Source organism: Sarcophilus harrisii, chromosome 3 (genome assembly GCF_902635505.1).
Source record: "Sarcophilus harrisii chromosome 3, mSarHar1.11, whole genome shotgun sequence".
Lineage (NCBI taxonomy): Eukaryota > Metazoa > Chordata > Mammalia > Dasyuromorphia > Dasyuridae > Sarcophilus > Sarcophilus harrisii.
The window spans coordinates 119,940,361-120,084,539 of NC_045428.1; the positions used below are offsets into that span (position 1 = coordinate 119,940,361).

At 34.2% G+C, this 144,179-nt stretch overlaps 1 protein-coding gene and 3 pseudogenes across 2 annotated transcripts; 3 read left to right on the top strand and 1 right to left on the bottom strand.

Annotated features, from left to right (window-relative positions):
• The first annotated feature begins 663 nt into the window (after positions 1-663).
• Positions 664-72,380, top strand: SLAIN1 (SLAIN motif family member 1). Of its 2 annotated transcripts, XM_031958532.1 has the most exons (8): positions 664-1,704; positions 16,010-16,146; positions 42,112-42,261; positions 43,495-43,644; positions 45,696-46,037; positions 57,615-57,770; positions 66,373-66,655; positions 71,224-72,380. In XM_031958532.1, exons 1-8 carry the CDS (start codon positions 944-946, stop codon positions 71,297-71,299), a joined length of 2,055 nt encoding a protein of 684 aa, XP_031814392.1. In that variant the 5' UTR covers positions 664-943; the 3' UTR covers positions 71,300-72,380. The 2 variants fall into 2 exon arrangements, with proteins under 2 accessions (XP_031814392.1, XP_031814393.1); XM_031958533.1 differs by lacking the exon at positions 42,112-42,261 and having other exon boundaries at positions 666-1,704.
• Positions 72,381-80,359: 7,979 nt separating this feature from the next.
• On the top strand, positions 80,360-95,425 carry LOC100932097 (annotated as a pseudogene).
• Positions 95,426-125,409: 29,984 nt separating this feature from the next.
• Positions 125,410-128,114, bottom strand: LOC111720029 (annotated as a pseudogene).
• A 1,624-nt stretch (positions 128,115-129,738) lies between these two features.
• LOC100932356 lies at positions 129,739-130,303 on the top strand (annotated as a pseudogene).
• Positions 130,304-144,179: the final 13,876 nt, after the last annotated feature.

Sequence of the window (144,179 nt, forward strand, 5' to 3'; positions counted from 1 at the left end):
TTCCAACAAGCAAATTCTAATTCTAAAAAAAAGCTTCTCAAAACGTTGTTGTTGATGATGCTTCCTTTTCTAAGAGGACTAATGACATCATGGGATGATGTCTTGCCTTGCGCCTGAATTGGATCTGTCCTCCCACACTTTGTGTGGCTGTGTGGCAAAGCCTGACTGCTTTTCCAATGAATATAGTGTGTACACCTTAAGGGCTATCAACTAACACTGGTATTCACAACTACAGATTTTTCTTAGCAGTGAATGGTGAATTAGCCATCGCCCACCTGGCACCTGGGTGCTTGGTCTCCTCATACACAAGCTTCATTAGCACTGATACTGTATGCCTTCTGAAGTACTTTCACATCTCCTCCCCTAGCACTTAGGAAACAATAAACGTCCACCAGTAAGGTTCCCTCTATGGTTAGGGATGAATAAGAGGAAGGAAAACTTTTCGGTCTGCAAAAAAACACTCCCTTAATTTGACACCTGGGCTCAGGTTCTCCAGTGGTTGTTTCCGTTTTAGCCATCAAGACTCCAAGCCCGGGATCCGGCACCGCCCTTTCACAGTTCACAGTTCCCTCTCATCAAAGCGCATCCCTCAACCGCTCCCACTCCACGCCACGCCCCCCACCCCCACCCGGCCCCCGCAAAAACCCGGAGCCGCGGAGCCCTGCTCTTGAAAGCCCTGTGGGACTGGAGGGGGCTCCAGTGAGCATGTGCAGAAGAACTTGGTGGCTGCTGGCCGCTCGCTCGCTGGCTCGCGCTCGCTCGGCCGGACGAGGCCGGGGCAGGTGGCTGATGCTCTCAGGGGGCTCACTCTTTGCACCCGCAGTGCTGGCCGCCGGGCTCGGGCAGGCGGGAGGAAGGGACCAGAGGGAGTGGCAGCGGCAGCGGCAGCCCCGGCTCTCGGTACTGTGGCCCCGGCCTCGTTTCTAGGGTCCGGGAGCCGAGGATGGAGGCAGCTCTGCTGAAGCCACCCGCGCCGCAGATGATGGCGGAGCAGGTGAAGTGCTCACCCGGCGGGGGCGGCCCCGGAGCCGGCTCTGGGAGCGTGGTGAACGCGGAACTGGAGGTGAAGAAGCTGCAGGAGCTGGTGCGCAAGCTGGAGAAGCAGAACGAGCAGCTGCGGAGCCGGGCGGCCAGCGCTGCCGCGGCCGCCGCCTCCTCCTCCTCCTCCTCCTCCTCCTCCTGCTCAGTGCCAGCCTCCTCTTTGACCTCCTCCACCCACCCCGCAGCGGCCACCGCCTCCCCGGGCTCGCACCTGCTGCTGCTCCCGCCGCCGCTGTCCCCGCCGGCCGTGGCTGTGACCGTGACCGTTCCGCCCGCAGCTGGAAGCCCCCTGAGCCCCCCGGCCGCAGGAGGCGCGGGGGGATTGGCATTGGCACTGAGCCCCGGGGGTAGCAGCAGCGGCAGTAGCGGCAGCAGCAGCCCCGCTTTCCCTGGGACCTACTGCCTACCCAGCCCGGCCCCGACCCTCCTGTGCAGCCTGACCCAGCCCGAACAGCCCTTCGTGTATTTCAAACCATCCCCGGCAGGCTTTCCCGGGCCGGGAGAAGGGGGAGGGGGAGGAGGTAGTGGGGGGCAGGAGCCTGGGGTCTCTTCTCCGTTGGGGACATCGGCCCCGGCCTCTCCTGCTCCGACCCTGCTGGATGAGGTGGAGCTGCTGGACCTGGAGAATGGATTTTGCAGCCAGCTAGAGGACGAGTATACATGGTATTGTTGAACATTTTCCAGTCTTTCACCCTCTTTTTTTTTTTTTTTTTTTTAATTATTCCAGTCCTAGTGCTCATCTCATAATCTTGATTCTTAAGCGTGTCCAGTTGCTTTGGCCTCGAGGGAAGGGGGTGTCCATGAGAATCCTGGTCCCTGGGGCCCCAAATATCCTGTGGAAAGGCTTGAAAAGTGCCCCCTCTGGGTTCTTAATGGCCTTGCTCTTCTTTCTCAGCTCCATCCTCCCTCCCTTCCTCTGAGACCCTGAAGGCAACTTTGTCGCCTCCTCCCCTCTGGTACAGGAAATGGTGGCTGTGACAGGTGCAAACAGCTTGTGTCACTCCAGGGCTCCTGGCTTTCCTAGGGTGGGGGTGATTTGCTTTCATTCCCTTGAGGGACCAAACTAGGCTCTTTTACTGAATCGCTGGAAACACCCTTCTGCATCCCCCTCCCCCTTCCCGTTTTGTTGCTATACCTCCTGCTGAAGAGTCTAAGCGATGAACTGGCTAGCTACACCCGCTTGCCTTTTAATCCTCCTTTTGATGCAATTGTTGGATCCCAGACTTCTTATTAGCATTAACTGGAAAATCCATATGATCTTGTTTTGTGGCTGCTTAAATCTGCTTTTCCATCACATTACCTTTCCCCATTAGGGAAACAGAATCATCCTATTATCTGGATTCCTTCCTGTCTTCTACTCTCTTGTACTACTATTTGCCTGCTAATTTTTTTTTTTTTTTTTTTTTTTTTTGCCCCTCTGAAGGGAACATTTTCCAATTTGAGGAGCAGTTTGTCTATTTTGCCCCAATCTGGGAGACTGGTGTTGGTGCAGTCATACATTTTCAATTGCTGCATTTCCATTGATATTTTATTCTTGCAGATCTCCTTTGAAATTCTGACTTGCCTTGCAAAATGTGTTGACTTCATTGGTTTTCTCCGCAGTTATGGATGTCAAAATGTGGACATAACTGTGAAGTCTTAAGCATGTATGTGCGAGGTGGATATTTGACCAGATTGCTGAGGACTTTTTTTTTTTTAAACTTTTAAATTCATTTGGAAACTGTATTTCTTTGCTTTGTCTATTTAGTATTGCTGAATCCTGGAAGAGTATCCATTACAGACAGCAGGGATAGCCTTTTTGCAAAAGGCTCTCAATTAAAGTTCTGGGAATTTCAGATTTGTAGATTCTCAACAGATGACCAAAGTCAGGCATGGCTTAAATAGGATCCTGGTTCTAGAGCTGAAAGGGATCTTGGAGTAAGTCTAGTTCAGTTCCTTCATTTTCCTCATCAATAAGATTTGATCCAGGGAGGTTGTGACATTCGAAAATGAACGTCAGTCTTATCTAGGTAATGGGGAATGAAAACTTATTTTGGTCACTGATTATACTTTTGAATTCTTTAACCGTGTTTTTTCAAAATAATCTTGATTCTCTCCCTATTTTCAAAGGTTTATTCTATGGATTGCATTTTTTAAATCCAGTGAAAGAGGAACTAAGATTTGTCTGCCCTAGGCAGGGTTTAAAATTGTAAAACCTGGTGTGTTAACTGTCCTCTAAAATATTTGCTTCTTTGAAACTCACAACTTGACTATGACAGGAAGCACTATACTCCCCTCACACACAAAATATACATTCTGAAGGGGACAGAATTTGTGGCAGTAAAGGGGTGAATTTTTAGAAAGGGACACTTAAATATTGTCTCTTTTATTGCACTTTAAGTAGCTACTTCTATTACCTACTCTTAAAAGATACTCAAATGCTACCCCTTTCTTTCTGTCCTTTTGTGTGATAGTTGCCAGATAACTTAAGAAGGATATATCATTTTGGTAATAAAATCTATGTGTATGAAAGGTTAAAATATTCACAAGTACCCATCAGAACTTCTGTATTTTGATTCCTGTGCAGGTGGTTCCATTCATAAAACACCAAGAGTTCTCTAAAAATTCTTGAAGTCTTTTCCCCCATAAAGATTAAAATGTTATCAATCTTCTAAGTTTAAATAAGTGATTTAACTATGATTTTAAAGGTCCTTAGCTAATTTTAATTTTACAGTAAATAAATAATCACACACCATATTATATGGGGTAACAAGGGTGAAAATATTTAGATAAGAGAAATTTTAAAAAATATATAAGATAATTAGCTGATTTAAAATGATTTTGATTTCTTAAAGCAATTACTAGGTACAGAACACTATGCTAGATGAAGTAATGGGATTAGAAAAAATAATCAGAGTAGAGACCCTGCAAACATGTAGCTTATAATAAAAGTATTATTACATATACACAAATAACTTTTCACAAGAAGAGAGTCTTTATGAAAGTTGAGTTCTTAACTTTTTCGGGGAAGGTAATGGAGCTTTTTGGCAATCTGGTAATTTATCTGAATTCTTTAAAAATGCATAAAATACTAGAGTTTACAAAAGAAACCACTTACATTGAAATACAGTTAACAAGTTTTTAAAAAGGACTTCTACAAATTCAGGGGACACCAGCTTAAACCTCTTTGCCAAGAGAAGCATAAAATGCTTTGTTGAAGAGGTGATATTTGAGTTGGGCTTTAAAGAATGGGTAGAAATTCAACAGCTGTAGGTGGAAAGGCCTGTTAAAGAAGGCATGCATAGTAAGCAAAGGAATGGAGACAGCAAAGCAGCAGGAGGTGTACAGGCGACTAGTCCAATTTGAAGCAGAGATTACATAGAGAGGAGTAGTGAGAAATAGTTTTGGAAGGATAACTCTGTGCCAGATTGTGGAGGGCTTTGATGACAGACTCTCAGACATTTTATTAGCATTAATTGGGAAATCCATTTGGCCTTGTTTTTGCTGCTGTTTAATTCTGATTTTTCTTTACTTATAATCTTTTCCGATTTTATTCTGATTATGAAATGGAACAATCTCAAGTCTCTCAACCCAAATACATTGCTTACCTGCTAATATTTCCATTATGCTCTTTGAAATTAGATTTTTCCTCTTTAAGGAAAAGTTAATCTACTCTGTCCTAATATGTAAGACCAAGAGTTGTGTAGTCAACCAAGAGTTGAACATTTTGAAGAGGACAATTTGACCCCAGGCGGGGAGTGTCAGTGTGCAACGAAGACTGTTTTGGAAGTGAAGGATATATGAAGAGGTGGCCAAATGAAGGTGGGAATATAATTTAGTAAGCTATTGTGTTTTTCCAGTAATTAGAGATAATAGGCTGTGTGAGGATGGGAATGGAGGGAGAGAATATGAGATGTTGCAAAGACAGAATGATACTGTTATCTGAAAGTTAACAGATGGAAGAGTTACAGATAGCATTGAATTTTTGATCATAGAAAACTTGAGTGAATGGGAGTGCCACTGCTAGAAATCGTAAAGTCATTAGGTTCATGCTTTTTGGGAAAAGACAACCTAGGCTTTTACCATGTTGAATTTAAGGTGTTGGCAGGATGTGGAGATGTTTTCCAAACATTTAGGGTTACAGTTCTGGAGTATGGGAAAGATAACAGGGATGCAGATAAAATTTGGAAGTAATCTTAGAGCTTTAAGAATGAATGAGATTGCCAAGAGGGAAAATGTAGAGAAGAAAATGAAATATTGGGAAAGAATTTTGTGGAATGTGTGTCTTAAAGAACTTAGAAGGAGGACAAATTGCCAATGCAGGAACAGGAAGGTAAAAAGAAATAACTTCAATAGACTTATCTCTCTCAAGCCAACAGAGAAAGAGTATCCAGAATTAGGTGAATTTAGATGAGGAAAAAATGAATTTTTATTTCATTATAAATGGTTTCCTTTGTGATTTTATATATACATATACTTTTTTTGGGATGTTCAGTCATTTCAATTGTTTTGTGTCCATTTTGGGGTTTTCTTGGCAAAGATACTGGAGTAGTTTGCCATTTCTTTCTCCAACTCATTTTACAGACAAGGAAACTGAAGCAAATGGATTAGTGACTTGTCTAGGTTCACACAGCTCTTAAGTATCTGAGTCTGGATCTGAAATCGGGGCTTTCATTTTCCCAGCACCTTGAAAAGTAATCCATAGACTCTAGTAGAACTGCTAACAGGATCCATTATACAAGGTTAAGAATCCTTTTAACCGATGGCCATATAATGTTATATAGAGATTAAACTCTCATGTCAATTGGAATTTCAATGGAGTAGTGGAGATTTGAATTGAAATTAGTGAAAAAAATCTAGGTATTGGGCATGAGTAACTTTTTGAAAAAGTTTGATTGTAAAGAAAGAAACAGGTAGGTACAAGAGTAAGAAAGGTCAAAAATGGATTGGGAAGGACTGCTAAGCATGTTGAAAGTCAGTTGGGAACAGAGGTTGGATAAAGCCTTTTGGAATAGCTTTCATATTACAATTCTAAGACCTGTTACATTGAAAACAAGAATAATTGTTACATATCTGAGATTTTTTTTTTTTTGTGGGAGGTCATAGGGGGCAGGCAGCCTGTTTGATGTTAACATACTACCAGAAAGAAAATTTCATTTTTCTTCCAGTGAAGGAGAAATGTTTCCCAAGCATTTTGAGATTGTTTCCTCTTTATCATTCTGACAGATACGGAAGAAAATGTTTCTAAAATTTTATATAATTCTTTGAAGAACTAACGTCTTCAAGATATTCTGTTTATCTTTCATCTTTTTATTTTAAAAAGAAATAGTATTAATATATATGCATAAAATATAAATATATATGTATATATATATATATATCCATCACAATTTTAGCTTAATGAATTTAATTATATTGCTTTTTGGTGTTTTAGGAAGTGTTGGAAACACTTCATAAGATGCTTTTTGTTATTTGAACCTAACATTTGAAAGCAATGTTTAGTACTTATTTTAGGAACATCTTGGCCACAAAAGACTAAAGAATGAACTCACCTTGAATAGCATTAAGTTTTGACTTTGGAATAATTATAGAGGGTAAGAAAAGAGCATGTCAGCATATATGTCAGCAAATCTAAAATGTAATATTTTGCTATTTACTAGTATCTTCTTCTTTTACTTATGAAATACCTCAAGGCAACAAAGGTGGAAATGATTGACAATCTATATTCTTTTATAGATTTTAATTCCAGAAAATTATGTATAGTCTTCTGATAGAATTTCACAGAGTGATGTAAAGTTTAAAATTGTGGTTCAATACAAATCAGTTATGCTTAGCTTAATACCTGTAGAGTAAAAAGGTATTTAGTATTTGTAATCCATTAGACTTTATGCTCCTCAAGTGTACCATTGAAATTTTGAATCTTCCTCTGTAGCTTTGCACAGTCACCCTTTGTATGGAATAGATACTCAGTAAATACTTCCTGTATTGGGTTACATCCAAGATCCCATCTGTGTGGGTACTTCTTCCCTTAGTGAAAGTTGTAACTCTTTAATACCTTCCTTTCCTGAGGAGTTTTCCTAGTGATTTAATTAGTAGGGGGTTGATCACAATCCAAAGGCACATTACTGCCTGTCTGGCTTTGTCTATTTGCTTGTCTTGTCTCTGCCAGGCCTGCCCCATCTCTCTTCGTATCAAGTTCAGGCTAGAAATGTTGAGGGGACTTACAGTCCAGGCTCACTTTATTTGGCATGGGAGCTTTGATCTGTTTCATTTTCTCATCTGAATTGGTTCACTCCTTCTTAAGCAACATGGTAGCTCTCTTTTTTTTCTTCAGGGATTTATTATATCAACACTGGACTAAAGGTTGATATCTTATTACCTTAGCTCACTGTGGCTCAGAACTTCTGAGCTCAAGAGATCCTTTCATTTCAATTACTCCAGTAGAAGGGATTATTGGTGTGTACCCTATGGTCAGTCAGCCAGTAAATATTAATTACTTGTCTACTATGTGCTAGACTAAGAGCTGAAGAGAAAAATATGAAATAAACAGTCTCTGCACTCAAGGAACTTAAAAATATAACAGGGGAGGATAGTACTCAAAAGGAATATTAAAGGAATGGTGGCAAGATGGAGAAGTTCCAAGAAGTACAAAAAGAGTTTAGCTGTGTGTAAATGAAGAGTTGGTAGTCCTGAGCCTTCTTATATTAAATGGATGTTTTGGAGCTCGTTCCTCTGCCCTTCAGTCAGAGGGATAAAAGGTACTGATAAAATATGGGTACAAAAGCTGATTTGATTCTTTAATATGAGGGGATTTCCTAATTATGGAATTATTAAGGGATGAGTCCAAAGAAGTCCAAAAGGAGTATAGCTAGGTTCTTTGAATATTTTGTGGTTGCCAATATTCAGACTGTTTTTCACTCTTATTACTTGTCTACTTCCTTTCCCAGTCATACATATCATTGATAATACAACTCGTATCAGGTTATCATTGGGAAGGTAATATTCCACTATCCTTTGGTGACTTGAAATTTTCATTCTTTTGAGAGCATATCATTCCATTACCATAGAAAAGACATGGGTATCTAAAAAAAAATCAAGACAAACATATTTTGTGTCATTGAGTTTCTTGGGATTACTAGAAAGCCGTGTATTGATAGTTTTCTTAAATACAATTCAGCCAATTCTAGTCATCTGTAGGTTTATCTTTAATCAGCTGAAGTACCTGTTCCTTCTTTTATGTATAGCTAAGTATATGGATTTATACCTCTTTTTCCAAAAAATACATTTTGGTATGTAGGTGTGTATATACCTATAAATATAGGTATATACACATACAGATGGAATAGCTAATTATCTATCTGTTCTCAATTGTATGTCTCAATTTGGAATAAATATGCACATTACAATTTATATTTTTTTTCATGACAAATAATTGGTCTGATCTTTTTGGCCATGGATTTCATTGACTATGACTTGTAGTGTTCTGGGGCTCACTATGGTGATGACAATGTCATTCATAAATAGGAATGTTTGAGAGAACCTTTCTGTCTTCACTGAATCTCTCTTTGATTTGCAATTTACTCAGGATTTCCTGTGTGTGTGTGTGCGCACACACACACACACACACTAATGCCTTAGTGAATTATGTCCTCTGTTTTATGGGACTTGATTTTTGATACTCATAAGATCATTGGAAAAAGGTATCTCTTGGTCATATTTTTCAAACACTCTTGTGTAATTTTAACTTGTGAAAGAGGATATAGCTTATTGGAAAGGAAACTTTCAGATGGCATTTTTTATACTGAGTAAAAGTAATTGTAAACATAATGTTTTATTAGAAATTTATGACTAAATATTAATACAAACAGCTTCACTATCCTAGTAATTTTATATTTTAGTTACTTAATTTATGAAGTATCAACACTATTTTAATCATATCCTCAAAGTCTTCCTTAACATTCTTTGCCCATTCATTCTTATTTGCTTTTCTTCATATGCTCCTGGTTAGAGGACTCTCTATTCTTCTAATTATCCCTTTTTAAAGACTTATTATTTCATAAATATCTTCCCAGATTTTCTTAGATAATTGTTTCCATTGCAAAATATATTCACTAAATTAGTATACCATACTTTAACACTTTTTATATTGTTTCAAAAAACTGAAGGTAATGTTTTGAAATCTTAGCAATAAGAATAATGGGTTTTATATTTTCTCTATTTTTTTCACTTTTTAAAAAAACTTTAAGATTTAGCTTGCCATGTGTTTACATTTATAGACTACTCATGAAAGTATTAGATATGTGAAAGACATGAGTAGATAGTTGCTAATTTTTTTTTTCATCTTAAAAATCAAAAGCAGGCTTATTTTTTCCATTCTTTTGAAATCTTCCCTACTTTTCTGTGTCTTGAAAAATTCATTTATAGATATTTAATATTATTTTGGTCACAGATCACAGATCTTCACTTTGTTTTGTTATAGGTCAAAGAGTTCTTCTCAATTTCTATCTTCTCAGATATCCTTCAATTTTCTAACATAGTTTTTAGCAAAAAAACTGATATTATTTGCTACAGTGAAGAGGAGTGCAATAGTGTGTAAATACTGAACTTGGAATCAGACTTGGTGTCAAATTCTGATTCTAATGTTTACTAAAATTCGCTTTCCTCCTTTGTGAAATTGGGATAACAACACATGTAGTTACTCATATTATAGGATTATTATGAGGCTTAAGTGAAATAATCAAACTATATAGTGTGAATTTGAAGCATTATATAAATGTCCACTATTTGAATGCCTGTTGTAGTTTTTAATCTTAAAATGCTGCTGCTGCTGACAGATCTTTTTTTAAAAAAAAGAAAGAATTGATTCAGAGCACATTAAAAACTTAGCACAGAGGTATATCAATAACCAGTAAATATTTATTAAACGCCTATGTGTCAAGCATTGTGCTATTAGCTGAGGATAGAGAAATGAAAAAAAGGACACTGCCTGTTCTCAAGGACCTTACAATCTAATGGACTGATACACAAAGGAAGGTAAAAGAGAGAAGGGATAGGTACTCAAGGTGAGGACATGGTAAAGTCAGAAAAATTCCAGAGTAGTATAGCTAGGTGAGAAATAAAATATCTGAATTGAACTCTCTCCTTTAATGGAAGTTTTAGAATTCATGACTCCATCCTCTAATTAATGGGGCCCAGGATAGTGATAAATGGAGTGTCCAGGCTAATAGGGTATTGCAGGATGATGAGATGTTCCCAGTAATGAGCTTCCTGGGGCATGGTGGAGAAGTCAGGGAAGTCCCAGAGTAGTATAGTCATGTGAGAAATATTGTACTATTATAATAATAAAAAAGGAGATTTCAATTATCCAGACATGTGGTTGCATTCATTTAACCATTGATAATTCATTATTTATTATGGTTCCCTTTCCACATTCTTTTCAACATTTATAATTTTAATCTTTATATGTCACCCTAGCCTATCTAATGATATGATAAAACATCATAATTGCTTAATTAATTGATTTTTTGATAGCTTGCATTTCTTCTTTTGAAAGTTTAGAGCTCACAGTCTTTATCCCATCCATTAGGAGTTTGTTCTTATATATTTGTATTAGTTCCCCTATATTTCTTTGATATTAGGTCTCAAGTAGAAATATTTAATGCATAAGTTAGTTCTAGTTGCATTGACTTTGTTCAAAAGCTTTTCAATTATGTGTAGTGAAAAATGTCTTTTATCTTATAGGATTATTTCTATTCCAGGCTAAGAATTCTCCTTGCCACAAACATCTTTTCATCTTTTTTATGATATGATCATTTATATTTATTATATTTAGGTCATGTGTCCATTTTTACTTTTTTGTGGTATGTGGGGTAAAGTGTTGATCTAAATCTAATTTCTGCCAGAATTTTTTTCCTACTTATCCCTGCAGGTTTTGGAGAACTTAGTCCAATAACCTGGTGTTTGATTATTTATGGATTTTGCTTTTTAGTCTAGCCTAATGATAGTGATAATAATAATAATAGTAAACTTTTCTCTTTGTTTCTTTTAATCAATAATCAGATAGGTTTGATTATTACTAGTAGTTTAATCTAAGGTCTGGTAATCAGAGATTGGTTCATTCTTCATTTTTTTTCAAGATTCTTGAACTATTTTTTTCTTCCACTTGAATGTTGTTTTTTTCTAGTTCTACCAAGTAACACTAGAATTTGATGTGACTCTAAATTTATTAGATTCATATATCTATTTCCTATTTCTCCAACTTGTCTACTTTTATTTCTACAATGACCATTTTGTAGTTTTGTTGATGTAAATTCTGATTGTTTCATGATAAGTTGCTTTTGAAAGGACATTTGATAAATTTGAGAGAAAGGAGCTGGATCATGATGGTCTTTGAATATATCTTGGATGAAGATCAGTTGAAGGAACTAGATTTGGGTAGCTTGAAGAAGAAAAGGCTCAGGGGCAATAAGATATCTATGTTTAAGTATTTGAAAGCCTGTCATGTGAAAGGGATAAGATTTGGTTAGAAGTTGGAACAATGGCTAGAAATTGTAAAGAGGCAGACTTAAATTCAATCTCTGGAAAATTTTCCCTAAATAATTAGAGCTACACATTATTGAATGAGGCTCTATAAAGAGTCTGTGGGGTCTTCCCCCATTGGATATCCTCAATTGGAAACTGGATGCTTACTTGTGGGGTATATAGTAACAGGAATTTTTTTTTTTTTTTTTTTTTAGTGAATTAGGTGGCTGCTGAGGTGCTATCCAACTCCTAAAATTTGTGTTTTGTCAGTGTCCTGTAAAGATTGCTTTGGAAACACTGGCAGATGTGTTCTGTTTCAAGTCTATTAGTTATTCTCCTTTCTGTTTCATCTACAGCTGTCCAAGGAGGATCTGGCTTAGATGAGTCAAATGCCAGCCTTTCTGCAATTGATTTCTCTCCTCACTTGTCTTGTGAGGTGATAGTGCTCATCTTCCATCAAGTTTTGCCAGTGAGTTTGTATTCTAAACTGGTATTACATTTGGCTGCCATGTCTCCTGGATTGGCAAGGAGGTTTGGTTTGCTAGCTTAGTTGATTTCTAGATTCTTTCAATCTTTCTTTTTCTTTTTTTTTTTTTTTTTTTGCATAAAACTTTAAGATATGGGATGATAATTTTTTTTTTTGCACCCAATAGCTTTGACTTTAAATAGATCTGGTTGGAGCTATTTGTAGGTGGTGTCTTTTCATCTTATCCACTCTTTTAATTTCAATCAATAAACTTAATAAATTAAGTGCATGCTATATGTTATGCATTGTGCTAGTCACTAGGGATATAAAAAGAGGCAAAAAAGCATTCTCTATCTTCAAGGAATTTACAGTCTGATGGGATTGCAATGCAACTTTTTTTTAAATTTTTTTACTTAAATCAATCTTTGATCTGACTATATAGGAAGATAGCTGATTCTTAAGTGACTTTCATATTAGTGTCATTATTTCTTGCTTTGTGTGATGTAATCAGATTCTCTTTTTGTTATTGTTTCTCTTTATCACACCATACCACACTACATTCTGACCCTGTTCTTGAAAAAAAAAATATTTATGATATATAACTGTGGTTTTTGAGTAGACTACAAACTCTCTTTTTGAGCTAGTGCTGTATTTTTCAAATATTGTTTTCTCTATTCTCCACTCCACCTTTGCATTGCAGATACAGAGTATTGAGGTACATATAATTCAATTTGGGGGTTTGTGCCAATTTCTTCCTATAATTTCTCAATCTGGTAGTTTGTAAGAGTTGTTGGCCTATCAGTTATGAGAGGGAAAAAGTACTTTAGTCAGAGGACATTGGTTCAAATTCTGCCTCTCATTTTTACTGCCTGTATAAACATTGGAAGGGAGAGAGGAAATAAACATTTTTAAATTGCATCCTATTTCCCAGGCACAGATATGGCAAGTTGCTTAATCTCCATAGGCTTCCTTTTTTCTCTTATAAATGAGGGAGTTGCTGTAGATGGTTTTTGAGATCCCTTCCTATTCTAGCTGTATGATACTGTTTTCATAGTGTTCTGTTTCCTTGCTTTCCTTGGGGTATCAAAGTGCTACACTGCCAACTTTTTATTTACCTTTCTTAGGAGTATTTGAAAGCTTTTAGTTAGCCATTTAATTGCAACTTCTTAAAATATTCTTTGCTTTCACTTATTGTGAGACAGTTCTTCCTAAAGGCTTTGAGAATTTGTACCATTCTTCATCAATGGTACAAATAGTTAAATAGATACTTGTGGCAGGTCTTGAGAATTGTTACTCTAATCATCTTCTTCCTTCTTATTTGCCACTCTGGAAGGAGAGAGAAAGTTGCAACTGGATTGAAAGCAATTGACATTATTTCTTTTATGGCCTTCACCAGCAATTTCATGAATAAGCTTCCAATTTGTAAGCCTCTCCCATAATTCCACCATATACCTTCTTTATTCCTACTCACCTATTTGTGGAAAAGATCTGGACAATGTTACTTTCTTACTTAGGAAGATCCTGTAGTTTTTCGTTGCCTCTAGAATAAGTTATAGACTCCTTTGTTTGGTATTTAAAATCCTTTACAGTCTGTCTCTATATCTTTCAAAAATGATTTTACATTATTCTATCTACTCTTTCTTGAACTTTACATTCCAGCTAGATTGACCCAACAACTGCTCCCCATGTATGACATTTAGCTATCCTGCCTTTGTACAAGTTGCCCCCAGTGTTTAGAGTGAGATTTCTCCTCACCTCCACCTTTTAGAATATTAAATTTCCTTTAGAACTTGGTGCCTCCTCCACCAGGCCTCTCCTTACTTTCAGATTTACTTTTTGATTTTTGTGTTTACTTTCTTCATATTTTGTATTGATTTATCTGTAAACACTGTACACAGTGTAGTTCCAGAGAAAGATCACTGACTTGAGCCAGAGGAACTGAGATTCAGTCAGTCATTTAGTTGGCCAACTGGCCTTTATTCCTGTCCAGCTTCTTGTTTACTATTTTATTATGACCTTGGACAAGTCACGTTAATGCACACTGGCCTTGGTTTCCTCATATTTAAAATGAGAAAGTGGGACCAGATAGCCTTTTGAGATCCCTTTCTCTTTTATGTCTAAAATACTTTGTTTTTTCTTGTAAAGTTTCTAAATCTGCTAAGGGGAGTGTTTCCCTGTTTCAAGTACCTAGGACACAGGGGAAGGAAGCTAAACAAATAGTTGCTGAATAAACAGATATATCTCTAACCTTAGTGTCAGAGAGGTAAAAGAACCAGGGGAAAACTCTTATCATGGAAGTTATGGGAGATGTTTAACTATCAAGAAATTGTCAACAGGATCAATTGCTGCAAAAATGTCTAAGAGGGCTACCCCTTTATAGCCATTTGTATACTTTTCTTTTCTCCTTCACTAGACTGAGCTCTCTGAAAGCAGCCTGATAAGCCTGTCTTATTCATCTCTGTAGCTCAGCCTCTCCTTCACATCCTGTCAGGCAGCTTAGTGCAACTGAAATGGAAGAGTGGTTTTAAGTTGACAAGGAAGTATGGTTTTGTTAGTGATGCATAAATAAAATAGATGTCTTGATAACTTTTGACAGGTCACAAGACATTGGTAACAGCAATCAGTAAAATGATTACTTTCTGAAGAATAAGGAAAAATGCAGGAAAAGGCTGTTTTGGTCATGTACTTGTTCATTTATTTTGAAAAATTATATTTATAATATAGCTTCATAAACCTTAGAGTGATATATATATATATATATATATATATATATATATATATCCCTTACTTATCCTTCATATTATAGTGACAAACAAGACAAAAAATAACCTGGCAGACCTTTTCAGAAAGAAAATTCAACATAAAGCAATATCCTTTTAGCCCTTTACCTCAAGCCTTCTGTTTCTGTAACTACATTGCATAGTATGAGAAAAATGATTTCTTGGGTTCTCAAGAAAGTGTTAATCATGTTACACATGTTTTATATGCTGTTTACTAAGATGGTATATGTAATCATTGCCTAGGGGTTCTGGTGGAGCATTGTGATGTGACAGATTTTCATGAATTTTAGCATTAGAGTTTTTATTGATTCTTAATAAATATTAATACTCAAACAAAATGGTTAAAATATGAAAAAAATTTTGACTTTCATTTATCTCAAATTCAAGATCATTGTATTCACAAGTTATTTTAGAAAACTAGTGCTAGTATATTTAAATGGAAAAACAATCTGGATTGCTGGAGACTATTAATTGTAGAGGATTTTTTTTTCTTTTTTAAAGTAATATTATTTTGAGAACATACGGTAACTGAAAGTAAGAGATCCTTAGGGGAAATAATTTCAGTGGTTATGATTTGTAATTAGGATAAAAATGGCTATTTTAAGCAAAACCACAATTAACCTGATTTCATTTACCTGAAATTAGGGAATGGTATGGTTTGATTAATTGAATTTGAGTAATCCTCTAAGGAAAACTCATTTGTTGAATATTTTTTTGTTGACAGCCTTTCTAAAATACATAGGGTTAGCATTATAAGCTTCATTAATTGCTATTGTGGGTATTAAGGAAGCAATGTTAAGGACATATAGGAGACTTGATTGGATATAATGGGGATCTTACACTGATAGGTACTTTCCCTTCGAGTTGTTTATTTGACTAACATAAGAGAAATAAATGATAAATAGAATGTAGAATCAAGGTTTGGATTCTAGAGTGAAAGAATAATAAGAATGGGAATGGAATTATCCCACTGTGGCCTAAAGTACCTACTCCACACAGAGCTGCAGAGGTCAATAAGTTAGAAGGTTTATTTCTCCTTGAGAATATTTATCTGGTTTGGGGGAGTATTCTATTTATAGAACAGTTGGAAAAATATTTCTAGCTAATTGGAAGTGAAAATTAAGCCTTTTTAAAAATTTCTATAGACATTGTTCTTTGCATGCTGTTATTTGGAGAAAAGACAATATAAACATATTAAATACTGAATTTTTTTCATTTTAAGGTTGTACACATCTTCTAAAGCATGCAATTTGCCAGAAAATTCAATGAGCCCTCTTCAGTGGTGTCGACGGGTCCTGGATAATCCAACACCTGAGATGGAAGCTGCAAAACGTTCACTTTGCTTCAGATTAGAGCAAGGTAAGTCTGGACCTATTTGTTCATATTTTTAGTAACTATAATTGTTGCCTTGTTTGATTTAAAATTTGTACTTTTATTATTATAATAGACACATGTAATTCTTGATTTACATTTACCATTTGTATATTTGTACAATAAGGATTTTTCAATATGATTTTGTGACTCTTTACAGTTGTTTGTCAAGAATTGCTTTTTGTGGGGCAGCTTGGTGGCATGGTGGTTAGAGCACCAGCCTTGAAGTCAGGAGGACCTGCGTTCAAATCTGACCTCAGACACTTAACCCCTCCTAGCTGTGGGACTCTGGGCAAGTCCCTTGACCCCAATTGCCTCTTGGGGGAAAAAAATAATTTCTTTTTGTTACTCTTAATGATAGTGACAAATAATAAATTCTTGTAATAATTTTCTGTACCTCTTTTTTTACTCTGGTATTATAAAAATTTTAGTAAATAAATGTTTTTTCAGTTGAGGTTTGATAAACCTTTTTAGAAAGAAAATTCCAACATAGCTATTGAAAGCAATACTCCTTCAGCCCTTTGCCTCATGCCTTCTGTTTCTCTAACTGTATTACCTAATATGAGAAAGTTGGTTTCTTGAGTTTTCAAGTAAAGGTTAATCATATTATTCATGTGGTTAAGTTCTAAGGTACCAATCATGATACTCATTTGTTATACATCTTTCGTTGTACCTAGAAGACTAGTTCTGATCTTCAATTTTTGATGAGTTTCTGAAGCATTATTTGGTGCATTCCTTCAAAAATGCTAAGGGATCTTTTCTATTCTCATATGTCCAGAAAATCCTTGGGTTTCATTCTTAAATTCTTCCAATTGGTAATCATAATATCCCCTTCTTTTACTTATGTTCTTTTCTTTCTTTGGTTTTACTTGAAAGGTTTTACTAATGATTTTTTTTTTTCATTTGGATTTACCTAGTGTTTTCATCATAGGAGAAAAATGAGCCTTAAATAAAAGGAAAAGGAGGCCAGAGATTTAAAATCTTCTTTGTAAATACGTTCTTCTGTGTAAATATGTTCTTATGTAAATAGGAACCAGGTATTAATCTTCTTTAATGTCTCCCTTCCCCCTTTCCCTGTTCATGATCTTTCTTAGAAGGAGTCACTTAAAGCTTTTCTGAATCAGTTGTGAGTTTGATCTCTCTCTTTCTTCTATCTCCTGGAGATAGGTTTATTTTAGCAAGGGTAAGGCTGTTCAGCTTCTTTTAGAATTTGTTTTATTCTGCACCCTAGGTATGTAAGGATTTGGGGAAGGCAGTTCTTTATCTCATCCCCAGGTTCCTCCCCTGGACTAAGGCCATGTTGACTTTGCAATTCCTTTCTTCAGCCTTTTGGCAATTTTGATGAGTGATTCTGGAAACATTAATTTACCCTTTATCTATTTTTTGTTTCTTTTTGAAAGCAAATATTAATAGACATTTTTTCTTTCTTACATTTTATTATTTCCCAATGACTTGATACAACTTGAAAAATCACTAGCATTCATTTTCAAATTGTTTCTGGAACCAATCATCTCTTTAAGTTCATACTGCCTATAAGCCACTTTAAAATACTTTCCTTCAATTAAATTATGCAGTATCATCATCTTAGAAACAAGTTTCATGTCCCTGCCATCACCCTTTCCTCCCAGCCCAAACTTTATTCCAAGCTCTTAATCACTATTCAGATCAGATCAAGTCTCCCAAAGACCACGTTAACACATTTGGTCCTTCTCTTGGTCCATTTTACTGTGTCCTTTGGAATCCCCTCTCTATTATCAGCTTTTTATTTTCAAAATATATATATGGATAATTTTCAACATTCACCTCTATAAAACTCTGTGTTCTAATTTTTCCCCTCCTTTCCCTCCACCCCCTGTCCCAGGCAGCAAATGATTCAGTATATGTTAAATATGTGCAATTTCTCTATACATTTTTACACAAATATCATACTGCACAACAAAGATCAGATCAAAAAGGAAAAAAATGAGTAAGAAAAAAAAATGCAAGCAAACACAACAAAAAGGGTGAAAATACTATATTGTGGTACACATTCTGTTCTCTCTCTGGGTGCAGATGGCTCTCCTCATCACAGGACTATTGGAACTGATCTAAATCATCTCATTGTTGATGAGAGCCATGTGGGAGTACTTCACTTCTTATAGGTCTTGAGTTTGAAAGCCATGGCTTTTGTCACTCCTTATAAATTCATAAGATCAGAGAGAAAGTTTGACATGCTCCTGATTTTTCTACTGCTGCTTCTAGAGCATTTCTCTACTATCCATCCTTAATAATCTTCCTTCCAAAATCTATACAATTCATTTTTACCACTTATCATGATATAGCGGAAAGATGAGTGAATTGGGATTAGAGGACATGGGTTCACTTTTTATGCTACTTATTATAAACATTATCATGATAAATTATTTCTTCTCCCTGAACTTTAGTATTCTCATCTGTGAAATGAGGGGAATTGGGCTGAATTGTCTGTGGTCCTTATTTTCAGGTCTATTTTATATTCTTTCATTTAGACACTCAGTAGCCAAATTCAATGACCAATTAAACTCTCTTCAGATTTCTGTTTTCAGTACCACTGTTTTTTTTTTTTTTTTTTGTTTTGTTTGTTTGCTTTTTGCTCTCCTATGTCAAAAACTTCTGTATCTTTATTATCACTGGTTTGGACTATTGTCCAAATAGAAATAGGTTTTAGAAATAGGTTCCTTGAAGTCTTCTTCGTCCTTTCTCTTGCTTTTCTTTCTTTTCTTTATGCATGGATCTAGCTATGTCACTTTTTACTGGGAACTCTACTTTGGCCCTCTTCCCTAAAACTTCTTTGCCAGATTTAAGACCCTCCAGAACTTGAAAACTCTGTCTTTCTAGTCATATTTCATATTGATCCCTTTCATATATTCTTGGTTGCAACTAAACAGAATTGTTCCCAATGCTTTTTTATTCCCTATTTTGTCCTTCTTATACTTTTGTTAACAACATTTCTTATGACTAGAATCAATTCTTTCTCCTTCCTTGAGCCTGCTTTTTGTTGAATTTCTGAAATTTGTGAAAGCCCAACTCAAATATCATCTCTTCTGTTAAGGTTTCCCAATTTCCTTTAATCATTAATGAATGCCTTTATCACTGTTAGACTGCACAGTACTTTTTTTTCTCCTCTTATGTACACATCATGCTTCATGTTGGTGTGTATGCCACATCCTCCTATTATATTGTAAATTACATGAATATAATGGTTTAAAGACCCTTCACATATTGTTAATATAATTTTGTGACATTATTTGTTTCAAAATAAGACCTTACATAAAACAGCTATTCAAAAATTAAATCCTACAACATATCTATCTTTAGGATAAGATAAAAATATATTGCATTTTCAAAACTTTAAAAAGTTAAATGTAAATCATTTAGTATAAACTTGTGTTTGGTATTATAGATGGGTATGTATTATTACCAGATATTTATTTCATTAGCAAAAGGCAAAAAAGTTAATATTGTAAACAGAATAAATAGCATAAAAGTCATGTGATGTTTGAAAAGGGATTATTTTTAATAGTTTACACTTTAAACATTTTCATGTGAATCTATTTCCTTAAAAATGGTTTTGTTACAAGAATCACTTTTTTTTTTGAAAGTAAGATAAATGCTGAAGTTCATGCTTCTAAACTTTAATTTAACTCCCATTATAACTTTTGTTCAGGGGAAATAAATATTTCTTGCTTCAATGTTCTATTAGGGAGCAATAATACCAGAACAGAACTCAGTTGTTTGACTGCAAGTAACTGGTCAATACAGGCTACTCTTTGGATAGGAAGGCTTAAAGCAGGTGTGTTTGTAAGCAGAAGTCAATAAATCTCAGGTGTTCCTTGTGTTACGTTTACAATAGTATAGAAAATTGAGTCGGGGTAGGAGATAGAGGAAAGGACTACTTGTACTAAACAAGGAAAACATTAAGAGTGTTGTGTTAAAAAACAACAACAACAACAACAACAACAAAAAACAAGAAAGTTCATCGCTTTCTCCGTATTGAAAACAAGGAACATATTAGGGCGTATTCAGGGATATTCGTGTGTGAGTGGAGGTGTTTTGGGAGTGTGTATGTGTTCTTGTGTTCTCTTCTAAGAGTCTTATTTCTTTTTTTTTTTTTTTTTAATTTAATAGCCTTTTATTTACAGGATATATACATGGGTAACTTTACAGCATTAACAATTGCCAAACCTCTTGTTCCAATTTTTCACCTCTTACCCCCCCCCCCCCCTCCCCTAGATGGCAGGATGACCAGTAGATGTTAAATATATTAAAATATAAATTAGATACACAATAAGTATACCTGACCAAAACGTTATTTTGCTGTAGAAAAAGAATCAGACTAAGAGTCTTATTTCTAATTGAATTAAAGATTAGGGACTTTCCAAATTGAGAGGGAGAGAGTGAACATGTGCAATAGCCTGAAAACAGAAAAAGAGAAGTTCCATTTTCCCCCATGCTTCTGTGGACAATCAAAGGAACATGTAAACAATACCTGAGTGATCACCGTAGAGGCTACTTTACAGATGAGAGATATGGGGTTGCCTAAGATTTAAAATTATGAGAACTCCTTGCATCAATCTTTGGATCTGACTGGATTTCTGGTCACCACTTGGTTAAGAGTCCCTAAGCAGAAGGTAGGGATAATCCAGCTTCCTAGCCATGCAAGATTAGAGTCAAACTGCAATAAGGCTTCCTCTCAGTTCCCACAAATGAAGCATTTTCTCACAAGATAGAAGCTTCACTAGACCCATAATTGAAAAGAAGAGAACTATGGTAGCTCCAGAATTGAGTCCACAAACTGGACCTAGTATAGTTCATTCAGTTCCTGCAATTAACCACTTGCTATCCTAATCCCCTTAATTACCTCATGCTTTTTATTATCCCAATTTTTAGGAAGAGGAAACTAAGGCTGAGATGTGTTAAGTGGCTTTTCTGGGGTCACATGGTTAGAAAAAGTAGTTGAGGGAAGATTTGTACTTGGGTCTTCATGATTTCAAGTTCATTGGTTTATATACTATACCACTTGGTCTTTTCCATATGACCTAATGATGTCATTTCTTGGCTCCTAGGTCATGGTTGTTACTGTAACATGCTTTTTCTTTGTCAAACATTTGTATAAGAGAAGTTACATATTATATTTATAACTATAAGACATGTAAGTAGATATGTTATATGTTGTAATATATTTTATGTGTATGAAGTTGACAGTTATTATAAATTTATAATAATGCAACCCATTGTTTAACAATAAACAACAAATTCAGACTGCCTTCCTGAACTTTTCTTTTCTTGCTCTTTCTCACGGTGTCTATTTAATAGTCATTCAATTTCTAAAAATCTGCCTTTGATTTTGGTCATCTTTCTCTACACTTAGTAACTGAAGTCTCAGATTTTATTATGGTGGAGACCATACTATAATTCTAAAATTTTCCATAGCAAAATGGGAAATCTTTATAAAGTAAATTCATAAAAACTTTTGTGTCTTCAGTCCTAAATATCCAACAAGTATCCAGCAAGGTCAGTTTATATCACTGATGTGCAATTAAGAAATTTAAGTACTTAGACATTACTTGGATAGCTGACCATTACAAGCATCCTGTGTATGGTTCAATTAATTATAAGTTATTTAGTATAGTGGTATAGCTTATTACAGCTGAGTGTTCTTACTAGATGAATCAAAACAGGTCATATTTTAATGTGCTGTGTAGTAGATTTTTTTGACTGTGACAATGCACATTTAGGTCATCTTTCTCTAGTGATCATCTGTCCCTCCTGGGACTTTGTCCCAACTAAATGAGGACAACTTTCACCCTTTATTTTGAGGCTTTTCTGAAATCTTTATACATAATGCTGAGTTACTGTCTTGTCTAGTTTAATTTGACTGAAGTATTGCCCTTTAATCCTAACCAATGAAAGGAGGCAATTCATATCCACTCAGAATACTGAATGTATGGCCTTCAATAAGTTCTAAAGGTGGCTATTTAGTTTTAAAAAGCTACACCAATTTAGCCAAGAAGAAGTTAAGAAGCTTATCAAGCATCTGTCTCCTGGAGCACAGCCAGTCCCTCTCTTGCATAGCCTAAGATGCTGTCTCCTTCAGCTCAGATTTCTAGGCATTAGTTACTTTGCCATTTTCTAAATAGTTCATTTTAGGAACCTTTTATAAAAATTCTCTATCCTTTGAGAAGCACAACCCAGAGACTTATAGAAAGAGAAATCCCAAATATATTGCTAGTTGTTACTTTCTGGCATGCAATTTTAATTTTAGATTTAGGTTGGGGGTGGGGGGTGGGTGGAAGGCTGTGGGGCTCTGTGAATTATGTACTGTCCATTATATAAATTTATTAGCTTTAGAGATTAAAGTAACACTGGGTGAAATTGGCAAAAGGATTATGTTCTCAAGGGATTGGTTTAGGTTGGTTATCCCCAATGTCTGTATCTTTATCACTGAAGGCTTTTGTGAATATAACCATCCAGTCATACACCTACATCTATATATGTATACATACAGAAATATATACTCGCACACACACACATATACACATATTTCTTTATGTGTGTGTGTATATATACATATATCTAGTTCATGATCTTTTTCCTATTAGTATTTATTGTAGTCTTTATTCTAGTCCTCTATTTTGTTTTACTTCTTTTCTCAATTTGATTAGAGAGGTATTTCTTAAGAACACCTGAATTTACTTATATATTAGTTATTTTGAAATACTACTTGCTCAGATGCCTATGGAAATAATTTGTTGGGAACTGTCCCCAATTTTTTCTTCAATAAGAGATTTTTCTTAATTTGATTTAGAGTTTAGGCCTTTTTGGAAGGTGTGCTCTCGTTTGAAATATTGAGTTTGTATCTTTCAATCTTTTAATAACCTTCAATTCATTTTAACAAACAGTTTCCAAGTTTCTGTATGTAAAATAACATGGATACAACTATGGGAACAGAACAGTTTCTACCCTTATGAATACATAGTATATGTATACCACAAAGAAAATTGAAGAGAGAGAGAGAGATTAATGATTGCAGGAATGGGGAGGAAGGAACACTGGAGAATAATTCAGTAGAGAGATAATATTTGAGCTGAGTCTTGGAGGACAAAGATTCTGAGAATTTAACTTGAAAAGGGAGTACATTCCTTTTCAAGGCAGTGGAGGTGGGGGAGGGAAGCTTTATATAAAGGTGGGAGGCAAGTGATGGAGAATGTTGTTTAGTCTGGATTATTTAGAATATGGCTTATGAAACAATAATAGAAAAGTAGATGGGAGCTAGATTATGGAAGCCTTAAGTGCCAGATAAGGAACTTATCTTTTATCTTATAGGCAGTGAAAGCTACTGAATGTCCTGGTCAGATTTATTCTTTTTTTTTTTTTTTTTGGTCCCTTGCTGAGGCAATTGGGGTTAAGTGACTTGCCCAGGGTCACACAGCTAGGAAGTATTAAGTCCCTGAGATCAGATTTGAACTCAGGTCCTCTTGACTTTAGGGCTGGGCCACCTAGCTGCCCCCAGATTTATTCTTAAAGATTATTTTGGCAGTTATGTGGAAGGAATGGAATAGAAGGACTATGAGCATGGAGGCCAATTAGATTGTTATAGTTGTTCAGACAAAGAGATGATGCAGACTGAAATATGGTGATAACCATATGAATGAAAAGAAGCACAAAGATTTGAGAGAGTATGGAGGCAAGATTGTTTGAGGCATTACAATTGATATATAGTGGGAGAGGGAGACAGAAAACATCAAGAATTTTTAAGAGTTTTGGTTCTTGGCACCAGCAAGAAGGTGGCTTTTCTCCAGACTTCAGAAAAAAGGTAATTATATATTAGATGTCTTATATATTGGATATATTGCAAATATTATATATTTTAGAAAAAGAGTAATTATATATTGGATATAGAAAAATTACAGCTATATTCATGAGGTAAAGAAAGAGATGCTAATCAAGTTAGAATCCATATAAATTAATATCCAAGTCTGCTAATCCTTAGTGCTCACTTGGCATTCTTCCCTTACCTGCCTTCACAATCCCTGCATGAAAGAATACATGGATGCTATGAAACTGTGCTTTAGGTTCATATTGGGGTTTTCTCCTTGTTGTGAAAACTTTGTGTGTATAACTCATCATCTACTCACTACCTTGAGGCAACAAGGGGGTAGAAGCAGAGTTGGGGAAGGAAGCATGCTGAATCCTCCCTGGGGCTGTCTCTAGATTAGGGTTTCATAGAGATACCTGGAGAAACTCTGCCCAGAACATGCTCCTGATCTTCCTTCTAACCTGCAAGAAGTAGTAGTGAGCAATTTAGCTATAGCTATAAAAGGGAAGAAGGGATTCAAATGAATACTGGGGCAAGAAACTGAACTAATATATGTGACTATACTGGGCTTGAAGGAAAGAGGACTGAAACTCACTTGAATGAGGGGGAGTGTATATGAGGGGGAGTGTGTGTGTGTGTGTGTGTGTTTGTGTCTTCTCCCCCTGAGGCTACCAAGGGCAGAAATCTAACCCAGTGAACACTAAATCTGAGTCTACAAGGAGGTTTAGGAAACTTTATAGTCCAGGAGAGGAGTAAGAAAGCAACCGGAGAATGTAGGGGGGGGGGGTGGGAAATGGTGAAATAGAGATTTTTTTGTAGTAAGAGAAGTCAACAGAAACTCTGTGTATAAACAGATAAATCAAAAGGAGGATCCTAGAAAGTAGAAGGAAAGGTGAATACCAAGTCCTTATAGGAGGAAGGAAAATTAAATAAATTAAATAAGATAAATAAATTTTGATAAAATCTTGTGGGATTCCAAGAGAGCAGGGAAAATGCACAAGAAATTCTAGAATGGTTGAAAAGATAATACCTGTAGGGGAAAAAAAAAAAAGACTATCAGAATTTATAGCTCCCAGTATAAAAATGGGGCAACTGTGTAACTTGGTGAATAGTGTTACAATGTTCTTGTCCAGCAGTTACAGATAATGTGGGGAAGCAGTAACATATTGAAGGGCATGGAGATAGTGAATTATTGTAACATAATGACTGCTTCCTAGAGAAAGCATTTCTATAAGGGATAGTTATACTTTGGGGCGAGTTTAATAGCAAGGAAAATTTTACTGGATAACTTGGCCAATGTTTCATGTTCATCTTCAGTTGGATAAATTTGGAAACATTTTTTTACCCAATTCTTTCATATTTACTGTATGATTCTATGCATTACTTCCTTCTGTTAATATTTTTCAGATTCTGAAGACTGTCAAAGTGATGGTTGTTTAAAATATAACTGAACACATATCATTCATATTTTCAAAAGTGAAGAAGAATTTGATTTGTTCAGTCTCAAAATTATACATTTATAATAACTTGGTAACAGAACATTGAAGAATATAAAATAGTATTGAAAAGCCTTTCCTGAATACATTTGAAATTTTAAAACATGCAATTTAGGGGGTATAGACAATTTTGCTTTATGTTGAGTTTAATGGATTTTCTAAGCTATCAGTACATAATAGTTTCACTTTGGAGATAAGATGTAATCAGTGTTTTCATTACAAAATTTTCACCATGGGGTTCAGGGAGGATGGGTTGAGAAATGGAAGGGTACTAGTTTTTCTTTATAAATCACTTTCCCCTCCTTCCCCCATGAGAAAATATGGTAAAAGTTGTCCACTAAGGCACTTTTCTGTGAATTGTCTTCTCTGATTATTCATTCAATCCCTATGCTTTTCATACTGTCTTTTTTATCTTGTGGAAACATCTTTAGTTTTATTCCAGGATGTTTATCTTGGATTATGGATTAGTCATATCTAGCATCTCAGTTTACCTTGTGTACATCTCTATTTCTTTGAGAAGATATTGTGCGTAGGAGCACTAATTTTGGAGTTGGAAGGGACTATGAAGATCATTTAATTCAACTTCTTTTACTCTTACAGATAAAGAAATTAAGGTCAAGGATTTCTCTGAAAGACTTCACTAAAGTAGCACAGTAAATATTGGAGGTGGGATTTGGATTTAAATTCTCTGAGTATACAATAGTATGTATTTCCCAGTAGTGTACTACTTTTGGATTTCTTTGAAATTCTCCATCTTGCCTTTTTCCATCCTTAGGAAACTCATCTTTGGGGAAATATCATGGTCCGATATGATGGAATTTGCCTAGAACTCATATTTCATCAGTACCCTTTGCTGTTTTGATTGTATTATCTGATTGGAGGTATGGTAGTTGGCTCTAGGGCCTCTGTTTAAAGATGGGGCTCAGCACAGTTTTTCTTCTCCTTTTCCCTTCAGCTACATAATAATTTTGGAATTCTTTGGATTTCTTCATCATGCTCTTCCCGCCCCCCCCACCCCTTTTGGCTTTTTGGTGTGTGCTATCTTTCCCTATTAGATCCTAAGCTCTTTGAAGGCAGTGACTGCTTTTGTTTTTATATATTTTTGTATTCCCAGTACTAAACTAGTACCTGACAGTAGGTTTTTAATATTTATTGACTGACCCACTGACTGACTGTATTCACTACTTTTGCCTTTCTTGATTTAACAAGCTTCTGTCCGAATTCTTATCCTACTGAAAAATCTTTTGTTGTTGTAACTTTTAATAAACAAAAACCAATAGTTCTTTAATTCTAAATTCATATTCAACCTCACTTGCAAGATTTTCCCAGATCAGAAAATTTAAATTCATTCTCACTTATGTAGTTTGTATATTTTCTCATTATTTTCCAGATAGATCAGAAGGCCTGGTAAGTGGGGTGCATTTCATCATATAAATCTCAGTGCTTATCAATTGATGATAGTTCCCTTAATAACCTCCTCTATTAGGTCTGAGTTCTTTTTTCTATATTTTCTATCTTAATTCCCTCAAAAATGATCCCAATAACCCTTTTTTCTATCATTTCCCTTAATAGAAATTTTCTAGTTTGGTCAGATGAAGCCCTTTGTGCATATTCAGTCCCCTTTCCTTTCTTCATGTCTTTTTTCAGTTTCAATGCCTAAATCACACTCCAACTTTTTCAAATTGTTTACACCAACTCTGATTTCATTGATGTCAGGAATTCCAATCATGAAAAGACACTCTACTCATGCCGTATAGTTCATCAACTCTTCTTTAACTTATAGATTTAGTTGCCTGGGTTCATAAGAGGTTAGCATTTTCACTCTTTGTTACTGTTTGCTTGCATTTTGCTTCTCTTTTTTTTTTTTCTTGTGCAACATAATATGTATGTATAACACATATGTATTCATATATTGGATTTAACATATTTCTACCATGTTTAACATAATATTGGACTAATTGCATCTAGGAGAGGGAGTGGGTGAAAGGGGGGAAAATTGGAACACAGTGTTTTGCAAGGGCTAATGTTGAAGTGCACACACACACACACTATATATATATATATATTTTTTTTTTTTGGGGGGGGGAAGTGATATGCACAGTAGTTTGTGTTAGAGTATAGGAAGACTGGCCCTATAGGTATCATACTACCTCTCAATGAAATCTTATCTATTTCTCAATTCTTCATGTGAAGTCTACCCTTGCTGTGTTCCAGCCCCATTAATCTCCCCTTTTTCTGAAATGTTGTAATACTTCAGAGTATGAGAAATTTGATTGAAAATGTTTGTGGTGAATCAAGGGTTGGGATTTATGGTACAAGCATAGGACCATAGATTTAGAGTTGTGAGGGTCATTGGAACTATTTAGTTCAAGCACACATATAATTTGCAGTGCTAGAATTTCATCTCGGGTTTTCTGACTAAATTTTATTAAATAGCCCAGTAATCATGTCTAAGCATTATGATTTTTGCTAATAATTTAGCACTTGATTATATTCTATTTTGTTTTCTAATTGTTCTTGCCTTAGTATTTCATATGTTCTGTAACCCTGTGCTCAAAACTATATCAGACTGAATTTATTCTTAAAGGTCTTTATCAAAATTGATTCCAGATCTTACCTCAAGAATCAATTTTAATGTTGTATTGTCTATTCCTTTAGAAATCTCAATTTAAACCAATTACCATCTTGTCTGTCCTTAAATATCTGTTTGCCATTTAAACAACTTGGTTTGTCTGTGCATGTGTTTGTGTGAGTGTATTTTATCAGGTCTTTTTTTTTTATGATCTAAATAGCTGATTTTTACTTAGACCTTATTTTCTAAATTTCTAAATGCTTTCGCTCTTCTTGAAAACTAGCACTTTATGTCTAGGAATACATAAAATGTCTTCTTTGTTCAGTATGCTACTATTTGTTATTAAAAATCTTTGTTAAATGATCAAGCCTCTCTGCCTAGGTTACAAAATGAATTTATAACTTATTGTATTCTTCATAGGGAGACCTTTTCCTGTGCATGTTAATGGAACAAATGATTATGAACAGTTGTTATAATTATAGTTATTGTCAACATGAATCTACATACCCTCTACTAGTAAAACAAAATGACAAATTGCTGTGGAAATAGTTTCTTTCTCTGGTTTCCCAAATAAAAAGAGAACAGATGAAGAAGTGATAGGACATATGGTATTCCTGAGTAGGGGATCTTTATCATATTAGGGATGAGATGATACTGGTGATAAATAAGAGTGTGAATGATAGATGAGGAAGTTTACTAGGGATTATGTTCTAGAGAGTTTTGCCTTGGCAGGGAGAAGGACTACCTCTTCACATGAGACAGAGGTAAAGTGGTGGAAAGAATCCGAGTGATGTGAGATGAGGAGGAGGGGAGAAAAGGGTGCTCTTGATGAATGCTCTCATTTTCCCCCCCCAAGTAAAATATGAGGCAAAGTTCCCAGCTGAAAGAGTAGAGAAAAAAGAACACAGACAGTTTTGAGAAAGAATGAAAAGATTCTCTAGGTGCTTTTAGCTAATTCAAATGCATGTTGGATGTACAGATTGTTTTGATGGGGATCTCAGCCAGTGTCTCAAAGAAAAGGAAAGGGGAATAGTCTAAAGAGAACTATAGAGAAAAGAGGCTCCATTTAACCAAATGCTTTCCTTTGGCTTCAGAACCAACTTCTGGGGGAAAAAATTATTTCCCTTTCTAAATGATACAACCATTAGCCCCATGGCACAGTAGAAGAACTTTTGGGCTTGTTCAAGAAAAGCTCATTTACATTATTACTCTCTGTCATTCATTGTTAGTCATGGGGCTGTTACATCTTATCTTTCTGTGCCTTAGCTTCCTTATGTGTAAAAGATAGGAGGTTTGAGAGTCCTTCTATATCAAAAGCTTTAGTTCATATGAACAAAACTACAAAACACTTTCCACACAAAATCAGATCTAAGCAATTGGAAAAATATTAAGTGTTCTTGGATAGGCTGAGCGAATATAATAAAGATGACAATACTACCTAAACTAATTTATTTATTTAGTGCTATACCAATCAGACTCACAAAAAACTTTAATGACCTAGAAAAAAATGACAACACAATTCATGTGGAAGAACAAAAGGTCAAGACTTTCAAGGGAACTAATGAAAAAAAAATCAAGTGAAGGTGGCCTAGCTGTACCTGATCTAAAACTATATTATAAAGCAGCGATCACCAAAACCATTTGGTATTGGCCAAAAAATAGATTAGTTGATCAGTGGAATAGTTTAGGTTCACAGGACAAAATAGTCAATAACTATATTAATCTAGTGTTTGACAAACCCAAAGACCCCAACTTTTGGGATAATAATTCATTATTTGACAAAAACTGCTGGGAAAATTGGAAATTAGTATGGCAGAAACTAGGCATTGACCCACATTTAACACCGTACACCAAGTCATCTTGGTCAAAATGGGTTTATGATCTAGGCATAAAGAATGAGATTATAAATAAATTAGAAGAACATAGGATAGTTTACCTCTCAAACCTGTGGAAGAGGAAGAAATTTGTAACCAAAGAAGAACTAGAGATCATTATTGATCACAAAATAGAAATTTTTGATTATATCAAGTTAAAAAGTTTTTGTACAACCAAAACTAATGCGGACAAGATTAGAAGGGAAGCAATAAACTGGGAAAACATTTTTACAGTCAAAAGTTCTGAGAAAGACCTCATTCCAAAATATATAGAGAATTGACTCTAATTTTTAAGAAATCAAGCCATTCTCCAATTGATAAATGGTCAAAGGATATGAACAGACAATTTTCAGGTGAAGAAATTGAAAAACTATTTCTAGCCATATGAAAAGATGCTCCAAATCATTATTGATCAGAGAAATGCAAATTAAGACAACTCTTGAGATACCACTACACACTTGTCAGATTGGCTAGGATGACAGGAAAAGATAATGATGAATGTTGGCAGGGATGTGGGAAAACAGGGACACTAATACATTTTTGGTGGAATTGTGAATGTATCCAACCATTCTGGAGAGCAATTTGGAACTATGCTCAAAAAGTTATCAAACTATGCATACCCTTTGATCCAGCAGTGTTACTACTGGGCTTATATCCCAAAGAGATCATAAAAGAGGGAAAGGGACCCATATGTGCAAAAAATGTTTGTGGCAGCTCTTTTTGTAGTGGCTAGAAATTGAAATTGAATGGATGTCCATCAGTTAGAGAATGGCTGAATAAATTGTGGTATATGAATGTTATGTAATATTATTGTTCTATAAGAAATGACCAGCAAGATGATTTCAGAAAAACCTGGAGAGACTTACCTGAACTGATGCTAAGTGAAATGAGCAGCACTAGGAGATCATTATACACTTCAACAACAATATTACATGATGATCAATTCTGATGGTCATGGCTCTCTTCAAAAATGAGATGAACCAATTGAGTTCCAATTGTTCAGTAATGAAGAGAACCAGCTACACCCAGTGAAAGAACTGGGAAAAGAGTGTAGACCACAATATAGCATTTCCATGCCTTCCGTTATTTGTCCCTTTGCATTTTTGTTTTCCTCCTCAGGTTATTTTTACCTTATTTTTAAATCTGATTCTTTTCTATATATTGTATTTAATATATATTTTAACATAAAAAGCTATAGTTCTAGGACACTCTTATCTTTGGTTTGAAATAGGGAGATACTGTAGAATACCCATTTAACTGTGGAATAATTTAGTCAACTAATAAAGATGGATTTGTGGAATCACTGGTACAGTTTAGAAGACAAAAATAGACAATTGACTTTATTATATCTGCTTGTCAAAGCGTGTGTGTGTGTGTGTGTGTGTGTGTGTGTGTGTGTGTGATTATGATGATGACACATTTATATAGGTTTGCTCCGCTCTGATATCTAAGTTATCACTATAGGGAGCTCCCCATTAAGAATTTTCTTCTAGAAAGCAATAAACTGGGAGAAAATTCTTATATTCAAGGGCTCTGATAAAGGCCTCATTTTAAAAATATATAGAGAATTGACTCAAATTTATAAGAATTCAAGCTATTCTCCCATTGATACATAGTAAAAGGATATGAACAGACAATTTTCAAATGAAAAATTAAAACCATTTCTAGTCATATAAGGTACTCTAAATCACTATTTTTCAGAGAAATGCAAATTAAGACAACTCTGAGGTACTACTATACACTTCTCATATGACTAAGATGATAGGAAAAGATCATGATGAATGTTGGAGGGGGTGTGGGAAAACTGAGACACTAATATATTGTTAGTGAAGTTGTGAACTGATTCAACCATTCAGGAGAGCAGTTTGGAACTGTGCCCAAAAGGCTATTAAACCACACATACTGTTTGATTCAGCAGTGTCTCTACTGGGCTTGTATCCCAAAGAGATCATAAAAGAAGGAAAGGGCCCCATGGGTGCAAAAAATGTTTGTGGCAGCCCTTTTTGTAGTGGCTAGAAACTGGAAACTATTCTCCATCAGTTGGAGAATAACTGAATAAGTTATGATATATGAATGTTATGGGAATATTATTGTTCTATAAGAAATGATCAGCAGGATGATTTCAGAGAGGCCTGGAGAGACTTACATGAACTAATGCTAAGTAAAGGGAGCAGAACCAGTAGATCATTGTACAAGGCAACAGCAAGATTATATGATGATCAATTCTGATGGACGTGGTCTGTTGCAATGATCTTGTGATGAAGAGAGCCATTTGCACTTAGAGGATTGTGAGAAGTGAGTATGAATCACAACATAGTATTTTTCATTCTTTATTTGCATTTTGTTTTATCTCATTTTTTTCCTTTTTGATCAGATTTTTCTTGGGCATCATGATAATTGTGGAAATATGTATAGAAGAATTGCACATATTCAACATATATTTGATTACTTGCTGCCTAAGAAAGAGAGAGTAAAGGGGGGAAATTTGGAACACAAGGTTTTCCAAGGGTGAATGTTGAAAATTATCTATGCATATATTATCAAAATAAAAAATGATAATAAAAAGAGAGAATTGCTTTCTACCAATCAGCAATTTGGTTTAAATTACCAAATTAGGAGAAAAATAGTGAGAAATTAAGAGACTAGTCTAGGGTCACACCATCAGTAGGTTAGAGGTCAATTTTGAATGAAAGTTTTTCTATCTAATATTATTACATTATTATTAATATTGTGCCTTAATGTTTACAAAATGCTGTCTTCACAAAGCTTTACTTTAATAGTAATTCCTATATTGATTTAATGCATCAGAAGATCCTGGTTCATATTTTGACTCTGCCATTTACTGTGTGATTTAGAGTGAATAAGACAATTAACCTCTTCCTTATTTGTAAAATGGCTATGACAATAATACTTTTTTTAAATTCATATAGCAAGATTAGAGAATAAATGAGTTTCTGCATTAGAAAAATACTTTGTAACTGCATACTGCTATATCTCTATGAATTGTGTTGATTATAAAGACTACATTTGAAGAATTGACTGAAGAATTATAGGAAAACAACTCAACTTAGAATTTCAAAAATTTCTCATATCTTTTGCGGGAACTCAAGGAAAAATCAATACAGTCATTTTGGTTCTCAATCTAATAGAGATCTAATTCTAGCAAAACATTAAGAGAGGAAAGAAAAAGATGGAAAAAGTTACATGATAATTTTGTTATATATTTGAAAAGAATAGCAAGTTGTGTGTAGTAAAAACAAAAAAGAGAAAGGGAAGAAAAAACAACACAATAAGTTTGGTAGTAGCATGTATCACTTGGCTTTGTTTAGTTGTATGCCTTGCTTACTTTTGAGACCTTACCCTCTATTGACAATGTAAAGTAGTGAAGAAAACAAGCCAGTGCAGCTCTAAAAGTCCCTTCTTTTCATTTTTAAAGTTTGGTTTCATTTAATGTGTTCAATTTAGGGAATTTTACCACATCCTATAGATTTGATGGACAGTATTTGGGGAGGGACAATCTTAAACTGGAAAAAATTCCCCAGAGCACTCTGTATTTAGCCATAAGTGAGGGAGCATTATTAAAACCACCAAGAATTAGAAAGTGTTCTTTCTGCCCAGTCTCACATTTTGGACCATAGAGTTTATAGAAATAAGCCCTGAATGTAAATAATTTGTGAGCAAAGCCATATATTTGCCTTGAGAATCATGGAGTTTATATAAACTGGGAGGGCCATGCTTCTGCCTTGTTAACTAGCTTACTTCTAACTGGAATGTGCAGTGTTTTCCTAAAGCTCTTGTTATTAAGAAATTCCTAGCAACTCAACAATGGCTAGCCCTCTGTAAGGGTCAGCTCTTCTGTAATGTATGTTAACCCCAGCTATTGCTGCAAACAACATTATTAGAAACTGGAGTAGTGGTTGAGTTTAGTTGAGACAAGCACAATCTATGTATTAACATTCTGACAATTTTGTAATATTGGTTGTTGCAGGAATGTCCTGACTGAACTGCTCTTCCTTGATAGTTAATTGTGGTCCCCCCCCCCTTTTTTTTATTAAGCATTTTACCACCTGCCTGGAACTGTGCCAGTTTCAAGGAAGAAAAAGACAAAAGTGGTAACTCCCTGCCTTAAAGTAGCTTATATTGTAAATTATATTTCTAATTCTATAAAATTCAATTCCATAAATTATATTTAACACAAATATATATGTATTCCCTGGGTGTCTAAAATAAGTGCATCTTTAAATTTAAAATTGTAGCAAGACTTTACGCTGCAGTCACTTTGTGTGTGTGTGTGTGTGTGTGTGTGTGTGTATGTGTGTAGATGTAGATATGTGTACACTTACAAACACATGGTGACTCCAAAATCTTGGTGTATACATATACACATACATACATACATACATATACACACATACACATATACCTATGTATATACACATGCATGTGTGTATAATATAATCTACCCATATACATCTGTGCATTTTTATATTTTATATTTGGATATATTTATATACAAATAGACTATATGTGTGTGTATGTATATATGCATGTATGTATATATGTATGTATGTATACATGTATGTATGTATATATATGTATGTATGTATGTATTTATAATCTATGATATATAGTATAATAATATATAGCAACATAAGTGTATATGTTTCCATATATATTCAAATGAATATGAGGTAGTTTGGAGAAGGAGTGCTACAAACTGAGAATTAGTTATAAAATAATAGGTTTAGACTTGTATGAGACTTTAGAGGTCAGCTAATTAAATCTCCTGATTTTATAGATGAGGAAAATGTGGCCCAATAAAATGAAGAACTTTGCTTAAGGTCATATAGGTATAAAGAAAAACTTGTTTCAGTCCACAGCTTTGTGACGTTTTCTTTTGCCTTCCAAGGGCACTGTGATAAATTGTGTAGTTATAATTTAGTAAAGACATCTGGAAAGAAGACAGCAAACTGAGATGATGGGAAAAGGAAAAAAGGAGTAAAAGAATCACCTTAAATATGAAGATGGAAATATTTAAGTAATTTGCTATTATTGAAAAATTTAAATCCTAAAATATTTAGGATTTGCTTTTTCTGTAACAGGAGAGGTAGATGAGCCCACATCCTAAATTTTTTGTAACATTTTAATTTTGTTGCTTATTTTGAATACAATGCAGTAATGAAGTGAATATTTTGGGCATTGTGATATTATCAGAATGATACAATTTTTCCATTGTGAGACTTTTTTCAACGTATTTTTATTTATTGTATTAAAATTTCCTAATTACTTATAAATTTAAACAAAAACATTCATCTAAAAAATTTGAGTTCCAAATTTTCATTTCCCTCCTGCCATTTCCCCCCCCCCTTCTTGAGAAAGTAAACAATTTTGATATTTGTTACATACATACATACATACATGTGAAGTCATACAAAATGCATTTCCACATTATTCATGTTGCAAAATGCAAACAAAAAACAGACTAAAAAACAAAGAAAAATGAAGAAAGTTTAAAAATTAATATCCCTTAATCTGCACTCGGACTTGATTAGTTCTTGCTCTGGAGTTGAATAGCATTTTTCATCATGGATCCTTTGGAATTTTCTAGAATCATTGTCTTCATCAGAGGATTTAAGTCTTTCACAATTGATCATTGTTACATTTTTGCTATTATAATATTCTTTTGGTTCTGATCATTTAACTTTGAATACATTTCATATAAGTTTTCCCAGATTTTTCTGAAACCAGCTGACTCATTATTTCTTACAGCACAATTATACCATAACTTGCTTAGCCATTCCTCAGTTGATGGATATCTTCTTTTTTTTTTTTTTTTTCAAATTCTCTTTGGAATGTAGTAGTGGTGTTGCTAGATAAAAGAGCACACACAGTTTTATGGCCCTTTGTTTGTAGTTCCAAATTATTCTCCAGGATGGTTGGACTAATTCACTCAACCAATAGTATATTATCGTACCTATTTTCCCACCTTCCTTTAGCATTGGTCATTTTCCTTTTCTATCATGGTATCTGACAATCTGATAGGTTTAAAGTAGTACCTAAGTGTTGTTTTGATTTATATTTCCTCTAATCTGTAGTGATCTAGAACATTTTTTATATGACTATTGATTGATTGTTTCCTTTGAAAACTTCCTGTTTATATCCTTTGACTATTGATCAATTAGGGAATGGTTCTTTTTATAAATCTGGTTTAGTTCCATATATATCTATCTCTCTCTATATATGTATATATAATTTGAGAAATGAGACCTTTGTCAAAGAAACTTCTTTAAATTTTTTTCTAGTTTCTTCTTTTTTTCTTACTTCAACTGTCTTGGTTTTATTTGTGCAAAAGCTTTTGAATTCCATGTCATCAGCATATTCATTTTACTTTCTGTGATCCTCTTTCTACTTTTTGTTTGGTTATAAACTCTAGTCTTATCCAAAGATTGATGGTACATTTTTCTATGCATCCCTATTTTATTTATGATTCACTATGTCTAAATCTTTTATCCATTTTGAACTTATCTTTGTAAACAATGTTAAATGTTGGCCTTTGTCTAGTTTTTTCCCTAATTACTTTGACCATTTACTACTGTGTATTGTATACTGAAAACACTTAACCAGTATTAGATTATTTTGACGATTATTGCTTAGTAATACAGTTTTTAAAGTCTGGAACTGCTAGACCTTCACTTTTTAAAAACTGATTCCCTTGATATTCTTGATCTTTTCTTTCAGATGAATTTTGTTATTTTTTTCTATTTTCTATTTCACAAAATGATTCTTTGGTAGTGTTGCACTGAATAAGTAAAGTAATTTAGATTAAGTTGTCTTTTTTTTTTTTTTTTTTTTTAAATGTTGGCTCATCCTAGTCATGAATACTTAATATTATTCCTCTTGTTTAGATTTGTTTTTCTCTGTATGAAAAGTAATTGTCTTCATATAGTCCCTGGATTTATCCTGGTAAGTTGACACCTCCCTCCCTAAGTATTTTACAATGTCTACAGTTATCTTAATAGATGTTTTTTCTCTTAATCTCTTCTGACTAGGTTTTGTTGGTAATTTCTAGAAATGCAAATGGATTATGTGGATTTATTTTATATCGTATAACTTTGCTGAAATTTTTAATTGTTTCAACTAGTTTTTGTTGTTGTTCATTCTGTAGAGATGCATAAATATGCCCTCTTATCACCTGTAAAATGTGACAGTTTTATTTTCTTATTGCCTATACTAATTCCTTCAATTTTTTTCTTATCCTGTTGCTATAGCTACCATTTTTATGCAATAATAGTGGTGATAATCTATATTCTTGCTTCCCTTTTGGTCTTATTAGAAAGGTGTCAACTTCATTTCCATTATAAATAAAGCTTTGTTTTAGATATATACTGCCTAAAATATTTTTAAAAGACTCCATTGATGCTAATGGTTTCTAGTGTCTTTAATAGGAAAGGGTGTAGTATCTTGCCAAAATCTTTTTCTGCATATATTAATATGATCATATGATTTTTGTTATAGTTGTTGATAGGGTCAGTTATGCCTAGAGTTCTCCTAATCTTGAACCAGTCTTGTATTTCTGGTAAAAATCCAATCTTGTCATAGTGTATATGATCCCTGTGAAATATTGTTGAGTCTCTTTCCTCTTATTTGCTTTAAAGTTTTTATATCAATATTTGTTATACAAATTGGTATATAGCTTTCTTTCTCTGTTTTGACTCTCTCCTTGTTTAAAGCATATTTGTTCCCCTTGTTAAAAAGCATATTTATATTATAGACTTTGTTGGGACCCTGTTTTTAACCTATTTCCCTAACTGTTTATATAATACTGAAGCTTCCAATAAATGATTTTTGGGAAATCATTGAACTTCTTTCCCACAAAAATATAATTTTTGAACATCTTTTCTAGAAGAGAAATTAACATTTTGAATTTATAGAACAATAGATCTTTATTGATAGGAATGTTAGAGGCCATCAATCAGAATCAATCCCCTTATTAGATAGGGGAACTTGGCCTATGAATTTCAAAGGATGAGATAAAAACAGAATTTGTATTCTCACATTGCAGAACCATTATTCATTCTACTGTCCAGTATCTTTAAATCTAAACAAAAAATAACTATGCCCTTTGTCTTTTGGTGTTGTATAATCATTATCTCATCATCACTCTAAATCTCATTCACATAGACATGAGTAGTCTCTGACACACATTGACTATCTTGGCCTTGGGCAAGTCACTTGCTTACTGAGTGCTGTGTCAAATTCTCAAATTCAAACTTAAGCTCCACTAATCTGTGCATAAGGATCTTTGCAGTTACTTGTTTACTTATTTTTTTTTTAATGTAATGTTTTCTGGGCTTTATTATATGTTTATTTTGTTAAGAGTTTGACATCTCTGCTCTAGGACAACTGTCTAGGAATGTAAGTGGCAGAACAAATGCATATTTGCATTACTAGAGGTGCTTCATATAGATGAAAATCCAAGTCCCAATCCCTAAGGAAAAATTCTGCTTTGGAGCTGCCATACAGATATAGCTGTAGGACTTTACCTTTCAGGTTCTTCACTTTGAAGATTTAGGGCTCAAACAAAGAATAAAATATGAATCAGTGAATTAGTGACCTGAAAGATAATACTGCTGTTATGTAGAGAACAAGGGTAAATTCATTATTAGGATAAGCAATGATGGTTGAAACTGGATGCAATTTGAGATGATTTAGCTTTGGCTAATCCTCAAAATGTTCATAATGAATTCTGCTGACCTTGTAGTGCTAACACATTTGTTCTTTAAATCATGTATAGAACATAGCATACTTAAAAAAAGAAAAGAAAAAGAACAAAGCAGAGTGACATTAGGGTTTTCTGACTAGGTTACAGAGTGTGTTATATGTAACTCCAGGTTTTCCCAAGATACTTTTACAAGATACAGTTGCTCAGAAGAAAAACTTCTCAGGGTAGACTTAATGTCTGTTTTATTGCCTTGCTCTTCTTATATTTATAAATTTGAAGGCAAGAACACATGAGTTCTCTTCAAGCTCAGAAAATTTGAAAATCATTCTTCTAAAAGGTCAGTTTTGGTCTTCAGTGATGAAGACATGACATGAAATGTCAGATTTCAGAGGTGTACTATTTAGAATGCTTAAACTGAATCAGGAAGACCTAAATTGAAATCCAGTTTCAGACACTTACTAGCTGTGTGAGCCTGGGTAAGTCTATTTAATCTCTATATGCCTCAGTTATGTCATTTACAAAATAGGGTAAATGATAACACCTCCCTCCTAGGATTGTTAAGGAAAAAAATGAAATAATGTTCTTTAAAATGCTGTATAAATGCTAACTGTTACCAATAGCAAATCACTATTTCTGGGTCTAAGTTCTTCATCCTTAAAATGGAGGGGGTTAATCTATATTGTCTTCTGTGTCTAATCTCTTGACTTCTGTGTTCTTTAAAGTAGGGAAAAAATCCCAGATCAAAACATAGTTTTCCTAGATTAACACATCTTCCTTCCTGATTTAAAATAGTCATGTTTTATTTTTAGTAAAAATAATTCTATTTTAAAACAATATCACTATCTTTTAAGTGAAAAACAGCTAGGATATAATCACTTCCTTTTATTTTTTTAATCTTCTCTCCTTTGATTCAGACTTGGATACTAATATAACATTGCTACTTTGTCAACCTATTACAAGAATAAATTCCTCCTCTCTCTTTTTAAAAGTCTGTACTGAAAGAATAATGTAGCACATTCTTACTTGCTATAGATACTAATTGTATTTTCAGTTGGGATCTTGCTGTCATAGCCACAATAACCATAGCTTTGTGTTCAGTAGGCCTGTTGACAGTAGTTATTGTACAGTGTAAATGAATGCTGTTGACTAGTGATGCATCTGTGGCTGAGAACATGTAGTCAGTTTAATTTGCCTGGCAAGTGATCAAACCATTACCAAATCACATCTTGTGTTAAGAAAGGTTATAGTTATGAAGACCTATTAATAGGGCCTTTTTTCCTGGGGGGTGGGGGTGGAAATTGGGAGGATTTCTAGTAATAATAAAAATAATAATAAACTCAGACATTTAAGATATGTGGGTGACTCTTGATGTTTTCTATATTAAAACTTGTTTTTGTTGTCATTTTAGGACCACTAATGTATTTAGAAGTAAAGGATCTCGTATGTCATGTTAAGAGTTACTAGGTCTTTGTAGTAATCAGGTCAAGTTGTACAGTGGTGTCTTAGTTATAGTCGCTGGTTGTAATTGGGGAACTTTGCCAGTAGCACCAAATTATATGCTGGATCACTGAGGTGAACTAATGTCCTTTGAAGCTAGGCTTATCTTCAAATTCCTCTGTCTGTTAAAACATATAAGCTTTGAAAATGTGACCATAGCAAATATAATATTATAGTTAACTTAGTTTCCTCAGCTACATCAAACAAAACTATGTTTACATAATCCATGTAATTTGGTGGTACCTGGTGAGCAATAAACTCCTCCCAAAGCCTTTCTTTTATAAAGGGCTCAAAACTTTCCAGTTATTCTCAATTTTCCACTCAATATTCCAAAAAAATTTTTTTATTTAAAAAACAAACAAAAAGTCCTATTTTTTGATAGCCTATCTTCTCATCTATAACTCTGAGCTTTCTTATGTATATTATTTTCTCCCACTAGATTGTAAATTCCTTGTAGGGGCAACTGGATGAGGTCTGGAACTGTTTTTGTTTTGTTTTGTTTATTCACAGAGCTTAGTAACATGCAAACTTATGAATTTTAATTGTCTTAGCAAGAGTGAAAGGAAAGCTTTTTTCTTGGTATCCCACTTATAAGCCTTTGTTATATTTCCGTGCTCAGGAAAATTGTAGAATTTTAACAATTGAGGGAGGAGGGACTAGTTATTTGTTGGAAGGGTAGAAAATAATCTTGTGCAACTTGTGCACAGGAAAATCAGCTAATCTGATTGATTTTTTCTATTTAAAGCTAAAATACATATTTTACTTAATATTGATTCAGTATAGATAATTTAATTTTTGGAACCATCATAATGAACTGACAATATCCTTTGCAGTAAGCTTAATTGACATTTTTTTTCTGCTTTTGCTGTTTTTCTGTTTCTTATTGTCCTTTATACCTCCAGCATTCAGCAAAGTGCCTTGAAAACAGCAGGTGCTCCATAAATGCTTGCTAAATGAATTGAATAAAAATTATACTTTTTTATTATTCAGCTTAATTTTCTGTGCTAAATAACTGTTATTTTTATTGTAAAGAAATACAGAAATTCCAAATGGACTCGTGTGTTGTCTTTTTCCTTTAGGCTGATTAACTTTAAATAATTTTCTTGTCAATACTAACAACTGACATTTACTTACTGCTTTAGTGTTTTTAGTTCTGTATGTTAATTGACATATTTGAATTTCACAACAATTCTGTGTAGATATCAAATCCATTTTATAGGTAAAGAAACAAGCTCAGAGAGCAATGACTTTGCCCATGATCATATAACTTTTAAATGTTTCAGTTAGAATTTGAACTTAGTGTCTGCCACAGAGCAGGTGCTTTATAAATGCTTTATAGATTGGTTTGGTCTTCCTGACTCCCAGTAATTATGGAGTCAATAGTCCCTCCATTGTGCCATGCTGACTTTCAAGATAATCTGAGAATGAGCAGAAAATTAGTTTTTAGAAATCAAATAGCCATTAGCATTTAATACAAGGTTTATATATTTGAGTGCCTATTTTCAGTTATTCTTTGAAATGAATATTTTGTACAAACCATTGACAAATTGATGTACTCCTCTCATGTTTAAGGTCTTATGCTTTTATGCTTGTACATATTAACAGAACTTAGTTCAATTCTACATAATTGTTGAAAATGTGAAAATTCATATAGTTTGATTTGTTGAAGGACAGTCATATCTTGAATAACACAGAATAACATAATTTTCTTTTCTAAGAAATATGTAGATAGAATCCCAATTTATCAGTCAGGCAATTGTTGTTCTATTATAACATGTATATAAATATGATTTTCTTATTAAATGAAGTCAGTTCACATTCTAATTTGACTTTTAAAAAACTCATTCTCTTTCCTCCTTTGCTTCTAGTCAGACTGTCATCAGTCTGCACTTAATTTGTACACTAACATCATTTGTTTTTTTTTGTTTGTTTGTTTGTTTTTGCTTCCATGACAGCTCTCCGATGGCGCAGTCTCTTCACCCCACCCACCTCCTTGGCCTTTCCTTATAGCCCTGTTGCGAGACTCAGTCCATATAGCAATGGCTTTAATTCTCCCAGCTTCTCTAAAACCTCCAGTAAAGCAATACTAACACCTGAAAAAACAGGTAATATTTTAACTTTTTACCTACTAACATGCTTTAAAAAATCATACCGCTAAACTACTTGGATGAATCTCACCGAAAAATAGGGCTAAAGGATAATCCTATTACAATCGCAATATTACTTTCCATTTTATTTCAGGGTTCAAAATGAAAATCATTACTTTGGACCTAGGAATCATTACTCTATTGTCTGTTGTACAGATGAAGAAGTACTATGTATTTATTAGTGTTTTATGTATATAGTGAGAGGCAACTTGGTACAATGGATGGAATGAAGGACTCTGGAAAGAACCGGGATCAAATCTTTTGACAATTTATTAGCTCTGTGAGTGGGCAAGTCATTTAAACTAGGTGAACTTCAGGCAACTCTGTAAGACTTCTCTACCAAGTTATAGACGGATTGTATTGTTTGTAAGCTGAGCAACTTCTCCACATTGATTAAATCAAACTCTTTGATGTGTGTATGTGTGTACATAATAGTATGTTATTGAAGAGCATATGCCTTTTATCTCAAACATCAAAGCAAGATCTAATTAAAGGTATAATCTTTGATTATGTTAGTCTTTTTTTCCTCTCTCACCTATATTTATCAAACTAGGTATAAGAAAATCAGACAGCTTTCTTAAGTAGGACTGGGATGACTGACATCATCCAATCATTAATCTCAGTATTGCTATTATTATGATCATATCACTTTTCTATTTTCCTAGTCTAAGTTTCTTACTCCCTACTATCTCTTGGATACCCCCTCTCTTGTTTCACATTATTTTCTGGTACATTTTATTTAATTAAAACAGGGAAGTTTTAGAAATTAGTATGTCTGTGTGATCACTCATTATTTAAGAGACAGTATATTAACTGTTGTATATTTTAAAAGTGAGTCAAATGAAGTTTCCGCTTAATATCATGATATGAATTAAGACAGCCAGTTATCTATGGTCTTCACTGGAAAATGGGAACCACCTCAGAACCCAATATATTTTTATGCCAACCCTTTAGAGAGAGATAATTAGGTGCTGCTTAGCTAGAAGCCAAGTTTTGGCTTTATTTTTCAAGTGTTTAAGTTGGCTTGAAGAACCAGAAAAATAATGAATGGCTTTTTGTACATTTACTGAATTGCATGCTTTATGTATAAGAGTTGAATCCTGAAATGGTGATTATTCTCATTTTGGGGAGAGTGAAAAGTAAAATGAAGAGTTACTGATATTAAGTCTGAATAATGTTTACTTTTCTTAGGTTATACTTCCAGGGGCTCCCCCCTTAGTCCTCAGTCATCCATAGATAGTGAATTGAGTACATCAGAATTGGAGGATGACTCTATCTCCATGGGATATAAACTACAGGACCTCACTGATGTTCAGATCATGGCTCGCCTGCAAGAAGAAAGTATGCTTCTTCTTTTTTTTTTTTTTCATTCATGGGGCTATTTGGTTTGGCAAGCTTGAGTTAGAAATGTGAAGATTATGCCTATAATACCAAAAAAGTGAATGAGGTTCTTCGTTCTGAGTAATAGAGAGGGAACTTAAGCCAAACTCTTTGTCTCATTGTTTTAACTGAAGAAAAGTGGGGGAAAAAGTCATGTTTAAAGGTTTCTAGTTATCCAAGGTCACTCACTGTTTTAAATTATGGGCGTTTCCTCCATACAAACATGGTTAAGGAAATTGTCCATGGGTAACTATTGTATATATAAATATAGTTAGAGAAACTATATTTTAAAGTGTAATGATATAATATCCTGAAAGTATTTTGACTTATTTTTTTTCCTGAAAGTCTTTGGGCAAAAAGAAAGGAGTAGGATCATAGAAATTAGAGCCAGAGACAACCTATGACCACCTAGTTTAAGCCTCTTATTTCATAGATAAGCAAGCAAATGATGTGAAATCTTTATTTCAAAAGAAGGATGATATATGCAGTTTTCAAATACAAATTCTCAGGTAAGATAATCACAAGAAGATACCCTCTTTTTTTTCTCCTTAAAAGTTCTGTACGTACTTAGATTCTATGACTATAGCAAGTCAGTCATTAAGGATTTGATTTAGTACCTTCACTGTACCAGGTACTATGTGTCCGGCACTGGGGATACAAAGAAAGGCAAAAGACAATCTTGGACCTCAAGGAGCTCATGATCAAATTGGGAAGATAACAAGCAAACATATATACAAAGAAGTTCTATATAGAATAATTAACAGGTGTAAGGCACTAGAATTTAGAGGGATTGGAAATGGCTTTATGTAGAAGGTGGAATTGTTGCTGGAAAGAAAGTAAGGGAAGCCAAGAATCAGAGATGAGAAGGGAGATAATTACAGAGTTGGGGAACAGCCAGAAAAAATTCCTGGAGCTGAGAGATGGAATAGAATAGCAAAGAGGCTATTTAAAGAGCACATAGAAAGAGGTAGGGTGAAGAACACTAGAAAGGTATGTCGTAGCTTATGAAGGGCTTTGAACATCAAATAGATGATTTCATATTTGATGTTGGAGGTAATAAAGAGCCACTGGAGTTTGAATGTGGAAATGACATGGTTGCACTTAGATTAGGAAAAATTTCACCTTGCCAAATGAGTGGAGGATAGACTAGTTTGGAGAGAAACTTGTAGCAGGCCCTCAGGCTATTGTAATAATCCAGGCATGAGGTGATGAGACCTATATTAGGTTGGTGGCAATATCAGAGCAAAGAAGGGGGAATATTGGAGAGAGATTGCAGAGGTGAAATTGGCATGCTTTGGTAACAGGTTGGCTATAGGAAATGAGAAGTAATGAGGAGTTGGGAATGACATATATGTTAGAAATCTGGGAGACAAGGAAGATGGTGGTGCCCTTGAAGTTAATAGGGAAATTTAGAAGGAAGACTTATGTGGAAAAGTGAGTTCAATTTTGAACATGTTGAGTTTAAGATGTCTGCTATATATATATATATATATATATATGCATATATATAGTTTGAAATGTTTGAAAAGCATTGGGGATATGATATGGAAGGTCAACAGAGAAGTTTTAAGAATCATCAGTATAGAGGTGATAATTAAATCTCTGGAAGCTGATAAGATTGCCAAGTGAAGTAGTATAGAAGAAGAGCAAAGGACTGTGAAAGCTCCATGACCTATGGAGAAAAAAATGATCATTCGGCAAGAGGAGACTCAGGAGAGAGTAGTATCTTGAAAACTTGGAGAGAAGAGAATATCTAAAAAAAATAGTATTAAAAATTACAGTAAGTCAAGAAGAATGAGGATTGAGAAAAAAGGTTTTTGAATTCAGCAATATTTGAGAATTGCAGCCAACAAAGAGGTGATAGTTGAAACTAGTACCCTTTTAACTTGAAAAACCAAAAAGACCTTCAAATGACTTCATATTTATTCAGTATTTCTTAATTCAGATGTTCATTTAAAATTTGACTTAGCTGAAGACCTCAGTTGAAAGTATCCCTTTTTTCATTTTCATAGGTCTTCGACAAGATTATGCTTCTACTTCAGCATCAGTTTCAAGACATACTTCTGGCATATCATTGAGTTCAGGAAAAAAAGGGACATTCAGTGATCAAGAATATGATCGATACAGTTTGGAGGATGATGAAGAGTTTGATCATCTGCCACCTCCCCAGCCTCGTCTTCCTCGATGTTCACCTTTCCAAAGAGGAATTCCACACTCACAGACTTTCTCTAGCATTCGGGAATGTAGAAGGAGTACCAGCTCTCAGTATTTTCCTTCAAATAATTACCAGCAGCAACAGTATTATTCACCTCAAGCCCAAACTCCAGATCAGCAACCAAATAGGACAAGTGGAGGTAGGTCACTTTTGATTTTAGACTCTGAAAGTGTTAAGTTAAAAACACTTAGGAGGTCATCTAACTTAACCTTTTTTTTCTTTCTTTCTTTTTTTTTTTTGATAAGGAGGAAACTGAACTCTTAAGAGGGCTGATTGATTTCTGTTGCCCAAGTTGATAGCTAATTAGTTGTGTAGCTAGTAGATAACAGTAAACTGAAAGATTTGAATTCAAATATTAAGATAACTTAATAGATGTGTGATCTGAACAAGTCATTTAATTTTTGCGTGCCTTAATTTCCTTATATGTAAAATGGGGATGATATTAGAACCCACCTTAGTGTTATTCTAAAGATCAGATGAGATTATATTTGTAAAGCATTTTGCCAAGTACTACATAAATGCTAGTTGTAGAGATTATAATTACAAGGACTAAAGCTTGAATTCTAGGTATTCAACTGGTAGACTGCTGATTTAAAAAAAAAATATGAGTATCTTTTATGTGTCACGCATGGGGTTATTCTGTAAAACTTTAGGTTGTGGAGAATATGCTGTGCTAAATTGGAATAAGAAGTTTTCTCATTTGGGAATTCCCTTTATGAAACTACAGTTCTAGTACCTATTTTTAATGAATTCAAGTCGGTTGTTTAATAAACATCCAATTAAATATCCCAGGTTTGTGTTTTCAGGATGCTTTACAACATCCAGCAGTTGTTGAGCATTTCAGTAGTGGAATTAGCACAATAATAGATTGAGCTGTAAGATGTTGTAAGAACAATATCAATCTTTAACTAAGTCTTAGATTACTGTATGAGCTGTCTTAGACATCAAATTTTTTTTCCTTTTAAGAAAGTCACGTGGAATTTTTTACTATTTACCACTACTTTTGGTCAAAATAAGTTATTTATTCTAAACAAAGACCTGTTATATACAATTAAAATATTATTTTTTATTTTTTTATTATAATAACTTTTTATTGACAGAACCCATGCCAGGATAATTTTTTTTTACAACATTTTACCTTGCACTCACTTCTGTTCTGATTTTTCCCCTCTCTCTCTCCACTCCCTCCCCCAGATGGCAAGCAGTCCTATATATGTCAAATATGTCGCAGTATATCCTAGATACAATATATGTGTGCAGAACTAAACAGTTTTCTTGTTGCACAGGGAGAATTGGATTCAGAAGGTAAAAATAACCTGGGAAGAAAAACAAAAATGCAAACAGTTTACATTCATTTCCCAGTGTTCTTAATTAAAAATAATTAATGTAATGTAGTAAGGTTTCTTTATATGATTTTCTGTTTATTAAGAGAAGGACCAGAATCTAAAAATATCTCGAAGGACTAAGATGTGTTATTTGATGCAGGGCATTTTCCAACATTAGTTGGAAATATAAATTAAATATATATATTAAATTTCAAACTAAGTGATAATATTTGTTTATATTTAACTGTACTTAAAGCAAATTAGAGCAGGTAGAAAAATTAAAATGTAGTAAAACTAATTTTTAAAAAGCAATATTTGTATTGTTTAACATAATTAATGTGCCTAGTATTAGCATCACACTTATATTTACAAAAAAAAGGAGAGAAATTTTTGTTATTAAGATATTATTAAAGCACCCATATAAAGTAACTTTGTTGAGGAGAATGTAAAGACAGGATAATACAAAATAAAAATAAAGTTCAGGGAAGATTTGTTTAACTTTAGGTCATTAAATCATATTTGCTCATATTTTAAAAGATAAATTAACTTTTCAAAATAACATGGACAATATTATGAGAAGTTACATGAAATTATGTTGGAATTTGACTTTATAAGGAAAATGTATTCTAAACCTTTTCCTCTCATGTCATCAATTAAATCACGTCACTTCATGTAATAGCTGCTTTGCTAAGATGATTTAAAAACAACTCCCTTTATTTTTAGAAAAATTTAGGAACTTTGTAGGTCCTAGCAAATATGAAATATTTTAGATATTAACAAACAACTTGGCATATTTGTTGCTGTTGTTGTTCAATTAGTGTCCAGTGATCACCAGCTATATGTCCTAGAGTTACAGAAACTCAACTGTCTGTTACTTTAAACTCATGCTTTTCTTTTCCACAATTGGCCTTTGTGGTATCATCCTCTCCTTCCATCTGGAAAAGCATTCTTACCATAACTCCTCCCCCAAATCTGGTTACTGAAATCCTGTAATGCCCAACTCAAATGCTTCTTTAATGAAACATCCTACAATCCAATAACATTTCTTTCTTTTCTAAAAATCCTGTCCCTGAGCCCTTCAACCATCACATTATTCTTTAGATTATATGGCCTTCTCTTACAAAGGAAGAAATCATGTTCCATTTACCTCTATATTCATAGCATTACTGAATTTCAGTTTTATAAAAGATCTGAGTGGCTATCTAATTCTATGATTTAAAAAATAATTCCTCTAAAATACTGGGTCTTGGAGGCCTTTTTTTCTATCCTGGAATTTGTATTATTCTGATGGAATGTATAGGTCCCTTCTTAGAATTTTTGTTTAGTCATTTTCAGTTTTATCTGATTCTTCATGATCCCTTTTGGAATTTCCTCAGTAAAAATATTGGAGTGGGTCCTTCTTCAGCTCATTTTACAGATGAGGAAACTAAGGCAAGCAGGGTTAAGTGACTTGTCCAGAGTCACACAGCTGGTAAGTATCAGATGCTGTATTTGAACTCAGGAAGAGGAGCCTTCTTGACTTCAGGGCCTGGGCTCTGTCCATTGTACCATGCTGCTGCCCATTGTCAGAATAATTTTTTTTAAATGCATAAAATAAAATATTTCAAAGATGACCATTTAAATTGTAACCAAGTTATTAAATTTTTTTTTAAAAAGTTCATACTGGATATAATAGTCTCATACACTGCTATTCCTTTTACTGGGGAGGCTGAGGCTAATGGATTGTGTCAATCCAGGAGTTGTGAGCTGCATTAAGAAGTCAAGTGTTCACACTAACTTGTGGTACCATTATGGTGAGTCCTTGAATTGTGAGGTGGAACAACACGCTGCTTAATTAAAGGTAAACTGAAGCAGGTTAGAAACAGAGCAGGTGAAAGGTTGTGTGCTATAGAGTGGTGAGACACAGCCCATGATTGGCTGCCACACTTCCATCCTGGGCAAAATAGGGAGAATTCAATCTTAAAAACAAAACAAAACAAAACTATGTACCCCTACATTACAATTCTCTGCCCCAAACATAGTAAAATGAGTGGTCATTCTGCATTTGCTGAAATACCTCCCATGAGGGGATCAGAGCTCATTGCAGATAATTCTATTTCAGAGTTGTTCTGATTGTTAAGAAGTTCTTTGACAGACTTATATTTAGCATCTTTGCAGTTTCATCATTGCTCCTATTCTGCTTTCTGTGGCCAAGCATAAAAAGCAGTTAACACTTCCATATGATTGCCCTTCAAAAATACAGTAATCTTTCCCTCTTTTCTATAGACAAGACATTCTCTGCTTTGCTTAAATTGCCTTCTATCCCAAATATTAAATGAATAATCATTCTCATTTTCTTGTAGATACCCCTCTGTTTACTTTCTTCCTTTATTTCTTGATATGTATTCATGCTTTTTCACCAATTTAATCCCAACTAATTATTCTCAATAACTCCCTTTTCATCCACTAAATCTTTCCGTTATTTTTCTCTTATTCTAACTTTATTTTCAGAATCTTTCTATATCCCATTTTAAAAATTTTAAATAGCTTTTGATTTACAAGTTATATGCATAGATAATTTTACAGCATTGACAGTTGCCAAACCTTTTATTCCAATTTTCCCCCTCCTTCCCTCCATCCCCTCCCCTAGATGGCAGGATGACCAATACATGTTAAATATGTTAAAGTATAAATTAAATACAAAATAAGTATACATGTCCAAACCGTTATTTTGCTGTACAAAAAGAATTGGACTCTGAAATGTTGTATAATTAGCCTGTGAAGGAAATAAAAAATGCAGGTGAGCAAAAATATAGGGTATATCCCATTTTTTAAGGCTTGTATATATTGTACAACCTGCTTTGTATTCAATCAACTAAAATGAACTCTTCAAAAGGAAGAGAAAGCCGATTTCTTGGGCAATTTTCTTAGCCACTTGAATTCACTGAGATTCAGTTGGAGAAATAATAAACATCTTAGATAGTTATGGATGACTTATCTTGAATTTTTTTTTAATTCCTCTTGCTCTTCCTGCATCTCTAAGAACTATTCACTTTCCCTAGTTGGATTTTCATTCATGACTTGACTCTAGCTGTGAGTAATAACAAACTTCTCTCCTGCTCCCTCTGTTTTTTTCTCTATATACTCTCTCATATGATGACTTTGCTAACTTCCATAGGTTTCATTATTGATGATTCTCAGATATGAATATTGAACCCTAATTCCACCATCACCAATTCCTTATTAGACACTTGAAACCTCATCTCAAATGCATCTCAAATTTAAGATATCTATATCAGAACATGTTATCATTCTGACAATCCCCAATTCTTCCAAAATTCTATATTTATGTCAATGTCATGATCATTTCCACAAAAGAAGAATAAATATAAATCCTCCAGTCATTTAATCTTTACAGTTTACGCATTACACTTATATTTACATTTGCCATTTACATACTTCTTTTCATTTTGATCTTTACAACCAAGCCTCATCTACGTTTCCAGACTTACCACATCTTACTCTCCTCTTTGTACTGTCCAGTATGGCCAAACCAGTTTTATTGCTGTTTCTCACATATGAGAATCCATCACCTGATTTAGTGTCTTAGTACTGGTTTTCTCCTGCACCTTTAAAGGGACTTCCTCCTCTCTAGTACACCTTGGAATTCCTTGTTTCCTGCATGATTCAGTCTAAGTGCTGTCTTCTTCATGATTTCTTTTTTAAATTCTGTGACCCACCTTCTGCTTCTCCCAGTCTCCCCCAAGTCACATTGTCTTTGCTTTGCATGTGATTTGTGTGTGTCCATATATACAAACACATATAGATATATAGATATATACATATACAGAAATAGTTATATACACAATATGCAAACACACACATATATATGTATTCATACACACATATAAATAATAATACATAACAATAACAGTGATATATAACAATAACTATGTCTGTTCATCTCTCGCAACATTTACTAAGTTCTTACTATGTACCAGGCACTGCTAATCAATGTGTATACAAATGCATCCAGGTAACAAGTTCCTGATCTCAAGAAGTTTATATTCTAATGGGGGGAGAGCAGAAAGGTGCAGTGTTTATCCAATTTGAACGAAAAGGTTTCGTTTTTGACTTTGCACTTCGGGACATGGTACTCACAATCCCTGATACATAGTAGATGATTACCAAGTGCTTGTCTATTAATGGCACATAAAACGTTGCTATTGTTCATTGATCATTTATAACTGTTTTCAGTTTTGTGAAGGAGTGGGTATTTAGCAAACTTGACTCACTTAGGGTTGTGTTTTATAATTTTGGAGGTAAAAGATCTGTGGTTAATGTTGCTCTTGTGGTTATTTTTGATGATATTTAAAGTGGAAGCCTTAGGTAAATAGGAAAGTGGGAAAAAAATAGCCTATCAGACCTGGATGGTAGCCAAACTTTTTTCATTTCTTTTTTCTTTCTTTTTAAACATTTTGAGCCCCGACAGTCTTTTTTATTACACATCCATGCTACCAATGGGAGTTAATCAGTCAGATACTAATTTTCTTATCTGGAGTTTAGAAAGAATGCTGACAGGACACAATGAATGGATTTGTTTTATTTTTATCTTGCACCTATGTCAAGAATAGAAAGAAACATTTCTATAAATTGAAAGCCAGATGAAAATCAAAGCAATTTAATTCTATCTCTTTTGAGAGAAATGTTTAAAAGCTTAGCCTCAGTTTTTAAAATTATGTATTTTTGTGATAGTATATTATTCTTTGGTAGTGAGCAAATAAAGTGGGGCAGGGAATAAAGAATAAAAATACTGATACCTTATAATTGCCTTTCAAAATACTAATTAGCTGATTAGCCAACATTCCGAATACTTTGGTTATAGGGAATTTTTTTTTAAGATGGGGAGATTCAACTTCAAACTAGACAAGGGGTTTTCACAAGTTAGAACTTGTAGTGGAGGAAGGTCGGAGGGCAGAGGACTCAGAAAATATCTACTGGGCTTACGGTAATAGGAAATAGCCTAAGTAAAGTAGTCCTGGTAATAAGGGACTCTATGTAATTAAGGATCAGAATTTTAATACCAATCTGAAGTACATATTTTCATAAATGATGATTAGATTAATTTTGTTTTGGTTTTCCAATTTTGAAGTTTCAGAGAATTTACTTACCTTTTGCTGTTTCTATACTTTTTTTTTTTTTTTTTTACTATTATCAATACAATTTCTGTGTACAATCCTTAATCCAATTTTCAGAACTTATTACCAATACATACTCAAGGTCTGAGTTTTCATGATAGATAAATTTGGAAGTCAATCATATACATATGTGAAAAGCCCTTAGAGACAACAGTCTAATCCTGCTGTTTTCTCAAAACTTACTATTCCATTTAATTAAAAGGACTTTTATATAGCACCTTTGTCTTAATACTTTGTCCAATCATTTCCCTCTCAGGAGGATATCATTCGTGTATTATAGTTTGATCACAAATCCACGTAAAAATGTAAGATTTTCATACTTGTAACCTATTACAGTAACACAGAGATGCTCCAGTATTGATCTATTTTTAATAGATTTAGTATTATACTTAAAAACTTTTTTGATTATACAAATTTGCAATAAAAGGAAAAGGGGGGACATAGCTATAACAATGTTATTTGTTATAATAGGGGAGAAAATTCCCTTCATTCTCTTTGATTCCAAGCATGAGTCATATTGGACAGTCAATCATATAGTTCTGGTATTAAGTGCAAGGCTCAAGATTAATAAAGTGGGGAACTTTCCTTTTCAGAAAGTAAGTAGCACAATGGGGAAATAGGAGTATCCTACTTGGTCTGTGCCAAGGTCATCCTCAAAACTTTATTTCAAGCATAGACATATACCTTCAGCAGTTCCTGTAGACTGCAGCACATTTCATTTCCTTTGTGTTGGCTTTGACAATTCATTACCATTCAATCCTTGTAATCAAAATTCAAAACAATAAAAAATTATAGTCCCAAGAATTTTTATCTTAAATAGCAAAATCTCACTAATCACAACTTAGGGCTCAAGTATCTTCCTGTTGTTTCCCTAACAGTTAACATTTCATTCTATCCTTTATTTACAAATTAAAACTAACTGTATTCTGGGGCTCCAGACATATGACAAATACCTGATAGTTGACTTATCAATAATTTGTTGAAGCTACATCTTTAGACCACTATGTACAGTTTCATAATAGCTAAGACTTTTCAAATGAAAATTTACTATCTTAGTAAGCTTATTATTATTAGTTTTATAACAAAATATACTTCATTAAATATTTAATAGTTTTCAAATAGGTTTTTATTATCACATCCTTAAAAGCCCCATTCATATTATAACAGTATCCAGATTAAAAGGAAGATTTTGTCTTATTCATTTCTTTTACAACAGTCTCTCAATTTTCACAATAAGAGAAACTTAGAAATATAACAGAAACAATATCATGTATGAATTAAAAAAAAAAACTTCAGATGGCATCTATTTAGTAATTGCATTTCTACATTTTCCCATATAAAATCATTAATCTTATTTCTTTTGATATTTTTAAACTTATCTTAGATTTATGAAAATAATATTCAATTAAATACTAATTTATTAAGTGCTTAGGATGCATATATATGTATATATGTGTGTGTATGTATATAGATATATAGAGAGTCACTGTTTTAAGCACTTTACAATACTTATATCATTTTGATCCTTACAACAACTCCAGGAGGTAGGTACCATTTTTTTTTTCTTTCTATAAATCAGGAAACTGAGGTAAACAAAACAAGATGACTTGCTTGAGATGATACAGCTAATAAATTTCTGCAATTGGAACATAATTCAAGTTCCCCTACATTTTCTCAGAATTTTCTTTTCACACTGGTATTTGGGTATCTGAACTAAGAAGTGAGAGGGGTTAACAGGATAAGAGGTAGAAGGGTCTCTGAATTTAATGAAGGGAGGTTACAAGAAACCTTTGGCTTAAACAATTTTTTTCTTCTTTTCATGGTTAAAGAAGGCTTAAGAAGAGGTGGCTATAAAGTATGAACCTTATACCTATTTTTTTCCCTCATTCTGAGATTACTTTTATGCTTCACTGAGATTCGGCCTTCTTTCATTGCCCTAAAATAGTGAAATTATCAATCTTCAGGGGAAGTTCAAATTCTATTTAAACTTCTATAGGATTTTAATTCTTATTTTTCCTTAATCTAATTCTATAGAATGAGACCCTAAAACTTACTAAGATGTTTCAGAAGTAGTCAGTTTCTGGAATTACCTGAAATCCCAGGAGTTTTCCCTGCAATCTTAAACTTCAAACTCCTTAATGATTAATTTCCTTAACCTCCAAAATGTACCAAGATGTTTTAAGGATTCTACAACCATTGAGTATCTGACTTTACTTCTGTAATTCCAATGCTGCCAAAACTAAAATGAGAAAAATAAAGTGTTTCTTCTCTTTTCTTATGACTCAGTCTCCTGGGGAAAGCCTAAAGTGGAGTTAGTCTTGCTTACTGGGACAATTGTTTCAAAGATGAAAAAGTTCATTAATCTTTCCCAGAGTTTTAACTCTTTGACTATAACCCTTAGCAGTTTTTTTCTAACTGGCTGTATTTTAAATCTTTCAAAGTAACAGAATATAGAAACAACACAAACATGACACAGACATTTTACATTTTGCAAAGACCCAAAAACAGACAAAATGATAAGACAGGAACAGGAAAATTCTGTCTAAGCTTTTCGTAAAGACATCTAAGGTATAAAAGGCTTCTTGTTTGATGATGAGTAGCCATTGATTAAAAACATCCCATTCTTTGACTTAAATTTAGTTGATTATTAAATATTAAATTTAATATTTATTTAATTTTCTTTCCACCTTCATCAAAACATTTCTTGAGGTAATTTATTTTATCCCAATCAAAAGTACCTTAAGTTGGCCAATGGTGACAGGAATTGTCTTGGATCAATTTCTGCCAATTAATTACACACCTGTAAGTTTGTGGCCCTTTGATGTAAACTTTAGGCTGCAATTTTCTGAGATAGATCATCACCTATATATTATTTACAGGCTTGAGAGAAAGCAGTAGCCATTTCTAAAGAGCTTAAGAAATGCCATCTTAAGATGCATATTGAAAGGTAGTAAGGGACAGAAACCAAAAATCTCTGAAGGAATAAAACTTCTCCTAAAAAAGGGCCAATAAAACCTATCTTCAGTCATGGCAATCAAAATTTTATTTCTCCAAGGGAGCAGAGCTCAAAGACAAGATCTTGAGAATCAGGGAAGGAAAATCACCCTCTATCACTCTCCCAAGGCAAATTGAGTGGAGTTCTAAGGACTCCTGCAGGTACCATACTTTGGGTTTGCATTGGGGGCAATGGAGAAGATAATTATTCACTTTCTGATCCTATTAGTGCCATCAAACTATCAACTCTGGTAACAGATGACCAGAGTCACAAAAGTTTTATCAACACTAATAACTCCAAAAACACCAAAAAGCTTATTCAGATTAAAAGCAAAAAAGCTTTTTTTTTTCTATTGGAAGAGAGAAATTAGAAACATGTTGCAGCTTCTTCTTCTAGTAAAATTTATATATTTGTGGCTGGTAAAGAATCAAACCGTATTATAGAAACTGGTAAGTTAGTACAGCAGCAACAGTAAGGCAAGGTTGTCTAGTAACAAAGTTCATTCATAACAGGGTTTCGTGTCTGGGTTTCTTAGTGCTTATTCAAGCTCAAAGACTATCAGTTCTGCAATTTAGCCGCAGCAAAGTTTATCCAGAGCACAAAGGATTGTTGTAATGCCTATCTCTGGGCACAGCTTGCTTGCTGAGTTTTGGCTTGGGAAAACGTAGTGTCTAAAAAAGAGAGAGATGGTCTTGGATCCTGACAGAATAAAAAGATGGAAATTACCAAGCAAAATAAATGTTTGTTTTGGCTTCTGTTTTTTTTTTTTTTTTTGTGACTCTAATCACCTTTCCAACTTTCTCATATTACTCCCTTTCACATTTTCTGCATTCCAAACAAACTGGAGTATTCTCCAGTTGCCCATTCTTATTGTAACCTTTTCTAACTATGAGCCTTTGTTCAGATTTCTCATACTACAACTGGAATGGCCTGAAGTTTCCTGCTTCAAAGCTCAAATTAGTTGTTGCTTCTTCCGTGAAGTCTTCTCTGGGCTTTAATAGCTGAAATGATCTTTTCAAATTTCTCAAAAGCACTTTGGAGCTCATTTTTCTTTGTATTCTCTATATTAAAGCTTAGCAATTATTTATCTGACTCTCAATATAGAAATTAGGGGACCTCAAATGGGAAAAGAATTAAAAATTTATTTTCATTGCTCTTTGGTTTTCTTTGTAATCCTTTATATTTTATTTTACACATTACCAGACTGTCAAAAAGTGTCTATGATGTAATAAAAGTATAGAAGTTCTGGATGATTAGATAAGTAATAAAAAATATCATCAATGCAACAGAAAAAAAAACAAAGCTACTTTGTAATTTTGATAAAGAACAACCTACTTGTAAATAACCTATATTTCTGGCTTGTTTCATAAGTCAGACACATTTTGGGCTCTTAGTATATCTCTGCCACCATCTGGTGGTCAAAAGGATACATTACATGGAGAAATCAATGTGTTTTATCTGTTTTTCCAATCTCTAACAGTATTTTGTTTAGTGTTTGTGCTTATAACTATGACCATTTCAAAATGTATTCTATACGCACCATAATACTGGGAGATTTGATGAACCGATTTGTCATAGTATCAGAGTTGGAACTAGAAGGAACTTTAGATCATTTTAGATCATTTCTAGTACTATTCCCTTATTGTTACTGATCAGAAAACTGAGGCCCAATGAATTAAATTTGTCCATGGCTGCACAAATAGTAAATAAAAGAATTATTATTTGAATCCAGATCTATTGCTCACACATCCCCTTTTTTTCTAACCATGTTTATTTTGATCTCATTACTATATAATACATTACATATTTATTGACAGATTTGATCATACTCCAGTTATACTGGTCACAGTCATATCTTCTACTTAAAAACCTCATTTTGAGGTAGTTTCTAGTGAGTGCAGAGAAATTGCTTCTTTCCCTCATTCTCAGCTGCCTTAGCAAAGGCAGCCCACTCCATGTGGCTGCCCACCCCCATTCTTAAACAAAGTTCTTTAGAATTACTCTGTATATGTTCAGGTACGGTTGAATATGACTTTGTCTATTATGCTACATGACTCATAAATAAAATTCCAATTTTAAATTTATATGGAAGATAGTGTTTGTTTCCTTGCTTTTGAGAACTAATGTTTTGGAGTTTGGGGTTTTTAAGGTTGGGAGGGGGGCTTTTTTGACTTGAAAACTTGTTGCTTTTAACCTTCTAAAATGTTTTTGTCCTTCAGATAAACTCCGAAGAAGTATGCCCAACCTAGCACGGATGCCAAGTACAACAGCTGTCAGTAGCAATGTTAGTTCTCCAATCACTGTGAGAAACAGCCAGAGTTTTGACTCAAGCCTGCATGGTGCTGGTAATGGAATGTCAAGGATACAATCGTGTAGTAAGTAATGCTTCTTTGTCTTTTTCTTTTTAAATTATCATTGCACCACTACAAAGCAATAAGAGAAAGATTTTATTGCTGAATATGATTTTGTATTATAGAGGTACTGAAGTCCAGTCATCATCTGCTTTTTAGATTTTATTATATATTCTGCTTATAAAGTAGCTTTTATATTGTAATAGCTCATCATGCTTTATCTACTTTCTCACTAAAGATTTCACTATAAGCCAGATTTGATGTTTTCTTGGTGAGTGTAGCTAAAAAAGATCTATCCACCCCTTTGGTATACAGATTGATTGACTTGGATTCTGGGGTGTTGGACTCAACCCAAAGAAATTTGAGAACTGTAAGGGACCTTAGAAGTCATCTAATTCAATAACCTCATTTTACACATGGGAAATCCAAGACCAGAAGGGTTAGGGACTTGCCTAAAGTATGTCTGGCTGGACCAGAGCTCTGTGCACTACGGCTGTGGAGTGAGAAGGACCTGAATTCAACTCTAGCCTCAGACACTTACTAGCTATGTGATCCTGTGTGTATTTACCTGTCTCAATCCTTCAAATATAAAATGGGGGTTATGATAGAACCTGCCTTTTAGGGTAATTGTGAGGATGAAATTAAATATTTGTATTTATTCTAGTTTCTGGCATATGATGTGCACTATGCCTTTCCCTTTTCCATATGTCATTATTTTGTCTCAAACTCTTTCTACTCTACCATCCTCTACTCAGTTGTCAAAGTAATCTTTCTAAATTCCAGTAATTCCTTCACCTCCAAGATCAAATGTAAAATTCTCTGTTTGACATTTAAAAGCCTTTCATAACCTGTCTCTTCATCTTTCCCACCTTAGTCTTTTTATTTCTGACTTCTCATCTACTCTGGTATCCAATGACACTGGACTTCTTGCTTTTCCTCAAACAAATCTCTTCATCTCTAGATAGGACATTTTCACTGGCTGTTTCCCAAGAGTAGAATGATTTTCCTCCTTATCTCCTGGCATCTTTTTAGTCTCAACTAAAATCCCACCTTCTATAGGAAACCTTTTCCAATCCCCCTTAATGCAAGTACTTTCCTTGTATTGCTTATCTTCAATGTCTCCACATCATTGTTTCTGTATTGTCTCCACCATTAGACTGTCACAGCAGGAACAGCCTTTTGCTTATCTTTGTGAATATGTCCCTATTGGTTAACACAGTTTCTGGCATGTAGTGGGTTCTTAATAAATAATACTTGATCAACTGTGTGTGTGGAAGACATCAGTCAGCATGGTATATTAGAGTTGGAGTACCAGCATTGAAACCAGGGATTAATGTCCTACCTTGTTAATAAGTAACTGATGTGTAACCTGAAGTCAGAACTCCAGGTCCCTAAAAAAATTAAGAGTAGAACTTAAATATGAATTTGTAATATGTATTGCTGGAAGGAGTTTCCAAACTAAAAGTTCTTTGTTCTAAGGAAATCATTGATTTTCTTCTTCCATTCTTCTTCACTCCCCCAATGCATACATATGTTATTGTGCTGAATGCTCAGAATACAGAGTTTAAAAATTAAACAATTCCTAGAGAAGATTTTCAACTCACTTTTGTTGTTGTTTAGTTATTTTTCAATCATGTCTGACTCTCCATGACTCCATTTGTGATTATTTTGGCAAACAAATCTGACTGGTTAGTCATTTTCTTTTCCAGTTCATTTTCTAGATGAGGAAAATAAAGCAAATAAGATTAAATGACTTGTCCAGGATCACACAGCTATAAGTGTTGTAGGATAAATTTGAACTCGGGAAGAGGAATCTTCTTATTTTAGACCTGACACTCTTATCTACTGTGCCAGCTAGTTGTACCCTGGATTATGATGATAATGATGATCTCAGCCTCCCTCCTGTGTGATCTTCCTCCCATACCCCGTGTGTGTGTGTGTGTGTGTGTGTGTGTGTGTGTGTGTGTGTGTATCTGTATGAAAGGGGTTGTGTGATAGGGGAGTAGGAAAGGAAAGGACCCCAATATCCCTAAGAATATTTGAGAAAGGAAAGAACCTGAAGATCTTTCAGTTGTCCTATTTTCTATTTAGGAATTGAATGTATTAACTTTCCCTCTTTGCTTCATTTTCTGCTGTGTTGTGATTAAAAACAAAAAACAAAACTGTGCATGATTGTCATCAATGCAAAGTTGGAGGGAATTGTCTGATATAATATACTGTACATTTAAAATATTGTTTAAGACTGTGTACTGGAGTTTAAATAATCCTTGCTTTGGGGACATATGAATTATGATGACAGATATCAGAATGGAACAAGATGGTTAGGGGGGAAAAAAAAAACTAAGACAAGAAATGTAGCCATTCTTTCCTGGCTCAAGGTTAAATCTGTTATTTAGCATCTGCCAATCATCTGGGAGCTGACAAGTTCTGGAAACAGAATTTTGATGGAAAATTTATCAGGAGCTCTAAGTAATCCACTGAGAAGCAGTGGGAGATAGCTTAGATGTATGAGAATCACAGGAGAGGAGCCAGGTAGAGACTTAGTCATCTGGAACCAGCATCCTAATTCTTTGCTCTGAGTTAAGAATGTTTTTCTACACCTTAAATAAAGTTGCTTGTATTAAAAAAATGTAAAATTCATTCTTAGCTGGCTGGTTATATAGCTTACCAAACTTTGCTCTAGGCCATGAAGTTTTAAAAAAAAAAAAAAAAAAAAAAAAAAGGAAGCTGTCCAGTAAAGGATAGGATACTGTTGTACCCATCTAATGAATATGTTCCAGGCTCAATAATTAGTGACATAAAAAGTATTGCAAGGAGGAAGGGGATGGAATTGAATCGATTCCACAGATATTTGTTAAACACCTACTATATGATAGATGCTAAGGATTCAGCCATTAAATAAAACTTAGGCTCTTATCTCAGAGAGTTTTGCTTATTGGGAGGTTATGACATGTATATAAACCACTGTGTAAAAAATGTAAAAGGAAGGACTCAAAGTACCATAAGCAATTTTTGAGGCATTTTCATCCGCAGGGATCAGAGAAAGCTTTTTTTGGAGGAGGCAGACGCCAACTTGGGCCTTGAAGGAATTGAAAGATGCTAGCAGGTAGAAGTGAGAATAAGCTGTCCATTCTAAGTGAAGAGATTGGCATGAGTCAGAAAGGTATGGAGATGAAAGTGAAAATAACAGAGGGAATTATGATGATCATGATTTTTAAAGTTCCTTAAGTTTTGCAAAAGTACTTTATAATATCTTATTATTCTCACAGTAATCCTAAAAAGTGGGTGCTATTATTATTATTATTATTATTATTTTACAGATAAGGAAATTGAAAGGTTTGGTGAACTTGCCTAAGGTCATACATCTACTAAGTGTCTGAGGTCATTTCTGAACCCAGATTTTCCTTCCTGACTCTAGATCTAAGTTCTATCCACTATAACACCTAGCTGTCTGGAGTAGTTGGCAGTCAACAGTTATGGAAGATTTTTTTTTTTTCACTACAAGAGTGATGTAATCTTTTTGTTAAGAATGTTTTTCTACACCTTAAATCAAGTTTCTTGCATTAAAAAATGTAAAATTCATTCTTAGCTGGCAGACTATATAACTTACCTCTTATTGGGCAGCTGTGGAAAGAATAGATTGGAGTCAGGAAGACTGTAGAGGATACTCTTAAAATAGTCTGGGTTTTATGCAGTGAGCCTCAGAATTAAGGTGGTTGTATCAGGAAGAGAAACTCCAGCATTTTTTTGTGAAGTGGTGAGAAAAAGGGACCTAATGACCAGTTTCTTGTTGTTGAAGGGGGTAGAGTGGGGATGATGCTAAGTAGAGGGAGAGTAGATGGGACTTTTTCTCTAAAAAGCTAGAAGATATAAATGTGTCTTACTTTGGTTCATAGCCAGCAATTTTCCTTAAGTTCTTTGACATTTTAAAACTTAGGGAAAGACTCATGAGGGTCAGGGAGTGGGAGATTATCTACTGTAAGTTGGGGCTCTCATGCTAGAGTTGAGAAATGTATACTCGAAGAATATATTCAAAGAAGAGAGCAAAACTAGGAAAAATAGATAGAAACTATGGAGAAGCATAGTTTTCAGCTCTACCCTAAGGAGAAACTTTGAACAGTTATTTAGTGGTACTGCTTTGAAAAGGAATCATTTGACTATTTCTTAAGTATTTCCATGTCAGCCAATGTGCTAAGTACTGGAGATACAAAGACAGAAATGAAATAATTCCTGCCCTCAAGGAGCTTACATTCTAATGAGGGGAGATAAGTACATATATAAATATGTATATGTCATTTTTTAAAAAATGAATTTAAGGTTAAATCTGTTATTTAGCCTCTGCCAATCATCTGGGAGCTGACAAGTTCTGGAAACAGAATTTTGGGAGGGGGAGGACACTAGCACCAGAGAGGATCAGAAAAGGTTTCATGTAAAAAGTGGTCCTCCAGGCATCTTGAAGGAAACTAGAGATGAAGTGATTTGACCAAGATCACACAAGCAGTAATTAGTCGAGTTGGGATTAAAGGCCAGGTCTTCTGATAGCAAATTAAGAACTCTTCTTCTGCTATAACTTGAAGTTTTAGGACTACAAAACTTCCTCCTAGCCTAATAGAATGTAAGCTTCTTGAGGGCAAGGGTATTTTCTCTGTATCCCAACTCTTAGTACAATACCTTTCATATAGTAAGCTTTTTAATGCCTATTGGGTTGGATTGCCTTTGTTAATCTAATTCCATAGTCATCTAAAGACTAGAAAAAGGATCAGAGGGTTGTCAAGAGACCATAAAGGATCATTTGTGTCATTACTAATAAATTACTAATAAGTTTTGAAGACTAATTAGGAAGTGAAGGGAATTGATCATCTATGTAACTTTCATATCATATATAAAATTTTAGGATGCTCAAAAATTTAAGCTTTATCATCGAATGCGAGGTGAAAGGAAGTCAGAGGTTATTTAGCCCAACCCCCGGCTTAATGATACAATTCCCAGCAGCCTTTGTTACCTACCTTTTACTCGAAAACCTCTGCTAATGGAGAACTGTTCTATCTCAGGAAGCAGCTCTTTCCATCTTTTGACTGCTCTAAATGTGAGGAAGTTTTCTTCTTTTAAAGGAAGCTGTAGTATTGTTGAAAAACTACTTGTTTTTTGGTCAGACATTGATTTGATTCTTAGCACTGTACTCAGCTGTCCATTATCCATTGGAGGTCAGTTTTTTATTTGTAAAATATAAACAATATATTTATACACATATTTATATGTGTATAAATCTTTAAATATGGAAAATCTTTTAAAATATGTGATAAAATTTATAAAAATAGAGTGCTTCTGTTTCTTTTGTAGAGAGATGCAAGGGTACTGCTTCTAGTCCTTAGCTGTGATCTGAAAGCCTGACTTTCCTATTGACTGATCATCCCCACCCCACTGCTATGGTTTCCCTCCTGGGGAAAGCAAAAGAGACATTCAGGGCTCAATATGATCTATATAAGTCTTTTACACTCAAACAGAAACTTCTTGAATTAATTTCACAAAATAAATATTACAGGAAATTTGACTGGAAACTTTTTCTCGGATTGATAAAAATAATCATGGTTTCTAGTGGAAGATAAAGCTGCTTTTTATAGTACCATTTTAAGTATCCTTCCCCCACCCTTACTATCATGGTAGAAATTAAATAACTTAGCATCAAATAATCACTAATCATTTGATGTCACTTTAAAAGAAAATCTCTAGTGGAGTGCTTTGGGAATCTATGTTTGACCCCATGCTATTTACCCTTTGCATGATTGACTCAAATGAAGGCATTCATTTGATACAAAGCTAGGAATAATAGAGGTCACCTTTGCTGAGAGTCCAGATCTAGAAAGTGATCTATAGTCTAGAATGAGAGGCAACATAATGTAGCAGATAGACTACTTAACCTGGGAATCAGGAGATCTGGGTTTATACTACTTTAGACACTTAGTTGTGTGACTTAACTTTTAAACTTTCAATTGCCTCATCTTCCTGCTTTTTGATCTGAAGTCTAAAAGTGCATTTGCCTGCAGAATGATCCATTCAACCCTCCAAGAGCTTTTTAAATGAGATCCAGAAAACAACTAAACTACATTATGAAGGGCTTCAAGAAATTTTGCCTGAAATGGAAGGATTTTAAATATTCCAGTACTTTTATGAAATTACATTTAAATGTGATTCAGCTTTAACTATCTTTTGAATAGCTAAATGTAAATTGAGTAGTTATGGAAATGCTACCAAGGTTGGTCTTCTCAGTTTTCTTAAGTATGAAATGGTTTGATATTGTATTATTTACTTCACAAGATTATCAGAAAGACAAATCTTAAAGCACTATACAAATGAGTTAATAGATTCAGCATATAATAATAATGAGTTCATCATTAAGAAGACATTTTATAAATTATTATGGTATAATATTGTAAAGGAAAAAATTCTGTTTTTACGTCAAAAAATCAACTCTACAAGTACAAGACAGGAAAATTGTATTTGGATATAAGTTCACATGAAAAAGATTTAGGGAACTTATTAATGGTCTTATAAACTCCACATGAGACATTATGATAGGGCAACTTGAAAAGCTAATATATTAAAAAGTGATGTCCAACTGATATATTGCTATACTATATCCTCTTGGATATCGTATGTGGGTACCACATTTTAGGAAGGACATAGATTGGCTATATAATTCAAAATGGATATATGGCATAATATTAAAGATTGTCATAAAAAAGAAAAGCAGAAAATATACTTTTCAAAATTACAGGTAGAGATTTTCTTAACCAAGCAAGGCAGATACAAAAGATAAATAATTTTGATTATAAATTATTATACTGATTGACTATGTGATGGGCATTATTCTAAATTCTGGGAATATGAAGAAAGGTACTACTACTACTATTCCTACTTTTGAGATAATGAGAGAAAGGGCAACAAAAAGCAAACAACATTGTATGAAGTAATGTATGGGATAAATTAGAAATAGTCAAAAAAAGGAAACCCTCTAGAAAATAAGAGGATTTGCAAAGATTTCCTATAGAATTTAGGATTTTAGCTGGAACTTGAAAGAAGCCAAAGAAGCCATGAGTTGGAGATGGAGGTTTCTCTACATGGAAAACAACCAGAGAAAATGCTTAGAGGTGACATAAAGTATCTTGCATGAAATTGAAAAGCTCCTGCTCAAAAGTAATGCATCTAGCATAAGAAAAGAAGAGGTCAGAAGTAACCTCAAATTTATATTAGATTTATCTGATAGATAGATCTGATATCTGGGATATACAGACATTTGACAGAAATACATAAGATCAAAAGTGAGTTCCCCAAAGAAAAAATGTTAAAGACCATGAACAAACAATTCTCAAAAGAACCACAAACTTAACACCATCTAAAAGAATACTCCAGATCATTAATAAGAGATACACAGACTTAGCAAATATGAAAAGATGATCAAAGTAAATCATTGTTGAAGGGAGTAATAAAAAAATAGGCACACTAATATGTTGGTGTCCACTTTGAATTAGAGCCATTCTGTAAAATGATTTGGAATTATCAAAAAAAAAAAAAGTAGTTAATATATCTATAGTTTTTGATCCAGGGGTACCATTGCTAAGCATAAACTTCAAGGAAGTCACTGATTAAAAAAAAAAATCGCAAAGCACGCCAAAATTTTTACAGCAGCACTTTGTGGCAACAAAGCACTAGAAACAAAGTAAATACATAGTGATTGTGAAATAGCTTTTTTTTTTTTTTTTTAAAGTGATGTATCAGTGTAATGGAATATTAAGAGATGACAAATATAGAGAGGCAAGGAAAGACTTACAGGAACTGAATGCAAAGCAAAATAACCACAGCCAAGAAAATAATCAGCACAGTAATATAAATGAAAAGAGCAGCATCTATAAAACATTTAAAATGGCTATTTCAAAATTACAAAATCTTGGTCCCAAATAAGTTTTACTTTTGCAGATGTAGAGGTTTCATAGATTTGGAAGATTGCATGTATTTTCAATTTTGAAAAAAAAAAAAGATTTGTCTGGTTTTTTCCTACTTTTTTTTTTCCCTTAAAATGTTCTTTGTGGTGTATGTGATGGGAGGAGAGGGAAAGAGAGGGGGAGAGGAGGAAAGGAAGGGGGGAGAGGGAAAATATTTAGATGATATTAAAAAAGATATCAAAGATTTTTTTTTTTAAAAAAGGGTATCTAGAGGAAGGCAACCTCTTAAAGGATTGTGAAGAATCTCAAAGTCACGACATAGAAAGATAGAGATGTTTGCTGTGAGGAAGAAAAGACTTAGATGATAAATGTTTCAAGTATTTGAATAGATGACATGTAAAAGAAGGCTTAGAATTGTTTTACTTGACCCCAAAAAGTAGATCCAGAAGCAATTGTAGTAAGGTAGATTTAGATGAGATGTAAGGAGAAACTTCTTAAAAGTGAAATTTCTAACAGTTTAATGGGCTGCCATTTGTGGGTTTGTGGGTCATTTGCCATATGATGTGCTCACTTGGTTCAGATTTATTATTACTATTTGGGACTGATATGTAATATGATTTATAAGATTTCCTCATTTTGAGCCATCTTTAAAATTTCCTCTCATGAAGATTTTTGTTTTCTTCTAGTTCCATCACCAGGACAGCTTCAACATCGAGTTCACAGTGTGGGTCATTTTCCAGTATCCATAAGGCAACCTCTTAAAGCTACAGCCTATGTGAGTCCAACTGTTCAAGGCAGCAGCAATATTCCTTTATCCAACAGCTTACAGGCATATTCCAACACAGGAATTCCCGCGCCAAACAAAACAACTACTCCTGGGATGATAGGGAGAAGTGGGCTTCCAAGACCATCTTTGTCAATAAATGGGAGTAACTTGCCCCGGAGCAAAATTGCACAACCTGTGCGAAGGTGAGACTTTTAAAAAAATTTCTTCTTTAAAACTTATGTTATATTTTACTAGTTCTTGAACTTTACTGTTTGTTGCTTTTTATGTGTGTGTGAAATTAAGGTGAGATTATCAATCAACTTTGCATGAAATTTAATGTTTCATAAAGAACAAAGTCATTTGTTCATAAATTCAACAAATATTAATTTACCAGATACCTGCTACATACTAGACCAAGATGATAGTCTTTGATATACGAGGTAGCCCCTCTATTCAAGATCTTTAGGAACCTGGAAACAGAAATTGCTGAGGTTTAAAAGGTGGATTATTCATGTCCATAGGAGTTCAATCTCCACTGGAGAATAATAATAGATGTAGTATAGAAATGATTAAATACTATAAAGAAACTTACCATCTATTAAGGGAGAAAATATATTCACAAAAGTAATTGCATTATAATTCAATTCCACCTATATTGATTAAACACCTGTTATATGCTAAGGACTGAAGATACAAAGATAAAAATGAAAAACAGATCCTGAACTCAAGCAATTTACTTTCTGTTTGAAGGTATCAGCCAGCGTGCAATATCATAAGGTATATACTAAAAATTTGTTCAGAGTAAAAATGTAATTGGATATTATTTAGATATTTATCCTTTTTTATTCTCATTTTTATCATTAATTGTATATAATTAAATAAAAATATATTCTAGCAAATCAGATATATAATTACACATTAGATATAGCATATATTATGTAACCAGTCAAAGTGACCTGCTTTTTTGAGAGCTGATCTCTGAGACAGGAAAAAAGCATAAATTCAAGTGCCACCTCTGTTGCATGGGATGTATAACTTTGGGGCATTTCACCTCTTAGTGCCCTAGGCAATTCTCTGACTATAAATTCCAGTACAGTTGTTTATCTATACAGTAGAAGAAGTGTTTTATCAGGTATACTCATAGTTATAAACTCAAAACAAAGTTATAAGAGATAATAGTAGCTGAATTTTAAAAGAAAAAATTCCTTCTACTTCATAAGCTTTTGAAGTATGGGTGATACAAATATTATTATTATTATTATTATTATTATTATTATTTTTCATTAGGAAGAAAATGAAGCATAGACAAATTAAATGATATGTTTCAAGGTCTGCTATTAGAATATAACAGAACTGGTATTAGACTCTGTGGCTTTAGACTTCAAATCCAGTTCTCTGGGTATATAAAAATGTTTATATTTTATGGTAAACAATAAATAAATGTTATCAATTAATTTGCATTCCTCAGAGTTAGGAAGAATACTTGCAAAGTTACAACATTTTAAAGAAAACCATATTCTTTTACATGCAATAAGGAATATAGAACTAGAGACCAAAAATTATGGAAAACATTAGAGCATTTAATGATTTAGTTATCCATCTCACCCCCCTCCCCAGCTACACAGTCTTTGATTTAATGTTAAATTGAATTTCTTCAGAGTGCTAAAAATGTTTTGACATTTATTTCTGGCTAAAGGCAAGTTATAATGACTATTAATCTGAAGTTTTAGGTGCCAGGAGATCTGGTGTCAGAAGTGGGGTCTAACAGAACAATATCCTGAGAATTTGGGGAACTCAGGTTTCACATGTGACGATTTGAAAAGTATATGAGAAAAAAGTACAAAGACAATCTAATTTGAGAAATTTGAAGGGAAAACAGTGTTATTGGAGGCAATTGTCATTTGTTCTTTGTTCTCAAAGAGGATCATAACATCTCAGAAGTGATTTCATGACATGCAAGTGAGTTGGATTTAAGTGAGGGTGGACTGTATATAAAGTCACCAGCTTCACTTTTTTATCCACTTTCTTCTGGGTCCAGTGGCAAGGTACAGATCGGGATGACTGGAATTAGTGTTCATTAGCAGTGTAGCTCAATGGAAGAAGCATTGATTTAGAGTTAAAGCATATGAATTAAATCTTGGCTCAGCCATTACATTGTGTGGTCTTGAGCAAGATACTTAACTTTTGTGGCAGAAAAAGATAGCAGCAGACATACAATATCATTCTTCAGCTTAGTACATCTCTATATCAAATGTCATTCAACAAGCATTAAATGTTTACTATATATCAGGCATTCTGTTAAGTGCTGAGTATAAACAGAAAAGCCAAAACATGATCCTTGGTATCAAGAAAGTCACATTCTAATGGAGGAGACAACATATAGATAAGTATGTATATATGTTATATTCAATGGAAATGGAAGATTATCTCAGATGGAAAGCACTAGCTATGAATGGAATTGGGATCAGGGACTTAGGCTGGAAAATTCTCCTGCAGATGGTACAATTTAAACTGAGGCATGAAAGGAGCTAGGGAACCTAAGAATCCAAGGTGGGAAAGAAAGGGCCTTCCAACTACATGTATTGATGGCCAAGGAAAAGGCAAGGGAGTTAGAAATCTGAGTGTCTGGTTAAGGAACATGAGGTAGACCAGTGAAAAATTGGCATTTGTGTATATGTAAAGCGATAGAAGACTGAAAAAGTAAGAAGGGGTCCAGTTGTAAAGGATTTTAAATGTCAGATAGGATTTTCTGTTTGATTCTACAGTTTGAATGGAGAGGTAATGTGGACAGACCTATGCTTTAGGGAAATCACTTTGGCAGCTAAGTGGAGGAAGGATTGAAGCAGGGAGAAATTGAGGCAGAGAGATCAACCAATAAGAAGATTTACAGTAGTTCAGGTGTGCTGTATTATTAAAGAGAAGAAGACATACAGGAGATGGAGGAAATGAAGAAATAATAAGAGGACAGACAGCATAGTGGCTATGTGGGGTGAGTGGTGAGTAAGGAGTTAAGCATGACACTGAAGTTGGGAGAATGAGGATGGTGGTTCCTTTCAGCAATAGGAAAATTGGTAAGAGAGTGAACAGAGGAAAGATAATGAGTTCTTTTTTGGACACAGTGAATTCAAGATGCCTATGAAACATTCAGTTCAACATTCTAGAAAGGAAGTTGGCGATGTGCTGAAGCTTATGTCAAAGATTGGGGCTGGATATTTTGATTGTATTTGGGTGACTTCCATCAGAAACAAACATAGACCACATGTCCATATTTTTCAAATGGCAGTTCTTCTCCAGTTATTTTTGAGAGCAATGTGCTAGAAATTTTCAAAATATATGTCATTATGTAACCTTAAAATAAGCTCTGGCAGAAGCTCCTGGAAGGAAACCTATTATATTGTCTGTTCAAGTATTTGAGAATCTTAATATATAAGAAATGAATACTTATATTTCCTCTTTATAAAGTTAAGAATGGGCAAAACTAGACAGTTTATAGGTCAGTCTAATCTACTTTCATTTGTAATAGGCTTGACAACTTTTAAGTGGGGCAGTAAAAACCATAGCAGAAGCTGGCTGGGTCAAACTATGTATATTCCTAGACAAACACATTCCCTCCAAGTTCTTTGTGCCTTGACAGCATCACAAAATGATCTTATACTAAAATGTAGATTTTTTTAGGGGAACTCTGGTATCTTGGTAATGTGGGTGATGTAGATACAGATGATGGTAAGCACCAAAAATTGGGGTTTGTTCATATGAAGAATTAAGCTCTTCTCTTTAGCAAAAGGGAATAGGTTACAGAAAAATTGAAAAGATATAATAGATACCAGAAATAGTAAATATGAAATGGAGTTGGGAGAGCATATGAAGACAAGTTCCTTAGTAGAACTCACAATTACCCAATAGAAAGGTGTTGAGATTAAGAAGGGGGACCCTAAAAGTCCCAGACCAGAATTGCAAGGTGTCAAAAGAATTTGCAGGCTTGAACTCATCCCCTAGTCAAGGGCGAAATTTATTAAAAGCAATGTGACACTATTATTAGGGGACTGAATTGTAAGGGAATTCAGTAAGAGACTGAAGCAAAGAGATGCCCTTATACAGCTTTCAGTCATAGATATGTTAATTTTGTGACACTAGTGTAAGGTTAGGAAGTAATCTCCAGATGAATGGTGGTGGTTTTCATACTTTAAAACATATGCATGGATAATTTTTCAACACTGACCATTGCAAAAATTTCTGTTCCAACTTCTCCCCTCCTTCCCTCCACCCCCTCCCCTAGATGGCAGGTAGTCCCATATTAACATATCTATGACTGAAAGCTGTATAAGGGCATCTCTTTGCTTCACTCAATAATAGAAAAGAAAGAAAAAGAAAAAAATGCAACAGGGAGGTGAAAACCTTCAGGGTTTCTGGCCAGAAAGGAATCTGTTGGTATTTACACTTACTCTGAGCCATCAAAACCCAAAGAAAGGCCAAGTGAGACTACGGTGGGATTTCTTATTGTAAATTATAGTATTTTAATCAAGTTAATTAATTAATTAAAAATTTAAATTAAGAATTAAACTATAATTGGACACATTGTACCATTGATCTCAACATAGTGTCATTTTGGTCCTCTTCAGCAATGAAAGACAATCAACCAACCAAGGATTAAAACTTTGGTATAAAAGATGCAATGCAGTTGAACTTTTAAGATTAAAAGTAAAAAAAAAAAAAAATGATGATTCCTGTGTTACTTATTAGTCATGTGTCATCTTTTTCTTTTGTTTTCCAGTTTTCTTCAGCCCCCAAAGCCTCTGTCTTCACTTAGCACTCTGAGAGATGGAAATTGGAGAGATGGCTGCTATTGATGTGGCATTTTGTACTCTTAGAAGACTGGGGAAGAAGTGGAAAATGAGGGTTGTGTTGCCCAGCTGGCTGGGTGACAGTACAATGGGCGTTTGTGTCTTTCCCTCCTTACGTTTTAATGGATTCACCATGCTGTTTTTCAATGGACCTATTATCGGAGACTAAATTTTGCACTTAAATATTTGCCTGGGATACTGCAATGTTCTCAAACCCACAGTTGCAGTATTGTGACATTTAGAACTAGATTTTTTTTTTTTTTTTTATAGAACTGCTATGTACCTGAACTACTTTTTGAGAGAATTAAGATGTACCAATATTAAATACTGCTTTGCCATATCCTTTTTTTTTTTTAAGGTTACCTGTTCAATGTACTTACACATTCTAAATCCTTTTGTCCATTATATGTTCTGTATTTTAATACATTGCCTATGACTGGGTCTTATAACATACTTTGAACTTTAATTTTTATAGTTTACAGGAATCCTATCTTTTTTGCACTTGTTTCTTTTTATGCCTATTTGAACCACTAGGGAACAATTTACATTTTTGTGCCATAAAAAGTATTTTTGTGGTAAGGTACTATTTTTTTAGCTCTGGGGAGAGATCAACAAAAACACACCATATAGTTTGAGAGACCTATAATCTTGTTTTTGTTGTAGGATGAGCACAAAATTGAAGAGTTAAGGGGAGTTGGCTAAGACAGCAAGGGAATCCAGTGGTTTTTGCCTTGTTATTGTTTCCTTAAATGTTAATTTATTATCACATCCTGTTTGTTATTTGTGGATCACATCACAGAATCTCAGAGGCTGAAATGCACATTGCATTTACCACGTGCAATGGTCTCTACACTAACTGTGGGATTTCAATACTTTGCTACAAAGGATGAAACTGTAATGTTTTACTAACATTTGCTTCTGGAAAAAAAAAGAATGCATTTTAATGCAAATAAATCTTTTTGATAGACCTTTTACAGAATCCAATTGCACTAATGAATGCTTTCTTATGGCATATGACCTAATATTTGTTACTGTGTATACCGCTGTTTTGGAATGTTTCAGAAATAAAGAATCTATTTCAGCAATATCAAGTCACACATGACTGTGCAACATAATGTGAAGAGATGTTTTCCTATGAGCTTTATTATTATTTTAAAGACAATTGGATTGTTGCTGTTTTCTCAGACAGGGATTTACATAGCTTGAGCATCTTCATATTTACTGTAGAGTTCCTTGGGCTAAAATCTTTGTTCATTGGAGATATGAAAAATATTTTGCTTTAGAACATTACCAGGAAGTTATATTTAATTTTCACCATAAATTGTGTATATAAAGTATATTTATCCCAGTGGGGAACTTTGGGATTTCAATAAAATGGGTCAACATACTTAGGATAAAAATTCATCAAAGATGTTGGCACATCTTGCAAATAGAATTCAGTTAATTTCTGAGACATCAAAAAATATAAAAATAATCTTTTCTCCTCGTTTCAGAATTGACATGTAATGCCATGAAAAAATGAGGCAAGATAGAAATTAGAGAGTTTTTAATATTTTATTTGAAAGGGAGAGATTTACTGGCATCAAATGGATCCATGGTTTGGTCCCAGTGCTGAATGAGACTATCAAAGCTACCAGGGGATAGACCGAGGCAGGGGCAGAGTTGGAGCACTGAAAGTGGGAACAGACTATCAATCTGGTTCTGACAGAGTGGGAAGAGGCACCAGACATTCTGATAAGTAGGGAAAGTCTTTCTCCTTATCTGGATCATGATGATTAGGAAGGGGGATGTTGCAACCTGGCAGAACAATTCAGGAAAATTGAGGTAGAATAATTAGGGAAACTGAGGTAGAAGAATCAAAGGAAACTGGCACAACAGATAGTGTTCTGGAAGACTTTTCAGTACAAAATATGCTAATTTAGGAAGACATTTGTATTCAAGTTTAGATTTAAATACTTTGCTATAGTTAGGAAAAATCCAATTTCATTTTCTGTGTCTTCATTTAGGAATCAGTTGCTCACCTTAAAATATACTTAAATCATTAGAGATACAGCAGAAAGCACATTATATACCTATAAACAGATAAATTATCAGTTCAATTAGGAAAAGAGCAGAAAGGAGGAAAAGTTAATAAACACTTGATATACTACCATGCCAGGCACTGTATTAAGAGCTTTATAAATGTTTCATTTTATCATTAATCCTGCAAGACAAATTGAAACAGTTTTTTGACAGTTGAGGAAACTAAGGCAAATAGAGATTGTGATTTCTTTCCAGCATCACAGAGAATGTTTGAGATTAGATTTGACCTTATCTTCCATAAATGTTCTATATTGAATTGGCAGTAGAATATAAATTGTCATTTTATATCAGACTTTCATAGATCATTCTCTGCTAATGTTTATTTCATAAATGTTTAAGAATACTCATATAAAGTACACATCCAACAACAAAATATGCTAATATTTAGGAGATAGAATAGACTTGTTTAGCTTATAAATTTTTTACTCTTGAAAACAGTGGGCCAGGTTCATCTTTTATTAGCTGTCACTGAACATTTATTAAGTGTTTACTATGTGCTAATACACATTCACCCTGGGAATATAAGGAAAGATAAAAACAGCCTTTATCCTCAAGGAACTTGTATTCTTAATGGGGAAAATTACCTGTAAATAATTAGATACATACAAAATATATACATATAAATTAAATGAAATGTAGTCTCAGAAAGGAAAGCAATAGTAGCTGAGGGTAAGCGGGCGGGGTTGGAAAAGGTCTTCTGCAAAAAAAATGGTATTTGAGCAGAATCCAAGAAAGGGAGGGAATCTTAAGAGCTGGAAATGAGAGGGGAGAGAATATTATAGGCAATTTGGAATGCACAAGAATTGAAAATCCTGTGTGGCTGGTTTAAGTGAATCATAATTTGTAAATAAGAGCACAATGTAAATAGACTGCAAAGGTAAGAAGGGGCCAGGTTATATAAATTATTAACAACAAAGGACTTGATATTACTTGGAGGTGGTGGTAGGAACAAAGTGAATTTTAGAAAATCACTCATTGCTGAAATAAATAATATCCTTGAAGATTATAAGAATTTTTTTGACATGGTTAGTGAGGCCACATGTATAGCAAAAGTTTTCCACTTGAAATCGGGTAGCATGGAGGTGTCTGTGGTGGCTCAAAAGAAAGTAGTCTCTAGTCTCTTCTCCCTGAAACCTCTAAGGCATGCATTAATTCCTGCTAGAGAGGGAATCAGAAAGAGGCAGAAGGCCGCTCTGTTCCTATCAGAGGAAGGGTGTATTGACCAGAATTATATTTGCTCCCCTAAATACTGTTATCAACATGTCTGCCTTATAAACTGTGGGTTGCAACCCCATGAGGAGTTTTGTAACTGAATGTGGGAATCATGAAATTGTGATTTATTATCAGTGAATGTTTAATTTATATACCTATTTCTATATATATATATATATATATAGTATCACAAATTTTTCCAGCAAAAAGTGATTGAGTAGAAAAAATTTAAGAAGCTGTAGCCTATATGATGTGATTAGTTCAATCTAATTTCTGATTTTTATTATTCTTTGAGGGAAGGAAAAATCCAGCCCTTAGATTCAAAGCTTGACCCTCTTTCCACCAAATACTAGTTCCACAATAAACATACATAGAGAATAACAAAGAAACCTATTTTTCTAAATCATAACAAAACAGAAACCAAAAAAGGTATACATAAGAAAATATACATCAGGCAACACAATAAAAGGAACTCTTTCTTATAGAGAGTGAGATAAACAGCTTGACCAAGAGAGAATCCTAGATCCCACACTTGGAGAAGTTCTATGAAGTCTTTAGGCTAGTAAGCTGGGGATAGGGACATGATAGAGATTGTCAGTTATTTTATATCTTCCCAGAGTCCATCTGAAATGGAGTTGGTCTCTCCCGTCAGTCTCCTCCTCCTTCCCCCCCCCTCCCCCAAGCTTAAAGTCAGAGGAGCACAAAAGAACCTGAAGCTTGAAGTGAATTCAGAGATGACTTGAAAAAGACAGAAGAGCTCTCTTCTCTCTGGTTTTCTTTGTTTCAATTGCTACCTAGTCTTAATCACTGAATGGCTGCAGCCTCAATCAAACTGAGAGCTGTTGAAGACCTTAGCTTAAAAAGGCCAAGGTCTCCCATTCCATCCAGGGCCATTTCCAGTCATCTTGATCTAAATCTTGCCACTGGACCCAGAAAGCTCTGGAGAGGAAAGGGAGGCAGACACATCTTTCCCTTACTTCAATCTAATTCACTTGCATGTCATGGTATCATTCCCTGACATTATGGTCCTCTGATGCTCTTTGAAATCAAACGATATTCATTTCCATTAATGAGAAATGAGGCCCATATCAATGGAATTTTGGATTTGAGTTTAAATAGTTTTGATTAAAATATACACTTGATAATTTTGGGATTCATAGAGATGAGTGATAGATGAATTTTTTTCTTAAGATCTTAATATTTCTCTGGCTTAATTTGCTTTCCTTTGATGCCCTACTCAATCCTGCTTTCTATATACCTCATTCCACTTATTTGCCTTTTGTTATAATTCTTTTGCATATTGAACAATTAATTCATTATTTGCTATTTTTATATTGACTTTCATCACCTCCTATATGAACAATCCTCATAAAACTCAGCACCATGTTTTGTTTGAGGAAAATATTGTTAGAAATCCATCCTGCCACAGAGGAGAAAAGCTACTTGAATTTTTTTTAATCACCAGTGTATTTATGAACTGTATATCATAATCCATTTTATCAACTGCCTTGCCGACCAGAAATTAAGCTCTTAGATAACAGCTATCTATTACCCCAAACTCCCATCCTTAGGCATGATTGCTAACTTGTTAGTTGTCTCAATTATCTATTACAGATAAGCCCTAGCCATGCTTGATTTCATTCCCCTACAGACTCATAAGTTGACATCTATCTGTTCCCTCTATGTTCCATTTTCCCCGACCCTTTTGTTCCTAGAATCATAATCAAATCAATTCTTTTATCAGTGTCAGGAAAAGACATGTTAATCTCCCCCCTCTTTAACTCTATTCACTGTAATTATAACTTTTCACACAATATCTTCCATGGGACACTACCCTACTTCATATATATTGTATTGCCTTCCCCCATTAGAATGTTAGTTCCTTGAGGGTATGACCCGTCTTTTTTGTATTTCAGTTTTGTATTTCTGTCTCCAGCAGTTAGCAAGCACAATGCTTGTCAATTTGATCTATAGTTTATTCCCAAAGTCCATTGGTATGGTCTCTCTCCTTATTGGTGAAAATTAATATCCTGCCAGTCTAAGGGTGGGGAGAAGTTGGAGAAAGCCAGAGAGAGGAGAGCTTTCATCTTTTTCAAGTCAACTTTGGGTTCTCTTCAAGCTTGAAGTCACTGTAGGCACTTCTGATGTTTAGCTTTAAGGAAGAAGATGGAAAAGGGCAACTCTGCTTCATGTTGCTGAAGGAAGACTGCAAAGACACAAAAGAAAGTGGCAGTCTCCATCATGTCCCTAAAAACATTTATAAATGCCTTTGTTCCTTCCTTCCTTCATTGATTAGTGTGTTCACAGGGAAGACAATCCTATAAGCAGGACATAAATAGGAAAATAAATTTGTGAAAACATCATGGTAATATATTGTGACAATTTATAACCTGAATTTAAATAAACTATAGGTCAAATCAGGTTCTTAAAACAATACTATTTAAAAAAAAAAACCAGCAACATATGATATATTTTTTTCTTCCTTCATGAAAATCCTATTCTGATTCACATCATGGTGTGGCTTTAACCCTGAACGTGCAAAGCTGTTACAGACTTGGTTAGATCTTGAAGTGGAAATGTTTTGTGTCTGGTTCTGGAGATCGATTATGTCTTTCCAAGAACCAGCCTATATATGGAGCCATAAGAAAACTGGTGACTAGTTTAGGTAATAAATTATTGGCCATGATGACTCATGATACTTCGAAAACTTGATGTAGTCATAATCTCATTGATATGAATGCTCCCTTCAGTGATATAGATCACAACTATTCTTTGTCTTTTCCCCCCATCAATCAATGTTAAGAACCTATTATGTGCTAGGGACTGTATTAATCATTGACTGACACTTGTCCAAGACCTCCTAGAAATTCATTCAACATATTATGGAAATTCTAGATTCCTGGCTATTGTATTGGTGCTCAGATAGTGCCTGGATTGTCCTTTGGTTATACTTCCTTCACTGACCCAGGTCTTTTGGTCATTTATGTTTGATGATATCCTTTATACCATCTCTTCTTCAGAACAACTTCTCACTGGCAATGTGAGACAACCTATTAATACCATGCCTTTTCATCGCCTTTGGATAAATCCAACTTTAATTCTTTAGAGTTTATGATATTCCATGACTCTCAGAAATGGCCTGAAGTCAAGATCTGAGTTCATATCTTAGTACTTATGTTTTTTCTTTGTTGACTTATAGTATTTTTTTTTTCTTTTGACCTGGATGCTATGGATTTTGGTTATGATGTTCCTGAGAAATTTTGTTTTGGATTTTCTTTCAGGAAGTGACTGACAGATTGACAAAGTCTTCCTACTTTTACTTTGGTTCTAAGATATCCGGGCAGATTTCTTGAAATGTGATGTCTAGGTTCTTTTTTTTTTTTTTTTTGGTCATGACTTTCAGTTATCCAATGATTTATAAATTATCTTCCTTGATCTGTCTTCTTGTTTTTTTTTTTCCCAAAATAGAAAACATCTTGCATTTTCTTTTAATTTTTTTGAACTTTTTACTTTTTAATATTTCTTATTAGTTATTCACTTTTATTTGGACCATTTTAATTTTTAAGGAGTGTGTTTCTTAAAGTTTTGTGCCAAGTTGTTAATTTTTTCCCCCAACTCTTTCTTCCATACCTGTCATTTTCCCCAATTTTTCTCCCAACGCTGTTTTTTTTTAGTTGTTTCCTTTTGCACTCACTTCATTTATAAAATAAATTTAGCTTATGAAAAAATTATGAGTCTTAAAAAAATAAAAAAAAGCTTTTGCTCCCTATCTCAGAAACATTCAGTTCAATTTGTTGCCTGACCTGTGACCAAGCTTAGCACACTTCTATGCATATCATATTGGTTTAGGATCTCAGGGAAATCAGTCTTCTCAAAGTAGTCAGATTTGGGTGAGTCTGACCCATAACACAAAATCTGAAGTTAGAAAGAAGGGTTAAGATAAAAAAATTGGAAAATAAATAAGAACTATTTATAATATAAATAAGAGCAGTTAGCTGGCACAATGTATAGAGCAATGGATTTGGAATCAGGAAGGCTCATACTCATGAATTCAAATTCAGCCTCAGCACCTTTACCAGTTGTGTGACTCAGGGTCATTTAACCCTATTTGCCTCAGTTTGTCATCTGTAAAATGTTGGAGAAGGAATTGGCAAATCATTCTAGTATTTTTGCTAAGAAAACTCTAAATGGGGTCACAAACAATTGGACATGAATAAAATGACTCAACAACAAATAAAAGAAAGAATTGGAAAGAGAATTAACATTTTTGCACAAAACTATACCTAAGGAACAGAATCCTTGACATTGAGAATTCACCAAATAGAAGTTGTTAGGTCTATAAGATAACAAAAAATAATAAAGCAAAGTAAAAAGTCAAATTGTTTCTTTTTGTACTTTAATTTCATTTATAAAATCAATTTGACTTTTTAAAAAAACCTCTTGGTTTATTTCTTACAGAGATTCCACTTGAATTTTTGCTTAACTTTTTTTTTATTTTAAGCTTTGCTCATGGATGTTTTGGAGTCATAATCTTCTTCCTTGTGTCTTAAGTGTCAGTATCACTATAATAGCTCTTTAAGGTGAGATCCTACCATCTATAAAATTAAATATGAAACCTACTGGTATTTAAAGCCCTTTATAATCTGGGACATTTTTGTCCCAGTCTTCTTACACTTCTACATACTTTATAATTTTTGTTGCTCACTTCCAATTCTTGGATTCCTTGGTTTCCTTCAAGAGTCACTTTCAATTGCAAGTTATCTCCCACTATAGTTCCTTCAGATCTTTCCTCCGAGATTGCCTTCCATTTACATTTTATTTATTTTATAGGTACATATTTATTTGCATGTTTTCTTCTCCATTAGAATATGAGTTCCTCAAGGGTAGGGCCTATATATATTTTTTTTTCCTTTTGTATATCCAGGATTTAGTAACAGCCTAGTAAGTGTTTAATAAACGCTTGTTAATTAATTGTTATAAATATTTTGGCCTTTCTTCTTGACATTAATATTGTCATCCTTGGGATATATATATGTACCTAACTATAGAAACTAATACTAATGAAATATTAAAATAATTTCCTAGGATGAGAAGGCAGGGAAGAGCTGCAATGTGCAAGGATATATAATTGTTGCCCTTCATTCTTGAAGACCAAAATGACATAATTATGTTGAGGTCAAGGTACAATGTGTCCAACTGTGTCAGACCAACATGAATTTGGAAGGCTCTACCACAAATCAGGCATAAATAGTACACATGAACATATGGAGTGGAGCTTGTCTCTAAATTTGTGTATTTTATGTATCTGGATAGCATGCCTAATAAGAGTCTATCATAGATCCATTGAAGTATTCAAAACAAATTATTTTCTTTACAACATCATCTTTTATAAAAGAGTTACACTATACTATTTTTTCAAAAGCAAAAAAATCCAAATGTTTGCTTTGTTTAGCTTTTTTCTCTTTTCTCATGAACAGCTGAGAGCATTTATAAAAAGCTTTTCTTTCTTTTGACAAGATATAGCCACAAGGATTTTTCATACTGAGTGAAGATAATGTGGGACTCAGGACTGTTTATTTTAAAAGAATTCTGTAAAATCACCACCAGAAAGTGTTTTCCACCTCAGGCATGCTTCCAGCATGCGTAAATCAGTCTTGACCCAAGATTATAAACTTCACTCTTTGTTTGGATGGCATGTTGCCTTGGTGATGCAGGGCACTCTTTTACCCACTTACTTGATAAATGAGCAGAGATGATCATTGTTTGCCTACAATGACGAAGGAACACAATAACCAGAGAACTCTGTCTTGCTGCTGCTGGGCATCTCAAATTGTTTCTTCATCAGCTTTAGTGAAAGATCTGCACTGTTCCCTAAGGGCAAAAGCAAGTATATTTTTACAGAGAAACACAATGTTTTATGTAAGAAAGTACATTCCATTTGTCAGTGTTCACATTTTTATTCTACCTTATTCAAACCCCAGTTTTAGGAATTTACAACATTCATCACTTTATTATTGAACCTAGAAGAGGTGAGATTATCCAGATAATTAGAAACTGAGTTAGAAAATCCTTTCAGCAGGTTTCTAACCTCTCTTTAAAATGTTGACATGAAAAGGACATATAGTAAAATGCAAATATGTCTCTATATCTCAATTTTAGAGACCTTCAAATAATGACAAATTGATATAGTATATTAAGGTTTACAAAGCACTTTCCTCATACTAACTCTGTGAGGTAAGTAGCATAAGTATTATCATAAAACATTAAAGGATACAAAGAAATTCAAAAGGAGACAGGAATATTTTGTTACTATTTTTTAAATTTTAATATACATTTTAAAATAAACTATATGGTTGGGCATACAATCATCTTTTATGTTCTATTTATGTTTGAATATTTGATTTGATGGCTCTTAATAAAATATTTATATTTTAAAAAGTTTAAGAATCTAAGCAACAAAAGCAATGGCCACCAAAAGGGGCCAAAACATTTCAGGAGTTAGCAGTCCATAAACATTTACTGTCTTTTCCTATCAGAGAATATGGTAACCAAGGTCAGGTCAAAATTCAAATGTACTTTTGATATCATCCATATTGGTATTTTCTTCAGTGATGCAGAATGCCCATGTCTATCCATCTCCTATGGGATTTTGATACTTTTTCCCCCCTATGTTTGCCACAAGTGTCTATCAAGTGTACTTGCCATTTTCTCATTTTCTTCTAATATCATGGGATTACCACAGTTTGTGCATTATTTATCCCTCACTCTTTTATATGACCACCCTTTGCTTATAAATCTTTTTGATGATATTCTATATAACATTTTCCTTTTTAATTCTCCTCCTCTTTTTCCCCCTCGTCCTTTTCTTCTCCTTTTTCTTTTTCCTCCTTTTCCTCCTCCTCCTTCTCTGGTAATGTATTGTGGTTTTCTAATACCTATTATATCTCTTCATTTCTCTTTGGGAAAACCTTAGTTTTGATTAATTGAAATGGCAGTTTTTTGTGACTCATAGTTATAAAATAAAATCAGAAGAATGTTGATATGAAAATGATGGCTCTTTGTTCTAAGAGAAGCTTGAGGTCACAAAGAGAAATTTTCCATTTCTTTTCCTATTGAATTCTGGGCTCAATTAAATTGCTAATTGCAATTTCTATCATTTATATGTAGTACAAATGTATATCATAACCTAGACAATAGGCATTCTTTATCCACTTGGTTTTTCTCATATGAATGTTGGGTCAAATTCTTTAGAGTAGTTATGAAGCTTACTTAAGGAAGCTCTACAATGTTTTAGAGCTCAATGTAATTAAAATGATATCTTTTTTATTAACGCTTTTTATTTACAAAACATGCATGGGTAATTTTTCAACATTGACTGTTGCAAAACTTTCTGTTCCAAATTTTTCCCTCCTTCCCTCCACTCCCTCCCTAGATGGCAGGTAGTCCAATACATGTTAAATATGTTAAAATATATGTTAAATCAAATATCTGTAATCATATTTATACAGTTATCTTGCTGCACAAGAAAAATTGGATCTAGAAAGAAAAAAAAACCTGAGAAGGAAAATAAAATGCAAGCAAACATCAACAGAAAGTGTGAAAACGCTATGTTGTACCCACACTCAAGGCCTCTCCCTGGGTGTATATGGCTTTCTTCATCACTGAACAATTGGAACTGGTTTGAATCATCTCACCATATCCGTCAGAGATGATCATTGTATAGTTTTGTTGTTGCTGTGTATTATGATCTGGTTCTGCTCATTTCACTTAACATCAGTTCATGTAAGTCTCTCCAGGCCTCTCTGAAATCATCCTGTTGGTCATTTCTTATAGAACAATAATATTCCATAACATTCATATACCATAATTTGTTCAGCCATTCTCTAATTGATGGGCATCTATTCATTTTCCAGTTTCTTGCCACTATAAAAAGGGCTGCTACAAACATTTTTGCAGATGTGGGCCCCTTTCTTTCCTTTAAGATGTCTCTGGGATATAAGCCCAGTAGAAACACTGCTGGATCAAAAGGTATGCACTGTTTGATAGCTTTTTCAGCATAGTTCCAAATTTCTCTCCAGAATGGTTGGATCTGTTCACATTTCACCAACAATGTATCAATGTGCCAGTTTTCCCACAAAAAATGAAGTCATTTATAAACAGAAACCTTGTCATTTGTGGGGACTATTTCTCATTTGAGAATCTTTATTAGATCTCTATCATAATAGTGGCAAAGCTTATGCCCCTATTTTATGCCTAGGTTATTATTAATGATTAGGAAATTGTTTAACAAAGTTATCTCTGCTATTGAATCTTTCAAGGAATTTTGTATAATTTTGTCAGTTACATAGGAGATATCTTGTTGGAGGAGAGACTTTAATGTACCATTATGCTATCCTGTTTGTGACAGCAAACAAATGAAATGAGAGCCACTGATCTATATATCAGAATCCCTACAGACCACACATTGACTTAGTTTTAAACTGTAATATTATATCTATATTTATTTATTTTGAAAAATATATTCCAATTTCATTTTAATTTGATTCAGTTTTCATTTAGGAGATCCAAAGGCAATTCATTTGACACCTTTGCTCTACTGGATCAAATGCTATTTTACAGTTAACAAACAAAAAGGGGAGTGAGATTTTATAGTCTCTTTATTCAATTGTTTTGGTAAAGACACATTTGGGCACTAGGTGGCATAGTCAATTAGAATGCTAGGCCTGGAATCAGAAAATTTACCTTTGTGAGTTCAAATCCAGCCTCAGAAATATACTGTGTGACCCTGAACAAGTCATTTAACTATTTGCCTCAGTTTCTCATTTGTAAAATCATCTGGAGAAGGAAATGGTAAACCACTCCAGTATTTTTATTTTTATTTCTACTCCAGTATTAAAAAAAAAAAAAAAAAAACCAACCTACCAAAACCAAATGGAGTCACAAAGAGTTGGACATAACCAATAACCAAAGTTTGGTTTACTGTGGAGTATGGCTTATTAAAGCTTATTTGTTCCTTTCTAATACTCTATTAAAAGATGCCCTCAATAGATGTGAAACATCATCATAATAAAAAAGGAAAGTAGAAATACAAGTGAATAATCATTGAACTTCTCTGGGCTGGCTTTTTGTTTTTTTAATAATAAAGTATTAGATATTTTGAACATATTTTGGATATTTTTGACACACCTATTCTTTCAGAAATTTTAAGAATTGATCTCTTAGTGTCTCAAAATTACACTTCCAGCATAGTCAGTCTCTCTCTATATATATATTATTTCTCTCTCTCTCTCTCTCTCTCTCTCTCTCTCTCTCTCTCTATATATATATATATATATATATATATATGTATAGTGTTTTCACACTTTGTTTACCAGCATATCCAGCTAAAAATAACTTTTTCAGGGAATGAAGCTTTTTCAGGGAATGAAAGTAGAGAAATTAGAAAAAAAACTCAATTATGCCTTCTAAATTAAGAAGTGCATCTATTGTACTGTCTGTTCTTCATGCTTAGAATGCTCTACTTCATTATTTCTGCTTCTTGGAAGCCTTAGCTTACCTCAGAATTCAGATCAAATGCCCCTCCCCCCTTTCTCTCTGAAATTACTTTGTATTTACTTTGAATATATCGTATATCTACTACTCTGTAGACCTTTTTTCTTCTCTATTAGGCCTTTTTCATGCTGAAATTACTTTGTATTTACTTTGAATACACTTTATATCTACTACTTTGTATATATTATTTCTCCTAAATAGATCTTCCTTGAAAGCAGGAAATTATTTAATTTTTGTATCCCCAGCATCTAGTGCAGAGTATAGCACATATTTATTTCTTTTTGTTTGTTTGAGTTATTGCTGTTTAGTTATTTCAGTTGCATCTGAGTGTCTCTGACTCTATTTGAGGTTTTCTTGGCAAAAATACTAGAATGGTTTGCCATTTCCTTCCCCAGATCATTTTTACAAATGAGGAACTGAGGCAAACAGGGTTAAATGACTTGTCTAGGGTTATTTTGTCAGTAAGTATCTAAAATCAAAATTGAACTCAGCTCCTCATGACTCCAAGGTGGATGCACTATCCAATGTGCCACTTGATACATATGGAATATCTTTGAAGGTAGAATATAGAGGACTGAATACAATAGGGGGAATAAAGAGGAGCCACAGATTCTTCAACGGTTTTTTAGTGTTACTGATTGGGAAGATGATCCTGCCATTAACGGAAATAAAAATATCAGGAAGAGGAAGAAAATCTGGTGAAGAAAGATAAAGAATTCACTTTCAAAAATACTGTGAGCTGCTAAGATGATATTGACTGTTTTCATGTATTTTCTGAAAGAGAATCCTTTTTTTCCTGAAGACTAAGGTATTTTTTAATTGTAATGATTTCATTAAAAAAGGAATTTTAAAATTTAAAATTAAAATAATTAAAAATTCTCTAGAATATACTAAATATGTTTTTGGAAATTTTATTCCTGATGAGTTCAATCAGTTTTATATGCCTCCTTGTTTTTCTGTTGAGCTTTCATCATATAATGAAGCAATTTTGTCTGATATTGAAATCCTAGAGGAGCTATATGATGGGGAAGAGTATCAATGAATTGAGTTTGCTATTATTAAAGTTACTGAGCAAGATGAATCTTTACTGAACCCTGACTACAGTATTTCAGGTACACTGAATCCTTAGAACCCAGAATTTATTCCTGGTTGCACAACTTCCAGAAAGAACCATGATGATATACAAAATAAAATCAACCAGAACTCCATCAACTGCCAGTTCCCAAGCTCTGTGTTTGCTTTGGTTATTGGTTCTAATGCCAAAGCTAAAGACAGCCTTTCTAACAATCTGGAATAAATGGAATGTAAAATGAAGGGGGAGGGGAAAGAACAGAGGTATTTGAAAGATGGCAGTAATTATATCTCTACAGAAGCCCTTGTAAATGGTCACACAAATTCATCAGTACAATATACACACAGAGGATACAAAATTTATGAGAAATATACCATCAAGCTATACTAGTAATAGCTCTAAAAATTCTGTAAACTAGTGATACCGTGAGGATTCTTTTCCTAGAGCACTAGACAATGTTAGGACTGCAGGGCACCCTGAAGTATGCCATGTTTCTAGTTTTAAACAGTAACTGTCTCTTCAGAGGCTGGGGTAGCTGTTGTATAGCCTTATACTGGAACTACTGAAAATCTTGTAATTGTTAATGTATAAAACCATGCATTCTCAGTTGAGAGCTTAGCTCCAATGGGTGGAATTGCATACTGTAGAAAGTACTGACTCAGTTCCAGCTAAGCACAACAATACTTCACCTACTGCTGAAGTCCAGACCCTAGTAAGAGGATCAGTTTCTGTTTTTCAATCTGCTCAATCTCAGGATAACCTTTTTCATAATTCCAAACCCTTTGCTTTCACACTCCTGGATTATGTTTGAAACTAAATATTTTCCTCCTACCACATCTTCTCTGGTCCCTGAAAAACAGACTGAATCAGAAAATGGTTTGTTTTAGTTTCAGAGGATTCTGTAGATATAAAGATTTCATAATTACTAAAATAAGTAATGGTAATACATAAGCCAATATCTTTGCAACTCTGGGGCTGATCAATAAAGGAAACTGGTGCTACATAAGTGCTACTCTGCAAACATTGGCTGCTTGCCCCACTTCCATGTATTATCTAATTCTAATGTATTCCAAAATGCAGCAACCATATACATTGACACCCATGATAAACAGTTTGGTTCTACTAATGAATGAGTTCACCAAGATGTCAATACTTCCAAAAGTCAAACAAGTTCTTGGAGGCAAGATAGTGAGAGGTATCTGCCTTTTAAACTGCTCTATGTATGTATGTATGTATCCACTCATCCATCTATGTATCAATATATCTATGCTTCTATCTATCTAGAAATAGACATATTGATAGAGATAGATATAGGTAGACAGACTACTGACAATTATCAAGTCAAGCCTCTGAAAAGGGATGACTTGAAGATTCTGAAGAATATGGATTTATTTTAAACAGACTACATGAAGATATTTTGAACTTAAAGAAACTTCTCTTATGAAATTATGAAAAAATTCCCTTTTCAATGGGCACAGTCTGTACCTGAGGATGAACAGAGACAAAGAGAAGGTAATGAGTATAAGTGAGAGCAAGTAAGCTCTTGGAATGAAATATTGATCACTAGGCACACTCCAATTATCCACATCTTTGGAGGACACTTAAGATTTGTAGTTTACAAAAGGTCAGGAATTTCAAGGGAATTAATGAAAAAATCCAAATGAAGGTAGCCTAGCTGTATCAGACCTAAAACTATATTATAAAGTAGTGCTTATCAAAATCATTTGGTACTGGCTAAGAAATAGAATAAATGATCAGTGGAATAGGTTAGGTTCACAAGCACACAATAATCAATGACTATAGTAATCAAGTGTTTGATAAACCCAAAGACCCCAGCTTCTGAGATAAGAATTTATTATTGATGAAAATGGCTAGGAAAATTAGAAATTAGTGTGACAGAAATTAGGCATTGGTCCACACCTAACATCCTATACTAAGGTAAGGTCAAAATAGGTTCATTATTTAGATATGAAGAGTGATATTATAAGCAAATTAGAAGAACAAAGGATATTATTTACCTCTCATATCTGAGGATAAGGAAGAAATTTGTGGTCAAAGAAGAACTGGATTACATTATGGAATGTAAAATGGATAATTTTGAATATATTAAGTTTTAAAGTTTTTGTACAAACAAAACCAAGGCAGACAAGATTAGAAGGGAAGCAATAAAATGGGAAAACATTTTTACATTCAAAGGTTCTGTTAAAGGGGTCAATTCTAAAATATATAGAGAAGTGGCTCAAATTTATAAGAATTCAAGCCATTTTTCAATTGATAAATGGTCAAAGGATATGAATAGATAATTTTCAGTTGAAGAAATTGAAATCATTTCTAGTCATATGAAAAGATGCTCTAAATCACTATTGATCAGAGAAACGCAAATTAAGACAACTTTGAGATTCCACTACACTTCTCCCAAATTGGCTAAGATGGCAGGAAAAGATAATGACCAATATTGGAGAGGATATGGGAAAACTGGGACACTAATACATTGTTGTTAGAGTTGTGAAGTAATCCAACCATTCTGAAAGCAATTTGGAATTATGCCCAAAGGGCTTTCAAACTGTGCATACCCTTTGATCCTTTGGGCCTGTATCTCAAAGAGGTCATAAAGAAAGGAAAGGACCCCATGTGCAAATATGTTTGTGGCCACCCTTTTTGTAGTGACAAAAAACTAGAAACTGAGTGGATGCCCATCAATTGGAGAATGGCTGATTGTTATAGTATATGAATGTTATGGAATATTATTGTTCTATAAAAAAATGATCAACAGGATGATTTCAAGAAGGCCTGGACAGACTTATGTGAACTGATTCTAAGTAAAGTGAGTAGAACCAAGAGATCATTGTGCACAGCAACAGCAAGATTATACGATGATCAATTCTGATGGATGTGGCTCTTTTTAACAATGAGATGATTCAGAGAAGATCAATGAATTGGACTTGCAACTAAAAAAGCTAGAAAAAGAACAAATTAAAAACCCCCAATCAAATACCAGATTTGAAATTTTGAAAATAAAAGGGGAGATTAATAAAATTGAAAGTAAGAAAACTATTGAATTAATAAACAAAACTAAGATTTGGTTTTATGAAAAAGCAACAAAATAGATAAACCTTTCATTAGTTTGATTAGAAAAAGGAAAGAAGAAAATCAAATTGTTAGTATCAAAAATGAAAAGGGAGAGCTTTCCACCAAATGAAGAGGAAATTAGACCAATCATTAGGAATTATTTTGCCAATTATATGTCAATAAATATGATAATCTAAGTGAAATGGAGGAATACTTACAAAAATATAGATTTCCCAGATTAACAGAAGAAAAAATAAATTACTTAAATAGTCTTATTTTAGAAAAAGAAATAGAACAAGCTATTAATCAACTCCCTCAGAAAAATCTCCAGGGCCAGATGTGAATTCTTCCAAACATTTGAAGAACAATTAATTATAATACTATGCAAATAATTTGAAAAAAAATAGAGAAAGAAGGAATTCTACAAGTTCCTCTTATGACACAGATATGGTGCTGATACCTAAACCAAATTAGGAAAAAACAGAGAAAGAAAATTATAAACCAATTGTCCTAATGAATATTGATGCGCAAACCTTAAATAAAATATAATCAGAGAGATTACAGCAAGTCATCCCCAGGATAATACACCATGACCAAGTAAGATTTATACCAGGAAGGCAGGGCTGGTTCAATTTCAGTATAACTATTAGCATAATTGACTATATCAATAACCAAACTAACAAAAAATCTTATGATTATCCCAAATCATTTGATAAAATCCAACCCTCATTCCTATCAAAAACACTAGAGAGTATAGGAATAAATGGAGATTTTCTTAAAACGACCAATAGCATCTATTTAAAACCATCAGCAAGCATCATATGTAATGGGGACAAACTAGAACTATTACCAAAAAGATCACGGGTGAAATAAGGTTGCCTACTATCACTATTATTATTCAATATTGTATTAGAAATTAGCTTTGGCAATAAGAGAAGAAAAAGAGATTAAAGGAATTAGGTAGGTAATGAAGAAACCAAATTATCACTCTTTGCAGATAATATGATGGTATATTTAGAGAACCCCAGAGAATCAATTAAAAAACTACTAAAACCAATTCACAACTTTAGCAAAGTTGTAGGATACAAAATAAATCCACATAAATCATCAGCATTTTTATGTATCACCAACAAAATCCAACAGCAAGAGATACAAAGAGAAATTCCATTTAAAATAACTGTTGATAATATAAAATATTTGGGAATCTATCTGCCAAGGCAAAGTCAGGAACTATATGAACAAAACCACAAAACACTTTCCATACAAATAAAGTCATATTTAATCAATTGCAAAAATATCAGGTGCTCATGGGTAGGCCAAGTGAATATAATAAAAATGAAAAAACTACCTAAATTAATCTACTTATTCAGTGCCATACCAATCAAACTCCCAAAAATTATTTTATAGATCTAGAAAAAATAATAACAAATTTCACCTGAAAGAACAAAAGGTCAAGAATTTCAAGGGAATTAATTTTTAAAAATGTAAATGAAGGTGGCCTAGTTGTGCCAGACCTAAAACCATATTATAAAGCAGCAGTAATCAAAACCATTTGTACTGGCTAAGAAACAAACTTATTTCTTCAGCTGAAGAGATTAGGTTCACAGGATAAAATAATCAACGACTATAGTAATCTAGTGTTTGATAAACCGAAAGACCCCAGTATCTGAGATAAGAACTCACTGTTGACAAAAATTGCTGGGAAAATTGAAAATGAGTATGGCAGAACTTAGGCATTAATGCACACCTAACATCACATACTAAGATAAAGTCAAAATGGGTTAATGATTTAGACATAAAGAGTAATATTATAGCAAATTAGAAGAATAAAGGATAATTTACCTCTCGGATCTGTGGAGAAGGAAGGAATTTCAATCCAAAGAAGAATTGGAGTACATTATGGAATGCAAAATGAATAATTTTGAATATATTAAGGTTAAGAGTTTTTACACAAACAAAACTATTGCATACAAAATTAGAAGGGAAGAAAAAAAAGTGGGAAAATATTTTTACATTCAAAGGTTCTGATAAAGGTGTCATTTCTAAAATATATAGATAATTGACTTAAATTTATGAGTTCAAGCCATTCTTTAACTGATAAATGGTCAAAGGATATGAACAGATAATTTTCAGATAAAGAAATTAAAATCATTTCTAGTCATATAAGAAGGTGCTCTAAATCATTATTAACCAGAGAAATGCAAATTAAGAAAATTCTGAGGTACTACTACATACCTCTCAGATTGACTAAGAGGACTCAAGACAAGATAATGACAAATGTTGGTGGGGATGTGGGAAATACATTGTTGATGGAGTTGTGAGCTGATTCAACCATTCTGGAGAGCAATTTGGAACTATGCCCAAAAGGCAATCAGACTGTGCATACCCTTTGATCCAGCAGTGTTTCTACTGGGCTTACATCTTAAATCTTAAAAGATCTTAAGTAGAAGGAAAGGGACCCACATGTGCAAAAATGTTTGTGGCAGCCCTTTTTGTAGTGGTAAGAAACTTGGAAGGTGTGTGGATGTCCATTAGTAAGAGAATGGTTGAATAAATTATGGCATATGAATGTGATAGAATATGATTGTTCTATAAAAAATATCTGGATGATGTCAGAGAGGCCTGGAGAGACTTACGTGAACTGATGCTAAGTGAAATGAGCAGAACCAGAAGATCATTATACATGATAACAAGAAGATTATACAATAATCAATTCTGATGGACTTGGGTCTTTTCAACAATGAGATGATTCAGTCCAGTTCCAATGATCTTGTGACAAAGAGAGCCATCTACATCTAGAGAAAGGACTATGGGAACTGAATGTGGATCACTACATAACATTTTCACTTTTTTTGTTGTTTGCTTGCATTTTGTTTTCTTTCTCATTTTTTTCTTTTTGATCTGATTTTTCTTGTGCAGCATGGTAATTGTTGAAATATGTATACACATATTGGATTTAACATATATTTTACCATGTTTAACACAGATTGGATTACTTGCCATCTGGGGGAGGAAAATTGGAACACAAAGTTTTGCAAGGGTCAATGTTGAAAAATTATCCATGCATATGTTCTGAAAATAAAAAGCTTTTAAAAAAAAGATTTTAAAAACTCCAATGAGATGATTCCAGCCAGTTTCAATGGTCTTGTGATGAAGAGAGCCATATGCATCCAGAGAGAGGACTGTGGGGACTGAATGTGGATTATAACATAATATTTTCACTCTTTTTGTTATTTGCTGGCATTTTGTTTTCTTTTTCATTTTTTGTTTGATTTTTTTATGCAGCATGGTAATTGTAGAAGTATGTATAGAAGAATTGTACATGTTTAACAAATATTGGATTACTTGCCATCTAGGGTAAGAGGTAAGGTGAAGGGAGGGAAAACATTTTGGAACACAAGATTTTGCAAGAGTGAATTTGGAAATTTTCTATGCATATGTTTTGAAAAAATTAAAAATCTTTAATAATAAAAGATTTGTAGTTTACCAGCATAATTTTAAAAATGCCATTTTTTAACTTTGTAATTGGATATCCAGTTTGAGAAATTACACAGCCTAAGATATATGGGAAGGTCTGGTGGCAAGAGGGTCTGTCCAAAGATATACCACAAAAATTAAGCAAGAAATTGAGATTAGTCAGAGAGAGCCTGGAAAAGCTCCTTCCTATTCTTCTTCTATACCTTAAATGGTTTATGATGAAAAACTGGTAGATGTCAAAACCTTATTAAGAATATCAAGTATTAAAAATAAATAAATAAATTAAAAGAATATCAAATATTCACTTCCAAGAGCCAAGATAGAGGAGTGAGCAGGATATCATCTTTAAACTACCATAAAATAGCACTATAAAACAAATCCTGAAACCACAGAACTAGCAAAAAAAAATGGGATGAACAATCTTTGAGCCCAAGAAACTCAGAGGATGGGCAAGAAAATTCTGTCTCATGCAGGTAAAAATGAAGCACAGTCCAGAACTGGAAGCATCCTTGGAAGCCAACAACAAGCCACAAAAAACCAGCAGTAGATCCTGAGCCCCAGTTTAATAGAGCAGGCAAAGGCTAACATCAGAACTCCCACTTGCCTCAGCATAGCTGGGGAATGGCAGATTCCAAGTCTGAGAACTACCATATGCTTCAGAATAGCCTGGGGGTAAACAGGCAACCTCCAGCAGCCAGACATCCAGATGTTTTCAGTAGAGCCCTAGGCAAACAGATGCCAACCTTATGGGTGCCTAAGCAAACAAGCAGCTTCCAGAGATATGCCTTGCCACAAGTTTCAGTGTAGCGCTGGGGAAACAGGCAGCCACAAGAAGCCAGATTGACACTTGCTTTAGTGTAGCTCAGAGAAAATGCAGAAACACCCCATTAGCCTCAAAGTTTGCCAGACACCACCAGTAAAATCCTGGCTCAGCATCAGGTAAAGATGCCAGAGCACTACAACCTCCAGCAGTGCCAACTAGCACCAACACCAGATAAATGACCAGTGCCTACAAGTCCCTGATATAAGCTTCTTTACACCCTGGAAGCAGTGCTCAAATTTAAAAGAAAAGAAAAAGGCCAAAAATAATGAGGAAAAAAAACAACAAAAAAGAATCTGACTATCAAAAGTTATTATGGTAACAAGGAAGATGAAGACAAACTCAGAAGAGGAGAACAGTTTCAAAATACCTGTGGGCAAAACCCCAAAATAAAATGGGAAGTGGTCTCAAGAGCAAAAAACCTCATGGAAGAACTCAAAAAGGAATTTTGAACTTCTCTTTTAGGATTGAAGTAGAAGAAGAATTGGGAAGAGAGATGAGAGTGATGCAAAAGAATTGTGAAAAAAAAAGTCAACAATTTGGAAAAAGAAAGCAACTAGTTAAAAAGTAGAATTGGCCAAATGAAAAAGAATATATAAAAAACCAACTGAAAAAACAATCCTTTAAAAAGTACAATTGGCCAATAGAAAAGAAAGTACAAAACCTAATTGAGGAAAACTCCTTAGAAGTTAGAACTGAGCAAGTGGAAGCTAATGGCTCTCTGAGACATAAAGAATCAATCAAATAGATTCAAAATAATGAAAAAAATAGAAGACAATGTAAAATATCTCGTGAGAGAAACAACTGACCGGGAAAATAGATCCAGGAAAGATAATATCAGAATCACTGGATTATTTGAAAGCCTTTGGAAAGAGGACCTGGATAGCGTCTTTCAGAAAACTATTCAGGAAAACTATCTTGATATCCTTGAATCAGAGACAATGAAAGAATCTACCAATCACCTCAGGAAAGAGATCCAAAAATAAAAACTGCAAGAAACATTATAACCAAATTTCAGAATTATACAGTCAATAAAGTAAATACTGTAAATGACCAGAAAGAAACAATTCAAATATGGGAGAGCCACAATCAGGATTACACAGTAATTAGAAGCTGCTACATTTTAAGAAAAGAAGTCATGAAACTAAATTCTGGAAGTCAAAGGAGCTAGGACTACAACTGTGAATCATATATCCAATGAAATTAAGCTTAATATATAAAGAGAGAAAAATGGTTATTCAAGGAAGCAAAAGGATTTCAAGCTTTCATAGGAGACCAGAATTAAACCAAAAATATGATATCCAAATATCAAGAGAATCATAAATAGCAGATATAGAAAATCACAAAGCACAGTATTTTAGGGGCTGTTAAGCATGGGCATAAGCAGACTGACAGATTCATGAAGTAGTGAGGACAGTCTCATAATATTACTGAGGAAGATTAGGACCATCAATTTGCTGTAATAACTATTAGGAAGAACACCTGTTTTGTGGAAGCTCTGCTTTCTCTCCCTGGTTTCAAGGGAGCCCTTGGAATCCAGCTCCAACTCCTGTTGACCTATGAATTATGGCTCAGAAAAAAAGGTTTTGGAGGCCCATTCTTTGCTCTAGGTTTGTTCTCCAATTACTTCTTCCCATTACCTTATCCTGCTCTAAAACCACAACACAAAAGATCCATTATTTTGAACTTTGAAATTGTTCTGTCTAATCAAAATCTCCTGTTCTTTTGTTTTACTCTCTGACTTACTCCTCCTAAACCTATTCATCTTTACCATGAACATCAATCTCTCTATTCTTCTTTGTTTAACCAGGCTATCACCCTGTTTCTATCTCACTTTCCTTTAAGATCTTCACTCTACAATTCATCAGAACAACTACATATACTATTTACCACTCCCTAACCCTACTGTCCTATTGATTTTCATTCTTTGTCATTTTTCAACCCTGAATCACACCCTCCATCATCCATTCTTCTCTGTTGGCTCCCATGCTGCTAAAAAGCACTGGAGGAGGTTATAGAACCATGCCATTTGGGATCATTACAAATTTAGATTTGAATGAAGAGGCAGACTGGCTCAGGAAGACCTGGGTTCAAGTTCTCCCTCTAACATTCCAACCGTGTGATCATAGGCAAGCTATTTAATATCTTAAGGTCTCTGTGGCAACCCTCTAAGATACTATGTGATTGAAAAGTTATAATTTGTATCAACAGAAGGAGTTTCTGCACTGGAAATTCCCTCTATCACATCAATAAAATCAGATTCAGATTAAAAAAAGTCTCAGTGGGATTTTCATTATTGCATAAGGGGGAAAACCCTCCAAACAATTCTACTCTTTCAATTCAATATTTACTAAACAACTACTATATGCAATGCACTAAGTAGCTATCTCAGAACTTCTCAAGGGTCCAATTGCTTTTCACTTATCCTCTCAATAGATCTTCTTTCTTTGAAGAAAAATAAAAACTATCCACCATGATCTCTCTTTCCTGTTGGATTCAAACCTTCCCTATTACCCACAAACATGTTCAGATAAATTTGTTTTATTTCTTAAGTGTAGAATTCAAAAAAAAAAAAAAAAAAAGGACTTGGTAATTGGCAGAGAACTGTTTTCTTCAGGTATAAAAAAATAAGCATTTTAAAGGCCACAGAAACTATCAACTTTTTGCAGTGGTTTATCATTAGAGAAATGTTACACTGGTGGTCATCATACTACAGGAGTCTTTCAAATTGGTCTGATGGCTGGTTACATATAAATGATCTAAGTGATAAACCAACATTAGGTAGTAAAGCCTTGCTGCTGTGTGCACAGCCTATTTCCTGTACCAACCCCTGATTGACCAGCTCTAAAACTTTTTCTCTGTGTTGTGTGCAAAAATACCTGCTTTCTAGAATATCATCTCTTATTAACATTTTTTCTCTCTCTAATGGCCCTATTGAGTGAAATTTTATTTCTCCTTTGTAGCTGATGGGGGTGAACCCTGAAACTGTCCCTTTTGACTGTTGGAGGGAAGCAATGGGGATGAACTCTGAAACTGTGTCTTCTTTAATCTGTAAAAGAATTGATGAGGTTCGGCTCTCCTCAATTCCCCTGTCAGGGAGCCAAAAATGATGAGGTTTGGCGCAGGGCAGGGAGTTGTAGGAAACCCCCTTCTGGTTGGCACAGTCCTTCATAAATGAATTTATGAACCTGAAAATTTAAACTGGCAAAAGTAGTTTATTATTAGAACTGAGAAGCCAGCTTTTGCAGGCTGACTTCCTTAGTGGCAGGGTCCCAACAGAGAAGTAAAGATCTAGCAGAGAAATCCTGACAGAGAGGGTAAATAAGGGTAGGGTCCTGTTAGGGAAATAGGTGAGAGAGATAAAGAGGGAGTAATGCTAAAAAGAGAATGTCTTTTCAGTGGGCAGAGGGTCGCAGCTATGCCAAGGAGAGAGAGAGAGGTTCCTTGGCATGATTCCTGCTTTTGGCCCTCTTCAAAGAATTGAGTTGAAGGAATCTTGTTATATGGGTAGCTCTTGGTTGGGGCTGGGAGCAGTTTGAATTGGAATCAGAATAGAGAATCTTCCAATTGAATGCCTGTCTCTGGACTAATTTCCAACTCAATAGATTTGGATAGAAATCTTGATCTCCAGCTGGGTTAAGTAGGAGTGGTCCTGGACTCATCTAGGTTCATCTAGATAACAAAGGAAACCACTTTAATTTGATTCCTTGGGGCAGGTCTCTCAGGGGAGAGCTTCTCTGAGAGTTTTCCAAGCTTTCCCCAAAAAGTCAGAATGAGAGAGAGACAGAGAGAGAGACAGAGAGAGAGAGAGAGAGAGAGAGAAAGAGAGAGAGAGAGTTTGGGGGCTCCCCTCATCAGAATCACTCTGAAACTGTGTCCCCTTTTGTGAAGATTGTGTATTTTTAAATCAGCAGAAGTCAGGAATTCAGGTTAGTGGAAAACCGTCAGTCTTTATTCTTAGTGAAGAAGGATCGGAGGTGGAAGAGAATCGGCGATAGCAATGTGTGCAGCTGAGTCGAGAAGCTAGCTCGACCAGCAGCCACACAACCAGCAGCTCGGAGTCTCGAACCCAGGCCCAATCTCCCCCAGCTTCTCTTCCTGTCTCTCTCTCTGCCTCCACCCACCAAAATCGTCATTTCCTATACAACACATCAGGACTTGCACGGAGGCAGGGACCATTCTTTATCCAATCATGTATATTAATAGAGTATAGCCCAATTACTATCTAGCCTCATGTACTTGGGACCTCAGTGCATCAGCTCAAACCTCAGCCCATTACATCTCCCGCTTTCTTTTATTTTAGAACACAGGTGGTCATGCCATCCCTGACTCCTCAGGGAGGTCAGAGCCCCCAAGAGGAGGTGATCACAGCCTTCCTAACTTCTCAGAGAAGGAGGTGAAAGCACCGAAAAGGAGGTGATCACAGCCTCCCTGACTTCTCAGAAAAGGCGGTGAAAGCACTAAAAAGGAAATGATCACGCCCTACCTGACATCTCAGGAAGGGAGATGAAAAGCACCAAAGGGAAATGGGGGTTGCTAGTGGGTTTCTGGGCTGAAGGGTTTTATTATGCACAAACCTATCAGCATGGGAGGTATTACACAAGCACATAGCAATAACGCAGAGGCTATTAGGGAAGACCCTCCCCTCAGTCAGTGCAGGCTAGATGTGGTGTAACAAACATGAATTTTACACGCAAGTAGCGGAATAGCAAACAATATAAATCAACACCCTTTAATCTGTAAAAGAAGGGAGATTCGGGGTCTCAGATTCCAAGAAGTCTGGAAAGAGTTATACTTTCCAGACAAACCTTTTCTAAGATAAGTGGCTTCATTCAGTTGGAGATCAGCCTCGACTGATCTTTTGGGGTTGCTGATCCTCTTCAGGAAATTCCAGACTCTGGAAAAAAAAAAAAGCCTTCAAAATGATTTCATTCAGTTGGAGATCTTGGTCTGATAATCAACTTAAACTGCCTCAGCCCCCCAGCCAAGATTTGCTCATAAAATAGGTTGCTGTTCACACCCTTTTTGAAAATCTTTTCATTAAGAATTTGCCCTCTTAGAGAACAATAAAACTTCCTTTTGCTACAAACAGATTTCGGGTTCATGAATCTTTCACGTTGGACCTGCACCGAGACCAAAAGGGATTCTCTCATCAATTCTCACACCTCAATTCTCTACCACTAGAACCACATCACACCTAGGGGATAGAATGGAAAAGAATAACTTTGAAAAGAAATTAACATGAACTGGAGTTTATGTACAGCATAGTTTATATTGATTTTAAACTTCCAAATCAAAATCATTTGGTTGAAAAATTATTGCCTGCTTTTAAAAAAACAAACAAAAAACAAACCCAAACAATCCTTTATTTCTGCATAATGCTGATTCTTGTGATGATAAAGAGGAATTTGCATATGAGCCCCAATTTAATTGCCTAGTAAATAGAAATCTTATACCAGTAGCTCAGCTTGTGAATTATTGTGAGAATGAATTTTGCCTTTATAAAAGTGTAAAGCTTTAAAAATGTAACTTCTTCTTATCCCTACTCTTTTTGTTTTTGATCTGGATAAAAATATGAGCCAGTTCTTAGAGAAGAAAGAGTTCTTATTTTAAAAGAAAATGTACAGAAAAAAAAAAACAAAAAAACAAAAAGTAAATTGCTGGTTTAAATAGGAAATTAAAAAAATGTGATAGGGAACATCATATTTCAAATATTTGGAGTTAATAAATTAAGCTAAATTGATGGATGATTGTAACTTTATTGCTACTAAAGATTTCAAACTATATTTATGTTTCTGCATACACAAGATTTTAAACTGGGCTAGATAATGAGAATTGATTTTTTTTGGGGGGTTTGCTTTGTTTAATATTGGCATCTGCTATCTCTAATGCTGAGTGTATACAGTATAGTGATATCTAGGAATGTAAAGTTGTGGCCAATCAATAAAAATCACAAATTGATTTTAAAAATTTCTATAGAATTCTTCATAATTTTTCTCATAATTTTCTCCATGATGTTATTTTCCTATTTTTTCTAGTTTCCATTAATTGAAATAAATACTTAATGCAAAAGCGTGAAGTTGCTTCTTAATTTGTTCTTTCAGAAAATAAGAATATATGGATTAATTAACAATTCAAATTGTCAAAATTCCCTACAACTTTTCAGAGATTTATATTTGGCAAGCTGCAATATTTCCCTGTTACTCAAGAGGGCAGCATTTGATCTGAATATACTTTGTGTTTGACCAAATAATCTTTACCAGCTTTTTTGTAGTGGGAATTTTTCATAAGCAAACTTTGATTGTTATTTATATCACTTCCTATGACCAAAATATGACCAGTTGTTAATAATTACATATCTGGTCTTGTCAAAACTCAAACTTTTAAAAGTACTTTTCTGGGCTGATAAATTGGAGGGTTTTTTGGAAACATCATGTATTTTCCTTCTTTGCTTCCTCCCTCTTTTTTCCCCCTCCCCCCTTTTTTTGTTCTTTCTTTCCTTCCTTTGCCTTTTTAGTTTTTTTTTTTTTCTCATTCCTCCTTCGGTTGTCCCAAGTAGAGATTATGCATTATGAGGGAAACACCAGTGATTGTTGTGCTGATTGTGAATAATTTCCACTATCTTGTTTGCTTGATAGTTGTGAACTCTCTAGAATTCAAAAATAAGAGTAATTTACTACTGTTTTAGTTTCATAGAGCACATCCTTAATTTGGGCCATAGCTTCAACTTTTACCTCTACTATATATCTTGCAAAGCATGCTGCTGTGATGATGGCTTTGAAAGAACTCTTTACTCATTTTTTTATTAATAGTTTTTATTATTAGTTTTTTAAAATTTTATTAATAGTTTGCTCAGTGTGGAAAGGCCTGCACCTAACATGACATAACTGTTTTATGTTCAAACTTGCTGTTGGATATAAATTGAAGAGGCATCCTTAAACTTCACCAATTGATTTAATAAACATGTATTAAGTACCTCCTCCATGTACTCAACTAGCCAGTTGGTTAGGCACAAGATTCTTTTTTCCAGGAGCTTGCTAAATTCTTATAGTGCTGGTGGTAGTAACTATGATTTAATTAGTATAGGATAGGGAACTCCTGGAAACTCACTCACTCACTCTATCTATTGTCTGTCTGTCTGTCTCAGAGACAGTGGAAATTAAATCCAATTCTTGACTTCAAGATCTGCTCTCTATGGAAAACAATGCACAATGTAAAAGTTCAAAAAGAGAGGTCTAAACAAATTGTTATGATAAATTGGAAAGGGAACAGCTTACTGTAAGATAGGAGCTTTAAAATAATCTTCATGGAGAAACCATTACTTTAGGGATCTTAAAGGAAGGGAAGGATTACAACAGACAGATGGGAGCAAGAGTGAGGACAACAGTATAAAAACAATAAAAAGAGGTTCAAAAAAAGAGAGGAATTGTAGGTACTCTAGTTTTGCGGGAGAAAAATATTTAAAGGGAAATAACAAGAGATAAACTGGAAAGGGAGGGTAGAACCATTTTGTGGAAGGCCTTGATCTAATGAATGTCATGACTTGCAAAAATGGCAGAAACTGAAGGAGCAACAAGTGGCAACATTGAGAGTTAATGATGAAAAATGACTCAGTGAAGGAGAAAAGAAAAAAGGTAAGAAGTAGAAGGAAATTATGTTTTTACCTAACAATTTACAGAGAAAAGGGAAGTTTGAATTAGTTTTTAGAAGGAACCTACTAATTATAAATCAGAATGTGAATTATAAATTCATTTTTGAGAAATTGGGGGATTTCAGCCACAAAGGAGGACAACAATAATAGCTGAACCCCAGGCTATCATCGTGAAAAATTTATTATTCTGTAGTCCATGCTTCAAATCAATTAGGGTAAAAGATATGTTGTTTTTTGTTACCACTATTCCCTGCATGGCTTTAGGGGCACTTTTGTCCTCCCTTTTCTGTTCCTGGCTTCTTCTAGACTTCAAAAACCTGCTCCTCTCTATTGTTGGCTAATGTAGACATTTTTTTTTTTTCATGACCATCCAGCTATCTTCCACTCCCCTTCCCTATACATTCATCATGGAATATTTCTCCACAAGGCTCACCACCTTTCTACTAAGGGTGAATTCTTCCTGGATCCTTCATTTTTTGGAGGAGCATGCCTGGGCCAGGTAACTTTATTTGCCCACCTCTTCTTTTCAGTTAACTTTTGTGTCTTGACTTTCCCTTTTAGAATGTAAGTGTCTTGGGGGCAGGGACTATTTCTTTCTGCTTTATATTTGAATTCGCAATGCAGTGCCTGCACATAGTTGCCACTTCATGAAGGCACTTTCCTGAATGTCTTCCTCTTTTCCTTTCCTATAGCTGAGAAATATTCAGGAACCTTGTTGGTATATGTTGTGAAATACATTTCTGAGCAGGAAGAAGACCAAATGGTAAATGAGGAATAAAGAAAATAATGTGTATCAGCAAACCATTACATGGAAAAGAACTGAAGTTTTAAATCAGCAAACAAGAATAATTATCTGATATGGGATATATCTTTGGTGGCTCAATTCTTGGAAAACAATGATCCTTCAGTCATAAGCTAAAGGCTCCAAATAGCTCATAAAACATTACTGAAATAATTTAGCACTGCCTGCCCCTCAAAACCTGGGTGCTCTTTTAACCTTATAAGGCTATTACTGCCTTTTGGCTCCAGTCAGTGGCTTATCCTAAACAGCTGTTCAGGAATAGAGTTCCCAGAACCAACTCAGCTCAGCTATAGCTGTGTTGATTTATACCTCTTCCTTTCTAATCATAGAATTTGTGTTTGTGCATTTATAGTGTTTGTGCAGTTCAGAGAAGATTCAGATTCCTATTAAGCTTTTGGATTTTGCCAAATTTCCATTTATGAGATCATAGGATCTCATAGGTGGTCCAGTGAATGAATCAGGACTCAGTTCAAATTTGGCCTCAGACACTATGTGACCCTTAATCTATTTGCCTTATTATCGTCATCTATAAAATAGAATTAAGTGACGCTTGACCCCAGAATTGTGAGAATCAAATGAGATATTTGTAAAAAGCTTTGCAAAGCTTAAATGTGAACTTTTAAGTAGAGTTGGAAAGAACCTTAGACAGTAGTACAATTGCCTTCTTTTTAAGATGAGGACACTTGAATCCAAGAAAGGATATGTAATTTGTCTAAGATGACAAAGGTAATAAGTGCCTAAGGCAAAATTTGAACTCGGGTCTTAGTTCCTATCTAAAGCCCTTGCAATTACACCAAGTTATTTCTCATTATATCAGAACAGTTGTAGTTTCCATTAAACTGTGAATTCTTCTTACTCTTTGCATAATTACAAAATAGTAGTACAGAGTGATTTCTAGGGGGATAAATATTTATAAACCAATTGTTGTGATGAACAATTTGAACATTCCACATAACCACAGATATTAACCATAGATAATTAATCTAGATACTAATAGATTTACAAGTTTGGGACATAAAAAAACAGAAATCTGAAATCCTTCTGAGTATCTGTTGCAGAATTATAGATACAGAGTTTTCTTGGCACATGCCTCACAAAGGGAAATTCAATAGATAAATTTTACAGATAAAGCCCTGAAGTGAAACAATCTATCTCTGGGCTTGGAATTTGTGTCATATCAAGCTAGGAGAAAAGGGTGCTGGAGGTGAAGGCACCATCTCCAGGGAGGAGATACTCTCATCACAGCTGACAGCATTCAGTTTTCAACCAGAGAATACAAAAGCAAGATACAGGCATGTATACACTCGGATTACAAATTTATAAACAGGGCAGCTAGATGACACAGTGGATAGAGCACCAGCCCTGAAGTCAGGAGGACCTGATTTCAAATCCAGCCTCAGATACTTAACACTCCCCAGTTGTGTGACCCTGGGCAAGTCACTTAACCCCAATTGCCTCAGGGGAAAAAAATCTTATAATAGCAAAGATTCTGGACTGAAGTGAAAAGTCATGGAAACTTCCTTCGTCCCTAGTTACTTGTCCATTTGTTTTCCCTCCCATAGGCCTGGGCACCTCATTTTCCAAGATTGGTTTGAATAAAACCAAATTTACATTGTCAGTACAGTATAACTCATATTTCCATAGCATTTTAAGGTACTTTCTTCATAATAATCCTTTGAGGTTGGTAACATTTTCAGATGGGAAACTGAATCTCTAATAGGTTAAATGATCTATTAACAGATACTCATCTAGAAAATGTGCAAAGTGGCATGTAATTCCATGACTCTTCCTTATATTTTCTACATTCTGTTGTCTATGCTCCTCAGAAGAAAATGATAGTGAAAGTGATAAAGTGAAACAAAATGAAGTTTTTTTCAGATCTTTATCTATGATCGTAAAATCTTTCTTTTTACCAAAAAAATAAGAAAAGTTTCACAGTAAACACTTTTAATTTTTTTGTGTATGTTTTGTTTTTTGGTTATGTAAAATCACTTGATTTGATAGAACAAAATGCTATCTTCCAGACTATTTTACAAAAGAAGTGTCTTCTATGTTCATATAAAAATAAGTTGAGATTCCTTGGAAGAGGAAATAACTTTGTTCAACTCTATAAAAGTAGATGAAGCATGAAAAGCTTAAAATCTCTTTTTTTTGCAGAGATTTTATTTTTTATATACATGCAAAGATAGTTTTCAGTATTCACCTTTCCAAAACCTTTTGTTTCAAATATTCTCTCTCTCTCCCTTTTTCCTTTCCTCCCCAAGACAGCAAGCAATCTGATATAGGTTGTACATGTGCAATTCTTTTAAACATATTTACATATTCATTATTCTGCACAAGCAAAATCAGATCAAAAGGGAAAAGAAACACAAGAAAGAAAAAAAAAGAAGAAAAAAGCAAACAACAACAACAACAAAAAGGTGAAAATACTATGCTTTTATCTATATTCCATCAGGGAAAATATAATCTTATCATAGGTGTTCACCTTAGTGATGGAGAAATCTAGCAAATATAGGCTCAAGAGTGACCTAAATCATACTTTAGAAAACTTGGAACTCAAAATTTTTTTATAAATGTCAAAAATTGACTTTACATGTAACAGGGAAAAAAATCCTTTAAAAAGACTTTTAAAAAACGAATATACATTTTTAAAATGAATTTTAAAAGAATATTTTTTAAAAGAATTTCTAAAAAAATTAATCTATCACCAGTTTTTAATCTCTAGCTTCACTAGAGGGTCTGATTCTTCATGTCTTATGCAAGTGCTATAAACATAACACAATCTATTAATAATTGAACATCATATAATGTGTATTCCTTTTGAAAAGAGTGTATATTCTTTTTTAAAACATTCTTTTAAATTCTTTTTTTTTAAGTCTTTAAAAAGACTTTTATTTTTCCCATTACACGTAAAGTCAATTTTTGACATTCATTTGAAAACATTTTGAGTTCCAAATTTCTCTTGTTCTCTCTCACCTCTCCCTTCCCTGAGACAGTAAGCAATTTGATATAGGATATATATATATATATGTGTGTGTGTGTGTGTGTGTGTGTGTGTGTGTGTATGTGTGTGTGTGTGTGTATATACATACGTATGTATATATACACACATATATATATGTGCATAATATATATTCTGATAAACTCAAAACGGTTTCACAAATGTCATTTTTAGTTTCAGAGTTCCACAGAAATCATGGTAGACTAATCATTTTATCTCCGTTTTGCCTATTAGCACTTGCATACTGCACATTTTCAACATGGTAATTGATTTACCTTTTTGGTAAATGTCTTAGACCATCCCATTGACATAAGGTATATAAATTATACTTGGATCATTGATGACTCAATCAAAGTTGAGACTATTTTTTTGGTTGTTGTTCATTTGTTTTTCAACCATGACTAACTCTTCGTGACCCATTTGAGGTTTTCTTGGCAAGGATACTGAATTATTTTGCTATTTCCTTCAACTCATTTTACAGATGAGGAACTGAGGCAAACTTGTTCAGGATTATATAGCTAGGAAATGTGTGAGGCCAGATTTAAAATCAGGTTTTCCTGACTTTAGGATTGGCTCTATACACTATACCATATAGCTTCCAAAATGTTGAAAATAAGAGTAATATGGTGCAAGTATTCACTATATAGAAATTTTCTTAAGTCTTTTAAAATTACAATGCAGCAATTTAAGTTCAGAAGAGCTCAGGAGAGGAAGCTCCTAGGCTCACAAATAATTCTGAAGTGAGAGAGAGAGTTTTATATGCATGAAAAAAACTAACATTTTGCTAAAAAATAATTTAGACAAACATTGTCTAAATAAGAAATAAGTTTTTTTTCTTTTTTATTCTTTTGGATGTGCTTTCAGACATTCTATGGGAATCATAGGATCATAGATTTAAAACCAGAAGGGCTCTGGGCTTTATCTTTGTTTAGATCTACTTTAGTTCAGTACTTCTGAGCCCAAGTCAAGAACTATTTTCCAGCTTCTGAATAGCAGGGATTTCAGTTATGTGCCACTTTTCACTTTATCCAGACAGGATATGATTCTATTACATCTAACCAATGAGTACAGTCCTATAGAAATAGAAATGGAGATAGAAGGCATGATTTCAAACATTAGCTCCATTAGTGACTATCTGTGAGACTTTGCATGAGTAACTCCTATTTCTCTGAGATTTGGTTTCCTTATCTACAAAATAAGGAAACACTTGCACTATCTCCTTCCCACAGTCTTTGTGAAGGTTGAATGAAATAATGGATGTAAAATACTTAGGTAGACTTTAAGGTGTTGGATAAATATGTTATTATTAAGACCCCTCAAAATATATAATCACTGATCATCAGTGAATTAGTGATGAATCATTTTCTCTAGAGCAGGGGTTACCAATCTGGGCTAAACTATCCTTATTGGGGGTATGAGAAACTTGTCAAAGGAGGATAATAGTTGTCAAATAACTATGTCATTCTTTGGAAATTTATTTTATTTTATAGGTACATATATATGATAAACTTTAAAATTTATTTTCTTTCATATTGAATTAGGATATAGGAATGTTTGCTGAAAGCTGAGTCAGAAATGATTGTATATGCATGCTATAGAGGATGTGAGAGAAATTAAATATGATATTTTCTGAGCACAGACCAATTGAAAATCTCAGAAACATATATGGAATTATGAAGTGACCCCTTCCCTCTGTTCTCCTGCAAACAGATAACATTTCAAAGCTCTGGCACAAAATCAAAACCAATGAATTAAAAACTCCTTATCATGAAATCTTGTACAGAACTACATTGTCATTCACTATCAAGAATAAGCTTGAGTAATCACTAAGTCTCTGTGAATCATGACAGAAATACTACTCAATACAGTGTTATCATAGGAATGGAAGGTGGGATGGTGGTAGAATGTATTTCATTATCCATATACTGAAGGAAAAGCTCTTATCACTAGTCAGCATTCCCTATAGGACAAGACCTCTGTAAAGGCAAAGTGCAGTAGATTTTTTTTTTCATGAATTCACTCAATATTTAGCAAGCATTTGTTACACTGTTATGTCTGGTCACTGCTGCTGACCAGAGATTGAATAGATTTTCTTGAGTCTATGTCTTGATCTGGCCAAGAAATTGTCCACAAAGGCAGTAGGGTGGGGAAAATTGATAAAAAGTTGTTGTGGAGGGAGTAAGAGTCAGAATATGACAGAAAAGAGCCAAAGTCTTTTACTAGACTATTATACAGAGCTAAGAAAGAGATATTTAGGTGCAATGTATTAAATAAAATAATTTATATACCAATTAAAATAGAGGAGTTATATTCACAAAATGTAACCAGGTTAAATATAATTGGGAAATGTTTAGCAAAATAAATAAAAATCAATACAACATAGATAATATTAATCTGTGGTTTTCTAAGTCAATATGTGACTTGCAGGTGTAAAACATTTGCAGGGAAATTGCAGTCAAAGAGGTCTCTACAGACCTTCTGCTAAAGATTTCTGAGAATTTACTTTTTTTGCAATTCTTTTTTTATTAAAGCTTTTTATTTTTCTTTTTTTAAATTATAGCTTTTTGTTGATAGAGCATATGCATGGGTAATTGTCCCTTGCAATCACTTCTGTTCCCTTTTCTCCCTTCACCCTCTCCCCTAGATGGCAGGCAGTCTCATGTTAAACATGTTAAAATATATCTTAAATACAATATGTGTGTATACATACATACAGTTCTCTTGTTGTAAAGAAAAAATGGATTCAGAAGGTAAAAAAAAACCTGTGAAGAAAAACAAACATGCAAGTAGTCCACATTCATTTCCCAGTGTTCTTTCTCTGGGTGTAGTTGGTTCTGTTCATCATTGATCAACTACAACTGAATTGGATCTTCTCATTGTCGAAGAAATCCATGTCCATCAGATTTGATTATCTTTTAATCTTGTTGTTGCTGTGTACAATGATCTCCTGGTTTTGCTCATTTCACTTAGTATCAGTTCATGTAAGTCTCTCCAAGCCTCTCTGTATTCATCGTGCTGGTCATTTCTTAAGAACAATAATGAAATTATCTACTTTTCAAAATTGAAAAAGCAGTTTCTAATTCAAACATGAATAACGGGTTTCAACAAACATAACAAGTGTTACGGGAAATTCAAGAGGAATCAAGAACCCTAATGAATGGGGGTGAATATTCAACTCTACTTTTGGACAGCACTAATTATTTCTATATTAATCTGAAGTCTGTCTTTATGTACAAAAAATTTGTAAACCAATTTTATTGGTTTGAATGAATGAAATCACTATGCAATAGAAACTATATATCATATATAGAGGAAATGAAAACATTCAGGTTATTGATCCATAAAGTTATTATCACTTTGCCTGTGTATTTCTCTATGATACTGATCTTCTCTTTGTTCAGATGAGGCTTCCAACAAGACCCAATGGAAACTTGCTCAGCTGATCCATTGTCTTCTAGCTCAAAGGTCAACTGATTCATCTATACCTATTGGTAGCAGTTGATAAAATATAAACTGTGAGGACTTTCATATTGTTTGAGCTAGCATATGATGAATAATTACCTGGAGGAGAAAGATGTATATGGATCAGAAACTGTTGTTGTAACTGGGCACTATGATAGACATGATACAAAATCAAACTACATCCAACAATTTGCATTGAATTCCAAAGATTTTGGATGAATGGAAGATGAAGTACAGGAGATATGATGATAGTTCTTCTTTCTCAGACACATAGACTTATGCAGGAGACTGGGTTGGTTATACTATTTAGTTGCCTGACAGTTTGGAGGGCAGAGGAAATATCATGGGAATAAATATTCAATGTTTCTGCTCCAGAGTTAGTGAAAGTCTTCTACCAATGCAGTGTCACTATGTCATGTTCTAGAGACATCCTAAGGGGAATAATAGTGTCTGGGTCAACATTGCAAATATAGCAGTCAAAAATGAGCACTAATGGAAGGGGGGAGTCCTGGTCAATATTACCACTTTATTACTATTTTATAGATGAGGAAATTGAGGTTGAGAAAAGTTATGATTTGCCAAAAATACTTGTCACACTGCAAGTTAAGTGTCTGAGGTAGGATTTGAACACAAATCTTCCTGACTTCATGTCTCCCACCATATTCACAATGCCACCTTGCTATGAATGATGTTATATGCATATTACTTGTAATGTTTCAGTTACATACCTGCCGCTTGAGTGATCTTAAAGTTCCATGAACTATGACTTTCACCTGTTATGATATAGAGCAAAAGAATGTGATATTTAATCTCTTTTATCCAATGGGCTTTCAAAGTCCTTTTTAAATTTTTTATTGATTAGAAAATACTTTCATTCTTATTCTGGGCAAGGAAGTTTCATATTGTTCTCCTGGGACAAGAAAGCCTTAAAAGAATCTCTAAAATATCCTTTTGAAATAAGTTTGTGAAATCCTTTGCACTTCTAATCTTTTCCCAGGATGGGATGACTCACTCTTTTCGGCATTTCTCTAACTCTGCCTCTGCTGCTTTGCTATTATAATCATCTCTACCTGCTTGAGTTGGAAAGTAATACAAGAAAAAAACTTGATGCTTATAAGTTAAAAATTAGAAGTAGGTTTTAATTTAATGAGTGTAATTTTTTTATTTTCAGAAAATGGATAATTCGAAACAACCTATTCTGCTTATTTTTCTCCATCTAAGAATTTCTTCCCTCTTTTCATTGTTTAACAAAGCTCACAGTTGCCATTGTTTTACACACTTATAAAAGTTATAAATATATTTCTCCTTATGAAACTATGACCAGAAAGATTGAACCTCTTGCCCCAATTTATATAGCCATCAAACTCCAGCTGGTTTGGAGAGGGTGCTATGTTTTCCATCTTAAAATTTGGATTATTTGTACACATCAGCCTAAAATTCAAATACAGAAAAAAATTTACAATGATTGTATGTGAAATTGTATATACACTCCGTTATTTGATGATTGTTCAAAATGTGTACTGTAACTTAAAGAAGATGGCAACAAAACCAAACTGTTTGTTTCTCTTTCCCTTTTGTATTCTTGTGTGTGTGTGTGTGTGTGTGTGTGTGTGTGTGTGTGTGTTTTTGTTGATGTTGGAGAATGGTGTGGTGGACAGAGGGTAAGCCTTGGAGTCAAGAAGTTCTGGATTCACATCCTACCTCTAATATGGCTATATGATGATGGACAAGTCATTTGCCCTCTCACTGCCCCTAGTGATTCTAAGTCTATGTATTACAAACAAAATGCTGATCTGTCTTGGTTTAGGGAGATTCTACACAAATCATCCACCCTAAAGAAATCGCAGGTTTGATCAAATGTATGTATATCTATCTATCTATCTATATGTTATATATTTATATACATACATACACATATGTATATATACAATATGGATATATACAGGTAATGTACACACTTGAACATGTGTATGTTAATATTTGTACACACAAATATACATATATATACATTTTATATATATATGTGGGTATACATACATACAGATATACATATATAATATTTCATGGTAATAATTAGTTGTTTATATATATATATATATATATATATATATATATGTAGTTCTGATTCTCTGCTTTTTTTTCTTTTTTCCCTTTTATTTTCCATAACCTATGAAAAAGTAGAAGTTTCCCTTTCATCAGAAATCTTCAAACAGTGACCTCTGAGGTCTCAAATTCTATGATTTGTCATATTTATCATTTCCTAAGAGGTAATAGTAGGTCATTACATGCTTTATTGATGTTTGTTTAGCCATTCCCCAGACATCAGGAATATGGCCTATTTCCCATTTTTTTCCCCTATAAAAATAACTAGACCTGGGATCTGAACTTATGTCTTCTAAGTTCAAGTCCTTTCTATTTATACTATACTATAATGATTGAATTTAGAAAACAGATAAATTAATGGGTTGTTAACCAAAAATTATGGCACTTTAGTAAAGCATATGTGAATTCTTTTTTTTCCCCTGAGGTAATTGGGGTTAAGTGACTTGCCCAAGGTCACACAGCCAGGAAGTGCTAAGTGACTGAGGCCAGATTAAACTCAGGTCCTCCTGACTTCAGGGCTGGTGCTCTGTCCACTACACCAACTAGCTGCCCCTAGCATATGTGAATTCTAATTGTGTATTGGCTATACTTTTGTTGCACCATTCTGAGCAAAGAGTTAGAATTGACATCAGATAAGGATACTGCTTAGGTTTGCAAGTAACCTGAGAAGGGAGATGCTAAAAGAGAGTTTTCTCATTTCAACAGTTGGCAGAAACTGGGACCTTGTTAGATTTCATGTGGAAGCACATAGCTAATGAGGATATGTAAATGCTCAGTAATTTTGACAGGATAGCGGACAATGTTCATGAGACCCAAACTTCTCTGTGAAATGAAAAGTGTTCAGTTATCAGGGTATCATGATCCCAGAATATAGCCTTCTAGCTAGAAAAGGAAGTCATTTTCAGCAGTGTCAAACTTATAAATTGCTTTCTGGGAAGTTTCAAATTCGAGATTTTTATGGATAAGACATGTGAGACAGAGATAGGAATTTCCTATTATGGGGTGCTTCCTGGGAACAGAAGTGGTTCTCTCAGATCTTGAGTGGGATCCTAATAGAAGAGCAAAATCATTGAGTTATTCATATAGTACAGGTCTGAGGGAAAAGGGGATAGCTTATTCAGCAGCTCTGAAGTTTATTTTCCTTCTGGTGGGAAACCAAATCAGAGTGACCTTACAATTTTGGGAGGGAGCATTTAGAGCCTTGAGATAATTAGTGCTTCACTAGCATGTCAAAGGACTCCCTCAATGCCAACCTTAGGAGGACTTAAGAAGCTAATGGACTTCATATTTACTTATATATATTCTTTAGTGAGATCTTTTGTGTTTTCCATATCTCTTTATGGACTCCTGTACCTGTTTTGTACTTCTTCATTTTCTGTGGATTTAAATGAAACTTATATCTAAAAAACATACTAGTAACTTGGATTCATGGACAAGTTAGAAGGATCCTTCTAGAGGATTTGAGGAAATTTGTACGATTTTTAAATTTTGTACAATTTATATTTATACATTATAAAAATTAGCATTTACATAGTGTTTTAAAGTTTGCAAGCCTCTCACAATAATCAAATAAGGTGGGTGCTAATATTACCTCCATTTCTCCAGATGGGGTAACAAGTAGGATCACAAAGCTACTAATGGTCTCAAGCTGTCTAATCTCAGGTTTTTATGACTTTAGGTCCAACACTATCTACTTTGGTACCTCACTTTAGGAAGCTGTATTTGGAGATTTTCCTGGAATAATTTCAAGTGCGAGCAGTGAGCCAAGAAAGTAAGTAACTTCTTTTAAGGGGAACCAGAGAATTGAACTTGGACTATGTGAACCACAGGGCATGAAGAGAGGGTGGAGATTACTGGGTCATGGATTATACTAGTAAGTGGCAAAGTCAGTCTCCAAATATTGTTATTTTAAGCTGAATGCTCTTTTCCCTCTATGATATGAACTTAAGAGAGGTACATTATATGATATTCATTTTTACATGCTTAACAAAGCTATTTTAAACATCCCACCATAATGTTATTGTCACAGTTAGGTGAATAGATAGGGTTGAATCATTTGCCAGTTAAATAAACATAACTGTTCTGGAGACAGAAAGAGTTCCTCTTAATATCCAATAATATCCATTTTGCTTCTGGCTATGTATAAAAGAAGTTAAAATAGAACATGTTGTGACAGTTTCAGGGTCTTTGTTAGGTCACATAAAACTGTATTTCATAAAAATGAATTATAAGCCTATCAGAAAGATTATTTAACTATGTGTGCAATATGGTCTGTTGGAAAAAGATGGATATAAATTCCATCACAGCACTGGAAGATGAAGGTCAAGTCAGGGCAAAGAACTCTACTGGGGTTTCTTCTTGAATTTCCTTTCTGGCATCCAACTCTTAGAGGTTCTTTAGAAGTGAGCTTGCCCACCCTTGATGCAAAAATCCTTTCTGTGACATCTCTGACCTTTTGCTGTCATAAATATTTTGCATACAGAATATTTCTAATTTCTCTCTCTCACATGAAGAACATTCAAATACTTTAAGACAATTATCATATTTGTCCTAGACTCCTCTTTTCCAAGCAAAATATTACTGGTTCCTTCAATGATTCCTCAAAAGACACAGTTTGAGTCCCCTTACTATTTTATTTTTCTCCCCTTGAATGGATTTCAACTTGTCAATATCCTCTTTTTTTAAATCAAAATTTTATTTTTAAATGATAAATAATCTCTTAGAAGAGTGATGACTATATTTATGTCAGCAAGTCAAGTCATGTAAAACGTTTATTAAGAATTTATTTACTATGTGCCAGGTACTATGCTGAATACTGGAAATACAAATAGAAACAGAAAGCTGGTTCCTGTTTAAGAAGTTTACATTACAGTGGAGAAAGATCATTCATAAAAGGAAGCTAAAATGGGAATGGGAAGTGGGCATAGAGGTAGGACAGAATGTTAAATTTTTTCAATGCCTGGAGATGAATGAAAGTATAATTTGTTTGAGTATTATTCTTAAAATAGAGATTCTAAGAGGAATGAACCAGTTAGAAGAAGATTCTATAAGGGTGGGTAATACTTCTAATGTGAAACGTAGTCCTAGGAATAGATTGTGCTTCTTGGGTAAAGAGCGTTCTCTGATATGATAAAATCTGCCAGAGAGTCAGGAATGTAGCCTGGAGAGGAATGGAGATATAAGTGATCTGGATGTATTCTATTCTAATCTCACCTGTGCAGGGTATACTCTTATTTTTTCTAGAATCTGCACCTCCAAAAAGGTTTCTATTAAGAACTCATTGATCCCCCATTGATAAATGGTCAAGGGACATGAACAGAGAGTTTTCAGGTGAAGAAATTAAAGCCATCTATAGTCATAAGAGAAAATGCAATAAATCATTATTGATAAGAGAAATGCAGATTAAAGCAATTCTGAAGTACCAACTCACACCTTGTTTAAGGTGACAGAAAAACAAAGTGATAAATGTTGAATAGAATGTGGAAAAATTGGAATACTAAGACATTGTTGGTGGAATTGTGAACTGCTCCAAGTATTTTGAAGAGCAATTTGAATTATGGTCAAAAGGTTATAAAATTGTGCATACCCTTTGATCCTGGAATACTACTACTCATCTGTAGCTCAGAGATCATGAAAAATGGAAAAAGGCCCACATGTACAAAAAATGTTTATAACATCTCTCTTTGTAGTAGCAAAGAAGTGGAAACTGAGGGGATACCCACCAAGTAGGGAAATGGCTTTTTTTAAAAAAAGATCTTATTGAAAGACAGTGGAATGTAGTTGATAAAGAGTTGGTTTGTAGTCAAGAGGACTTGCTATTCATTTCCTTCCTCTCTTATCTACTCGTATGATCATGAGTAAATCAATTAATCATTCAATGTCCTGGGCAACAGCCTAATAGTTTAACTTATAGCTGATTTCCTGCTCCACATCCATAGATACTCTCTGTTGTGTTGATGAAATCATGGGCTTCCTTCTTTGTGGTTGCAAAGAAATTGGAAATTAAAGGGATTCCTAAGAAATGATGATCAGGATGATTTCAGAAAAACCTGGAAAGACTTATATGGGAGTGATGTAAAGAGAAATGAGCAGAACCAGGAAAATATTATATACAGTAACAGCATCATGTGATGATCAACTATGAGTGACTTAACTCTTCTCAGAAGTACAATGATCCAAGACAATTATGAAGGACTCATAATGGAAAATGCTACATACATTCAGAGAAAGAATTGACAGATTCTGAATGCAGACTGAAGCATATTATTTTTATTTTCTTTATTTTTTCCTTCCTTTTGGTTTTCTTCTTTCATAATTTTAATTAACATAAAATACGTTTTACATAATTGTACATATGTAACCTATATCAATTTGTTTACCATTTTAGAAAAAGGGGAGGAGACAAAAAATTTGCAACTCAAAATTTTGGAAAAATGAATGCTAAATTTGTCTTTACATATTTTTGGGGAAATCTAAACTCTTATTTAAAAATAACAAGCTTAGACTCTGAATTTGTTAAGCACCTATGATATTCCAGACACTAGCAATACTAAGGGCTTATAGTCACCCTAGATAATTTCATCTAGCTCATTAACCAACTCATGGTGGGGGTTGGCTTATAGTTATTCAACTAGTTACAAACCTACCAATTATGCCATTATTCAACCTATACATTTTTTTAAATGTCTGAAATGATAGAATAATAGAGAACAATTCACATACAATATTTTCATTTTCAATAGATAGCATATTCAGAATTATTACCCTGAAAAGTCTTGTTGAGAAACTTGAAGAAATAGGACAAACTGATTAATGGGAATGGTAGATAATTTTTCCCTCCAACTTTCTTTTATAATTATGATAATAGTTAGCATTTATATAGTACTTGAGGGTTTGCAAGATATTTTTATATGTTATCTCATTTAAATTTCCCAAAAATTTTGAGGAGTAGGTACTGTTATTATTCCCATTTTATGGATGGGGAAACTGAGGCTGACAAGTTAATATAGATTGCCCAACTCTTTCTAAGTCAAAAACTGTATATGTCATGCCAACTAAATGCCTTTAGTCTTTCTGTCAGTGAACTTTTGCTTTTTCCCACAGGTATTATTATCTGGAAAGCAGGAGGCAGTGAATAAACAGACATTAAAAGTACTCTATGACATTTTTTGTTGTTGAATTTCATTAGTTAGTACTTAATGATGCTATCCTCTTCAATCACCCCATTCCTTCTTTCTCCTCTTCCTTGTCCTTCTCCTTCTTTTTCTTCTTTCGTCTCCTTCTCCTCCTCCTCCTCTTTTTCTTGTTCTTCCTCCTCCTTCTTTCCCTCCACTTCCTTCTTCTTCTTTGCAAGTAGGATTAAACAGTTTGCCCAGGATCATACAACTAGTGAATGGATGTCTGAGGCCAGATTTGAATTCAGGTTCTCCTGAATTGAGGGCCAGTGCTCTGTTCATTATGCTATCTAGCTGCCCCTATCTCACCTTCTTTTCCCCCTTCATATAGGACTTATTGACTAGGGTCATTTGAATCAGTGACCAAGGAATTGAGGGTTTTCACAATTTATCTAGAGTTCTTTCACTGATTTTTATTCCCCTTCTGCATCCTTTTTCTTCGTTCTACATTCCCTGAGACTCTCAGCAATCAACATGTGGTCAATGGTATTGTGACTTATTGCTCAAGAAACCAAAAGATTTTGGTCACTGGTGACGAATGGTGACAAGTCAGGAAACTGATTCCCAGAGCTCTTGTGGAAGTAATTACTCTTTGGGAGGATTTTGGAGTTGGACAGTACACAGCTTTGTTATTGTTTCATTGAGGAAAATAGAAATAGAGACAAGATGTTTATGGAGTCATCCTCTGAAGAGGTTTATTTCCCACCACACCAGAAACTACCTTTGTTTCACTGCATGTTGTCCTTCTGTGAAGAAAAAAGGCTCACTGGAGATGGGATCCATCCAGATTTAACTAAGGAATGCAGGACAAAGTGTAAACTTACTCCACCAAACATTTTCTGCATTTTGGATGCCTTCTGAAGCCAGGTTTTCTATCTCCATTTGTGCTTTGGAATGTTTTCAGGTGATTATATAAACTTGATAAGCACCTGTGATTTGTAGTCTGAACTTTGCCCAAGTTTATAAAGAAAAATTGTTGATCTAGTCTGTGAGGAAATTTTGAGCTTTTCTAAAGAAGATCATTTGGAAAAAAAAATAATAATCTAGCTCTGTGTGCTTGTCTCACTTGTTTTTTAGTTTGAAATAAGGATGGAGCATTAGGAATATTTGCATAGAGATAGAATACTTTACTTGAACCTGAAAAGAAGATGCTTAGGGAGGGATAAAATCTACCAGCTTTAAAAGTCTCTTCCTCCTCTGCAACTATTATTCATATAGTAATATCTGACATTAACCATTTGGATTTATTTGAGGGAATGCCAGTAGCCCAAATGCATTCTTGCAGTGGAAAATTACTGTTTTCAGGACCAAACATTATCCAGTTGTCAGGTACAAGTTTAATTCATTTCAATCAGAGTGCCATAGAAGATTTTTCTGAAAAAAGCAAGCCGTATAAGAAAGAAATGCTTCCGTGATTTTTTCTCTTTACTTTAATAACAGATTATGGCCAAAAAGAAATATTTTTAATTTCTAGAGTTGCAGTTATATATATATATATATATTTTTTTTTTTTTTCATGCAGTAAACTTCCCAAGTAGATCATAGACTGAGAGTGAACCTCTAAGCTGACAGCTTTGGGGAGGTTTAATGCCCAGGTTCTGCATATGAAGGGCTAAGGTATCTGTCCCAAGGGTCACTCCGGCCACTCTTTTCCCAATGAAAATCAATGACCAACAAAACAATAAAATATTGAGACCCAGAAGCTGACATGTTCATCTCACTGAAGCTTTCTCAAGAGGGAACAGCAGTCTTAAGGCCTGTTGACTTTTGAATTGATCTCCTGTCTTGATTGTTCCTTATCTCGAGCTCTCTCAATTTTCTCTAAATTAGGAAATAAGTGAGACTTATTGCTTCTATACTAGGCTCTGTTTTCAGAATTTATTGAGGGCAAACAGCACCTTTTTTCATGAACATACAAAATGGGAAAGCTGATGAAAAGAGCTCCATTGCTAAGGTATCCAATAGTACAAAATATCATCAGATGATAGTCTCTTTGTTTTGTTTTGGCCTTTAGGATACTTCTGAGGAAAATATTTGAGTTGTACTTTGCTATGAACTTTCCTGTGATGGTAAGTGAGATAAGTTATATCTTTGTAGTTCTGTAACTGGCATTGGGCTAAAAAAAAAGTATGATTTTTGTCTGTTCTTTCCGTGCTGAGGTCAAAAACTTCTGTCTTTCTAGTGTCTGGAATATTCTGCTTTGCTATGGAAGAGCAAACCCCAGGTGAAATGATTCTTTACCAAGCAGGAAGCAAAGAACACTTCTGGAATATACCAAAAAAAAATACAGCATGTTCCTACATAAAATGTGAGCTCCAGGGCCATAACATAGATGGGGGACAAATAAATGGGATGTGGGTATGCTTCTTCCCAACAGCAGTACAGAAACTGATATCCAGAACCTTGAGATCCTCCACTAACTAACAATGTATGACTCCTTCAACTGACTCCTTGCCAACATTGCCAAGGTCCAGTGGGCATTGGTACCTGTTTCTGGACATACATGTCCCCTACCATTTCTCACAATAGCAGATCATCTGGGAATGGGGCACTCTATCTCACTTTATGACTATATCCATGATTAGACAATTCTCTGGGCCACAGTCATCCCTCCCCTGAGATGTTTTCCCCAAGGATAAAGTTCATAATTATAGTCTCTGTGAACATGACCAGAGGACCTCCTCTACTCTATATGTATTAGGCATCGGTGGACAATTATATTAAGAGAATTATTGAATAAAATTTTCATGGTTAAAAATATTATAAAAATAGAGTGCCTTTATTAAATTAATTTTTTAAAAATTATAGTATAGAAGGATGCAATATTGTAAGAAAGAGATAGAGACAAGATTGTGTTGTACCATAGGGAATAGAATGCCTCATCTGAAATGATCTGGAAAAATGAAGTAATCTTTTCAAGGTCATACAGGTAAGTAAATAGCCCTAGCTGGTATTAGAACTCAGTTCTTCTCTCTCTGTCTTATAATGCTTTCTGCATCTACAATTTCCATTGCCTTATAATTTCTTAATTTTTTTGTTTATGTCTCACCTTTCTAGCTAAACTGCAAACACCTGGAGGGAAGAAGTTCTATCAGGCTTCTTCTCTACAATATAAGCACATCTTACCAGTTCTTATTGAGCAATGAAACTGTTTGATTTCAATGCTTGACTAGCATTGAGCCAATGAAACTTAGCTTTAAGTTCTTTTGGGGGTTGGCTCAAGAGAGCATCTTTAAATTTGGGGTTTGGAAGTAGGCAGCAATTCATAAGAAATAATGAGATATTGCCATATCCCTTTCAAAGAAAAAACAAGCTTTATAACTCTTTGGGATGCTAACACATTATTTTCTCTATCACCTTCCTTCCTGTTTCCTTCTTTCTGATATATTTCTTATCACACATCAGAACTAAATGGTGCATGTTTTCACCATTGCTGGCAAAATCTACCTTAGGTAATCTCTTTTTTGTTCTCTGTTGCTCACTTAAATAAGGTGAAGGGACCTTACCCTTCAATAGTCATTTGAAATGCTTTTCATCTTTGAAAGTCTGGAATACCAAATAAGAAACTGAAGAGCTTGAAAGAAATGAAAAATAATAGCCAGGGCACAGGAGAGGTAAAATCCACAGGCTCTCCAAATTGCCTTGTTACTGTGGAATTTTGTTATAATAAATCTATTTCTAGAAATCACATTCTTAGTCTACAGAAGTTAAAGATGAAACAGTGTAGGGGTCTAGCCTTTCTGCAGAGAATCAAAAAGTGAAAAGAAGTCCTTTAAAAAGAAAAGAAAAGCAATGCTTTGAACATAGGAGGAGAAAGGAAGTGTCACGCATACATCTTTACCCCTGTCCTTTTCTTCTTACAAGTTGCACAATATTTTTATGTGCTGCATTATATTTTGATAGATTCTTTGGGAGTTTGGGTGTTTTCTGTATAATTTTTTTTTCTTTTGCAGCATCTGAAGTATATACAAGGAAGTACTTCAATATGGAAGGGAAATTAGAGATCCTCTCCCTTGAAAACTGAAGGCCAAAAAGGGAAGCCTGACCTGACCAAAGTTATATAGGTAATCTATGGGAGCATATAAGTTTTATATAGGTAGTATCTAGCATATAGGAGGAGAACATAGGCAGTACGTAGGTAAAAAAAAAAAAAAATAGCCGCCAACAACTTTTCATGAAGTGCTATGCTAATGGTTTATAAAGAATATTTTATTGTATGTAATTACCAAAAATTGAGCTGTTTTTTTTCCCCAAAGATCAACCTAGATAACTATGGAGAGGCATATTTCCAGAGTTTGGCCACCTGGTTATTATTACTATTTTGCCAGTAATCCATAAAATAAAGGAACAATGTTAAAAATAACCTTCAATCTTTGTGTGTTCCCCTTTCACTTCTGCAGTAGTGGGGGGCAAAATGAGAGTATAGAGGCCAGAAAGTACTTAGAATTGCTTTTTTGACCATCATTAATCTTTAATATAACAGGAGAACTTTCTATAGCTGTTGGGCCCAGGACTTCAAGTATACCTTCTTTCTGAACGGACATCAATATGTAGAGATTGGGGTCAGAACTGAAGGAACTTAGCCTATGATAAAAGGAATTAAGCTCCTTTTCTTATACTTATTGGCTCTTTAAATTCTAAGCCTATATTTGTTATATATTTGAAAGGAATAGCAAGTTATGTTTTGTAGATTTGTAGGTTCATCTACAATCATCTTTTATTGTACTATTATAGAAAAAAAACCTACATATGAAGAAAAATGCTATCTACATCCAGAGAAGGAACTGATAAATAGATGTATTGAAAACTTTTACATACACACATACACAAACACACATATACATGGCTATTTGTAACTAATGGGAACTGCCTGATGGGAGAGGGAAGAAAAAAAGAAATTCACATGAGAATTTTGTTGTATATTTGAATAGAATAGCAAGTTGTGTATAGTAGATTTGAAGTTTCATGTACAATCAACTTTTAAAAAATTGTATTGTAATGGAAATGCTTATTTTATCCCATAAATTAAAAATAAAAAAATTAAAAATGTAAAAAGAAATACCAATTCTAACCCTAGAGCCTTGGGGGAAAATGACTTAACCCTCAAGTTTGTTTCATGTCTAAGGTCACCCCTAGATGTTGTGGAGGGGAAAACTTTAAATAATATTTAGAGAATAACAACTTCCTCAAATTAAAAAAAGATTGAAAACAAGATATGGGGATTTACAAGTACAGTAGTATCTTGGTACTTGTCATTAATTTGTTCCAAAAGGCATGACAAGTAGTGATGAATAATTTTTCCCATGAGGGCATTTTTAGTCCACAGCCTAACTATCCTTCCCCATCCATTTGAGTTTCCAGACGTGGAGCCAGTCCAGCCCAGCCTATTCAGACTTCTCCCTTCTCACTTTTAGAGAGAAACTGTGACCTTTATTCTCCCCCTGCCCCATTCCAAGCAATCTAAGCTTCCTTGGAGAGCAGGGATGAGGGGAGGAATAAGCTGCTATTATCCTGCCGCTTCCACTGTCCAGTGTTCTGGCCACCACCCAGGGCTCAGGCTGTCAGGAGACCTGAGTCCTCCTCCGCTGCCATTGCCACCATCACCACCTGCTACTCACCTAGGCATCCAAGGCTGCTACTGCTTCTCCTCCTGAGCACTACAATGGCTCCATAACCCTTGTAACACTATTGTGGGAGCCAGGATAGTATAAACTGCAGTCACCCACCTGCAGAAACTGTCCCTTGACCTATTGGTTGACTTGCATAAACTCAGCATCATGGGCTCCATTCTGATAGTCATACACTGCCTCCTTCTCTGGGGAGGAGCTGACTATAATTCAGAGCAATACTAGTGATATGTCCTGGCCTTTCACTACTCCAAAGACAGTTTCTAAAATTCCTGCTTTGCTTGAAACATGGGAACAGAAAAGGTGTAGAGCACATAATATCTCCCTTTCTAAAGTCCACCAAATCAGCTGTCTTTTGCTCAGAGGCCAGTACTCTTTTTTGTTTTTACTCAAAAAAATATTCAAGTCTTTCAGTTTTGAATTGTTGTTTCCTTAGAAGAAATTGGACTATAGGCTCAGGATTCCATGGGGAATTATATTTATTTGACTTTTGATAGTTTAAATTTGAAATGCACAATCCATGATCAATGAACAGATACATTGTTAGTGGAACAAAATCTTAAAAATCTTAATATTTTTGTAATAAACAAAATGGGAAGAGAGAAAGATCATCTCAGGGGACAGATGGCTCTTAGATAGCCCTTGGAGAGGAAAAAAAAGGAGGTAGAAAGTGACTTTTATAATATGTCCAGAGGTAACAGGAAAAAATTATTTAATGAAATATTTGTCATCAAGCATTAAAGTTCTGATAAGTATTTGCAAAAAAAATGTTTTTCATGGAAATCACATGTATGACATCAGCTGTTGGAGATGAAAGTGGTAAAAAAAATTCTAAGAAAAATTAGTAAGAAGACCCTCCAAATCAAATCAACATATATTTAAAAGTCTCTCTGACACAATGATAAGAAAGAGTGACAGAGAAATATATTGGAAAACAAAGTTTAGGAAGAATAAATAATTGATGCTAAAAACTTACAAATTATACAAACCCCTATTTCTCAAACATTTAAAAATACATTTTCAATGATATATTCCATTTACCACATCATCATAGTTATACCAATTCTCCCTCTCTTTCACCCAGAGAGTCATCCTATATGAAAAGCAGAATTTTTTAAAGATGGGAAAAATCAGAAAAGTGATAAATATTTTGAAAAAGTCCAAAAATATATGCTAATGTTAACATTGGTGGAATTCTAACCTCCATAAAGGTGGGAGGAACATTAGGGTGTCCTCTCATATTTCTTCATTTGAACCCTGTTGGATGTTTGTAACTTTATTACATTAACTTTTGATTTTTTTTTTGGTGGGTAGTTCTTTCCAATTACATTCTTTCTTCACTCTGCTTACTTTACTCTGCATCTGTCCACATAGATCTTTCCATGTATTTATCACTCACATCATTTCTTTACAGTACAGTTATATTCATGTACCACAATTTGTTTAGCCATTCCCCAAATGATGGATATCTACTTTGTTTTCAGTACTTAGCAATCACAAAAAAGTGCTATAATAAATATTTTGAAAGATTTGGGGACTTTCTTATCAATGGCTTCTTTGTGATAAAAGTCCAGTAAAAAAGTGTTTGGTTCAAAGGTAATTGATATTTTAGTTACTTTATTTGCATTGTTCCAAAATGCTTTCCCCAATAATTGTGTTATTTCACACCTTCACCAACAATGTGTAAGTATACCTATCATTCTCAACCTTTCCAAAATTGCCTTTTTGCCTTTTTTTAAAATTCATTTTTTGCCAATTATAGGTGTAAGGTGAAATTTCAGGGTTGCTTTGATTTTGCATTTAGTGATTTGGAACATCCTTTCACATAGTTGTGAATACTTTGCAATTCTTCTTTTGAGAACTGTTCATATAATTTGACCACTTATCTATTGGGGAACAGATGAGTACACACACACACACACACACACACACACAGACATACACACAAACAGAAAGATAGACAGACACATAGTTTATGTATCTTGGATAACAAAGATATTTGACACAACTTTTTCCCCCCTTTTCAACCACTTTCCTTCTTACATTGGGTTTATTAATTTTATCTGTGCAGAAGCTTCTTGATTTCAGTTAATCAAAGTTGCTCATAATTGCCTTATCTCTTGTTTGGTTAAGGATGCACTCCCTATCCATATGTATGAGAGGTATATGATCTGCTTCTCTTCTAATTGTTTTATATATAACCTTTAACATTAAGATCATATATCCACTTACAATGCATTGTGAAATATGGTATAAGGTGTAGTCTAAACCTAATTTCTGCCAAACTGCTTTCCACTTTTCCCACTAACTTTTTTTTAAATAAAAATGAATCTTTTCCTGTAATGTTTGAGCTAGCTTTCTAGAGGTCCTTCGGACGGGCTTCGATCTTAGCAAGATAGACACCACGAGAATAGTCAGGAAGAGAGTCTACAGTCTTTATTGTCTCCTTCACAGTCTCTCTCCTTTACAGTCTGTCACAGTCTGACCCAATCTTGATCTTAGTGGAGGAGTGCAGGAGGCAGGAGAGCCATCAGAAGGATGGCCAAAAATGGAATGTCTTTTTTCCAGTCTTTCTCAGCCCTTAAATACCTTGGCATGATTACATTATTTCAGCACACTATTGTATATGTGAACTAGAGAACCATTACATCATTATTCTAAGCACTAATTATATGTGTATATATATATATATATATATATATATATATATATATATACACACACATATAATTAGTGGTACTTTAGTACCATCATCTCAATTCCACTGAGTTAACACCTTGTTGTAAGTATTCTTGCTTCAAGTATACTTTTCTCAGAGTTGCCCAATATCTGTGGTCCTCTACATTTTTGTTAGATAATTTAACTCTTTCAAACACTATATGATTGATTTCTATTGTTCCTCTGTCTCCTTCATTTAACCAATTCTATTGATTTCTTCATTTTTAAAAACCAGTATATCATATGGTTTTGATGATTTCTGCTTTATAATATAGTTTAAGGTCATAAAGTATTATTTCTTTTTTATTCCTTCTTCTTTTCATCATTTCCCTTAATATTCCAAAACTTTTGTTTTTCCAAATGAATTTTATAATTGTATAATTATAATTATATAATTATAAAGTATCCCCTTGGTAATTTGACTGGTATAACCTTAAAAATGTAATCAACTTTTGAAAGTATTATCATTTTTGCTATATTCATAAGGTCTGGCCATGAGCACTGAATACTTCTCCAGCTATTTAAGTTGTTCTTTATTTTTTTAAGGAACTCTTAATTAAATTTATACAAGAAAAATTTTTCCACTTACCATCCTTTTTTGCCCAAGAATTTTTTCTGCAACCCTGGGCATATAGATATATAAAATAGATATGAAAACCAAACATTTATGGATAACAAGTCATAATTTCACAGCCCTCATCTTCAGTTACATGATCACATGTGGAGTCATGACCAATGGTTTAAGAAGCTTTATGTTAGTAGGTTGATGTTGAGATATTTATGCTTTTTATATGTATTTGAGATGCAATTTCCTTTTCTTTTATTACCATGAATATTTTTTTAAAAAGAGGATGGATAGATAATAAACATAATGATCCTTCAACAACATCATAAAGAATGAGAGATTTTGGAATTTTATAATAAAGAGAAGGCTTGTTATTGATAGAAAAGTTATTCTAGAGTTAGGTAATAATCTAACGAGCATGTAGTGAGTCGGGGGATGTCTACCTCAAGTATGTGAAGAGCTCTCCTGGCAGAATGGATGGGTGAGAACAATTTAAAGACAGTTGAAACAGATGCCATGAAGGACTTAGAACTTGATCAGACATCAAAGATTCCAAGGTTATCCACTGCATCCCAGTTCACGGACAATCATGCTGACTTTTGTCTTACCACTGGACTCTGATGACTAAGGAAAAAAGAGTAAGGCTGATAAGTTTCAGCAACTCTGTGTACTTTAAATCTACTCCACATGCAAGTCAAAATATCATCCATCAAGCTCCATTTTACTCCAATTTTGTGATATCATTGGTCTTCTTCTAAAACAAAGGAAAAATAACAAACAATTCTAGAGTAATATTTCTGTGTACAGTTAAACCATCAAGATAACCCTAAAGATAAAAATAGGACAATAAAAGTAGATAGCATAATACTGAGGAAACAATATGGTGTGTACAATGGAAACAATCTAATTGAACAATTTAAGCAAGTAATTGGAAATTTTTAAAAAGAGGAAATGGGCAACATAAATGACTGATCTCAATTATAATAATTTCAATCAGAAGGTAAGAGATGAGTAGACCACAAAACCCTCTGGGATTTTTAGGTTCTTCTTTTGGAAACTTGAAAGTCAGGAATTACTTTCCATATTTCCTCCCCTCTCCCAGGATTTTGAGAGGTGACCTCTTCATGATCAAGCAGAGAGATTTCTGCCTGGAGAGGAGTACTTCCAGTAACTGAAATAAATGCAAAAGAAAAGCTAAAAGTCAGAAATGGTGTCCCTTACCTGATTTACTTCTACTTAACTGGGTGGTTTTTTTTAAGTTAAAGATTACATTTGCTGGACTTTTAATATTGTATTTTATAAATACCTGTGACTGATCTTGTCTTTAAGTTGCCTAGTGTCTTTTTTTGTAACATGAGTGTGGGGAAACAGTGAGAACTAATCAATTGATACAACAAAGAAACCAAAATAACCCAGGGCATATTAAGACAACAAACAATTAACTTATATGTCAAATAGTGAGTCATGACTGCAAATGCAGTACTGGAATATAATTTATTTTGAAGAATCGTATTAAAAAGATTTTAGATCATTATGAGTAGTATCATTTCATGAAGCAGAAAGAAATAATATATAGTAATTTCTTTTTCCCAGTAAACTAAAACACATGCTGTATATTCAATCACTTAAAATAGGATTACAGATTTTCACACAGAGAATTACATTAATCTATAAGATTCACAATGTTCACAATAAAACGTTTTTGTTGTTGTTGTTTTGTTTGCTTGTTCTAGAACCAAGCAGACCAAACATTGGTGGGGTTAGTTTTCAGTAGAGGGGCACTGGATGCATCAGAAAATAATCTCTCATTTTTTCAGCTGAGTGTACCCTGAAAGCTCCTTTTAGTCAATTAAATTGACTAAGCATAGACCTCAATCATCTGGAGACTGGTGATGCATTTTGGTAGCCCAAATGATGGTGATAGACCAACAATTGTTCTGTGCCTTTCATATCAACCATTGGTTTCATGGCTTCAAGTCTTTAATAAAGTCAAGTTCTCTTTCCCAATCCTTTGTCTTTCATTCTGTCGAGAGCACTGTGGTACAACTTTGGTAATAGAACAACAGATTCCCTAAGAATGGTACTGTTAGTTCTTAGTTTTTCAGCCTGCTTGGACAATTCTTTTAACAACCTTTGATTTTCCCAATCAATCTGTCTTACTGTCTTACTTCCTCCTTTGTAAAAATATAGTTTTCTTAGGTGCTAGATATTGATCAACTCTAAATTTTTGCTGTTCTTTTTTTTTTTTTTTTTTGTTATTTTGTTTTGTTGTTATTGTTATTTTGCTAAATAAATGCTGTTCTTTTTAATCTAGTTGAAGGAAAGCTTTCAAAAGCTGATTAAGACTCAATATATCTTGTATAACTTTTTGCTTACATGTGTTGCCCGACTTGTATTCTAGTGAGAGTGATTTAGAGATGAGACTGGCTCCATTTTTTTTTTTCCTACTCTGGCTGATTTCAGATATTTTGAATTATCCTTTGAGGTTTCAAAATTTCCAAATATTTCTTGGCTCACATTTTCTTGTTATTTTACCATTTTTTTTTTTTTTTTGATCATTCGATGTAGCCAGTTCAAAAGACTGAATAGGGCTGATGTCTGAAGTTGATATAGTAGTTTTATTGGTCAGCTCAACCTGCAAGCCTATCCTCTTGGCCTGAAGTGAGTCCCCTTCTGGTGTCCTTTACAAAACATAACAGAAACCTCTCTAGATCCAGGGATAGCTTGCAGTAATTGTAGGTTTTCCACTACTTAATGGAGGAATGTTTGTCAAAAATCCCTCTTTTCCCCATATAGCCTCAAGAGCATACAAGATTTAAAAGTATATTTGGAGTATAGAAATTCACTTTAATTCCTCTCTCCAATTCTAAAGGCCTGGTCAGGGCAATGAATTTGGTCTGCTGGGCAGAGGTCCGGGTGTGTGACTTAGCCACCAAGGTGCTACTGAAGCTCACCACAGAGAATCTGCCTTCCTTTCCCCATTTAAATCAGGCAGTGTTAACAATGGGGCAGAGGTCAGTTTAGCTTTCTTTGAGGCAGGTTCAGGGAGTGACAGGATCACCTGCTTCTTCTCCTTTGGGAGTGAATAGGAGGTGGGAGTTAACTCATGACCCAAATACTTAGTAGACTGATAGGCAACGTGGGCCTTAGACAAAGAAACTTTATATCTTTGAAGTCTAGAAAGTTATGCACTGTTATGCAAAAGAAAGTCTTCTTAAAATCTAAAGGATCCTTTAAAGGATCTATAAAGAATTAAAAGCTTGTGCTTAGGAAATTTTTCATTCAGGGGCTGCAATCCCTCTCTGATCTCTGGCTTCATGGGGTACTGGCACATGTGAGGAAACATGCTGGGGTCCCAGAGGTGCATTAAAGTGAGGGTGGCCTGAGTAGCCTGCCCAAGGGTTCCTGGGTCTCAGACAGAGGAATCCACTTCCTCCCAGATTTCAGATGGAAGATGGGAAGGTTTTGAGAGAAGCACAAAAAGTGCACCCAGAAGTCTAAGAAAAGACACTTGGGTCCCCACTGTCAGTGTCACCATTAAGTCACATCCCAACAAAGAAGTAGGGCAGGAAGTAATGATAAAAAATAAATGTTTGAATAACAGGTCACCAAACTGACAAGATAGAGGTCTCAAAACAGTTTATAAGTTTTCCTTTAATTCCCCTCAACCTAGGAGGGAAGGGTGGGTGGAACTCCAGGCAGGACAGAACACAAGACTCCCATAAAGTCAAGTGGAAATCCAATGGCTTTATCTGCCACATCCATGGATTTGGCCATTGTGGTGGAGCAAGGGAGAGCCTGGCCAAATCCTGGGTACCATTGCTCTTGGCCCTGAGGGGATCAGAGGATAGGGCATTGGGTAGAGATGGCTCAACCTCCCTGTGGACAGTCTCTCTTTCTGTGTGGGAATTTCTTCTGAGGACAGTTGTGACACAAATGGCCCAGGCCATGGCATCTGAGGCATGAACCCACATGGTTCTCTCAACAGCTAAAATTTGAGCCTTTTCTCTGATCCTCCTGGCTCTTCAATCTTCTTCCTCTGCTGCAGTTTGTATCTTATTATTGAAAATTCTAAAGCCTGTGTCTAAGGAGTTTGAGGACCATGGCTAACTTCTGCAGCTTCTTTGAATGTTTGGGACAGACTTATTAATGAAATACATGCTAAGGAAAGTGGTCCCCTTTGGAGAAGTGGGGAGGAGTTAGTGTATTTCTTTAGAGCCTCTACCATGTGTCCCCAAAAAAGGACAGGATTTTCCTCAGTTCCTTGGGTAACTTTCTTAAGTTTTTCTTACTTAACCTGCTTTTTTCTTGATTCCTTCAATGAGGCAAATTAGAAAATGATCCATTCTCTCTCTCCCTGCTTCCTTCCTGATAATCCTACCCAGAGTCTAAGACTGGAACAGCAATAGCCTCTGGAGAGGAGGATTTAGCCATATCATCCCCAAACTTTTGGGCTAGGTTTCAAATTCTCTTTTTCACCTCTATGGTGCACCAAGAGGAGATAATGATGTTAGCATCTCCCCAGGTAAGATCTAATTGGAGGAAGATGGCTTTAAAGCCCTCAGCATATCTAGTGTGGTCTTCAGAGTGAGGGCCTACTTTTTCCTTAATCTGGGAAAGGTCTGACATTGAAAAAGGCACATGCAACCTGACTATTCCATTCTGAGACCCTGTTAACAACAATGACAACAACAAAAAGAAGGCTAATTCTCTCTGTGGTCAGAGTTTAGAAGGGGTGGTTGAATCAGGATCCTTAGGAAGAGAAAGAGGGATACCACTCCTAGTATGGGAGGGACTGACAAGCCTGCACCAGGAGATTTCAAACTCCAGTTTAAGAGAAGAGATCCAAGGATCTGTAGGAAGGATCCCCTCCAATAGATTTAGGGAGAACTGTCCCGTCCTTGCTCAAGCCTTAGAATTCCTAGTCCTCCAGTACCTTGAATCCTTTGGCATCCCAGGAAAGGTGAAAAATTGGCAAATGTTCCTTAGTCAAGAAGGAACTTTGTCAAAAAATGACAAGAGATTCCAAGTCCAGTTGTCCCCAGTCAAAGAAAATATGCAGTGAGGAGCTCAGATGATCCAGACAAGCTTTCTTAGGAGCTTGGGGTACTCCCCCCCAGCTATAGGATGACATAGGCTTATCTTAACAAGGAGGTCAAAAAATTTGGGGGATCCACATTTGAGCACTAAAAATGTTCAAGGGAAAGACAACCCAACAAGATTAGGTTCCCTTAGTCGGTGTCATGGGTTTGGTGAAAAAAATTGCACAGTCTCCAAGTTAAGGGGCAAAGATTATAATTGTGATGCCAACTGAAGTGGACTTAAGTTCCAAGGGAACCTAGCAAAAAGCTAAAAGCAAGAAGAAATTATGTTGCTTGACAATGGACTAATTTCTTAGTGCATTTAGCAGAGTCAAAATCAAGGAGATAATTTTATAGAAAAGAGGAACAAAGATTAGGTAAATATGTTAATATTATGGCTTAGAGGTACAACTGAAGAGTGGTAGTTGGGGGGTAGTTCCCATCTTTGAGTTCTAAAATTACTGAACAAGATAACTTTGTTGGCCAGCATTATTTATTGTGCTTCAAAGGTCAGGTAGCCTTAGTGTTTCTCATTCAATGCAATTTTCTCACATCTCATTATTAAGGGCAATTGAACCATAGGAGTGGTGAGTATGGGAAAAAATCAAACAAGGACTACACAATCAAAAAATAAATTACATTTTCAAAATAAATATACATCATTTTGATTATTTTTTTAAATGCAATATGCAAACCACTATTGAATAAATGCAATAATCAATAAATTGAACAATAATAAAATATATTTCAGTTCTGTTTTATCACTGATTAAGAAAAAAATGGAAAGGAAAGGGGGAAAAATGAAGGTTAGAGAAAAGATAAAAAGACAGAGAGACTGAAGAGGAAAAAGACAGCAGAAGAAAAATAAGAATTAATAAATGAGTGTGTGGTAAGAGTCACTGTTCCACATCTTCCTCAGAGATTTGTCAAAGGCAAAAAAGGAATTTATTGCAGCTAATGAACTTATTTATTACATCATGGTGGAGGAGGTACTGAAACATGTTGTTTCATTATTCATTTGGGTTCATATCATTGAAGAGGACCCATGACATGGTTGTATCTGATCAGGCAAAGCCAGTAGAGTTGGATGAAGCTAAAGATGTTGGCCAAATTTTATATAGGGTCTGGTCCTGTGTTGCACATGTTCTTGTGAAAGAAAATCTTAGAGAGAAAAACTTTTGGGGTGCCATAGATACAGGTGGACACAATCAGTATCCAGTCAATTAGGGAGAAATACTTGAATATTTAGTGACTGGTCTACATCCATCCCACCAGGTCGTATCATGGTTTTCAGTGCAGATACTCAGATTCAAACACTGGCAAGTGAATCTGCTGCACAGTCCTTGACTGTAGCCCTATCTCTTGTAGAATCCAAGCTAGAGACAAACCCTACTTTTTAGCTAGTGTGATATTTATCAACAAGCTGGGTTTCCTGTATATTCACAAGTATCTGGATAGATTATGGCTATGATTGAAACTGGTAGCATTAAGAATGCTGCAGTGATGGCCAAAAATGACCCTACAATGCTTAAACCACAGTGACATGGAGTTTGAAATCTCCTGGTGCAGGCTTGTCAGTCCCTCCCATACTAGGAGTGGTATCCCTCTTTCTCTTCCTAAGGATCCTGATTCAACCACCCCTTCTAAACTCTGACCACAGAGAGAATTAGCCTTCTTTTTGTTGTTGTCATTGTTGTTAACAGGGTCTCAGAATGGAATAGTCAGGTTGCATGTGCCTTTTTCAATGTCAGACCTTTCCCAGATTAAGGAAAAAGTAGGCCCTCACTCTGAAGACCACACTAGATATGTTGAGGGCTTTAAAGCCATCTTCCTCCAATTAGATCTTACCTGGGGAGATGCTAACATCATTATCTCCTCTTGGTGCACCATAGAGGTGAAAAAGAGAATTTGAAACCTAGCCCAAAAATATACCATCATTAGTGGGCATACAGGTTGGGTCTTAAGTCTTACAGTAGAACCTGAGATTTATTATAAATTCTGCTGCTAGGACAATAAAGATCTGGAACCTGGCTAGTGACAAATTAAAGCTATTATTGACTGTATATAACTAGTATAAGAGAATTAATAGTGCAATAAGTTCATACCCCTCCTCCTATGGGGAAGATAAGTAGGGAGAATACTGGGATCTCCAGTCCAATAAGGTAAACAGATGTTATCATGGATATCTAAGTGCAGTATATGGTTTAGATTTGTACCTAACAATTGATGTTCTTGTTACTTATACTAGGGCTTCAACTGCTAGGATATAGCATCTGAAAACTCAAATCAATATACACATGTTGTTGGGACATACAAATGCAATGACTGTAGTGAAGTGTCAAGCTACACTCATAAAATTATGGGACTTAATATCTGGAAAAACACGAGTCATATTAAGAAATCACACACACATACAAATCTATGAGAGCAGTGATTTTACATCCAAGACATGATATATTTGCATCTGGTTCTTCAGATAAATGAAACAGAGGAAATTTCTTGATGGAAACTTCTTTCAAAACCTCTCTGGATATAATGCTATGATGAATACATTAGCTGTGAATTCAGATGGAGTGCTGATATCTGGAGGAGATAATGGTACTATTCATCTTTGGGACTGGAGAACTAGATTTAATTTCCAAAGAGTACATGCAACTGTGCAATCTGGATCTTTGATAGTGAATTAGGAATATTTGCTTGTGTTTTTGACCAATCTGGAAGTCTATTACTCACTGCAGAAGTTGGTAAAACTGTTAAAGTAGACAGAGAAAATGATTCAGATCAGCTCAGGGATGAAGAAATTTATTCAGTCAGTTGGAAACCAGAAATGATCAAGAAAAGATTTTAAGATGGTGAAGTCTGTCTAATTGGATCATTGTTTTATTTTGTTGTTTATAAGTTTATTCAGTCACATTATCCTCTATATAGCACCATGAAGCAGAAATTCAGCAGAAGTCATTATTGCTTCATCACATTTTATAATAAACTTTCTTTTTCTTAAAAAATAAAAAAAAGTCATAGAGACAGAAGGTAATGATTAGGTAGCCTTCTAAATTTGGTAAAATTTTATAAGATGATGAAGCTATCCTAATAATGAGCTTGGTGGAGTAGTCATTTAGAAAATGCTCAGTGTACTTCAATCAGGTTAAGAAATGAGGTCACTGACCTAGAAAAAATAACAACAAAGTTCATATGGAAAAACAAAAGGTCAAGAATTTCAAGGGAATTAATGAAAAAAAAAATCAAATGATGGTGGCTTAGCTGTATCAGATCTAAAATTATATTATAGAGCAGCAGTTACCAAAACTATTTGGTATTGGCTAAGGAATAGATTAGTTGATCAGTGGAATAGATTAGGTTCAAGGGATAAAACAGTCAACAAATATAGCAACCTAGTCTTTGACAAACCCAAAGATCCCAGCTTTTGGGATAAGAACTTACTGTTTGATAAAAATTGCTGGGAAAATTGGAAACTAATATGACAGAAACTAGGCATTGATCCATACTTAACGCCGTACACCAAGATAAGGTCAAAATGGATTCATGACCTAGACATAAAGAATGAAATTATTAATAAATTAGAGGAACATAGGATAGTTTACCTCTCAGACCTGTGGAAGGGGAAGGTCTTTATGACCAAAGCAGAACTAGAGATCATTACTGATCACAAAATAGAAAATTTCGATTATACCAAACTGAAAAGTTTTTGTACAAACAAAACTAATGCAGACAAGATTAGAAGGGAAGCAATAAACTGGGAAAATATTTTTACAGTCAAAGGTTCTGATAAAGGCCTCATTTCCAAAATATATAGAGAATTAACTCTAATTTATAAAAAATCAAGCCATTCTCCAATTGAAAAATGGTCAAAGGATATGAACAGACAATTCTCAGATGAAGAAATTGAAACTATTTCTAGTCATATGAAAAGATGCTCCAAGTCATTATTAATCAGAGAAATGCAAATTAAGACAACTCTAAGATACCACTACACACCTGTCAGATTGGCTAAGATGACAGGAAAAATAATGATGATTGTTGGAGGGATGTGGGAAAACTGGGACATTGATGCATTGTTGGTGGAGTTGTGAACAATCCAACCATTTTGGAGAGTAGTTTGGAACTATGCTCAAAAGTTATCAAACTGTGCATACCCTTTGATCCAGCAGTGTTACTACTGGGATTATATCCCAAAGAGATTATAAAGAAGGGAAAGGGACCTGTATGTCACGAATGTTTGTGGCAGCCCTTTTGTAGTGGCTAGAAACTGGAAACTGAATGGATGTCCATCAGTTGGAGAATGGCTGAATAAATTGTGGTATATGAAAATTATGGAATATTACTGTTCTGTAAGAAATGACCAACAGGATGATTTCAGAAAGGCCTGGAGAGACTTACACGAACTGATGCTGAGTGAAATGAGCAGGACCAGGAGATCATTATATACTTCAACAACAATACTAGATGATGACCAGTTCTGATGGATCAGGCCATCCTCAGCAACGAGATCAACCAAATCATTTCTAATGGAGCAGTAATGAACTGAACTAGCTATGCCCAGAAAAGAACTCTGGGAGATGACTAAAAACCATTACATTGAATTCCCAATCCCTATATTTATGCACACATGCATTTTTGATTTCCTTCACAAGCTAATTGTACAATAATTCAGAGTCTGATTCTTTTTGTACAGCAAAATAATGTTTTGGTCATGTTTACTTATTGTGTATCTAAGTTATATTTTAATATATTTAACATCTACTGGTCATCCTGCCATCTAGGGGAGGGGGTGGGTGGGGTAAGAGGTGAAAAATTGGAACAAGAGGTTTGGCAATTGTTAATGCTGTAAAGTTACCCATGTATATATCCTGTAAATAAAAAGCTATTAAATAAAAAAAAAAAATAAAAAAAAAAAAGAAATGAGGTCACTGCAACCTTTTTTGGGCCACTGAATGTATTAATAGTTTAACTAAAACATTTCTCTAGAGAAACAACCACCATTTAAAAACGAATGAATTATATAAGAAGGGGTAATCTTAGTGTATATTTTGGGGTTCAACTGCTGGGAAATGTCAATGAAACATCAGTTAATATAAGACCTGAACAAGATCAGCCTCAAGGCTACTGAGCCATTCAGACTGGGCTTCCTCAGTGGGGGAAATGTGGTCTATTTAAACTAGGAATAGAGTGGATTTCATCAGATAATCTGTCAAATGGTTCATAGAACATGCCTTCCAGTATTAAGCTTCCACTGTTCATACTATTTTATCAAACACTAGGAAAGTAGATTTTCCAGTAAAACAGGAAATTGCCCTAAGGGCATGCTTTTGAACATTTATCCAAGATGTGCTTTAAATGCTGTTTCAGCTGTCAGCTTTGGCTTTCGGCTGGGAATGGCCAGGCCTTTGTTGCACACGAGCAGTTCTCCCTAATCATGAAAATCAACAAATTCTGTGGTGTCATAATGGCAGCAAAAATGAGGGAATTTTTGCCATAGACAAACATGAACTCATTTGGAATTATCATCCAATCCTGCATTAACTATGTATTTACATACACACACACACACACACACACACATATATATATATGAATAAATACATATATGTAGACAGATATATAACATTGTTCCATAAGTCTTAGTGCTGCTTTGTTTTCTATAGAATGTTTCTATATATACATATGTAGACACAATGTATATTTATTGTATACATCACGCACATATACATATAGCATTTAACTGATCAGATTTCTGATATCTTTCAATGTTATTTTTATTTATGTAACCATCATTTTGGGGGCAAATTTTGTATTTTATTGTGTAAATTATGCTCTTGTTTTATTTAATTCTGTATCAGTTCTCACTCAGGAGTCTTCCAGTTATAGGAAATGGTTTGTGATAGTTCACCACATTGAAAATTTTGAAAATGGCCTTTTAAAACATAGAATCAATTAGGATAACTTTTATTTCTTGGAAAAAAATTGTTTAGTTAAATAATAGAGTTTGATAGTCATAATATCAGGCCAAGAGCTCATCTAGTTTTACTCCCTCATTTTATAAACGAGAACTTTGTAATGATTTCATAACTGAAACTCTCCAACTTCTAACAAATAAAAGTTAGTAAAATTCTGTATTACCACATTTCAGTAGAAAATAGTTTAAATGCAGATGCTAAATATAGATAGGATATATCAGTGCCACGGACATCCTTGCAGTAAACCATAAATGAAAAAGTACAGCTTCTTCCCATTTTGTTGTTTATGAAGCTAAACTAGTCTCAGGAAATAGCAGAGTAGATCTCATGTGGCTAAATATTTTCTTCTCATTTGAGAATAGAAAAGCCATTAAAGGTTTTTTTGCCTCAGGTCATCTTTGGGGAACATCTGTCCATTTCCTTAGGATAGTTGATGAAAATCAAGCTTCTTCCTCAACTCTTATCTGAGTATACAACTTTTAAATAATGTTAGGGTCTGAATGTTCAAACTTATTACTGTCAAGGAAGTGAAACTTGGGACCAGAGTCTATGGATGGTAGGATCCCAGAATGTTGGGATTAGAAGGGAAGTTGAAAATCACCTGGTATAATCTTATTTTACAGATGAGGAAACTGAGACCTAGGGAGTGTCTGAAGCATGCATAGAAAAAAATTGCACAAATCATACTGAAAATATGAATTTAAAAATACTATACAAAGTTTTGTTTTAAGTGCTGCAAGTTAAACGATGAAATCAAACATAATCCTGGCTCTCAAAGACTTTACAAATTACTAGGCAGAGCCAAGACATATTCACAAATAATTCTAACATCAATTAGAGTGCTACAATTGAATGGAAGAGATCTAAAATTAAAAGGTATTATGAAAGATTCAAGAAAAGAGAGATCTTTTCTTGATATTAAGTGTTGGGAAGAGGATCTGTGATAACAAAGATGAATGATATCTGAACTGGGGATGGAAGGAAAGGAAGGATTTCAACAGATATGGCTATGGGGACTTGATTGCAGATTATGTAGGTATAGCCCAAGAAAAGGTAAAGAGGTAGGAGATTATAAAATTAGTGAGTAACACTAATAATAGAGAATTAGAGTAGTTTGGGTAGGATCTAGTCATATGGAAAGTCACTGGGAAAGAAAAAAAATTAATTTGTTTAACTTATCTTTTTTATAAACACCTAAAAGGTTATTGGAAACTTGTTCTCTTCACATGCCATCATGATGAATAGATTGTAAGGAACTCTCATTCATCTAAACAATATCTGGGGGCAAGAAAATTACATTATGAAGTAACTGAAACTTTTATTGGAGACATCAAAAGAGAATTTTTTTTTGAGATCACAGACATAAATCAATTTATTTTATTTTACAGAGAACATGTGTTCTACTAAATTAATCTAAACAACTAAATGGAGGAAAATTAATATAGTAATAACAAATCCATTCATAGTTTTTGTAATTCTGCTTCTACTTCTAAAGTTAACAGGTTAAGAAAAATTTTCTGCTGTGTTTTAGCCATTAGCTAACTAAAATAACACTAGTTTATCAGTAAGTTAAGACTGACATTTTCATGTTAACACTTCTATTAAAAGAAGAGTGCATTACTTAAACAAGTAAACAATATATCTTGATGATAGAAGTATAAATAGAAATCTGGTTTTTTAATACACCCATTTTTATCCAACTATGTACTAGGGTTTCTTCTTGGCATAAGGTTTTGAGTACTTTAAGAGAAAAGAACAATTATGTCCATTTTTTTCTATTAGACTATTGTATCTTTTTGCTATTTCTTTAAACTTTATTAAAAGGTACAAAAACTTAAAAAAAATGGAAATGTATTTAGATTAATTACCAGTAATATTATAATGCTGTTTTCTCCACAATCTGACCTATTAGTTTTGAAAAATTTTGTGTTTTTTTCCCCCATGAACAGCTGGGTTTTACTGTGCATAAACAAGTTAAACTGGAGTTGATTTGGTTCTAACCAGACGTTAACATTTCAACTAGAAGCCCAGATTTTTGCCTAACTACTAAACTTCCAGACAGTACTTTGTCACTGATTCTTGGTTTCTAAAACCCAATGATAATGCTACAAAAGTTTATAAGAAATAAAAATGCCCATTATTTCATTAGAACAATTTCCATCTTCAAAATACTCTATTATCTTATTTAAAAATATTTTTTCAATTACATATAAAAACAAATTTGTAAATTTCCACCCCAGATGGCAACCAATTTGATTTAGGTTATATAAAAACATATTTCCATATGGATTATGTGAAAGAAAACAGAATAACACATTTTTTTTAAAAACCTCACAAAAATAAAGAAAGTGAAAAATAATATGTTTCAATATTCAGTCAGATTCCATCTGTTCTCTCTGGAGGTGGATAGCATTTTTCATCCTGAGTCTTTTGGATTGTTCTGGATCATTGTATTATCGAGAATAAGTAAGTCACACACAGTTGATCATCATACAATAAATAAGCTGTTACTATGTACATTTTCATCTGGTTCTGTTCATTTTACTTGGCATTAATTCATATAAGTCTTTCCAGGTTTTTCCTGAAAGCATCCTGCTCACCATTTCTTATAGCACAATAGTATTCCATTTAAATCATATACCACAACATGTGTAGTCATTCCCCAAATTATGGGGAATTTCAATTTCCAGTTCTTTGTCACCACAAAAGAATTGCCCAAACATTCTTGTACAAATAGGTCCTTTTCCTTTAAAAAATAAAATCTCTTTGTGGGGAGGATTCTGGGAAGATGGTGGAGTAGGTCAGTACATTTCAAGCTCTCCAGATTTCCTTTATATATAGAAAAAATTTGTACCTCAGGGAGAACATCGACTGGTGGAAAATCATTAGGAACAAAAAGGCCCAGCTGTCCTACTAAGATATAGCACTAGGGGAGATGAAGTCAGCATACCTGTGAATGTAGAGGGTACTGGCTGTAGGCACCTGCAGGAGTGGGGAGCTATCGGTTTGGGATTTCAGGTCAGAAGGAAGAGCTGAAGTGAAATTAGAGGCACTATCTCCCACCTCATTAATTAGAGGTGCTTACACACTGATACTTCTCATTAAAAACAAAAACAAAAACAGAAAAGCAGAACACAAACACAGAAACTTATTATGGGAATAGAGAAGACCAGGGCTCATTTTCAGAGGATAGTGAAGTAACAAAAGCTTTTTTTTACTTCAAACAGTAATGTTAAATGACTCCCTGCCTAGAGAGAATTTATAGAAGAACTCAAAAAAGAATTTAAAAATCAAAGGAGAGTGAAGAAAAACTAAAAAATCCAAGAAAAACAAGATTATGAAAAAAATCAAATGAGAAAGATTGAGGAAAAACAAAAGAAAAACAATAAAATTATGAAAAAAAAGAACATGACTGTTTTTTTTCCCTTAAAGTACTCAAAAGCCTTGATGCTAAGAAGTCCTAGTCCATAGTTGGGTAAAATAATTGGTGAATTCAAAAACCAACTAGAAAAGAAGATACAGAGTCTTGAAGAGGAAAATAACTCTTTGAAAATTAGAATTGGGTAAGGGGAAGCCAGTGAAGCTAAAAAAGACCAAGAAGTAACAAAATAGAACATAAAGAATGAAAAAATAGAACACAATGTGAAACATCATATGAGAAAAATCCCAGATCTTGAGAACAGATTAGGAAAATATAAGAATAATTGGACTACTTGAAAACTGTGACCATAAAAAGAACTTTGACACAATAATTCTAGAAATAATCCAAGAAAATTATCCTGGAGTGATAAAACATGATAAAATATGAGGGTAAGATAGAAATAGGGGGAAAATTTTATCAATCACTCAAAGATATCCTTTGTGGAAAACACATAGAAATATTATTGCCAAATTTCAGAACTCTAGATCAAAGAGAAAATTTTGTGAGAAGCAAGGAAAAAAAAAAAACAATTCCAATACACTGGAACTACAATTAGAATTATACAGGATTTATCAGCAACCACAAAAAAAGACCTGAGGTTCTGAAATTATATATACCACAATTAAAAGAATTCGCCCTGTAGTCAAAAATATCGTATCCAGCAAAATTATCCATAATATTGAATGAAAAAAAATGGACATTCAATAAACTTGCAGGTTTTCAGGACTTTCTTTCAATTAAACCTGAACTCAATAGAAAATTTTACACGTAACAGCCAATATCAAAGATGAATTTCAAAGAATTCAACATGGACAAATTGTTTATGTTTTTTTTTATGTGTTTTTTTACATGCATACCATATATTTAAGATTGACATCAGCAATTGTATATCTCAAAAGAAAGATTAGAGCAGAGTTGAGTGTAATCTGACTCTGAAAAGCAAAATTACATAGGAAAAAGTAAAAATAGAAATTATGTTATACAAATAAGGTGCAGAGAAAGAATAGACACAGAGGCATTAGAGGGGAGAGGAGGACTTATATTTATGAAAACCAACTCACATCAGAAATGGATTATAGTACCATACCATGAAGGGTATAGTATCCTCCAAAATTTGTAAAGAAATAAAGGGAGAGGGATGGGGAGAGAGAGCAGCAAAAGGAGAGATCTATGGGTGAGGAGAAGTTAAGTAATAGCAAGGCAAGATATAGATCATAAATAAAACAGAAGAGTTGTCGTGATAGGAAAACAGATTCATACATAAACACTACAACAGGATTAGGAGTAAAATTTATTAGGGAAAAAATGATGGCTAGTAATCATTGATTTTCTACAGTCAAACATAAAGATTTAACCAAAAGAGAAATTTCCATTATATGTTAGCCATATTAATATTGTTCTAGATATATGTGTGTATATGTATATATGTCTGAGTATATGTAGATATGTTTGCATGTTGCTTTATGTATATGTGTATATAAAAATATACACATATCCAAGAAAAACAAGAAAATTATTAAAAAAAATGTGTGTGAGTGTTGGTCTATGGATGGCTATGAATGTATAAGTTATATATGTATATTTCTATATATGTATATATCTGTGCTTAACAGTAGCCTCTTTGGAAGAAGTAGGGGGAATAAAAGGGGAAAAAAGAATAAAGTTTAAAAAAAGTGTACAACTTAGAACAATTTACTAGAAAGCAAAGAAAAGAAATGGACACTCATGAATATAATTTCTTCTACTATTATATATCCTTTCTTTTAGTGGAAATTTATTATTACGTATTTTGAATCCTCCCTGATATTCTGATGGGCACATGACAATGTTCTGTTCTGTTTTATTTTATTTTTCCTCTCTTTTTTCTATTCTGTTATTTTAAATAAACAGAAAATTTAAAAAATAAAAAAAATTCCAAATCTTTGCGATGCAAATCTAACAGTGGTATTGCTGGGTGAAAGGGTTTTATAACTCTTTGAGTATAGTGGTAGGAGACATTCTTAATAAAATAAGGGATTGAAGCAATTACAAATGACAATTTTGAATAAAATTGAAAGCTTTTGCACAAATGAAAGGAGTGTAGGATAAAAAGGGAGGCGGCTAAATGACAAAAAAAATATATTAAATGTCTTTGAAAGAAGTTTGATATCATATGTAATTAACATATATATATACATACATATATATATATATATAGCAAATAACATGTATATTTGTATTGTATACCCAAAAACTATTTTCGCTAAAAAGTCTCCACAATCCCTCAAACAAAAAAAGACTTGCAAACTATCAACAATTATATGAAAGAATACTCAAAAATCCCTAAAAAATGTAAATCAAAACAATTCCAATATTTTTCCTTATGCCCTAAAAATTTGCAAAGATGGCAAAAGGCAGGAATAGTTAATGATAGAACGGTTGTAGGAAGATAAGAAAACCATTACTATTTTTTTTTCTTTTTTTGGTGGAACTCTGAATCTGTGCAACAATTTTGGTAAATAATTTACAATTTTGCAAATAAAATGACTAAAACATCCACACCTCTGAATTCAGCGATACATTCCCCTACTTGCTCTATATACCAAATAAGACATGGATAAGAAAGGTATGCACTAAAATATGTATAGTAGCACTTTTTTCCATTTTTCTCTTTTATTTAAAAAAAAAATTAAAAGCATTCAATATTTTATTTTTTCAATTACTTGTAAAAATATTTTAATATTCTTTTTGTTTAAAAAATTGAGTTTAAAGTTTTTCTCTTTCATCTTTCCTCTGTGAGGTGGGAAACAATTTGATATAGATTATATACCTGTAGTCATGCAAAACATATTTCCAAATTAGTCATGTTATAAAAGAAATCCAAGAACAATAAAGTTAAAAACAAAACAAAACATATTTTGATCTGCATTTAGACTCCATTCTTTTTTTTTTTCCTGGAGATGCATAGCATTTTTTAAAAATCATAAATCTTTTCCATTTTCCCTCTCCCTTTATCATTTGATTTTTAAAATCTATTTCAAGATCTTCCATAAAATTCTTTCCATAAAATTCACTTTTTTTTTTTTTTTGCTGAGGGGTTAAGTAGCTTTCCCAGGGTCACACAGCTAAGGAAGTGTTAAGTGTCTGAGAACAGATTTGAACATAGGTCCTCCTGACTTCAGGGCTGGTGCTCTATCCACTGTGTCACCCAGGTGCCCCTCGATTCACATTTTTTTTCTTTGAGACTTTGGATGTAGCAGTTTTGACTTGGTGTTTGTCTTCTGATTTTTGTTTGGATTTTCCCCATCACGTTGGTAACCTTCTATGATTAGGATTTTTTTTTTATTAGTTTGTCTATTTTCCACTTATTTCTTGACTAACTTTATGTACAAGTTGTGGTCTGCTCCTGGAATGGAAGGGACAAGCTTTAGTTTTTCATACAATTGTTTTCAGCACTAATTCTGCAGTCTGTAAGTTTTTATTTTTTCTAAGTTCTAAGCAGAGTTGTGTTTACTATTCTTCTGGCTTGTGATCTGGTCTGTGAGGGACCACAAGTGCTCTTTATTACTCTGGAACAATTACCAGGGAACTATTTTCTGTAGTCAGATGTGCTCTTCTTTGCCCTGGGACTGTGACCTGGGGACTAAGACCAGGATCTGAGTATGATTCATAGCGTGACTCCATTTATTTTCTTTGAAACACTGCCCATTCTTTAGTCACTTCCTCTGTCATCACCACACTAATTGGAGTGAAGTTAATTGTCTGAGATATAAAGTTGTTGCTTTTGGTGTTTCATCTTTAAGACAAGGAGTAGAAAAGTCTTGTAAATTTGGGATTAGAAATCCAAGCTAAAGCAAAAGTAGCACAATTTGCAGAGAGAGATTTCAATGAATTAGAAATGAAATTGTATATAGACAAGCTTTCTGACATTTCCAGAGAAGATACATAATGAAATGGAACAGATAAATACCAGAAATATAGTTTATGGTCTTTTCTGAATGTGATTGAGACCAGTTTTTTCTTTGCTTTTATTTATCAATCTGTAAAACAGAAAATGAGATAATGAGAAGAGGTAGAACCAAGATGGTAGAAAAAAGAATTCTCTAGTTCTTCCAAATTTCTTTCCAAACAACTTTAAAACAAATTCTGGAGTGTGAAACAATTTTCCAGCCCTAAATCACTTATAAGGTCAGCAGAAAAGGCCTTTTATACTAGGGTAAGAGTGGAGTGCAGTCCATTACAGGCTGTATTACTACAGCTTACTCCCATGGACCACATTCCAGCAAACAAGCAGTAGGTCTTGGGAGTAATTGAATCAACAGTGCCAGCAGCCGCTTCTGGAGCTTTCATCCTACATATGATAAGAGGTAGGACAACTGATCAGAAGGAAATTATAGGGGTCCCAAGCACTCAACATAGGGCATGCATTAGGCACTTAATCCATGGAAAGTTGAATAAATTAATAAAGGTGTATCAGTACAAACTAGTTTTGTTGTGCACTTATAAAGTAATAAATAAAATATGGGGTTTCAGCCATTTCAAAGCCTGTATTTTAAGAAAAGAAATAATTTGGAGAATCAAGTTAATTATCTGAAAACAAACAAAAGTGAGGATAATGTATTATAGGAAAGGGATATACACTTGGTTTTGAACTACAAACTTTATGTTCTTACTTAGAACTTGTATAATTTTGCAAAGTCCCTGAACCTCTCTGACAGTCAGATTACTTACTGGTAAAGAGAAAATGTCAGATTAAGTAAGTGACTTTGAATACCTCTTCCAGATCTTGAGCCTAGATGGGCTATCCAGAAAGTTACTCAACTATCTGTAATTATCATGTACTCACCTTTAGCTATTATATCACACATTGAGCTAACGCTATATTATGTCTCTGGCTAATAAACTCTGGTGGCTCTTTATTGCCTCTGGCACTAGATACAAAAACTTTAGTTTGCCTTTTAAAGTCCTTCACAAACTGGGCCCTTCTTACTTTTGCAATTTTCTTACCCTTTACTCTTCTTTTTGGTCAGTACCTGCCATTTTCTCTTTCTCTTCTTCTCAGACAATACTATATCTCTGTATTCCTCGCCTTTTCACTGATAATTTTCATGTCTAAAATGCTCTCCCTTTTCATATCTGCCTATTTGCTTCTTTGATGATTCAACTCCAGCCCAACTATCTGTAAGAAGGCATTCTTGGGCCTCCCTTGCTCCACTCCCCTCTCCATGTGCTCCTTTTGGATTATTTTGTGTCATTTTTCATATGGACAGTTGTTTTTGTGTTGTCACCCCCAACAGAATGGGAGATGTTCTAGCTCAGAAGGCAGGACCCCTATTTTATTTATTTATTTATTTTTTGTATTCCTAACTTTTGGTCCAATTTGAAAAGGCATCATGGTAGAGTATAAAGTGCCCTAAGCATTGAATTGTCCTTGAGCAATTGAGCCTGACATCAAATGCTTTTTTAGCTCTCATCTATAAAATGTCTTACTTATTTGACAATCCTGTTACAGAGATCAAATGAAATTATGGAAATAAAGGGCTTGTGAAGTTACATATAAGTGTGAACTATTATTCTAACTAGAACTGGGAAGGGTAGATAGCATAATTAGTAATGGGAAATGATTGAAAAATATTTTCTATAATATTTGAATAGAATAAATTAAGCATGAGGAAATAGTTTACCATGCAAAAAAATGTTTTCTAGACTGAAAACAGACAAGGACAATTTTAGTTCAAACAACAAGTAGACCCTATCCTTGCCATCACAGGTGAAATACCACCAACTCCTGAATTTGTTTCTGGTTATATCCACTGTCAATCTTAATAAGTGGATCAAACTTCAAAGACCTTTACAATTTTACTCCTATCTCCATTTAGAGGCGCTTCTCCTTAGTGTTAATGTTTTTTAGCCAAACTGAATTTCTTGCTGTTCTTCATATATATAATTTTTCACTTTTCATTTGTATACTTTTATATTGGCTGTCCTGCATGCCTAGAATACATTTCCTCTGCTTGAACCTATCAGGTTTTCAAATCCACCA

Bases quoted from the DNA above. Each gene is read 5' to 3' on its own strand.
- SLAIN1 (XM_031958532.1), top strand. From the start codon at position 944: ATGGAGGCAGCTCTGCTGAAGCCACCCGCGCCGCAGATGATGGCGGAG. The intron at 1,705-16,009 runs GTATTGTTGAAC...TTTCATTTTAAG, and splicing joins CTAGAGGACGAGTATACATG to GTTGTACACATCTTCTAAAG. The intron at 42,262-43,494 runs GTAATATTTTAA...TACTTTTCTTAG, and splicing joins ACTAACACCTGAAAAAACAG to GTTATACTTCCAGGGGCTCC.